Source organism: Cetorhinus maximus, chromosome 12 (genome assembly GCF_964194155.1).
Source record: "Cetorhinus maximus chromosome 12, sCetMax3.hap1.1, whole genome shotgun sequence".
Taxonomy (NCBI): Eukaryota; Metazoa; Chordata; class Chondrichthyes; order Lamniformes; family Cetorhinidae; genus Cetorhinus; species Cetorhinus maximus.
Genome location: NC_135890.1, coordinates 78305099 through 78449277, shown reverse-complemented (window position 1 = coordinate 78449277; position 144179 = coordinate 78305099). Strand labels below are relative to the sequence as shown.

At 45.1% G+C, this 144179-nt stretch overlaps 3 protein-coding genes and 1 non-coding gene across 5 annotated transcripts in view; 3 read left to right on the top strand and 1 right to left on the bottom strand.

Annotated features, from left to right (window-relative positions):
- msi1b (musashi RNA binding protein 1b) overlaps nt 1–803 on the top strand; it is a 139948-nt gene extending 139145 nt beyond the window's left edge. For both annotated transcript variants that reach the window (XM_078553960.1, XM_078553959.1), the window contains one exon: nt 1–803. This exon is cut by the window's left edge and continues 110 nt beyond it. The gene's annotated coding sequence lies outside the window, so the exon portion shown is untranslated.
- Nucleotides 804–13374: 12571 nt separating this feature from the next.
- Nucleotides 13375–20063, top strand: LOC144687105 (phospholipase A2-like). The gene is made up of 3 exons (XM_078552863.1): nt 13375–13654; nt 14283–14410; nt 19379–20063. Exons 1-3 carry the CDS (start codon nt 13458–13460, stop codon nt 19498–19500), a joined length of 447 nt encoding a protein of 148 aa, XP_078408989.1. The 5' UTR covers nt 13375–13457; the 3' UTR covers nt 19501–20063.
- Nucleotides 20064–66407: 46344 nt separating this feature from the next.
- On the top strand, nt 66408–142835 carry LOC144687609 (solute carrier family 2, facilitated glucose transporter member 11-like). Its single transcript, XM_078553956.1, has 12 exons — nt 66408–66506; nt 86268–86366; nt 86472–86632; nt 95412–95536; nt 97501–97634; nt 100483–100627; nt 103295–103482; nt 104957–105067; nt 118226–118327; nt 123891–123966; nt 126637–126764; nt 141633–142835. Exons 1-12 carry the CDS (start codon nt 66483–66485, stop codon nt 141786–141788), a joined length of 1449 nt encoding a protein of 482 aa, XP_078410082.1. The 5' UTR covers nt 66408–66482; the 3' UTR covers nt 141789–142835.
- Nucleotides 72189–72318, bottom strand: LOC144688156 (U8 small nucleolar RNA). Its single transcript, XR_013578357.1, has one exon. It is a non-coding gene; the product is annotated as a U8 small nucleolar RNA (small nucleolar RNA).
- Nucleotides 142836–144179: the final 1344 nt, after the last annotated feature.

The window sequence follows — 144179 nt, the reverse complement described above, 5'->3', positions numbered from 1 at the left end:
GACCACCCCACCCCATCAACCGAAGAAAACATCTCACTCCTTCACTAACATTTAAAGTTTACGCTTTTGTTTTTCCTGATTTTTTTTTTTGTTTAATTTATTTTATTTTATTTTTTTTAGCTTAATGATCGATCAGTTTTAAGCCGTGTCTTCTTTTTTGTTGTTGCTTATTTGAAAGTGTTTAGATGCATTCTTTTTAAAATGGGAGTTTTGTGATTGTATTAGAAAATTTTCCTAAGGACGTTTTTCTTCATTTTTTTGACCATTTTTTGGCCAGATCTTGTTTTTAATGAGTAAGAGCTAAAGAGGGTAATGTAAAACACTCCTGAAGAAAATGGAATCTTATCTAAAAAACAATTTATTTTGATATTCTTTGTAAATGTCATCTATTAACACTGAATTCCAGTTATCATGGAACAAAAAAACAACATCTGCAGGACAAAAATGTATATTTTGGTAAAAAAAAAACACTATGAATCATAAAAGTATTTTTTTCTGAAATTGGATAAAACATTTCTGTAAAATATGTAAATAGAACAAGCTGGATTTGTATTTGCCTTCTGCACAAAAGGTTCTTTTTTGAGTACGGTAGTATTTTTTTGAGAAAAGGGGAGGCCCGAGGCCCCTACACAGCCTGAGACTTAGCAATACTGTAGATGACCTTTGACTTCCCAGGAGATTCTGTAGTTGACGTCGTAAGGGGCTAATTTACTGTAGAATTGTGTTTTTTTTCTTTGACTTCTCATTTAAATGAAGGACATTGGTAAGAAATGAATGGTACCTCAAGAGGTCATAAAGCTGCTAAACAAAAAGAATAAATAAATAAAATCCACACACTACATATCTATAAAGGTTGTGTAGGCCGGGCCAGGTCTCCATTTTTTTGACCCTAGTTTGAGAAAGAATGGTTGTTGCTATAGCTACCACTATTTTACCTCAGCTGGTCACTTCCACAAAGCTGTCAACTCTCCTGGTTTTTATCCGTAGTACTCGTACATGCTTAGTCTGTTTTTTGTTTATTTTAAACTCTTGTGAACAGCCTGCACTTCCAATCAGCTGGAAGGTGCATCCTAACTGACCTTGCTCACCTTGAGTAATGTAACGTGGAAACCGGTGCCTTCTCGGCTGTCGATATGAAAAGGAAGAGGAATTTCTTGAGCATGAGCAGTAGAGCCAAGTCAAGTCATACCACTGTTTACCGTGAAGGGCAAGCTTGCACGTTAGGGTTGCTGGGGGGAGGGCCGGTGGGGGGGTGGGAGGGAAGTGGTGGTAGGACTTGTGGGGGAGGGCGGGGGTGGGGTGGGTGGCAGTCTTCACTGCATTTTAAATTTTTCTTTTAATCTCCCTATTTCACCCCCGCCCTCCTTCACCTAAATGTCTCTGCTGGGGTGTTGGGATGAGTAGGAGGTTCAGGAAAAGAGGAGGCCCATGCTGTTCCTGAGCACCTGCTGGTAGCCAGCATTTGAGCGACATTGGCAGAAGGTTGCAGGAAGCCCCAGCCGCCCGTTCATTGAATGGAGCGTGATCCTTCAGGTCCTGACAGAGGAGGAGCCCCCCGCAAGCTGGAGTGAGCAAAGAACATGTACATGAACATCAGAACCTTTTGTTTTAAAAGATGAGAAATCAAGTTGACCTGAGAAGAGGCTTCTCCTCACCTGCCCATGGGTTTGATGACACATTTAATATATGACATAATCACAGGCAGAAAGAGTCGCTTTGAATTATTGTAAAATACTTTTTTAATTAATGTGTTTTAGAGGGAGGAAGAAAAGAAACTGAAAGACCCAGGAATTGTTTTTTTAAAAAAAGATTAAGGCCAGTTTAGCGCTTACAGTGAAAAGAAAATAGCGAAACAGAAAACTGTTTAAAAAAAGTTTAAAAAAAAAAGATTTTTAGGGCATTAAATGCTGCGATTCTCTGTCAGTTTATTCCAGGGACATTTACTTGCCCCATGTTAGTGGAGAGACTGACAGATCTGTGGAGAGTTGCTAGCTTTGCTCTTGATTTTTAAAAAAAACTACTGGAAATACAAACACTATTGTTTGTGACAGCAATAAACGCTATTTTGTGAAAATGCATCTAGGGGAGCATTTTTTTTTGTTTAAATTGTTTTGTTATTTTTCTTTTTTTTGCCAGCCATGCCTCAGTTGGCAGCACCCTCGCCTCTGAGTCACAAGGTTCTGGGTTCAAGTCCCACTCCAGAGACTTGAGCACAAAAGTCAAGGCTGACATTCCAGTGCAGTACTGAGGGAGTGCTGCACTGTTAGAGGTGCCGTCTTTCGGATGAGACGTTAAACCGAGGCCCCGTCCGCCCCCTCAGGCGTACGTAAAAGATCCCATGGCACTATTCGAAGAGCAGGGGAGTTATCCCTGGTGCCCTGGCAAATACTCATCCCTCAGTCAGCGTCACATAAACAGATTGTCTGGTCATAATCACATTGCTGTTTGTGGGTACTTGCTGTGTGCAAATTGACTGCCACGTTTCCTACACTACAACGATGACCATACTTCCAAAAAAAATACTTCATTGGCTGTAAAGCGCTTTGAGATGTCCGGTGGTCATAAAAGCGCTATATAAATGCAGTTCTTTCTTTCTTTCTTAAATGAAGTGGTGTTTGGTAAATAATGTCTTGCTCCCCCAGTGCATTGTACTGCCAGGCAGAGGTTTTTGCTTTTTAATCCTTTTTACATTTCTGTCTATTTTTTTTTGCCAGTAAGTTATTGCAATCTGAGAAATGTCATCTCTGGCTCTGTAACCCTTTTTCAGATTTCATTTAAAATTCCTAATAAATTATTTGAAACTTTCCATGTGTTTCTTGCGCTCTGTTTTGATGATCTCCCTTTCCCTTTTGGTCTCTGGTGTGGTCATCCTAAAGCAGTGTGCTGGCTGGCATTTTCTGGTAGCTGTTGACCCATCGCTCCGCTCCCCTCCCTGGAGCTCCACCAACAACTGCCAAATGACAATACGTGTAACATTCACAAATGTGTTTAACGTCCAGTGATCACAGCTGCTGAGCAATATCTCCTACTCCGGCCCCCTCCCACAACTCTTTCTCCGGTACATCGATGATTACTTCGGTGCTGCTTCACGCTCTCGTCGGGACCTGGAAAAATTTATTAATTTTGCTTTCAATCTCCACCCCTCCATCATTTTCACATGGTCCATCACTGATACTTCCCTTCCCTTCCTTGACCTCTCTGTCTCAATTTCTGGTGATAGACTGTCCACCAATATCCATTACAAGCCTACCGACTCCCACAGCTACCTCGACTACAGCTCCTCACACCCCACTTCCTGTAAGGACTCCATCCCATTCTCTCAGTTCCTTTGCCTCCGTTGCATCTGTTCTGATGATGCTACCTTCAAAAACAGTTCCTCTGACATGTCCTCCTTCTTCCTTAAACGAGGTTTTCCACCCACGGTTGTTGACAGGGCCCTCAACCGTGTCCGGCCCATCTCCCGCGCATCCGCCCTCACACCTTCTCCCTCCCAGAAACATGATTGTTGTTTGGGGGAGCAGTTGTCTGTTGTGACGACAGTGACTACACTCGTTTACTGTGAAATACTTCAGCCTGTCCTGAGGTTGTCAAAGGTGCTGTATAAATGTGAACTCCTGATACTTTTGGTTTTGTAAGTAAATTTATTTTTGAGTTTTACCCGCACCATCCTGCCCAAACTCCAGGGCTAGGATTTTCCGGTGGTCAGGCGGGTTCGGTGGGCGGGTCCTGGAGCGTTTGGGAAGCCGACTGCTGCCCGCAATCGGGCTCTGACTGTGATTTCACTGGCCAATTAGCAGCCAGCCAGTGTGTAACGCGCGCTGCCTGGGCGGAGGTGGGAGGAGCACGAGCGCTGAAGTTCACTATGCGCGTAGGTGCATGCAGTAAAAGCTCCCTGAGGCACAGAGCTGTCTCGGAGTTGAAGATTTTAAAAATAAATTAAAAACTTAAACAATTTTAATAACATGTCCCTGCTCATGTGACAATCACATGAGGGGGCATGTTATGAATGAAATTTTAGAATTCTTATGTTATTTTTATTTGCTGTTGGAAACCTCATTCCACCCGTGGATGAGGTTTCCTAAAAAATCTAAAGGCCACTTGGCCTTTTCGCCTGCCCGCCAAACGTAAGGTTGGACGGGTAGCGAAAAATTTCATTTAATTATTACTTTAATGGCCTTAATAGGCCTGTTAATTGTCAGCGGGTGCACTGCCAATTCCCGCACACCCGCTCACTGAAATATCATGCGAGTGCGCGATGATGTCAGGACGCTCGCAGATGTAATCACGCGTCATTTAACGCTCATTCGGGTTGGGCGCATTCCTGCACAACGAGATCAATATTCTGGCCCAGGAGCCTCTTTCAGCACTCCCCTGACACTCCCACATAATTCTGCCTCTTTAACCTTCCTCTCCCCTGTCCATATACATGACCCCTGGGTGCTCAGGTCCTAAGGAAGCTCCTGACAGTCTGTTTTTATCCTTGACCATCCTTTGTCCTTCCACCTCTAATCTCCTCTCTTCCACTGTTTAAGTTCCCGTCACTCTAATAGTGGTACATTTTAGTTCTAACTACAAGTTAACCATCATTGCCCATTCCACAACCATGCCTCTGCTCTCTGCTTCCTCAATTTGGTTTCCAAATTCCTGCACTTTTCTGGACATCAAGATTACATTATGGCATTGAACTGCAATCAGCTACTGTCCCGAGCCTGCTGCTCTGTTGTTTAAAGTATCTTTGATCAGTTTACATCCTCTCCCCCACTGCTGCTGACCTTGGAATTGACCATTGATTCCACTAGTTTATCAGCTTCAGCTCTTGACTGGTTTCTGTGCAGAGATTCACTCTCCTGAGTGAAGTACATTTCCCGACTGCTTCTGGATCTTATGGTGACATTACCTTTGTCACTATTTTTCTGCCCCATGATTGATTCTACACAGCTCCTGGAACTCCATCAGTGCATCTTCCAGTACTCTATCCTTCAAGTAGCTTCTGGATTTTATTTGCCTGCTATACCTGTTTCACTTTCCAAACTCCCATTGATGCTCCAGGCTGACTCCACCTATCAACTTTATTCTACCACAGAATCTCTTGACTCCAACTCTGTACTCAATCCTATTGCCTTCTCTATATTCCCCATTTGCTACCAGGAATGGTGTTTTATAATAATTGCTCCATAACATGGCCTGTGTAACTTGAGTTTTCCCTGTGTCTATTCATGTGCACATTTTGGCTGCTGCCCATTGCTTCCATTTCCACCTTTATTCTTCCCTCTGTCTTTATCCCTTGCAAACTCCCCTCTCCTGTCATTGTTTCCTTTCATTTCTCCCCTCTCATGTACCCTACCTTCCCAAATCCCTACTCCATCCCCTCAGTACTCCTTGATCTTCCTACTCTCTCACTGCTATCCCAGGCTTGATTCCCTCTTAAATGACCCTGCAGGTTTCCTTTCATTCTCTGAAGGCTCCTTGAGGCACTCGGCACTTCCTCCTTACGAGCAGCAACACAGACTGCCCCATCTTACACACTCATTGATTTTCCTGCCCAGCATGCCGGCTGGGGGCTGATCTTGCCAATCTTCTCTGTGTCCAGCTTGCCCTTCATGGTGATGATCTGGTGGACTCTGTCAGTGGATCAGTTCTCACTGTCCCTCTTCGCATCTCCCCCCGCCCCAAAATGCTTATTAACTTGTGAACATGGTCCTTGACATCCATTAGCTTATTGTGGATGATTGCGTGACATCATGGTCTTGATGGAAATCTGACTGAGGGGTGATGACACCTTGCCCCTAAATGAAGTCTCCTCACCTGGCTATACCTTCCTTCCTGACTGTCATGTTGACAGTCTGGCTCTTGTCACCACTTCACACCTTGGTCTGTTGCCTTACTCCTCCAGCAATTACTCCTCTCAACATCTCACCTTTCTCCACCCCCTCATTTCTCATTTAAAATCCGGGTTCTCTCCTGTCTGTCCAAGTACCATAGACATTTTCTCATCAAAACTGCACTGCTTTCCTCCCTCATCCATGGTCATTTCAACCTCCATCTGAATTCATCATGTTCTCTCTCCTCGGAGCTCAATGCTGATATCAATTTCCCTAATTTCCTCACTCTTTTTAACCCCTAGGTTACTGTCTATTTCTGGTATGAAATTTGTGTCTTCTACTGTGAAGACAGACACAAAATATTTGCTCAATGCCTTTGCCATTTCCTCATTCCCCATGATAATTTCTCCTGTCTCTGCTTCTAAGTGGCCAATGTTTACTTTAGCTACTCTCTTCCTCTTTATATACCTATACTTGGTCTCCTTGTTTAAGGAAGGATGTAAATGCATTGGAAGCAGTTCAGAGAAGGTTTACTAGACTAATACCTGGAACGGGCACGTTGTCTTGTGAGGAAAGGCTGGAAAGACTAGGCTTGTGTCCACCGGAGTTTAGAAGAGTAAGAGGCGACATGATTGAAGCATATAAGATCCTGAGGGGACTTGACGAGGTAGGTGTGAATAGGATGTTTCCTCTTGTGGGAGAATCTAGAACTAGGGATCATTGTTTAAAATAAGGGGTCACCCATTTAAAACAGAGATGAGGAAAAATTTTTCTCTGAGGGTTATGAGTCTTTGGAACTCTTCCTCAAAAGGTGGTGGAGGCAGAGTCTTTGAATACCTTTAAGGCAGAGGTAGATTCTTGATAAGCAAGGGGGTGAAAGGTTATTGGGGGTAGGCAGGAATGTGGTGTTAAAATCAGATCAGCAATGATTTTATTGAATGGCGGAGCAAGCTTGAGGGGCCGAGTGGCCTACTCCTGCTCCTAATTCGTATGTTCGTATAAAAGCTCTTCCAACCTGTTTTTATATTTCTGGCTAGTTTACTCTCATTCTATTTTTTCCCTTGTTATCAACTTTTTGGTGGCCCTTTGGTGGTTTCTAAAACTCAGACTTGCTACTGTTTTTAGCAACATTGTAAGCCTCTCTTTTAATCTAATAGTATCCTTAACTTCCTGAGTGAGTCACGGATGGGACTTCCTCACTGAGTTTTTGTTTTTCAGTGCAAATGTATTTTTGTTGAAGATTTTCAATTATTTCTTTAAATGTTTCCCATTGTTCATTTACCTCCATACCTTTTAGTCTATTACCCAATTAACCTTAGTCAGTTGTCCCTCATACCTATGTAATTGGCTTTGCTTAAGCTTAAGATTGTTTGCAATTGGAATATGTCACTTTCAAACTTAACATGGAATTCAATGGTATTATGATCACTATTTCCCAGTGGATCTTTTACTGTGGCAATAATTAAACCTGCTTCATTACACAATACCAGATCTAAGATAGATATATCTCTAGTCAGTTGCACAATTTATTGCTCCAAAAAACTGTCACAAAAACATTCTACAAACTCAGCTTCTAGATCACTCTTGCCAATTTGATTGTCCCAGTCTATATGAAGATTAAAGTCCCCCACAATTATTGCATTTCTTTTGTTACAAGCTCCAATAATTTTTTGTTTAATGCTCTGTCCAATGGCGTACCTACTCTAAGGGGGCCCATAAACTATTCCCACCAGTGTTTTCCAACTCTTGCTATTCCTAATTTCCACCCATATTCATTCTATTTCATTTTCTTCTGAGGCCAGATCCTTTCTCACTAATGTCTTTATGTCATCGTTTACTATTTGGGCTACTCCTCCTCCTTTGCCATTCTGTCTGTCTTTCTGAAATATTGTGTACCTTGAAATATTTATTTCCCATTCTTGATCATCTTGTAACCATGTCTCTAATGGCGATTAAATATAAACCATTTACCTCTATTTGTGCTACTTGTTTATCTCTCTTATTGTGGATGCTTCATGCATTAAGATGAAGAACGTTTAAGTTCAATTTTTCACTTCTATTCTCTGCAATGTCACAGAATCACAGTGCAGAGGCACGTGTCAGTGCAGACTTGGCCCATCGAGTCTGCACTGACACGTGAGAAACACCTGACCTACCTATCTAATCCCATTTACCAGCACATGGCCCATAGCCTTGAATGTTATGTCGTGCCAAGTGCTCATCCAGGTATTTTTTAAAGGATGTGAGGCAACCTGCCTCCACCACCCTTCCAGGCAGCACATTCCAGACTGTCACCAGCCTCTGGGTAAAATTTTTTCTCACATCCCCCCTAAACCTCCTGCCCCTCACCTTGAACTTATGCCCCCTTGTGACTGACCCTTCAACTAAGGGGAGCAGCTGCTCCCTATCCACCCTGTCCATGCCCCTCATAATCTTGTACACCTCGATCAGGTCACCTTCTCTGCTCCAACAAAAACAACCCAAGCCTATCCAACCTCTCTTCATAACTTAAATGTTTCATCCCAGGCAACATCCTGGTGAATCTCCTCTGCACCCCCTCCAGTGCAATCACATCCTTCCTATAATGTGGCAACCAGAATTGCACACACTACTCCAGCTGTGGCCTCACTAAGGTTCTATACAACTCCAACATGACCTCCCTACTTTTGTAATCTATGCCTCGATTGATAAAAGCAAATGTTTCCCATATGCCTTTTTCACCACCCCACTAACATGCCTCTCTGCCTTCAGAGATCTATGGACATACATGCCAAGGTCCCTTTGTTCCTCTGAACTTCCTAGTGTCATGCCGTTCATTGAATACTTCCTTGCCAAATTACTCCTTCCAAAGTATATCAGCTCACACTTTTCAGGTTTAAATTCCATCTGCCACTTATCTGCCCATTTGACCATCCCGTCTATATCTTCCTGTAGCCCAAGAAACTCAACCTCACTGTTAACCACCCGGCCAATCTTTATGTCATCCGCATACTTACTAATCCTACCCTCCGCATAGTCATCTATGTTGTTTATATAAATGATGAATAATAGGGGACCCAGCACAGATCCCTGTGGTACGCCACTGGACACTGGCTTCCAGTCACTAAAGCATCCTTCTGTCATCACCCTCTGCCTCCTACAACTAAGCCAATTTTGAATCCAACTTATCAAATTACCCTGTATCCCGTGTACATTTGCCTTCTTTATAAGTCTCCCATGTGGGACCTTGTCAAAGGCTTTGCTGAAATCCATATAAACTACATCAACTGCACTACCCTCATCTACACACCTAGTCACCTCAAAAAATTCAATCAAATTTGTTAGGCATGACCTCCCTCTGACAAAGCCATGCTGACTATACCTGATCAAACCTTGCCTCTCCAACTGGAGATAGATACTCTCCTTCAAAACTTTCTCCAATAGTTTCCTTACCACTGACGTGAAACTCACTGGCCTGTAGTTCCCTGGCTTATCTCTACAACCCTTCTTAAATAGCGGAACCACATTAGCTGTTCTCCAGTCCTCTGGCACCTCCCCCGTGGCCAGAGAGGAATTAAAAATTTGGGTCAGAGCCCCTGCGATCTCCTCCCTTGCCTCCCTCAGCAGTCTGGGACACAAATCATCTGGACCTGGAGATTTGTCCACTTTTACGATCGCGAACACCTCCAATACCTTGTTACTCCCTATATCAATTTGCTTAAGGACCTCGCAGGCTCTCTCCCCGAGTTCGATACCTTCATCCTCATTCTCTTGGGTGAAGATGGATGTGAAGTATTCATTCAACACTCTAGCGATGTCCTCTGGCTCCGCCCATAGAGTGCCGCCTTGGTCCCTTTTGGGCCCTACTCTTTCCCTGGTTATCCTCTTCCCATTGATATACTTATAGAATATCTTGGGATTTTCCCTACTTTTACCAGCCAGGGCTTTCCCATATCCCCTCTTTGCTCTCATAATTGCTTCCTTAAGCTCCACCCTGCACTTTCTGTACTCCACTAATGCCTCCGCTGATTTGCTTCCCTTGTACCTGCTAAAAGCCTCTCTTTTCCTTCTCATCGTAACCTGAATATCTCTGGTCATCCATGGTTCTCTGGGCTTGTTACTCCTTCCTATCACCCTAGAGGGAACATGTTGAGCCTATACCCTCCCCATTTCCTTTTTGAACATCCCCCGCTGTTCCTCTATAGATTTCCCCACAAGTAACTGTTCCCAGTCTACCTTGGCCAGATCCTGCCTTATTTTACAAAAATCCACTCTCCCCCAATCCAAAACATTTTTTTGCAACTTGTCGATTTCTTTGTCCATAACAAACTTAAACTGTACCATGTTGTGGTTGCTATCGCTAAAATGCTCACCCATCACCACCTCAGCCACCTGTCCGGCTTCATTCCCCAGAATTAGGTCCAGCAATGCACCATCCCTTGTTGGACCCTCCACATATTGACCTAAAAAGTTCTCCTGTACACATTTCAAGAAATCCACTCCACCCAAGCCCTTAACACTATGTCTATCCCAATTAATGTTGGGAAAGTTGAAATCACCTAATATAATTAGTTTTTGTTTTTGTTTTTACACACCTCCACAAATTGTGCACATATTTGCTCCTCAATTTCCCACTAACTGGGGGTCTATAATAAACACCTAACAATGTGGCTGCCCCTTTTTTATTCCTAAACTCTACCCACAAAGCTTCATTTGATACCCCCTCCAAGATATCATCTCTCCTTACTGCAGTAACTGACTCCTTAACTAATAATGCAACGCCTCCTCCTCTTTTACCTCCTCCTGTCTCACCTGAAGATTCTATATCCCGGAATGTTGAGCTGCCAATCCTGCCCTTCCCTCAACCGTGTCTCAGTGATGGCTACTATATGACAATTCCACGTGTTAATCCTCACCCTTAACTCATCCATTTTACCTGTAACACTCCTGGCATTAAAGTAGAGGCCATCCAGCCTTGCCTTACTTCCTTGAAGCTTAATGCAGCCGTACTCCCTCTGACTGGATTGTTTTACTGTATTATGATGTGTCCCTATTCTGCTAACATTCTGTGTCCCCTCCGCCTGCTGAATTAGTTTAAACTCCTCCCAACAGCACTAGCAAACCCGCCTGCAAGGATGTTAGTCCCGCTCTGCTTCAGATATAGACCATCCCGCTTGTACAGGTCCCACCTTCCCCAGAAATGGCCCCAGTGATCCAGGAATCTAAAACCCTCCCTCCTGCACCAACTCTTAAGCCACATTTTCATCTGCGCTATTCTCCTATTTCTGAGCTCATTAGTACGTGGCACTGGGAGTAATCCAGAGATTACAATCCGAGAGGTCTTGCTTTTTAGTCCTCTGCCAAACTCCCTGAATTCTTGATGCAAGACCTCATCCCTCTTTCTACCTACATCATTGGTACCAACATGTACCATGACCTCTGCCTTATCTTGTCCTTATTTGATTATGTATATTTTTTGTTAAACTCTGTCCCTTCCTATCACACTCTGCTTGTCTTTACCCACATTACTATAGCATTCTTATGCCTCACCCTTTCCCTTTGGATTTCTCTATCTCCCTTCATCCAAACTCTCCCCACACCTCTGTTAATTTAAAGTCCTATACACAGCCCTGGGTATACGACTGGCCAGGACACTGGTCCCAGCCTGGCTCAAGTGGAGCCCATGCCAATGGAGTAGCTCACTCTTCCCTGAGTATTGATGCCAGTGCGCCATGAATCAAAACCCCTTCTCTCACCATTCCTAGAGCCATGCATTGAACTCTCTAATCTGCTTGACCCTATGTCAATTGGCGTGTGGCTCCAGTAACAATCCAAAGCTTTTACCTTTGAAGTTCTTGTTTTAATTTTGGACCCTAACTCCTCAAATTCTCTTAAGTAGAAGCAGGAATGATGTTCTGCTATGTTGTTGATCCCCAACTGGATCCTCCCCCTCCCGGTCCAAGTTCCTCTCCTGCCCTGAGGAGATGCCCTTAACCATGGCACCAGGCAGGCAACACAACCTTCAGAGTTCCTGGTCATGGCTGTAGAGAACAATATCTATTCCCCTGACTGTACTCTCTCCCACCATTACCACATTCCTCTTTGCTCTCCCCACTTGGAAGAATGAAGGGGATCAGGTGACCTGTCCTGAATTCTGCCCAGCAACAAGCTTGGGTGGCTTCATTATTAAAGGTTAAGACAGGGAGGAGGAACAGTTTGTCTTACCCGGAAGAAGGTACAAGATATTCACACCTGCAAACAATGACTTGTACAACAGTGCTGAAGGTTGATAGACTGTTAGTCTCCAAGTCACAGGGAGATGGTAGGAATATCGGATTTTGTGAATTATTATACTTTAAACTGTCTATTTATTTCCAAGATAGAATGGAATTGGGGGTTTAAGAGATAGTTAATCAGCATTTCTACCTGAATCCAAAGCCTATGTGATTCACATTGGGTTTTGTTATGCTATCCCTGTATCACTCAGACAGGTCAGTCTGCAAGAATCTGGGAGAGAAAGATAAAGTCAGCTAACCTTGCATCTTAAGCAGAGAAAATGCTGGCCCTGTTGGTCACCATGCAAAACGCTTATGCTCAGGTTGAAGAAATTGGCTTTGTGAGGATTTAAACAAGATTGGGGAATTTGCCTAACTTGGCTAGGGGGAAGAATCTCCAATTCGTCCCTCACAGTGAAAGTCAGTTTGCGGATTAGGAATTATCTGGTTAGAAAAGGGAGCATGCCATCAGGAGCTGAGGATAGCTATGGACTGGTTTCTGGAGAATGAAGTGTTCACTTAAGTTACAGAGTAAAGTATATTCGTGGAGAAGGATTTTCTGTCGTTTTAAGAGTTAAATGGGGGGTCTTTTCTGTAGTTTAGAGTATACATTGCCTCCTGAATAGTATCTAGGCATTGTTGTTTTTAATTTGTTTATTATAGTAAAAGTCTTAAAACGTGAAATCTTGTCGTGTGATTCTTCCAGCCAGCCAATGGAAATGCCAGTATCTTTCTAAAAGTTATGGGTCTCTCCAAGGGATTATAACACATCTGTGTCAACACTCTCCATCCCCCTGAACCACAATCACCTATCCAATTCCATCCAGATAAGAGACCAAGAAATGAAGTTGGGGAATCCTCGCCTGTGCTGGCTCAACCAGGTATTGTAACCAACAAGAAAATGTGTCTTTATCTAATTCGTTTTATCTGGTGGCACGGCATAACCCAGGAACAAAAACAGAATTACCTGGAAAAACTCAGCAGGTCTGGCAGCATCGGCGGAGAAGAAATCAGTTAACGTTTCGAGTCTTCATGACCCTTCGGCAGAACCGAAGAGTCATGAAGACTCGAAACGTTAACTGATTTCTTCTCCGCCGATGCTGCCAGACCTGCTGAGTTTTTCCAGGTAATTCTGTTTTTGTTTTGGATTTCCAGCATCCGCAGTAGCTTTCAGCTTTTTGTTTTTACAACCCAGGAACCAACGTTCATTATTTATCAAGGCTAGCCACACTTGCAGAGAGCAGAGTGAACATTTGAATAAGAATCACATCCAGGAGGGAGTGTAGGAAATTAAGATGTTCTCGCTGCTTGTTGTGGTCCTACTCACAGGTAAGAAGAGGTTCTTTTTGCTGCATGGTTTGCTTTAGCTGTCGATCTCACCATGCTGGAACTCAACTGCCTCTTGTCTGCTCCTCTTTCCCTAGCTGAGAGCAGGTCCGGTCAGTCCAGAGCCCTCTGGCAGTTCCGCGGGATGCTTCTGTGCAGTATTCCGGACAGCAACCCGCTGCTGCAGTTCAGCAATTACGGCTGTTACTGTGGATTTGGGGGATCTGGAACCCCGGTGGATGAACTGGACAAGTAGGTGGACATCAAGTATGTTCAGGAGTCGCAACTTATGCCCCCTTACAAGCAAAACTAGGCGTGAAGCAAGCGCGAGCATGGATGTAGATGAGCTCCGTGATTTAATCTGTCTTCTCAAGCCTGTGATACCAATTTTCCAATACATTTTGAAACATGCACTTTTGATGTGACATTTCATAAGAGATGCACTGACCTTGATAAGAAGACGCACAAAAGCAAGGAGAGGAAACACTAGCTAGTCCAGTGATCCTGATGTGCACTAATGTCTACACCCACCTACATGAACTCTGCAGGGAGTGGTACCAGAGCAGCAAGAATTGGGGGTAGGAGTAGGCCATTTAGAGAGAACAGAGAGAAAATGAACAGACCAATTATCAGGAAAATTCCTCACCAACTCTCCCCAAAATTCCAGGAGACCTTGGTTCCGAGAAAGCCCATCCCACAAGGATCCTCCTACACTCTGTACACAGGTACAGTGTAAATACAGAAACCCACAGTGAATCACATTAACTCAAATAACCTGACCAATCCTACAATGTGGCTGGAGGCTAAAACGTTTGGTTAAGGTCTTCAGTAGGTTAAAACTGAACAGGCACTAACTGACTTGTTATCTACAATTTAACAGGTGCTGTCAAACCCATGACAACTGTTATGGTGATGCCCTGAAACTAAAGGCGTGCTGGCCAATCTTTGACAATCCTTACACCAAGAGCTACAGTTATACCTGTTTCAAGAACACTATTACCTGCAGCGGTAAGTACAGGCTGGGGGCTTCTAAATGGAGAAAACCAATTCAAATGAAAGAAATAACTTGTATTTATATAGCACCTTTCACCACGTCAGGGTGCCCTAAGCATTTTATAGCCAATTAAATAGTTTTGAAGAGCAGCCACTATTAAACTGTTTAGAAATGCGCCAACTATTTGTCCTTTATGTCACTGCACCACTGTCTTCAGCTACCTGTACACCTGCTGCTTTACTTTGTGATGAAGTTTCCAGTCTGAAAACTTTATGCTTACACTTGATTTGGCCCTGTAACTCTTGGTCATTGTTGTCAAACCGATTGCCACGCTTCCTGGTAGAACGAGAACAAATGGTGGGTAGAAAGAGTGCGGGAGCTCCACCAACTCACGGACACCAACGACATGCATGGTTTCCTCAAGGCCCAGGCACTCAGGCCCACCCCACTGAGAGGCAAGCACGGAGGGGAGCTCATCAAGGATAGGGAAGCATTCCGTGTTCACTAGAGAGAATATTTTGAAGATCTCCTTAACTGAGACTCTGTCTTCAACTTGAACGTCCTCAATTCCATTTCTCAATACCCTGTCTGGCTCAGTCTCGGCGCTGCCCCGGTCTGGGGTGAAGTTGAAAAAGCAATTCGACAGCTAAAAGAACAACAAAGTCCCATGGAGCAGATGGAATCCCTGCAGAAGTTCGAAACCATGGCAGCTACACTCCTGGCCCAGCTGTACAACCCCCTACCCCTTACCTGGGAAGAGGAGTGCACACTGGGGGTTCTCAGGGATGCTGTGACTGTGATTCTATTCAAGAAGGCGACACATCTGGTTGCAATAACTATACAGGACTCTCCCTGCTGTCTGCCACAGGAAAGTTCATTGCATGGATCCTCCTCAATCACCTCCTCCCAGTGGCTGAAGAACTCATTCCAGAGTTATAGTATGGTTTTCAGCCACCGAAGGCACCAATGACATGATCTTCACTGCATGGCACATTGAAGAAAAGTGTAAGGAACAGCAGCAACTGCTGTATACGGCCTTTTTTGAGACCGCAAAAGCCTTTGACTCTCAACCACGAAGGTTTATGGAGTATCCTCCTCAGTGCCCTCAGAAATTTGTTACCATCCTCCTCCTTCTCCACAACAACATGCAAGCCATGATCCTCACCAGCCGAGCCACCACAAACCCTACCTCAGTGAAGACTGGGGTCAAACAAGGTTGTGTCACTGCACCAACTCTCTTCTCCATCTTCCTCACTGCAATATTGCACCTCATCTCCAGAAAATTACCCATAGGTGTGGAGATAATCAACATAACAGAGGGAAACTTTTCAACCTACACCATCAATCCAATACCAAAACCAGTCCAACCTCCGTGATAGAGCCTCAGTGTGCAGATGACACTTGTGTGCATGCTCACTCAGAAACTGAGCTCCAGGATATTGTTGACTTATGTGAGAATATGGGCTTTCACTAAACACCTGGAAAACTAAGGTCCTTTTCTAACCAGCTCCCACAGCAAAACACTTCCTCCTTTCGATTACGATCAATGGCGAAATCCTGAAAAATGTGGACCATTTTCTGTATCTTGGGAAACTCCTCTCGATGAAAGCAGACACAGACGACAAAATTCATCATTGCCTCCAATGTGCTAGCTCAGCCTTCGCGATCGACTGAGGAAAAGAGTATTTGAGGACCAGGATCCCTAACCTAAGACTAAGCAGCAGTGATCCCAGCGATCCTACATGCTTCAGAGACTAGGACAACGTACAGCAGGCACCTTAAGGCACTGGAGAAGTACCACCAGTGGTGTCTTCACAAAATCCTCCAAACTGAGGTGCAGTTCACTCAAAACCAGCTGTGCTGGGTGGGACTTTTTTTTATTTTCCCCCTGATTCCCATTGACTCCAGTTTGCTAGGGCTCCTTGATGCCACACTCGGTCAAACACAGCCTTGATGTCAAGGGCAGTCACTCTCACCTCACTTTGGGAGTTCAGCTCTTTTGTCCATGTTTGAACCAAGGCTGTAATGAGGCGGAACCCAAACTGAGTGTCAATGAGCAGGTTATTGCTAAGGAAGTGCAGCTTCATAGCACCGTTGATGACCCCTTCCAATGCTTTGCTGATGATCGAGAGTAGACTAATGGGGTGATAATTGGCCAGGTTGGATTGCCCTGCTTTTTGTGTACAGGACATACCTGGGCAATTTTCCAAATAGCCGGATAGATGCCAGTTTTGTAGCTGTACTGGAACAACTTGGCTAGGGGCACGACAAATTCTGGAGCACAAGTCTTCAGCACTATTGCGGGATATTGTCAGGGCCCATAGCCTTTGCAGTATCCAATATCTTCAGCCGTTTCTTGATATCACATGGAGTGAATTGAATTGGCTGAAGACTGGCATCAGTGGTGCTGGGGATCTCTGGAGGAGGCCGAGATGGATCATCCACTCGGCACTTCTGGCTGAAGATTGTAGCAAATACTTCAGCTTTATCTTTTGCAATGATGTGCTGGGCTCCCCCATCGTTGAGGTTGGGGATATTTGTGGAACCTCCTCCTCCAGTGAGTTGTTTAATTGTCCACCACCATTCACGACTGGATGTGGCAGGACTGCAAAACTTAGATCTGAGCAGTTGGTTGTGGGATCGCTTAGCTCTGTCTATCACTTGCTGCTTATGCTGTTTGGCACGCAAGTAGTCCTGTGTTGTAGCACCAGGTTAACACCTCATTTTAAGGTATGCCTGGTGCTGGTCCTGGCGTGCCCTCCTGCGCTCTTCATTGAACCAGGGTTGATCTCCTGGCTTGATGGTAATGGTAGAGGGGGGGATATGCCAGGCCATGATGTTACAGATTGTGTTCTACTGCTGCTGATGGCCCACAGCGCCTCATGGATACCCATTCTTGAGTTGCTAGATCTGTTCGAAGTCTAACCCACTTAGCACGGCGGTAGTGCCACACAACACGATGGACGGTATCCCAATGTGAAGGCGGGACTTCATCTCCACAACGACTGTGCAGTGGTCAGTTCTACTGATACTGTCATGGACAGATGCATCTGCGGCAGGCATGTTGGTGAGGATGAGGTCAGGTATGTTGTTGGTTCCCTCACCAACTGCCGCAGACCCAGTCTAGCAGCTATGTCCTTTAGGACTCGGCCAGCTGGGTCAGCAGTGGTGCTATCAAGCCACTCTTGATGATGGACATTGAAGTCCCCCACCCAGAGTACACCTTAGTATGCCTGAACCCAATCCCCCGAAGCAACTGTTCTACTCGGAAATCGGTTGTGGCAGGAGATTTCCAGGAGGACAGTGGAAATACTTTAGGGGTGCCCTCAAAGTGTCCCTGAAGCGATCAACGATCCCCGCCGACTCATGGGAGTCCCTGGCTCGTGATCGACCAAAATGGAGAAGGTTCATTCAGGAAGACATTGAACACATCGAGAGACTTTGTTGGGAGGACACAGGGGCAAAATCGAGGAGTCAGAGAGAGCACGAACCTTCAAACAACTCATCTTCCCAACCCTCTAACACCTGCATGTGGATACTGCATGTGGCAGAGTCTGCAGATTGTGCCTTGGAATTATCAGCCATCTCAGAACCCATCAAACTGGAGTGGAAGGAAGTCATCCTCAATTCCAAGGGACTGCCTAAGAAGAGAAGGAAATGTGGCAGCCAATTAAACAGCAATCTGATAATCAGATAATCCTTCAGTGGCATAGGTGTTGATTGAAGGATAAATATTGGTCAGGATTTTGGGGAAGAACTCCCCTGCTCTTCTGCAAAATAGTGCCATGGGATCCTTTTCAGTCCACTTGAGAGGGCAGACAGGGGTTGGTTTGATGTCTTATCCGGGGAAAAAAGGCAACTGTGGCAGTGCAGCACTTCCTCAGTACTACACTGGAGTGTCAGCTGAGGTTATGTGTTCAAGTCAGTGAAGGGGGGACTTGAACCACAATGTTCTGCCTCTGAGGCGAGAGTGCTATCAACCGAGACACGCTGAGACTTCACTTTCTTAAACTGTATTTTAAAAAGCCATATATATTTTATTCTGATTTGATAACTCAGTTATTTGTCACTGAAGTAAATATGATACTCAGTGATAACACACTGCCAGTGAGCTAAACAGGCAGTGGGACTTCCACCTTTCAGCGGTGGAATTGACTAGCCTGGAGCTCTGGCAGCACCCGCAGTGTCAGAACTTACTAGTGGGCATTGCTGAGTCTGCAAGCAGGCCCATGGAATTTCAGTGGATCCCAGAGCCAGGTAAGTCCTGGGCTTTTAGGGCAGTCGCAGATCGGGCAGCCCAGGGAGGGAGAGAGGGGTGTGAGAAGGTGGGGGTGGGCTTTGGAGACCAGGTGGGGAGGAACAAACTGGGAGGGGGTAATATCTTGGTGGGGGGGCCCTGATGAGCAAATGGCACCCTCCGAATGATGTGTCCCCCTCTTTCATGCCTTTCCAACATTTTTTTTCAAAACTGGGCTTCCTACGCCTGCCTGCCTACTCACGCCAAACGTTTAATGGTGTGGGTAGTGTGAAATACTCGTAACAAGCTCAATTGTTATTAATTTAAAAAAATGGCTGACAGGCTTCCAAGTTTGGCGCCCCCCACCCACCGTATTATGGGGCCGGGTCAGGGGTGGGCGGGAAGGTGGTGGGCTTGCACCCCTCGCATTTTATGTTTATTCACATGGTTATGGTCCATCCTTCACAGGATAGAGGTCGGGGAGTGATGGACAGGGGCTTGGATCAGGCAGAAGGGATATTTCAGAGGCTTATTAATCTCTGTCAGGCCTCTGTCACTGCCACCTGCAGCTGATATGCAGGAGTGCCCAGGGCGATGGCCCGACCTGTGGGGAAGCATCCATCAAGAGGTGGCAGGGAGAAGTCAGGGACTGTGGAATCTCCTCCCTGTCCCAGCTCCGCTTAGGACGGTTGATACAAGTGGTTCCCAAATGAAACACTGATATTTTCCCATGTGTTTCTTCCAGATGAAAATAATCCCTGTGAGATGTTTATTTGTGAATGTGACCGTACAGCAGCCATCTGCTTCGCCACAACAAAATACAATGATCAGTATAGGAATTTGGACCAGTCTCACTACTGTAAATAGGATTTGAATGTACCGTTGTATCTATGTGTTAGCTTGAAGTATGAAATATATCTTCCTTCTATATTGTGTCTAATCTGTTTATTTGAAACGCTCTAAACATCTTTGATCCCCATATTCACCCTATAATACAACCTGTAATCTCATTTAAATCCAAAAACCACATGTCCTGTGCTCATGGTTTATAGGCCGATATTGTGATCACATCCAGCAGTATCTGTGCCCCTCGACATTCTGAGCACCTAGATCACATTCCCTTCAATCTTCTTTTCAATGAAGCAAGTTCTGTTTTGTGATTCTTTCCTCATAATGTTAGAAACTTAAATCTGGGATCATTCATGTCAATTTTCTTCAAATCCTCTCCAAAACCTGAATTTGCCATCATCTTGTGCTTTCTATTGATCAGCCTGTTTTAACCATGCTAACAAGTGCGCCATTCATTTACAAGCCTCAGCTTTCTTCTCACATGTGGAATTTTAGTAAGTGTCTTGTTCTTGTAACGCCATTGGATAGATGTCATCATAAGTTTAGTTAGATCTTCATGGAATTTCTTCTCACTAATACAGTGATTTATTGTATAAACTGTGTGTTGACTACTCTCAGTGGCTATTGTTAATAGGATTATCTATAATGCTGTCAACATATAGTACAATATGTGTCATACTGCAATTATCTCACTAACAAAAAAACAATTTAAGGTTGAAAATCATAGGCTGGGACTTCCCTCAGAGCTGATCCTACTCCACTGTCGTAACTTCATGGAAAGAGCAGCAGAAACACCCAGATATGTACACAAACAGGGTTTCTGTTGCATTTACGGCACAATTATGTTGCAGGAGAATTTGGCCAACTCCAAAGGAATTCCAGGCCATCGACTGGGAAAAAGAAATCATATGAACTATGTGACCTTGGGAAGCAGGAGGTTATGTAGGAATATAGGAGGTTATTTCCGGCTCTGTCAGTTCTCTTGTTTTTAAGGAAACTGGGATATAGAGAGAGGGTAGGTGTGGTCAGTGTAAGTGACTGTCCAGCTAAAATGGGGTGGGCATCGATATCGCTTTTGCCTCAGGGCACACTGCCATCTGAAGCCCCTCTTCTTGTGGTCCCCTAGTCTGTTCCAGGTGAAGGAAAGGGTGGAGACCAGATCCTTGCATTGCACCAGTATGAGATGTCACTGGAAGGCCCAATCGTGGCAACCATCGAGGTGACCACACACTCTGTGATTTGCTGCAGAGTGTTATTGCCATGATCGCCACACATGGTGGTAGAGAACTCACTCACATGCTCTCGTGTGTTGGGAAAGCTCCCTGAAAGTCAGTCCAATATATTCAGTGCTTTCTCTCTTTAAAGCTGCCTAATGTTCGCTGCTAGTTATTTTTCAGAAGCACAGAATTGTTACAGTGCAGAAGGGGGCCATTCGGCCCATTGTGTGCACCAGCTCTCCGACTGAGCCTTAGTGCCATTCTCTTGCCTTCTGCCCATAACCCTGCACATTCTTCCTTTTCAGATAACAGTCTAATTCCCTTTTGAACGCTTTGATTGTACCTACCTCCACCAGGGAAATGTTGTAAATAGACAATCTGGAGACCCTGGTGGGAATTCATTCTCATTATAACTACTACCTCTGAGATAGAGACACTGGCATATCCTTGTCCAGAGAGGCAAACATTGAAGGCGGAATCTTATCGCCTTTGAAGATTTCCTGAGGTCAGGAAAAAAAGCAGGTCCCAACTCTGCTGGTGAGATCTAACTGCCCGCCTGCACAATCTTACTGGTGGCAGCCCATTAAGAGGCCACCTCTGGGAGGGCCATCCAATTAAGGATGATGGGCGGGACAGGCACCTGGCTGGGCCAATAGAAGTTCCCACGGCAATGTCTTGCTAGCAGCTCCACTGGGCGATGTGGGCGCTGCTCTGGTAGGCAGGAGAAGGTGAGGGTGTCTCAAGATGGAGATGCCTTCTGAAGTTACGTGAAATTATTAAAATGATTTGTGACCACAGCTGCCAGTCATCATTGTGGAAGAGGACCCTAACACAGAATGGCCTGTGACTGCAGCTGTGACCCTGTGACAGAAGCAATTCTGGTGGTTGATGGGGGGACTGGGGGGTGTTAAATAATGGAGGCCCCACTGAACCCCCTCAGCCTGATACCTGCCGGGCTTTGCCAGCTGCGTGAGGCTTGTGGACCGTTGGTAAGATCCCAGTGGTGTCCCCAGTCTGGCCCCAAATGACCAGTTAATTGCCACTACTGGGCTATCGGGTAGGTAGCTGCTTCCATTGCTCACCTGCTTCTGACAAGATTGCCTGGAGGTGGGAACGTGTCAGCCTGCCAATCCAATGGTGACCTTTCAGAGTTCCCTCCCAGCCCCACCTCCAACCCCATCCCCATGGGTCTCATAAGGCTTTGCTCCTGGTCCGTGGTATAACAGCCGGACCGTTTTTGGGTTTGAAGACTGAATCCTCGACGTGAGCATTGTGGTTGCTCTTTATCAGAGCAAACTAATTAAGAAGCGGCGTGTGGGGTCCATGACCAATTCTGACACCCTTTCTGTGAAAGAAAGGATTTCTCATTAAAGGGACTGCTACAGATTTCAGAACTGCTCCTCAGCATTTGGACTTTTCAGGCTGCAGCAACCATAGGAATAGAGAGAAGACCTGGGAAGGCTGCCCTTGCCCTCCCCATGCCCCCCACCAACCCTACCGGGTCTCTCACTCTTACCTGGAGAACCAGTTGAGGGAATTGAGGGGCTCAGTGAGGTGAGATCTCCCAAAGATGGGAGGAAGCAGACAACCTCTCCAAACAAGCAAGCCTGAATGGAAGTGGCCGAGGAAATCAGCAGCAGGAGAGTGCTTCCTTCAACCTGTGCACCAGGAGGATCCAGGACCTCAGGAGGGCATGTCAGGTGAGTGGCATAACATTGTCAGGTGCCAAGGCCCACACTCTGACTTGCTCAGCATTCTCCTGCATGGCCTCAAGACAACACAGCTTGTAGCTCCAAGCATTCCTCTCCCTGCAGGAGGCTCCTCGCATGCCCATGTGAACACCAAATGCTCACACTCTTCCTTGGCCCATTGCCCTCTCATACCCATGCCTCACAGTCACCGTCCACAAATGGTGCATGTCCCTCCGCTCCACACAAGCCTAACACTTTGTTTTCTCACCTCGAGGAGAAAATAGCTCGCAACTTGGCAAGAGGCAGAGACCCGGGGTGGGGAGGGGGGTAGATGCGTTAAGGGGGAGTTAGGTCAGGGGTTTTGGGTGGGGACGGTTGGGAGGTAGGACCTCCAGCCATAGGCACCCCGTACGGCCATTGGAAATGCATGTTTACCTGCTTCACTGGGAAGGAGGTGTTGTTCCAGAAGGATAAAAGATAGGATTTGTGCCACAAATATCTCCACGTGTATGCTTTTGACAAAAGCTGATGTGTACTGATCTGTATGAAATTTTAGAATGAATGTTTTGAAATAATAATAAATTAAGTTAATTATCAAATGGACCCACAGAAGTCAGCAGACCCCAGTTTGAGAACCACTGTTTTACCCTGTGCATTATCCTTCAGATAACATGTTTCAGCCTGTGCATTATCCTTTAAACTGAGAAGAGGAGGGAGACTGACTGATTTGAAGTTGTTGCTCGGTACAACTATTGATCGTGAGGCAAAATTAAAGATGGTGAGACTGTTGACACTGCTCACTGGTCTTGCTCACCTCTGATTGATATGGGGAAAAAAAGGGAGTTTAGGAGTTTAAAACCAGTGAATAATAATCAACCAAGCAAAATAAATAAATGACAATGGAAATTGTTTCATTGTGAAACAAAGCATTGTGCCTAATTCTAAGTTATTGTCAGAGAATATGAAGGCTGAAGGACAATTAGGCTTTTATATGAGAACGGAGAAAGATTTAGGCAAGTCAAGAAATTCTGGAGCAACAGTTAGAAAACACCTGAAGTAAACCTGACCCACTCATGCAATGAAGCATATTGTTTTTTTTTATTTTGAGTCATTATGCAAAGGTAAATTGTATGGAAAGAACTAAGTCCATGTCTATATGCAGCAAGTCCTAGACAATATTCAGGCTTGGCCTAACAAGTGGCAAGTAACATTTGTGCCACACAAGTGCTGGGAAATGACCATCTCCAACAAGAGAGAATGTAACCATCTCCCCTTGACATTCAATGGCATTACCATTGCTGAATCCCCCACTATCAACATCCTGGGGGGTTACCATTGACAGAAACTGAACTGGACTAGCCATATAAATACTGTGGCTACAAGAGCCTGTCAGAGGCTAGAAATCCTGTGAGAGTAACTCACCTCCTACTTCCCCAATGTCTGTCCACCATTTACAAGGCACAAGTCAGGAGTGTGATGGAAAACTCTCTGCTTGTCTGGATGAGTGCAGCTCCCACAACACTCAAGAAGCTCAAGATCATCCAGGACAAAGCAGCCCACTTACTGGCATCTCATCCACCTTAATAAATATTCACTCCCTCCACAACCAATGCACAGTGGCATCAGTGTGTACCATCTACAAGATGCATTGCAGCAACTCACCAAGGTTCCTTTGACAGCACCTTCCAAAACCATGACCTCTACCACCTACAAGGACAAGGGCAACAGATGCATGGGAACAGCACCACCTACAAGTTCCCCTCCAAGTCACGCACCATCCTGACTTGGAAATGTATCGCTGTTCCTTCACTGTCACTGGGTCAAAATCCTGGAACTCCCTCACTAACAGCACTGTGGACTGCAGCGGTTCAAGAAGGCAGCTCACCACCACCTTCTCAAGGGCAACTAGGGATGGGAAATAAATGCTGGCCTAGCCAGTGACACCCACATCCCATGAATGGATACAAAACAAAAATGACCCTAATCAGAATTAGGAGTTCACTTGCTGTGATACAAAGCAGTTTAATTTGCAAAAGCATTACCTTGTTAATTGTTTCACTGGTCCAGCTTTGGGCAGATTAAAGATGTACACATGCTAAAGAGATGAAAATCCAGTTCAGGCCACAAGAGATGATTGCAGCAAAAGTGCTTTCCACAATCTTGCCCTGCAAAGGGCCTTTGCCATGGTATAGGTGAAGGAGAGAATCTGCCTCAAATACTGGCAGAAAACCCCAGTCATCAACCTCCTGATACAAGTCTATGAACAAACAACATGAGAGTACTTTGTCTTAGTTGCAACATTTCATGGGCTACAAGGGCAAACATACTAATGTAGCAGCAATAGAGAGTGCGGTGTTAAAAGATAGGTGTGCCGGCACATTTGGAAAGGAGGGGAACTGTTGTCAGAGTGCTGTGCATTCTCCCTCAATACTGCTCCCCCATGTTTACAGTGAAGCATCACAGTGTACTCCCACGGTGTACTATTGTTACACCCCCAGGAAATTGCTACTTTACAAACAAAAATAGGCCAAGGTGAAGCAACTTCCACGAAGCAAGACACACTAGAGCATTTATGGGAGCATCTGAAATCAGTGAATTCAAGAAGATAGCAGTCTCAAATTTGTAACATATGGAAAAATATTATTGCTGTATTGACCAGTTGATATGTACTTAACACTTTGCTCATACTTTTGTGATCAAACAATTCACACCAAGTCCTCAAGTATCAGTCAGTTTTGAAACTTTGTAACATCTGACTGTGAAACCCAGAAGCATAGAATCATAGAATGGTTACAGCACAGAAGGAGACCGTTTGGCCCATCGTAACTCTACTGGCTTTTGCAAGAGCAACTCAGCTAATCCCATTGCCCGCCTTTTCCCTGTAGCCCTGTAATTTTTTTTCTCTGTAGGTTCTTATCCAATTCCCTTTTGAAAGCCCTGATTGAATCTGCCTCCACAGCACTCTCAAGCAGTGCATTCCAGATGCTAACCACTTGCTACGTAAAAAAACTTTTCCTCATGCCACTGTTGGTTCTTTTGCCAACCACTTGAAATCGGTGCCCTATGATTCTTAACATTTCTACAATGGGAACGGTTTCTCTATCTGGCCTGTCTAGACCCTGCTTGATCTTGAATGTTTAATACAATCTCCTTTCAACCATCTTTTCTGTAAGGGGAACAACAACAGCTTCTCCAATCTATCAATGTAACTGAATTCCCTCGCCTTTGGAACCATTCCTGTAAGTCTTTTTTTTTGCACCCTCCCTAATGCCTTCACATCCTCCTATAGTGTTGTCTAGAATTGGATACAATACTCCAGCTGAGGTTGAACCAGAGTTTTATAAAGGTTCTTCATAACTTCCTTGCTTTTGTACTTTAGGCCTCTAATTATAAAGCCAAGGATCCAGTATGCCTTTTAATCACTTTCTCAACCTGTGCTGCCAGTTTCAATGTTTTGTGCACATATACTCCCAGGTCCCCATGTTCATGGACCCCCTTTATAATTGTCCCTCTCTCTCCATCCCTTTATAGTAATCAATGGACTTTCCAACACATTGCAGGAGTTCAATTTATCTTGGGTAATGATATAGCTGGATCACAAATGTGGGTGATGCCTATGGTAGTTGAGCAATCTGTAGATGTGTCTTCAATGAAAGTGTTGCAGAGACAGCTTCCTGGGTTGTTTCCAGATTGTGTGACAACAAGATCACAGGCTCATAGATTGAAACAAGAAGAACAGGCAGTCCAAAGGCAGGGAGAAGGTATGGAAATCCAATTAGCTGACAATGTGTTTGATAACACCGTTCATGAAGAAAGACTGGAAAACAATTCAGCTGAAGCGTTTAACTCAAAGCAGTTGGTGGAGTTGCAGAAAAAGGATTTGCAAACATAACATTTATATAAAACAGCTTATTCAGAAACAGAGGCAAAATGTATCCCAGAATGTTATTACCTTAAGTGTAATGTTTTAATGAGAAAATGGAGGCCATATCATGTTTCAGCAAATGAAAGCTGGAGGGAGGTACATCAGATTGTAATACCATTTGGATATAGAAATGAGACTCTAAGGATAGCTCATGAAATTCCAATGGGGGGACATTTAGGAATTAGAAAGACACAGGTACAAAGGTACAAGTACACAGGTACACAGGTACAAGATACAAAAACATTTTTTTTGGTCTGGATTGCATAGGGATGTAGTCAAATTCTGTAGAGCATGTCACACATGTCAGGTGATAGGGAAACAACAAGCAGTGATTAAGCCAGCACCTTTAATTCCAATTCCAGCATTTGAAGAACCTTTTACTAGGGTCAAGATTGATTGTGTAGGACCCCTCCCTAAAACAAAAAGTGGAAATCAGTATTTACTGACAATAATGGATATATCTACCAGGTTCCCTGAAGCAATACCTTTGAGAAACATTACAAAAAAGAAGATTGTGGAAGAGTTAACTAATTTTTTTTACAAGATATGGTTTATCTAAGGAAATACAATCAGATCAGGGTTCAAATTTTTGCCACAGCTGCTTAAGGACAAATGAACAGTTTGGGGAATAAAACAATTTAAATCAACAGCTCATCATTCTGAGTCACAAGGGGCTTTGAAAAGATGGCATCAAACTCTAAAACCTATGATGGGACTGTACATTCAGGATTATCCACAGGATTGGAATGCAGGAATTCCATTGAAATTGATTTATGAGAAATTGGTGGGTCAAAATTCGGAAACTACTCTCTTGGATTACATATCAAACTTCAGAGATAAATTGGACAGAGCATGTGAGTTGGCTAGGGAACATTTAAAAGATATCGCAGCAAGTGATAAAAGTGAAAGCAGACAGGAAAGCTCCAGCTCAGAATTTTGTTGCTGAAGAGAAAGTGTTAGTTCTGTTACCAGTACTGGGTGACTCATTAAAGGCAAGGTTTAGTGGGCCTTACAGGATTGAAAAGAAACTGAGTGAAGTTAATGATTTAATAAATACTCCAGATAGAAGAAAGAAGCAGAGGGTGTGTCATGTAAATATGCTTTAAAAAGTACTTTCACAGGGAAGAGGACCAAAAAGGGGTATTAGAGGTCGTAGATTATGAGAAAGAAGTAGAAATGTAGGATTCTGAAATTGATTTTCCTCTAATCAAATTTAATAATGAGGGGGTACTTGAAAATTTAAATGTAATATTGAATTACCTTCCAAACAAGTGTAAAAGTGATTTGGAAAAGCTATTGCAGTCACACAAAGCTATTTATGGAAAAATGTTGGGGAGGACAGATTTAGCTATACATGATGTGTCTGTAGAAGTTTCATCTTCGGTAAGGCAACATCCTTATAGATTAAATCCAGCAAATTTATCACAAGTACAAAAAGAAATTGATTTCATGCTTCAAAATGATATCATTGAGTCTAGTTGCCATCACTGGAGTTTCCTATTGTGCTGGTACCAAAACCGGATGGGACACAAGGACTGCATGTGGACTATTGAAAGGTGAATGCGATGACAAAAGCAAATTTATATCCTATACCAAGGTTGGATGATTGTATTGAGAAAATGGGACATTCAAAATTTATCACAAAGATTTACTTGCTAAAAGGATATTGGCAAGCACCGTTATCGGAAAGAGCAAAGGATATTGGCTTTTTTGATGCCAAATGGAATATATCAATTTAAAATCATGTCATTTGGTATGAAGAATGCACCTGCAACACGTCAAAGACTGACAAACAAATAATTGCTGGTCTGAGCAATTGTGCTGTTTATATTGATGACTTGATAGTTTTCAGTCCTACATGGGAGGAGCATTTACAGCATCTGGAAGAATTGTTTTTTCAATTACAAGAAACTAATTTGGTGATGAACTTGGCTAAAAGATAATTTGCAAAAGCTCAAGTTATGTATCTATGCCATACCACTGGACATGGTAAGGTGGCTCTGAGAGATGTGAAAGTCAAGGCTCAAGTGCATTTCCCAGTGCTGACAACAAAATGAGAAGTTTTGAGATTTCTGGACATGAATGGGTTTTATTGGAAATTTTTTACCAAATTTTAGCAGTGTGGTTACTCCACTGACTGAACTATTAAAAAAGAACAAGAAGTGTCAATGGACGCAGGAGTGTCAGAAGGCATTTGACAGTTTGAAAACTGTATTAACTACAACATCAGTTTTGGCAGTACCCAATTATGCCAAGCAATTTAAGCTGGCCCTTGACACAGGCGATATAGACATTGGGGATGTAGAATCGAAATCCCCTCCAACTGGGAAATTTATGGAACATAATTTCAAACTCATGAACATGTTTTGACCTCATGATTGGAACTATCAATTTCAAAAAGATAAGCTGCAGTCAGATATACAGGGCTGAGCAGCAAGGGGTTAATTTGGACATTTAGTGAAAACACAGTGACTCATCAAAAGGGTTTGGACATTGATTAACATGATCAAGCAGTCTGATTACCCAATATGATGCAGAAAGGACATATCATCAAAACAATACACTCAAGGAATTATAGAACCACCACAAACAATAGTATTGGAAGAGGGTCATTCAAACTCTCATTAACTTTGGAACCAGGTGCTGTTACTGTGCCACCTTAAACAGCAGGAGAATTGCTCATACATTGAGAACTGATTATATTCGTATGGATACATCGTCCATCGAAAACCCTGTATTGGTTCAACCAGCAGGAGCTGATGACATTTGTATGGACTTTGCGTGGAATCAACTAAATGGACATTGGAACAACAAGAAATATGCTTTGACACATCTGAGTTAAGTTATTATAAAAGCAGAGCAGATCTGAGCATCTGGGCTGCAGTCGGAAGAAGGATCGAGTTTGGTCACCTTGACTCAGGCCCACAGTCAACACGGACAGACCAGCCCTGTTGGGGATTGTAAGTTTCAGCCAAATCGTAGTGATATTGGTCTGAGGGTTTTGTGAAGGTTTGGGGTGAAAACTTGATGTTTTTTGCTGGTAACCTGTAACTTGTTTCAGCCATATCTTGGTGATATTGGTCTAAGGGTTTTTTTGTTAAGATTTCAGGACAGGACGTGGTGTCTTGCCTGTGTTTTTGTAAGTTTTAACTGAGTCGTTGTGACTTTGTGTCAGGTAGTGGGAATAGGTTGTTTTAAAGTTTGGGTTTTATACTGTGGGGTTGTGGGTGATTCAATAAAGCAATTATGAATTATCAGAAGAAACTTGTCTTGCTGGTCATTCTGTTCAAGCCATACACTTGCGAATTTGGTGTCACAAACTTGAATGTGGGAGGGTCTCTGAGGGAAAAGGGGAACCCCTACAAGGCCACACTGTTACAAGAAGATGAAAATGGAATTGGAAAACTGATAGGGTATTTTTCATGAAAGTTGAATGTACAACAGAGAAGATATTCAACGATCAAAAATGAAACTTTGGGTTTGGTGTTAGCGTTGCAGCATTTTGAAATTTATGTGGCAAACAATTCATCAGAAACAATTGTTTATACAGACCACAATCCTTTAAAGTTTCTGGACAAATTTTGAGACAGAAGTGCAAGACTATTCAGATGGAGCTTATAACTGCAACCATTTAATCTACAGATTATACATGTTGTTGGATGAGAAAAATCTGATTGCAGATGCTTTACCAAGAGTTTGAAGTTTAAAGGGAAAATTGGACATTTAAAACCTTGACACTGAACTGAAATGATTTATGTTGATATGAAGGATTTGTACATATATTATGTTAATGCATGCATCTGGTAATGTAATAGTGTAAGTATATAGATATGTATAGGAGATAGGATAAGATGGGTTAATAAAAATGAAGCCGTCTTTTTAAATTAAGATGGTTCATTTTTTAATAAGGAGGGGGATGCCAGGAAGATATAATAATTTCCATAATGTTATAGGAATTTATTGTAAAATAGAATAACAGTTGGGTGGGTCTATGTGTGTGTGTGTGTGTGTGTGTGTGACTTAATTAGATTAAAGGCAGCTGGTCTGAAGGTTTTGATGTAAACATGGTAAATATGGGGTAAGTTTAGAATGTAAGGTATAAAAGGACATTTGCATTTTTAAATGAACCAGACTAGATTGTTTTTAAAGCTGGGGTGAAATGTGTCACCTAGCCAGGTGAAGTTTAGAAACAACGTGTTTATTTTTCCCAAAAACTACAGGTAAAACTTAGTGCTATGGGAGATTTTTATTATCAGCAAGGTAAAGCCAAAGACATAGTGAAACAATGGGTATTTGCAGCTAAAGGGGAAATTATGTATAAAGGAGCAAAAGCTCTGTGTAAGGGAAGGCAGTCTAAGAATCAACAAGTGTGAAACACCTTCAGCCTGTATGTACCAAACTGCTGCCTCCAGGGACTGAAGTTAAGAGAACTCACTTTGAATTTGACTGTTCAGGGTATTGTTTACTTTGCCTGGGTCTTTTAAAAATATGTGTCTTACTGTTGCCTTAACGAAAGTGTAACTGGGAGTCAGATTAAGTAGAAGATTTAGAAGTTTAATTATTATAAAAACAGAGCAGATCTGAGCATCTGGGCTGCAGTTGGAAGAAGGGTCAAGTTTGGTCACCTTGACTCAGGCCTACAGTCAACACTGGACAGACCAGCCGTGTTGGGGATCGTAACTGTTTTCAGCCATATCGTGGTGATACTGACCTGAAATAGTAATTGGAGTAGTAGTAGTCTGTGGATGTATGTATGTATTCAAAGCCATTCCTCCCATTAATAAATGTTTAATATAGTTTTATAAAAACCTATGAGAATTGGTGGTCTTATTGCTACTGAATTCAAAGCACGCATCTTGAAATTGATACAAATTGCAAAACAAGTTGTGGCAGTTGTTTCAAGTTTCTCTTTGGAATTTGACCAGCTCAGCATTTACCATCAGCTGTGCCATAACCAATGGACTGTTTTGTCCTGGGTGGTGGCAAGCTTCTTGAGTATTGTTGGAACTGCACTCATCCAGGCAAGTGGAGAGTATTCCAGCACACTCCTGACTTACGCCTTATAGATGGTGGACAGGCTTTGGGGGGTCAGGAGGTGAGTTACTTGCCACAGTATTTCTAGCCTCTGACCTGCTCTTGTAGCCACATTATTTATATGGCTATTCCAGTTCAATTTCTGGTCAATGGTAATCCCCAGGATGTTGATAGTGGGGGATTCAGCAATGGTAATGCCATTGAATGTCAATGTGCAATGGTTAGATTCTATCTTGTTGGAGATGGTTATTGCCTGACACTTGCGTGGCATGAATGTTACTTGTGTCCAGCCGAGATGGCACGAAGAAGAAAAATATCTAAAAGAAATTTGTTTCTCTTCCATATTCTTTTGTTTAAATTCTGTTTTGTTTAATTGATAAATGGCTGGCCTGATAGAATGGCTACTGCTGACCACATGATGGTAGTTCTGGAGGTTTCTGAGCAGCTTAAAAATAGATGAAAGGCTAGCACATCAAACCCCTAGAATGTAACACTCCTTGCATTGTGTAAACATCCCAGCCAAGCCAACATAAAGGATAGTAGATGAGACGTCTGCACCAGCCAGCTATGAACAAAGACAGAGCTATTTGTGATTCCTCATCTCCAACATTGTGCTAACGGTTCTACAGTTACCTGCTCAAAATGCAATGGGTTTTAAAAAGGGACCTCACTAGCTGAATAGCTCGACCCAAAACTACCCTGTAACATGACCGAGACCTGAGCTGTTTGAATTGCTTCAATTAAACAGCCTTTGGGTTTTTATCTTCAGTCACTGTTTAATCTCAAAAGAGAAGCAGGACTCCAGGCTGTCAGTCTGCCTCTGTCTGCCATTTGCCACCTAACAGAGCAACCATGGAATCAGGGCTCTGTCCAGGTTTTTAAATTACCTGAGCCTCATCTACACTGTGTACAGCTGGAACATCTGAACTTCTGTATCTGTACCTAGAAGACTAATTCATCTCTATGTGCCTTCTTCCAGAAGACCATAAGACATGGAAGCAGAAGTAAGCCATTTAGCCCATCAAGTCTGCTCTGCCATTCAATGAGATCATGGCTGATCTGATAATCCACAACTCCACTTTCCAACCTTTCCTCCATAACCCTTGATTCTCTTACTGATTAAAAATCTGTCTTTCTCAGCCTTGAATATACTTAACTGTCCAGCCTCTACAGCCCTCTGCAGTAAAGAATTCCGCAGATTCACTACTCTCTGAGAGAAGAAATTCCTCCCTATCTCTGTTTTAAATGGGTGACCCCTTACTCTGAGATTATGCCCTCTGGTCCTAGACTCTCCCACAAGGGGAAACATCCTCTGAGCATCTACCCTGTCAAGCCCCCTAAGAATCTTATGTGTTTTAATAAGGTCGCCTCTCATTTTTCTAAACTCTAATGAATACAGGCCCAACCTACTCAACCTCTCCTCATAAGAAAATCCCTCCATACCTGGAATCAACCTAGTGAACCTTCTCTGGACTGCCTCCAATGTCAGTATATCTTTCCTTAGATAAGGAGAACAAAACTGTTCACAGTATTCTAGATGTGGTATAACTAGTGCCGTGTATAGTTTTAGCAAGATTTCCATATTTTTATACTGCATTTCCTTTGAAATAAAGGCCAACATTCCATTTGCCTTCCCTATTACCTGCTGAACTTGTATGCTAACTTTTTGGGATTCACGCACGAGGACTCTCAAGTCCCTCTGTGCTGCAGCTTTCTGCAGTCTTTCTCCATTTAAATAATACTCAGCTCCTCTATTCTTCCTGCCAAAATGCATAACCTCACATTTTCCCACATTATATTCTATCTGCCAAGTTTTTGCCCATTCACTTAACCTGTCTATATCCCTCTGTAGACTCTTTGTGTCATCCTCACCACTTTCCTTCCCACCTAATTTTGTGTCAGCTGCAAACTTGGCGATAGTACATTCATTTCCCTCATCCAAGTCATTAACATATATTGTAAATAATTGTGGCCCCAGCACTGCTCCTTGTGGCACTCTACTAGTTACAGGTTGCCATCCTGAAAGTGCCTCCCTTATCCTAACTCCCTGTCTTCTATAGTTAGCCAGTCCTCTATCCATGCTAATATACTACCCGCAACACCATGGACTCTTATCTTATTAAGTAGCCTTATGTGCGGTACTTTATTGAACGCCGTTTGGAAATCCAAATATATTACATCTACTGGTTCCCTTTATCTATCCTGCTTATTACCTCCTCAAAGAATTCCAGTAGATTTGTCAGTCATGATTTCCCCTTCATGAAGCCATGCTGACTCTGCTTGATTACATTATGCATTTCTAAATGCTCTGCTATTACATCATTTATAATAGACTCTAACATTTTCCCAATGACAGATGTTAAGCTACCTGGCCTATAGTTACCTGTTTTCTGTCTCCCTCCCTTTTTGAATAAAGGTGTTACATTGGCTGTTCTCCAATCCTCTGCAAATTTTCCAGAATCTAAGGATTCTTGGAAGATTACTACCAGTGCATCCACTATCCCTGTAGCTACTTCCTTTAATATCCTAGGATGCAACCCATCAGGTCCAGGGGACTTATCGGCCTTTAGCCCCATTAGTTTCCCTAGTACTTTTTCTCTAGCGATAGTTATTGTATTTATTTCCTCCCTCTCCCCCCTTTTGCTTCTTGATTATTTAATATTTTTGGAATGCTATTAGTGCCTTCTACCATGAAGACTGATGCAAAGTATTTATTCAACTCCTCTGCTATTTCCTGGTTCCCCATTATTATTTCCTCAGCCTCATTCTGTAAGGGGCCTATATTCACTTTGGCCTCTCCCTTCCCTTTGATATATTTAAAGAAGCTCTTACTGTCTGTTTTTATATTACTTGCTAGTTTACCCTCAAAGTTTATTTTCTCCCACTTCATTATTTTTTTGGTCATCTTTTGTTGGTTTTTAAAACTTTCCCAATCTTCTGTCTTACCACTAATCTTTGCCACACTGTATGTTTTTTCTTTCAATTTGATACTATCCTTAACTTCCATTGTGGGAGTCATCACCTCTGGAAAAGCCGATCACCCCGCGACAGTTTCAACCTACTAACCCCTGAAGGAATGTACTATTGGACTTTTTGATTCTGGACTCTGGACTCATGTGAAACCATAATTCTTATTTTTATCGTGGTTTTTGCCCTGAACCCCTTTCTTTCCCTCACTCCTCTTTTATTTTATGAATGCAAAAAGGGGCGGATATTGTGAAACTCCTTCCCGTGTTTTGTGTGTATGTAAAATAAACTACCCCTCTTATTTTACCTTATCTCAAGTTTGCTGTGGGATTATTAATAAAGGATTGGATCACTCCAAAAGTGAGGGGTTGGGGAAAATACACTGCCACTTATAAAGGGGGAAATCAACAATCAAAAACACCTTTCTGTTTATGGACGGGTAATGAGTGGAGAAATCAGGGCTGTTCTAAATTAAACCCCGTCCTATCCATAACAGAAATTGAGAACTCACATCCGGGATTGATCCAATTTGAATATGACCAGAGTTCAAATTAAGAGGTGAGCCAAATTAGGGATAAAAGAGTCAATTAGAAGATCAAAGAGGGAAACTCAGTGGCTGGAACTAATTTTAAGACAAGTAACTCAAGACAGCAAATTCCTTGTCCTAACACTAAGAAAATTGCAATGTTTGATGCCCAGATATTTGTTCCGGAAGGGAATTTAAACAGTGAATCTTTGGCAGCCCTTAGCACAGAACAATTGAAAACTGTAGCTCGGGAGATACCGTTCAAATTGCCCAGCAAAATCAAATGAAGTGAACTGATCCAGTCCTTGGTAGGATGTTTGAATCTTACGATACCAGTAGTGCAGTAAGATGAATAGCTTAACCATGGCTCTGAAAACCCTCCCCTAGCTATTTTCAAGCTGGAAAAGCTTAAACAGCAGCTATAATTTCAGGAGAGGGAAAGAGAGAAAGAGAGGGAAGGGGGAGCAAGGGAACAAGAAAAGGAAAGGGAATTCCAGCTCCAAAAATGGGTAATGGAGCTAGCAGCTCAAAGACAGCAGACAGCTAGCCACTGCAAGGGAAAATCTCTCTCTACCCAGTAGCATCCTCTATCCCACTAACTCAGAACCGCTCTGCGAGATCCCTGTCCAAATTCGAAGAGAGTGATGTGGAGTCATTTTTTACCATCTTTGAGGAAATAGCAGGAGAGCTAAAATGGCCCTCAAAGATCTGGACATTTTTGATTCAAGAGCAGCTGACAGGCAGAGCCCAAGATTCCATGCTGCCTTCAGATGTGTCCCTGGTTATGAACAGACTAAGTCTGTCACCCTAAGTGCCTATGAGTTAGTCCCAGAGGCATACCACCAGCAATTCTGGAATGCTCGTAAAAAGCCAACTCAAACCTACATCGAGTTTGAACGGCTGAAACAAGTCGCGTCCAACTGATGGATAAAATCCTGAAAATTCCCACGCACCTAGGAGAGATTGTGTGGGCTAGTACTGTTGGAGGAATTCAAAAATTGCCTCCAACCTACGAATGCACCTAGAGGAGCAGAGGATCCTCACCACCAGGAGTACAGCAGTCAGAGCAGACAGCTATGACCTCACCCATACACATGGAAACTCAGGCAGACCCTTTCCAAACTACACCCATGAGCATTGGAAAGATAAGCAGGGTGATCTAGATAGGAAAAGCCCCCCACCCAGAAAAGAAAACACAAAGGAGGGTGCGAGAAGCCCCCGCTACAGCCAGAAAGGAGAATTGCCAGAGGCCGGTATGTTCTCATTGCAACAAAATAGACCATTCCAGACCTGAATGCTGGAGATTGCATGGCAAGCCAGTTGGCCTAGTAGGGCTTCACATGAGTAGTCATGCAAAGGATACCCCAATGGGTAGTGCAGCAGACCGGGCAGAGCCTTTTGCTACAGAAATTTATCCTTCTGAGAGCATGGCACTCTGTGTGTCTGAGACGGACAAACTGCCAGAGAGTTTCTGAAGTCATGTCCATTCAAAAACAGTGTCCCCCTACCTGTTCCAAAATGTGAGCAAGTCCATGGTACTGCTCCAGGACACAGGGGCCACTCAGTCCTTAACTTTGGAGGGAAACTTAAGCCTACCCGCTAAGTCCTCCCTGAAGGCCAAAGCACTGATCAGTGGAGTGGGAGGAAGATCTGTGTTTTCACCCCTGCACAAGGTCCACCTAAAGTGTGACTTGTTTCAGGCCTTTTTACAGTAGCCATTGTCCCTAAACTCGCAGTAGCAAGAATCGATTTCCTCCTTGGGAACGATTTGGCTGGCAGCAAAGTGTTAGCCAGCGAAAGAAATGAGGCCCATGCCAAGCACCAGAAGACTGCAGAAGGGCAGAAAGCTGCAGAAGGTCCTGAAACCCAAAAGGGTGGAATAACACCCATAGACCTTGAGCGAGAGCTGCTCGAAGGTAGCAAGGCCAAAGCCAGGCCAGTAATATTAGAAGAGGTCCAGAGAAGGCCCCCCAATCTGAAATAGACTCATCAAGTATCCCAGAATTAAATAGGGACCAGAGAAGTCCTAGAGAAGGAAGAGAAGTAGTGCGGGAGATGACCCACGTAGCTGAAGAGCCTGAAGGAAGGCTGGTTATTCAGCCCGGTAAGGAAAAGGGTAAGGACTTCTTGAAGTATGGCTAGCTGAAACCATCATTCCAACTTTAAATAGGGAAAAGGGGAGTTCCCAAACCAATGAGCAGATAGGGAGTGAGATGCCTCCCCAGTTGAAAAGCCACAAGGGAGTATAGCTGGAACTGCACATTCACTTGAGGGCAGAGGTTTTCCAAGGGATATGGAACAAGTTATGAGAGCGCCCACTCCCATGCCAAAGACCCCAGCTTAGAAGCCATTGATCGGTTTGGCTGGTAGCAGTATGGCAAATTTAAATGTGGACCAGAAAAGTTCCCAAACTGGCCCAGAAAGTGTTAGGGTCATGCCTCACTTCATTGAAAAGCCAACAGGAGGTACAACAAGAGCTGACCATCCACCAGAGGGTAGTAGTGTCCCAAAAGATGCAATGTGACCCCCTGACTGACCAGCAAAGGGATCCCAACCAGATTTGACCCCATGCTCACCCATCATAATGCAGGATAGCAAGGTGATCAGACAGAGTTAACCACCCTATTTAAAATAATCCATAAACACCAACCAGGCTACAGCATGGTAGCCCTGTCCAGTAGGGATGTGGGAGAGGCCCCTGCCAGAAGGCCATCTTTCTATCACCCTGGCCCAGAAAAGATGGCCCAAGGTCCAAACCCAACTGCCCACCTGTTGCCATGCCAACTCAAAGCACCTAGCAACAGAAGCTGGAACCCTCCAGCTGTGCCAGTGCCCAAACCGCAATCCCCTAAAGTGGCCCAAGTCCCTTTAAAACACCACACTCTCCTGACCCTCAGCCAACCCACGGTCCCTGGGTCTGAACATCTGAACCCCAGCTTACAAAAGTAAACAGGCAGGAGCTAAGCTGGATAAGAGCAGCTCAGCCCTATGATCCCAGAGCCCTGCACCCACACAGTGAGATGCCCAACATTCCCCTGTGGATCGCCCAGAGCGGCTTGACCATCACTCGCCCCCCTGAGTGCTAATCACCCTGTAAAACCCCAGACCCTTTCGAAGAAACTTAATCAGGAGGTTGGAATGTCTGACCCCCAGTAGAGGGAATTCAGAACTCTAGCACTGAATAGACTTCCCAAGGCAGATAAATTTCAAATCCTCCCAAGTCACCTAAACATTCCCAAATCCCAGGGCCAGGCAAAGTCCTTCTGGGCACCCTGTCCAGGGTTTAAATCACAAGAAGAAAATGCAGCCAGGAGCTGCCCTTCCCCTGCTAATGATGTGTCTGACGTGCCACTGTGAATGAGAGAATGCATGTATACTTCACTTCCTATTCTTCCTTCTTAAATGAAAAAATGAAATTGAATTCAGCTTTTACTCCAATGGTGGTGGTGGGTCCCACCAAGACATCACGAAGAAGAAAAATATCTAAAAGAAATTTGTTTCTCTTCCATATTCTCTTGTTTAAATTCTATTTCTTTTAAAACGGACAAATGGCTGGACTGATAAAATAGTCACCGCTGGCCACGTGATGGTAGTTCTGGAAGTTTCTGAGCAGTTTAAAAATGGACAAAGGCTAACACATCAAATCCCTGGAATGTAATACTCCTTGCATTGTATAAACATTCAAGCCAAGGCAACACAAAGGATAGTAGACAAAACATCTGCACCTGCTATGGACAAAGGCAGAGCTATTTATGAGTCCTCATCTCCAACATTGTGCTAATGGTTCTACAGTTACCTGCTCAAAACACAATGGGTTTTAACAAGTTGCCTCGTTAGCTGAATAGCTCGACCCGAAACCACCCTGTAACATGACTGAGACTTGAGCTGTTTGAATTGCTTTAATCAAACAGCTTTTGGGTTTTATCTTCAGTAATTGTTTAATCTCAGAAGAGAAACAGGGTTCCAGGCTCTGTCTGCCATTTACCACCTAACAGAGCAGCAACAGACCAGGTCTCCATTCAGGTTTGAAATTACCCAGCCCTTGTCTTTACTGTATACTACTGGAACATCTGAACGTCTGTAACTGTGTTTGAAGACTAATTCATCTCTACATTTTTCCTTCCATCGTGGGAGTCATCATTTCTGGAAATGCGGATCACCCTGCAACAGTTTCAGCCTACTAACCCCTGAAGGAATGCACCACGGGACTTTTTGATTCTGGACTCTAGAATCATGTGAAACCATAATTCTTATTTTTATCGTGGTCTTTGCCCTGAACTCCTTCCTTTTCTTATTCCTCTTTTATTGTATGAGTGCAAAAAGGGGCGGATGTTGCAAAACCCCTTCCTGCATTTTGTGTGTTTGTAAAATAAACTACCCCACTTATTTTACGTTATCTCGAGTTTGTTGTGGGGTTATTAATAGAGGATTGGATCACTCCAAAACTGAAGGGTTGGGGGAAATACCACTTATAAAGGGGAAAATCAAAAATCAAAAACACCTTTCTGTTTATAGATGGGTAATGAGTGGAGAAATCAGGGCTGTTCTAAATTAAACTCTCTCCTGTCCATAACACTTGTCACTTGTCAGCCCAAGCCTGGATATTGTCCAGGTCTTGCTGCATTTGGACATGGACTGCTTCAGTATCTGAGGAGTCGCGAATGGTGCTGAACATTGCAGAATCATTAGCGAACATCCCCACTTCTGAACTTATGATGGAAGGAAGGTCATTGATGAAGCAGCTGAAGATGGTTGGGCCTAAGACACTACCATGAGGAAATAAGAGGGGGCCAAGGATAGATCATTGGGGGAGGTAATAGTCTGGGAGCAGGAAGAGAAGCCATTGTAGGTGAGTCTCTGGCTACGATTAGACAGATAAGAATTGAATCAAGTGATTGCAGTCCCACCAAGCTGAATGACAATGGAGAGGTTTTGGGAATTTGAGGGGTGACAAAACATTCAAGAATTTTAGAAAGAAAAGGGAGATTGGAGTTGGAACAGTAGTTTGCAAGGACAGAGTTGTTAAGTCCTTTTTTTTTGAGGAGGCGTTGAAGGTGGCAGATTTCTAAGAGAGGGGGACATTAGCTGAAGAGAAAAAACAACAGTATCAGTTAATATGGGAGCCAGGAAGGAAAGTTGGGTGGTCACCACTTTAATGGGAATAGGATCAAGGGAGCAACAGATGAGTCTCATGGTCAAGATGGACATGACAAGGCATGAGAGGACATAGGAGAGAAACCAGAAAAAGATTCAAATTGAGGGATAGGGCGGAGGGAGAACCAGAAGGGTTCTAAATGGTGAGTTAGAAGGCACCAAGCTGCCTTGGTGCCCCTGAGGGCTGTTGTGAGACAGCTTCCAGTTCCAGGGCAGAGGTTTACCATCTGCCTTGGAAAGAGAGTCTGGAAATTCCTTTGGGTAGTGTGTCTTCCTAAAACTCAGCAAAAATTTACTTCAATTCCTAACTAATGAGCAACAGAGCTTGTCTTGCCAGGGTTATCAAGTCCAGTATCCTATGGACGAGATGGTCATGTTTTCTTTGGCATCCCTGGCTTGGAAGTGAGATGGCTGGGTGAACAAGAGGTTGCTGCTCCAGTTGTAAGATATAAAGTGTAACTTATATTTGACACATTAACCAATTTCAATCAGAATGGAACATTATATGATTCACCAGCAGCAATTAAACATCATGGCTGGTGATGCCTCAGTAGAACAATCTTTTAAAGATTTCAGTACGTTCACAAAATAATACATAAAATTATATCTTTTCATTTTCACTTTATCTTAACTCTTTGAAAATGAAGCTCCTCAGTGCACTATAAGTTACCTTATTCAGCTTTAATGCAGGGTAATTTTTATGTTTAATGTATTTATCTGCTATTGTTATATTGCCGAAAGTTACTCCCTGCCATTATACTATGTTGTGCCCATTTCTAAAATGTGCAAATGTGGTTTAACTTGTTAGCTTTTCTTTAAAAAATGACTTAGATTTGTACTCTGCGATACATCTCTCAGCAGTGCAGATACTCACCAAGAATACTTTGACAGTGCCTTCCTCCCCTGTGATGTCTATCAGGGAGAAGGACAAAACCTATAATATCATGGGAAACACCATGGCCCCCAAGATGCCCTCCAAAGTCACATACTATGCTAAATTGGACATATATCGCCGTTTCTTTACTTTCACTGGATCAGTATCCTGGAAGTCCTTAACTAATTCCATTGTGGTAGTAACATCAAGAACTTCAATTGGTTCAAGGAGAAGATCCATCACCTTTTATGAGGAACTAGGAATGGGCAATAAATGTGTATTTATCAATATCAGTCTTATCCATTTCCTGGGTATAGATAAAAATTCAAGTGTATTGAATTATTTTGAAAATGCAGCAATTTTTATGAAGACAAATGAAGCGGCTATCATGCACACAGCAATGAGATTGACGACTAGTTCATCTATTTTGGGTAGAGTTGGTTGAGGTGGTCAAGTCTTGTTAGTTGAGGGAGGAATGATGGGCATGGCACCAAGCATGATTCCATCCCTTCATTGAGAAGTGCCACAGAATCTTGACTGTCCAGTGGGGTCTCTTTTCAATGTCTCTTTTGAAGAACGACAACTTCACCAATGCAGCATTCTCTCCTTATGAAGTAAGATGGACCTGTGTGCCTGTTGCAGGGTTATCTAACGTCATGCAAAAAAAATCCAACACCTCTCTTCCATTGTCCAGCAGGGTGGGGCTACACTCAGCTGGGTGTTATCTATCCAGTCATAGCCAGAGAATCAACTTGAATGGCTTCTCTACCCACTCCTGCAATGTTTGCCTGGAGTCTCCCAAGTATCTTTCATTGGTCCATGCATGAACCAACGACATAGGTAGAACCAGGAATGATGTTCTGCTAAGAGAATTTGAGGAGTTAGGGACCAAATTAAACTGCAGGATATCAAAGGTAATCATCTCTGCATAGTTACCTCAGCCACGTGCCAATTGGCATAGGGTCAAGCAGATTACAGAATTAAATGCATGGTTCAAAGAATGATGTGGGAAGAGGGGTTTTGATTCATGGGACACTGGCATCGGTACTCAGGGAAGTGTGAGCTATTCCTCTGGGATGAGCTACACTTGAAACAGGCTGGGATCAGTGTCTTCACCAATTGTATAACTAGGGCTGTGGACAGGGCTTTAAACTAATGGGGGCGGGGGTGCGCAGAATGGGCTGAGGGAGATTTGGAAATTCAAAGAGAAAGATTGAACCATCAGAACAGTATATTAAGTAGTGTGGGTAAAGACAAGCAGAGTGGGACAGGAAGAGACTGGGAGTTTACCAAAAATTGTACATCGGCAAATAAGGTTGATGCAGGGAATAGAAGTAAAAAAATGAAATTAAAGGTTCTTTATCTGAATGCACCTGGCGCCTGCAAGAAAATAGATGAACTAGTAGCACATATAGAGGTCAATGGCTTATATTTAATCACCATTACAGCTCCTCAGTGCATTATAAGTTACCTCATTCAAGAAATGAGCTTTAATGCAGAGTAATTTTTATGGGGCAGAATTTTGAGGTCAACAGGCCAGGGAGCAGCCGGGAAACGGCCTGTTGCCCGCGATCAGCCCCTGACTACGATTTCACACTGGTGGGCCAATTAAGGCCCACCCAGCATTAAAAATGGCCTCTTACTGGTCGGGAAGGGCCGAGCTGGGGCAGGGGCCTGTTGGCTGCTGAGTCCAGTGGCAACCCAGCGGCCGGTTTAAAAACGGCTCAGGCAGTTCCAGGAAGGCTGCCATGGAAGAATGTCTGTTCTGCATCATCAAAATTGAGCTGATGGAGTCGAGTGCAGCTGGAGATGCCAGGTGGGAGGGCAAGCTGGGTGGGCACTCAGCCCCCTGCTTTTCTGATGAGTGCCTCATGGTCCTCCTGGAGGAGGTGGCGGCCAGGAGGGACACCCTTGTCCCCAGAGATGGGAGGAGGAGGCCATCGCACCTCACAAAGAGGGAATAGGAGGAGGTGGAAGACCTGGTGAGCAGCCATGATGTGGCGCGGTGCACATGGGTGCAGTGCCGGAAAAGGTTCAATGACCTGCTGTGCTCAGGAAGGGTGAGTACCGTGTTGGCATGGGGCAGTGTGCGGAAGTGTTAAGGTGTGGCCGTACCCCCATGGACTTCAGGGGTACTAAAGTCTGAGTGCCAACTGGCAATGACGTTGGAGCTCAGTCGAAGGTAGATGATGAGCCTCTGGAGTCGTCCATTAGGCGGCAGATGCTGGATGTCCAGCCGGATGTGCGGGAGGATCTGTGTGCCATGGTCTCTGTTATGGAGGAGTCCATGCGGAGCATAAACACTGCGTTGACCCTCATGGCCGAGTGCACTGCTCCTCCATTGAGAGGGTGGCGACTTTCATGGAGAGCCAGGTGCAGGAAGAGAATCAGGGGTTCCTGGGGTTGCACTCAGACCTGCAAGCCCTCACACAGGCAGCAATCTCTGGTGATCATTGGCAGTGTGGGAGATGGATGAAGCACCCAGTAATCCAGCTAGGTGCCTGTCCATCAATGGTGAGCAGGGAGGTCCAGAACGACCTCATGTTGGCAGACGAGCTGCTTGTCGTCTCTGCGGACTCCTCTGAGGACGCTCTGGATGACAGCAGCAGCCCCTCCGCCCCTCTGCCAGTGACTGTCGCATCTGATGAGGCTGTGATGACTGGGGAGATGCCAGCCGTGGCACTGGCCACTCCCTCCCAGGCGGGGCCAGCACAGGCTCCACTGGCCAGAGGACAACCGCCAAAGTCATCAAGGCCAACAAGACAGCAGGGTCAGCAGGCTGCCTCCACTGCCGGTGTCAGTGAGTGGAGGGATGGGAGGGCGGGTGCGGGGGTGTGTGTGCACCAAGACATAGCACTCACATACACAAGTTAAAAGCACCATGAGCACAAGAGGGACAGTTCATGGGTGATTTCCTGTTCATTTATGTTTGGCTTATATGTCTGCTGGTGAAGACATCATCTTCAGTAATGGTAATGCCATTATGCTTTTAATGTGACGATAACATTAAATTTGCTTTGGTTCTGATGGCCTGAGTATGCTTCACCTTTTTTCTTTCTGGTGCAGGGTACGCCAGTATGTAATGCTGGACGTGTGTGACTCAATACTTAATTGCACAGGCACTGAGTGGACTTTGGGTGCAAATGAAAGGGTAATTTCAGACATCCGGGATGGAGGGGGCAGCCCTGGCATGAGGTGGGAGCGGATCTCTAGCAGCTTAGCTGAAGGAGTGTTAGATCAAGGCATCCCTGGTGCACCTGCCTCCCTGAAGGATACGGAAGTCTGACTCCACGTCTTCAGTGTTTTCCTCACCATGCTCCTCTTCTGACTCACTACTGGATTCATCTTCTGTAGCCTGTGGAGCTGTGTCAAGATCCTCTTCCTCCAGTGGGTCCCCCCTTGTCAGTGCCAGATTGCACAGCATGCAACCACTATCAGTGACACCCGCTTGGGGGGTATTGTAGTGCACCCCCTGAACAGTCCAGGCATCGGAAGTACATCTTCAGATGACCTATGGTCCTCTCTACCACCGTCCTTATGGAGGCATGACTCCTATTATAACGCTGCTCTGCCTCGGTCATGTGCCGTCTTTTCAACAGATAGCACTTGTCACCCAGCAGCCATCCATCCAGTCGGGCTGGAGCACTGAATAGCCTCGGCACCTGCGAGTGTCTCAGGATGTAAGCATCATGTGAGCTGCCAGGGTACCTTGCACAGACTTGCAGAATATGCATCCTGTGGTCCCTCCCCTGGAAACTACATTGGGATACCTGGCCTCCTCTCCCTTCTGCCCCTCTCTTCCTCCTCAGAGGAGGTGCCACCAGCGGAGCCCACAATCCCCATTACCAGGGTAAGGGAAGGCTGTCTGATACATGGAGGATCCACACGGTCTGAAACCTCCGGGGGCCTTGGAGACAGCAAGAAGACCTGAAATGCAGCCTGGAAATGCTAAGAATGAAGCCCCAAACAGAGATGAAGCTGCCACGTACCAATAAGTCACCAGCAGCAAACTATTTACCAAAATCCCCACTACCCACACTGGCAATGCTGCTGACCCTTTTTATCCCGCCCATGGATGAGGTTTTTGAAATTGCCGTCTGGCCGTCTGTCTGTTTTGCCTGTGCAACGAGCACGAAATCACACGAGCAACAAAAAAATTGGCATCAATTGACTTTATATTGGCCTTAAGTGGCCTCTTAATTAATGATGGGTGTGCACCCACCAACTGAAATATCGCTCGCTATTTTACGCTTGAGCATGTTGGGCGCGTGCCCACACGCCGAGCGAAAAATTCTGCCTATGGTTACAAGGTGATCAAGGTTGGGAAATAAATATTCCAGGGTACACAATATTTCAGAAGACAGGCAGAATGGCAAAGGAAGAGGGATAGGCCTGATAGTAAAATATGACATAAGGACTTCAGTGAGAAAGGATCTGGCCTCAAGTAGAATCAATATGGGTGGAAATTAGGAATAGCAAGAGTCAGAAAACACTGGCCGTAGCAGTTCATGAGCCCCCTACCAGTAGTTATACCGTTGGACAGTGCATTAAACAAAAAATTATTGGAGCTTGCAATAAAGGAAATATAATAATTGTGGGGGTCTTTAATCTTCATATAGACTGTGACAATCAAATTGGCAAGAGTGGTCTAGAAGCTGAGTTTGTAGAATGTTTTTGTGGCAGTTTCTTGGAGCAGTACATTGTGGAACCGAATGGGATAAAGCTATTTTAGATCTAGTAATGTGTAATGAAACACGGTTAATTAGTAATGTCATAGTAAAAGATCCACTGGGAAATAGTGATCACAATACCATTTAATTCCATGTTAAGTTTGAAAATGATATACTCCAATCACAAACAAGAATCCTAAACAAAGCCAATTAAATAGGCATGAGAGAGAACTGGCTAAGGCTAGTTGGGTAAATAGACTAAAAGGTATGGCAGTAAATGAACAGTAGAAACATTTAAAGAAAGAATTCAAAAATGTTCAAAATAAACAGATCTGATTGAAAACCAAAAACTCGGTGAAAGACCCATCCATGGCTCACTAGGAAGTTAAGAATAGTATTAGATTAAAAGAAGAGTCTTATAATGTTGCAAAAAAAAAGTAGCAAATCTGAGGATTGGGAGTGTTTCAGAGACTAGCAGAGGACCACCAAAAAGTTGATAAAAAGGGAAAAAATAGAATATGAGAGTAAACTAGCCAGAAATATAAAAAACAGATTGTAAGAGCTTTTATAAGTATATAAAGAGGAAGAGAGTAGCTAAAGTAAATGTTCGTCCCTTAGAAGCAGAGACAGGAGAAATTATCGTGAGGTATGAATAAATGGCAGAGGCATTGAACTTATATTTAGCATCTGTCTTCACAGTAGAAGACACAAGTTTCATACTAGGAATAGATGGTAGCCTAGGGGCTAAAAAGAGCTAGGAAATTAAAGAAATTAATATCAGTAGAAAAAGAGTATTGGTGAAACTTAAGGGACTAAAATCTGACAAATCCCCAGGACCTGATGGTCTACACCCTAGAGTTCTAAAAGAGATAGCTGGAGAGACAGTGGATGTGCTAGCTATGATTTTCCAAAATACCTTAGATTTGCTAACAGTCCCATTAAATTGGAAGTTAGCAAATGTTACATCACTTTTCAAGAAAGAAGGGGGAGAGAGAAAACAGGGAACTACAGGCCAGTTAGGCTAACATTGGTTTTGGGAAAATGCTGGAATCTATTATTAAGGAAATCTTAACTATGCACTTGGAAAAACATAGAATGATCAGAACAAGTCAACATAGTTTTACAGAAGTGGAATCTTATTTGACAAATTTATTCAAGTTTTTTGAGGATATAACCAGTAGGGTAGATAAAAGGGAACCAGTAGATGTAGTATACCTGGATTTTCAAAAGGCACTTGATAAGGTGCCACACAAAAGGTTAATTGCCAAGCTAAGGGCTCATGGAGTTGGGGGTAATATTTTAGCATGGATAGAGGATTGGTTAATGGATAAAAAACAGAGAGTGGACATAAATGGGCCTTTTTGAAGTTGGCAGGCAGTGAATAGTGGAGTGCTGCAAGGATCAGTGCTGGGGCCTCAGCTACTTACAATCTATATTAAAGACTTAGATGAAGAGACAGAGAGTAATGTAACAAAGTTTGCTGATGATACCAAGCTAGGAGGGAAGGTAAGCTGTGGGGAAGATACAGAGAGGCTGCAAAGAGATATAGATAGGTTAAGTGAGTAGGCAACAAGATAATGGAGTATAATTTGAGAAATGTGAAGTTATTCACTTTAGTCGTAAGAACAGAAAAGCAGAATATTTTTTAAAAGGCGAGAAACTTGTAAGTGTTAATGTTCAAAGAGACTTGGGTATGCTCGTATGAGGAATGCAGAAAATGAGTTTGCAGGTGCAGCAAGCAATTTGGAAGGCAAATGACATGTTGGCCTTTATTGCAAGAGGATGGAGCACAAGAATAAAGAAGTCTTGCTACAATTGTACAGGGTTTTGTTGAGACCACGGACTGAATTTTCACACTCCAAGATTGGGTGCAGAATTTTGCCCTTGGTGTGCGGGATCGGAGGGAGTGGGCGGGGGCAGTCCGGAAGCTGCCCACTGCCCACGATCCACAGTGCCCGGTGTATTCAGCTGGTGGGCAAATTAAGGCCCACCCAACATGATACGTGAGTGGCAGTGCTAAGTACTGCCTGTGCGGGCGGAGGGAGGAGGGCGAGCAGGCCTAGCGCGCACTTTGAGCATGCATGCGAAAGAGCGCTGAATAATCTCCCTGAGGCAGCTCTATGCCTTAGGAAGGTGAAGAAAAAAATTATTAAACAGCAGAAAAAATTAATAAAACATGTCCCCTCATGTGACTCATGAGCAGGGACATGTTTTTAATTAAAAATTAAAGTTTTTATTTTATTTGTATTTACTTTTGGAAACTTCATCCCGCCCGTGGATGAGGTTTCCAAAAAAATACAAGGGCTGATTGGCCTTTTCACCTGCCCGTCAACTGTTAGGTTGAACGGACAGTGAGAAACTTAGGACAATTGATAGCTTAATGGCCCTAATAGGCCTTTTAATTGTCGGTGGGCGCGCTGCCGACTGACGCTCGCCCGCTGACTGAACTACCGTGCGACTGTGCGTTGACATTGGCACACTCACCCGACATCATCACGCGTCATTTCATGCTCAGTTGGGTCGGGCGCTCACCCGCCCGCCGAGATAAAAATTCCGGCCCGGGAGTGTTTCTCGCTTTGCGGAGTGTATTATGGGGCATACTGACGCCAGGCACCATTTACAACGTCATTAGGCCAGTTTCAGATAATATGGGAGTTGGGCAGGTCAGAAAGTCGAGAACCTGCCTACATTATTTAAATAGCAATTTAAAAGGCAACTCAGCTAATTAACTACCCATCTCACTGCCATAATACGGTCAGAAGGCAATAAAACACCTTCAGGACAAGATTTACGACAGGTGGGGAATCCATTTTCTTTAACTGCAAGCTTGTTTGGGCAGGTTTTAAAACTGCAGCTGAGACCAGAGCCTCAGCTACGCAGTTCAAACTCAAAAGGGTGAATTTTTCCTATGGCAGGCGGGCTGTTTGGGAGCGGGCACCGATGGGCGCGGAGCCGATCACTGCCCGTGATCGGCTGTGCGCAGCCATTTTACGCGGGCGGGCCAATTAAGGCCCACCCAGTGTAATGCGTGTACAGTAGCACTCAGCGCTACCTGTGCGGGCGGGTAGGAGGAGGGAGAGTCGGGGCCTGCGCTCTTTCGTGCATGCGCGTGAAATAGCGCAGCAATCTCCCTGGGCTCCCTGAGCACGGAGATGCCTCAGGGAAATTAAATTGATAGTAAAACTTCTTTAAAAATATAGTAAAAAATTATTTAAACATGTCCCCTCATGTGACAGTGTCTTCTTTAATTATTTTATAAAACCTTCAGGAAGCCTCATCGCGCCCGTGGATGAGGATCCCTGAAAAACGCGAAGGCCGCTTAACAACTTTAATTATGTTTTTAATGGCCTTAATAGGCCGTCAGCAGCTGCCTCCGGCGCGTGCCCGCTGCACATCAAAATGACGCATGATGACATCAGGACGCACGCCTGACATCATTACACGTCATTTTACGCGTCAGCGTGACAGGCCCGCCCCCGCACGTCGACAGCAATATTCTGCCCATAATGACTGCAGACACTGCTCATTTGAATGGACAGAGGAACCTTTTGGGTTCGTTTCATGAGGAGAACTTTCCTCTGATTCAGAGGGATCTTTTGATGGATTATTTTCCTGTCCATTTCCCAGGGTGAGGGGTGAAAAGTGTCGGAGACAGATGAGGATTGTTGTCGCAGTTGGAGACACGGTCTCCAGTGAGCAGGAGAGAAGGATTATGAATAGGAGGAGGAGAAGGGTGAGAGGAAGAAAGGAACACAGGGTGGCTCAGGATCCTGTGGTTCCTCAGGAAGGGGGTAGAGCAGCACCAGACCCCAAGGGTCAGGAGCGATCCAAAAAAACCCAGCGGAGGTGTAGATGAACTTATGCCGCCCCAAGGGTATACAGGCAGAGATCTAGCTACTGGCAACTGATCTCATGAGGTCATTGAGCCTTTTGTGGCACTGGGACAAAGTCCTCCCCACCATGTCAACACTGTTGACCTTGTCAGGCACCTCTTCCCGCACAGAACGTTTGGCATGAGCTGGTGATGTCTATCGTGTACTGCATGCAAGAGAGCACTGAATCTGGAGGCAGCTTTACCCCTTCTATCATGCTTTCCCCCTCACTCTGATGGTGTAGGCATTTATGCAGAGCAATATGTAATAACTAAGATAAAAGCAAAATTCTGCAGATGCTGGAAATCTGAAACAAAAACAAAAAGATCTGGAAAAACAGCATCTGCAGAGAGGGATACAGTTAATGTTTCGAGTCTGTATGACTCTTCATCAGAACTAAGAAATATAGAAATGAGATGGAATATAAGTTGGTTGAGGGGGGTGGGACAGGTAGATCTGGATAGAGGGCCAGTGATAGGTGGAGGCAAAGAAGAGATTGCCAAAGATGTCATAGACAAAAGGACAAAGGGGTGTTGACGGTGGTGATATTAGCTGAGGAATGTGCTAATGGTGACATTAAGGGTAGAAAACAGGACGAGCAAGTGGCAGATAGCCCTAGTGGGGGTGGGGTGGGGGGAAGGGATCGAAATTGGCTAAAAGGTAGAGATAAAACAATGGCTGGAAATACATTTAAAAATAATGGAAATAGGTGAGAAAAGAAAAATATATATTAAAAAAATATAAAAAATTATAAATTATTGGAAAAAGGGGGATCGAAAAGTGGGTGGGGCTGGAGGAGAGAGTTCATGATCTGAAGTTGTTGAACTCAATATTAAGTCTGGAAGGCTGTAAAGTGCCTAGTCGGAAGATGAGGTGCTGTTCCTCCAGTTTGCGTTGAGCTTCACTGGAACATTGCAGCAGGCCAAGGACAGGACATGTGGGCATGAGAGCAGGGTGGTTTGTTGAAATGGCAAGCGACAGGGAGGTCTGGGTCATGCTTGCGGGCAGACCGAAGGTGTTCCGCAAAGTGGTCACCCAGTCTGCGTTTGGTCTCTCCAATGTAGAGGAAACCGCATTGGGAGCAGCGAATGCAGTAGACTAAATTGAGGGAAGTGCAAGTGAAATGCTGCTTCACTTGAAGGGAGTGTTTGGGCCCTTGGACGGTGAGGAGGGGGGGAAGTAAAGGGGCAGGTGTTGCACCTTCTGCGGTTGCATGGGAAGGTGCCGTGGGAGGGGGTTGAGATGTAGGGGGTGATGGAGGAGTGGACCAGGATGTCCCGGAGGGAACGATCCCTGTGGAATGCCACCGGGGGGTGAAGGGAAGGTGTGTCTGGTGGTGGCATCATGCTGGAGTTGACGGAAATGGCGGAGGATGATCCTTTGAATGCGGAGGCTGGTGGGATGATAAGTGAGGACAAGGGGGACCCAGTATTGGTTCTGGGAGGGAGAGGAATGTGTGAGGGCAGATGCATGGGAGATGGGCCGGACACGGTTGAGGGCCCTGTCAACCTCCATGGGTGGAAAACCTTGGTTAAGGAAGAAGGAAGACATGTCAGAGGAACTCTTTTGAAAAGTGGCATCATCAGAACAGATGTGACGGAGGCGAAGGAACTGAGAGAATGGGATGGAGTACTTACGGGAAGTGGGGTGTGAAGAGCTGTAGTCGAGGTAGCTGTGGGAGTCGGTAGGCTTATAATGAATATTGGTGGACAATCTATCACGCGAAACTGAGACAGAGAGGTCAAGGAAGGGAAGGGAAGTATCAGTGATGGACCATGTGAAAATGATGGAGGGGTGGAAATTGAAAGCAAAATTAATAAATTTTTCCAGGTCCCGACGAGAGCATGAAGTGGCACCGAAGCAGTCATCGATGTACCGGAGAAAGAGTTGTGGGAGGGGGCCTGAGTAGGACTGGAACAAGGAATGTTCCCATAGCCACACCTTTTATTTGGAGGAAGTGAGACGACTTACCCCACATGGATTCCAACTGAAGTTCCATCCCTCATGTTTCGAACCCACCCAGAATTACAGGTATCTCCGGGACTTACAACGCTCCTCGGACTGCTGTTCTTGTTGCATCCTGAGATCCACACTCAGTGCCATGCGCTGCTATATGAACACACTCGACCTCTCCCTCCAGCAGCACCAACTCACCCTACCTCTAAGCTGTCCTTGCCCCCAGTTTCATTTTATTCTTCGTCTCTTCCGACGCCTCAACAAGAAACTTTGTCACTTTCTTTCAGGTGCAAAGGAATGCAAGCTGCAACAACTCATCGACACCAACGCCCATCCAGGACCCTCTACCCCTGGGATGGAGACCCAACGTCCCTCTGTCCCCATCCTGTCTTCCAATCCCAGCCCCAGCCGCGTATTCACTATACCCCCTGACCTTCCCCTCTCCGATGCTGAATGTTCAGTGCTCAGCAAAGGACTCAGTTTCATACCCTTACGCCCTCACCTCAATGAATTTCGGGCTCGGCACGACGCTGAACTCTTCTTCCGCCGCCTTCGTCTCCGTGTTCACTTCTTTGGGCAGGAGTCCCCTCCCCGTTTGACGGATCCTTTTACCCGCCTCCAATATTCTCCCTCCACCTGGACACCTCCCTCTGGATTTTTACCTGCTCTTGATCTTTTCATTGAGAACTGTCGGCATGACATCAGTCGTCTCAATTTCTCTGCTCCTCTCACCCACTCTAACCTGTCTCTCTCTGAACTTGCTGCACTCTGTTCTCTCAGGTCCAACCCTGACTTTGTCATCAAACCCGCTGACAAGGGTGGCGTTGTTGTTGTCTGGCGCATTGACCTCTACCTCGCAGAGGCTGAACGTCAACTTGCAGACACTTCCTCCTACCTCCACCTGGACCATGACCCCACCACTGAACATCAAGCCATTGTTTCCAGGACTGTGACTGACCTCATCTCCTCTGGAGATCTTCCCTCCACAGCTTCCAACCTCTTAGTCTCCCAACCTCAGACGGCCTGCTTCTACCTCCTACCCAAAATCCACAAACAGGACTGTCCCGGCAGACCGATCGTGTCAGCCTGCCCCACGGAACTCATTTCTTGCTATCTTGACTCCATTCTCTCTCCCCTTGTCCAGTCTCTTCCCACCTACATCTGCGATTCCTCTGATACTCTACAACATATCAATAATTTCCAGTTCCCTGGTCCCAACCGCCTCCTCTTCACCATGGACGCCCAATCCCTCTACACCTCCACCCCCCCCACCGGGATGGTCTGATGGCTCTCCGCTTCTTCCTCGAACAGAGGCCCGAACAATTCCCATCCACCACTACTCTCCTCTGTCTGGCTGAACTTGTTCTCTCACTGAACAATTTCCCCTTGAACTCGTCTCACTTCCTCCAAATAAAAGGTGTGGCTATGGGTACCCACATGGGCCCCAGTTATGCCTGTATCTTTATGGGGTATGTGGAACATTCCTTGTTCCAGTCCTACTCTGGCCCCCTCCCACAACTCTTTCTCCGGTACATTGATGACTGCTTTGGTGCCACTTCATGCTCTCGTCTGGACATGGAAAAATTTATTAATTTTGCTTCCAATTTCCACCCCTCCATCATTTTCACATGGTCCATCACTGACACTTCCCTTCCCTTCCTTGACCTCTCTGTCTCAATTTCTGGTGATAGACTGTCCACCAATATTCATTATAAGCCTACCGACTCCCACAGCTACCTCGACTACAGCTGCTCACACCCCGCTTCCTGTAAGTACTCCATCCCATTCTCTCAGTTCCTTTGCCTCCGTTGCATCTGTTCTGATGATGCTACTTTCCAAAAGAGTTCATCTGACATGTCCTCCTTCTTCCTTGATCGAGGTTTTCCACCCACGGTGGTTGACAGGGCCCTCAACCGTGTCCGGCCCATCTCCCATGCATCCGCCCTCACACCTTCCTCTCCCTCCCAAAACCAATACTAGGTCCCCCTTGTCCTCACTTATCACCTCACCAGCCTCCGCATTCAAAGGATCATCCTCCGCCATTTCCGTCAACTCCAACATGATGCCACCACCAGACACAATTTCCCTTCATTCCCCGGCGGCATTCCGCAGGGATTGTTCCCTCCGGGACACGCTGGTCCACTCCTCCATCATCCCCTACATCACAAACCCCTCCTATGGCACCTTGCTGTGCAACCGCAGAAGGTGCAACACCTGCTCCTTTACTTCCCTCCTCCTCACCGTCCAAGGGCCCAAACATTTCTTTCAAGTGAAGCAGCATTTCACTTGCACTTCCCTCAATTTAGTCTACTGCATTCGCTGCTCCCAATGCGGTTTCCTCTACATTGGAGAGACCAAACGCAGACTGGGTGACCACCTTGCGGAACACCTTCGGTCTGCCCACAAGCATGACCCAGACCTCCCTGTCGCTTGCCATTTCAACACACCAACCTGCTCTCATGCCCACATGTCCTGTCCTTGGCCTGCTGCAGTGTTCCAGTGAAGCTCAACACAAACTGGAGGAACAGCACCTCATCTTCCGACTAGGCACTTTACAGCCTTCCGGACTTAACATTGAGTTCAACAACTTCAGATCATGAACTCTCTCCTCCAGCCCCACCCCCTTTCCGATCCCCCTTTTTCCAATAATTTATAATTTTTTATATTTTTTAAATATATATTTTTCTTTTCCCACCTATTTCCATTATTTTTAAATGTATTTCCAGCCATTGTTTTATCTCTACCTTTTAGCCAATTTCGATCCCTTCCCCCCACCCCACCCCCACTAGGGCTATCTGTCACTTGCTCGTCCTGTTTTCTACCCTTAATGTCACCATTAGCACATTCCTCAGCTAATATCACCACCGTCAACACCCCTTTGTCCTTTTGTCTATGACATCTTTGGCAATCTCTTCTTTTCCCCCACCTATCACTGGCCCTCTGTCCAGCTCCACCGGTCCCACTCCCCTCAACCAACTTATATTCCACCTCATTTCTATATTTCTTAGTTCTGATGATGAGTCATACGGACTCGAAATGTTAACTGTGTTCCTCTCCGTAGATGCTGTCAGACCTGCTGAGTTTTTCCAGCTATTTTTGTTTTTGTATATATAACTGTCTAGCTCCTCAATACCAAAATGTGGGAGACTTGCTGGATTTTAAAACTTCTGCCACCTATGAAGTTTGACATGGTTGGCAGAGATTAGCTAAAATTTGAAAATGCTGGGAAATACTCAGTAGACCTGGCAGCATCTGTGGAGAGAGAAACAGAATTAACATTTCGAATCCATATAACTCTTCTTCAGAGATGAAGGGAGGTAGAAATGTGATGGGTTTTATACAGTTTAAGAGGGGGTGGAGCAGGTGGAGTGAAATAGAAGGTCAGGGATAGGTGCGAGCTCAGGAGAGATTTGACAAAGATGTCATGGACACAAGATAAAGAAAGTGGTAATGATAGTTTTAAAGACTAAGGAAGGTGCTAATAGTTGCACAAAGATCAGATGTCAGGATGTGTTGATAGCAGAACAAGGATCAGCAAAACATAAGAACAAGTTACCGACTGGCCTTGTGGGGGGATTGAGTTGGGAAAAAATATCAACATGGAGAACAGAGTTCATGGTCTGAATTTGTTGAACTCATTGTTAAGTGCAAAAGCTTGTAAAGTGCCTAATCGGGGAACTGGAGGAACTGCACCTCATCTTCTGATTAGGCACTTTACACCATTCTGCACTTAACATTAAGGTCAACAACTTCAGACCATGAACTCTGCCCTCCATTTTGCTGTTCTTTTCCCAATACCCTCCCACCTCAGGGCCAGTCTGTAACTTGTTCTTTTCATTTGCTTGCAGAGAGCTCTGGCCTGTGTTCTTCTGATAACACTTTCTGCGGTCTAACATTTATGTCACCATTAGCACCTTCCTTAGTGTTTAACACTACCATTACCACTTTCTTTGTCTTGTGTCCATGACATCTTTGTCAAACCTCTCCTGAGCTCCCACCTATCCCTGACCTTCTATATTGCTCCACCTGCTCCACCCCCTCTTAAACAGTATAAAATTCATCGCATTCCTACATTTCTTCAGCTCTGAAGAAGAGTCATAAGGATTCGAAACGTTAAATCTGTTTGTCCCTCTACAGATCTTGCCAGGCCTGCTGAGTTTTTCCAGCACTTTCTGTTTTTATATCAGATTTCTAACATTCGCAGGATTTTCCTTTTATTTCAGTTAAAATTTAAATTGACTGACCTCACCAGACTGGAAGATCCACAAGTCTTCACTATGTATAGTAGATGCACTCGATTGATCATCGGATGGGTCACCTGACACTGTCAAGTGCCGGGGGCCCTTTGGAATGTTGCCCATTACCTTGTTCCTGATGCCTGCAGCTTTGAGACTGGGCATCCTGCCCTCCAGCACTCTTTGGGCAGGATGACAGTCTGTAAGCTGCCTTTGCTGCTAATTCCCGGCAATTAGTGTATTATCAGGCATGCACCTACGACGAGCCCAGAAGTCGGAATGCCGTTGACTTCCAGGTGCGGAACCCAAAGTTGGCAAGCAACCGTATTATTCAGCCCCACATCTGGAATACTGTGTGCGGTTTTGGCCTCCATATTGAAGAAAGGATATACTTGCATTGGTACAGCGAAGATTCACTCAATTGATCCCTGAGATGAGGGGGTTGTCCTATGACGAGAGGCTGAGAAAATTGGCCTTATATTCTCTGGAGTTTAGAAAAGTGAGAGACAAACTCATTGAAATCCACAAAATTCTGAAGGGGCTTTTTAGGGTAGTTGCTGAGGGATTGCTTCTGCTGGTTGGGGAGTCTAAAACACAGGGGTATGGCCTCAGGATAAGGGGTCAGTCCCTTAGGGCTGAGATGAGGAGAAATTACTTCACTCAAAGAGTTGTGAATATTTGGAATTCTCTACTCTTGAGGGTTGTGGTTGCTCCATCGTTGAATACGTCTAAGGCTGAGATAGACAGATTTTTGGTCTCAGGGAATTAAGGGATATGGGGAGTGGGTGGGAAAATGGAGTTGAAGCCCAAGATCAGCCATGATCATATTGAATGGCATAGCAGACTCAATGGACCATGTGGTCTACTCCTGCTCCTATTTCTTGTGTCCATGGCCCCCCATTATTTTTCATTTAATTGCTGCACCTTGGCAATATCATCCAAAAACACGTCAGGGTCTACATCTATGTTAGTCACACCTATATTTACTTTATCACCGCCTCTTTGACTCTCCCATTGTTTTTGATTGTTTATGCAGTTTGTCCAGCATCCAATACTGGATAAGCAGAAGTTTCCTGCAACTAAATACTGGGAAGACCGATGTCATTGTCTTTAGTCCCTGCCACAGACTCAGTTCCCTAGCCATCGATGCCATAGTCTGAATTTTCCCGCTGTGACAGATTTCGATCTTCCCAGTGTTGGATACGTCCCTTCCTAAGGCTGAAGCCTATGACAAAGCCTCCTGGTTGCAGGCCAGAGGGCCACTGATGCCTCCTTTAAATCAGCCCCTCTCCTGGATGGGTTCCCTTCCAAAATGATGGCCTGGGAGCTGTGGCCACACTTTTAACCATTTTATAAGTCTTCAGGGGGCACCTTCATCTTGAGGAGCCCGCCTGATCTCCCAACTACATTGGCAGTACCCACCTCTCCAAGTGGGGCTGCCAGATGGCCATAGCCTCAGGCAGCCCAATTGGTCTTCCCACCTGTGCAGCTTGCCCACTGCCCCTAACTGGAGATTGCTCCTGGAGGCAGCCTCTTTATTAGCCCCTCTGACAAGGTAACACAGGCAGCCAGGGCTTGGACACCATCGGGGTCAGGACCGACATATGTTACTGACGTCGGGGTCTCGCTGCCCATTGGAAAGTTCAACCCCATCCCTCTCACTGGCAATTGACTGAAGCTGAATTGGACTGCTTGTAACCTGGATCTGATCTTTGATCCCAAGATGAGCTTCTAACCACATATCCGTGGCACCACTAATACCTCCTATTTCATTTCCATAACTTTGGCCAACTCCGCCACTGCTGCTGAAACCCTCACCCATGCATTTGTTACCTCTAGACTTGACTGCAATGCTGGCTGGCTTTCTATCTTTCATAGTACATAATCTTAAACTCATTCAAAACTCTGCTGCCCATATCCTAACTTGCACCAAGTCCCAATCACCCTGCAACCCTGTGCTTGCAGACCTATATTAGCTTCTGGTTGAGCAATGCCTTGATTTTAAAATTCTTGTCTTTGTTTTCAGATCACTCCATAGCTTTGCCCCTGCCTATCTCTGAGATGTCCTCCATTCCTTGAATCCTCCTCTAATTCTGGTCCCTTGTGCATCCCTGATTTTAATCGCTCCACCACTGGCGATTGTGACTTCAGCTCTCGGCACTCTAACCTCTGAAATCCCCTCCCTAAACATCTCTGCCTCTCTCTCTCCTCCATTAAGATCCTTCTTAAAACCTCCCTCTCTGACCCCTTATGTCGCTTGGTGTCAAATTTTGTTTGGTAATGCTGACTTGGGACGTTTTAATATATTAAAGTTTTATAAGTTCAAATTGTTGTTGATCCTGCTATTTTCCACACTCGCATGAATATGCAATGTTCCCCAGCCCTGACTGGCACATGGGGCAGAGCTTTTCGTTCTACGGGCGGGCCCGCGCCCCATCCGAACGGGAGTAAAATAGTGCACGATGACGTCAGGCGAGTGTCCCAACGTCATCGTGCACTCGTGTGATATTTCGCTCGGTGGGCGTGCACGGGTGCCGGAGTGGCGCCTGCCATTAATTAACAGGCCACATAAGGCACTTAACAGTCCAATTGTCTGTGATTTTACTTTGCCCGTGTGATTTTCTGCTCGTCGCACGGGCAAAATGGGCAAGCAGCCAGCCGACATTTTCACAAACCTCATCCAATGGTCAGCAGCATTGCCAGTGTGAGTAGTGAGCGGTTTTGGAGATAGTTTGCAGCTGGTTGCTTATCGGTATGTGGCAGCTTCATCTCTGTTCGGGGCTTCATTCTTAGCATTTCCAGGGCCTGAGTTTTTCCTGTGTCGGCTGGGCTTGGCGGGAGCGGGTGGGGGCAGTCGCAGAGCCAACTGCCACCTGCGAATGGCTCCACACCACCATTTTACACGAGCGGGCCAGTTAAGGCCCGCCCAGCATAAGACGCGAGCGGTAGCGCTCACCTGTGCGGGCGGGGGAAGGAGGGAGAGTCGGGGCCAGCTCTCTTTTGTGCATGCGTGTGAAAGAACGCTTCAATCTCACTGAGGCACGGAGCTGCCTCAGGGAGATTGAGATGCTTTTGAAATAAATAAATAAATGGATTAAAAATTTAATTAAACATGTCCCCTCATGTGACTGTGTCACATGAGATGGGACATGCTTTTATATTTCAGAAATTTTAAAAATTGAATTCATTAAAGCTTTGGGGAACCTCATCCCGCTCGTGGATGAGGTTTCCTAAAAAATGCCAAGCCCCCGGAGGATTCAGACCGTGTGGACCTGTCCAGATATCAGACAGAATTCTTTTACCCTGATAATGGGGATTGTGGCCTCCGCTGGCGGCACCTCCTCAGAGGGCCAGAAGGGAGAGGAGGCCATGTGTCCCAACGCAGCTTCTAGGGGAGGGACCTGTGGGAGGAGAGGTGCAGGCACAAGGAGTGCAGGGCCAGCAGGAAGTCCAAGGCAGAAGGGGCTACAGAAGGTGCCACTATCCTGCTGCCAGGGTTTACAGGTGGCGATGCAGCTACCTCAATATGTCTGAGGTGCAATGCTGAAGGAGGCTCCGTCTCTCAAGGGAGACCGTGACCTCCATTTGCCGGATGATTGGGCCTGAGATCAGCTCTGACTGTGTGGGTGGACACCCCATGCTAGTAGCTCTGAAGGTCACAGTGGCCCTCAACTTCTATGCCTCCATCTCTTTCCAGGGCTCAGTGGGGGATCTGTGTGGAGTCTCCCAATCAGCTGTCCACAGTTGCGTCAAGCTGGTGACAGAAGCTCTGTTCACGCGGGTCCTGACCTTTATTCTTTACCATACAGACGAGGCCAGCTAGGCTGAGTGAGGCTTTGCAGGATTGCTGGGTTCCCCTGTGTCCAGGGTGCCATCGACTGCACACATGTGGCCATCAAGGTGCCAGTGGGTCAGCCGGGTGCCTTCGTCAACAGGAAGGGATTCCACTGCATGAACGTGCAGATAGTGTGTGACCCAGGATGCAGATTCAGCAAGTCTGTGCAAGGTACCCTCGCAGCTCCCATGATGCTTATATCCTGAGACACTCCCAGGTGCGGAGGCTCTTAAGTGCTCCAGCCCGGCTGGATGGATGGCTGCTGGGTGACAAGGGCTATCCGTTGAAAAGGTGGCTTATGACGCCTCTCCACCACCCAAGATCAGAGGCTGAGAAGCATTACAACAGGAGTCATGCCTCCACAAGGGCAGTGGTAGAGAGGACCATAGGTTTTCTCAAGATGCGCTTCCGATGCCTGGACCATTCAGGGAGTGCACTACAATACCCCCCAAAGCGGGTGTCACTGATAGTGGTTGCATGTTGCACTCTCCACAATCTGGCACTGGCAAGGGGGGGACCCACTGGAGGAAGAGGATCTTGATGCAGCTCCACAGGCCACAGAGGATGAGACCAGTAGTGAGTCAGAAGAGGAGCACAGTGAGAATGCTGAGGGTGTGGAGGCAGACCTCTGTAACCTCCTTAGAGACAGGGGCACCAGGGACGCCTTGATCCAACGCTCCTTCAGCTAGGCTACAAAGATAAGCTTCATCCTCATGTCAGGGCTGCCACCTCCATCCCGGATGTCTGAAAGGACCCTTTCATTTGAACAGAAAGAACACTCAGTGCCGGTACAATAAAGTTCACAGCCACCTACATCCAACATTATAAACCAGCGCACCCAGCACCAATAAAATAAAAAGGTGAAGCACACTCAGGCCATGTCGACAAAAACTAAATTTATCTCACTTTGACAATTCCAAACTATTTATGTAAACTTCTCTGGTCTTCATTCCCAGACCAGTATACATAAATTAAACATAAATTAACATAAAATCACCCATGACCTGTCCCTCTTGTGCTCATGGGCGCATTTAACTTATGTTTGCATGTGCTACATCTAGGTGCTCCCTCCTTGCTGGCCCCCGCATTAGTGACAGCTTGCTGACCCTGCTGTCTTGTTGGCCTTCATGACCGTGGCTGTCATCGTCTGGCCAGTTGTGCCCGTGCTGGCTCTGCCTGTGAGGGAGTGGCCAGTGCCATGGCTGGCATCTCCCCAGTTGCCACACCCCTCATCAGATGCCATGGTCACTGGCAGAGGGTTGGAGAAGCTGCTAGCATCTTCCAGAGCGCCCTGAGAGGAGCCCGCAGAGACAGCCGGTAGCTCGTGCTCCAACGTGAGGTTGCTGTAGACCTCCCTGCTTGCCTGCTTGGACAGGCACCTAGCTGTGAAACTGGGTGCCTCATCCATCTCCCACACTGACACTGACCATCTGAGGTCAGTGTCTGTGTGAAGGCTTGCAGGTCCGAATGCAACCCCAGGAACCCCTCTTTCTGCCCCTGGAGCTGCCTCTCCATGAAAGCCGTCACTCTCGCAATGGAGGAGGCAGCGTGCTCGCCCAGGATGGTCAATGCAGTGCTCATGCTCCAAATGGACTCCTCCATCATGGAGACCTTGGCACGCAGACTCTCTTGGATCTCCGCCAGATCCTCCCGCACATCCCGCTGGACATCCAGCATCTGCTGCCTAATGGACGACTGCAGGGGCTCATCATCAGCCTTTGGCTGAGCATTGTCCTGGACCCCAGCAGTCCTCCGAATGCCAGCGCACTGGCCACTCTCTACCTCCACCTGCACCTCAAGCGAGTGTGAAGTGCCCTCACCAATGTGCACTGAGATACTAGCCACCGATCTAATGCCCACCGAGGTGCTGGTTCCTGTGCTGGTGCCTGCTTCAGAGAGCGGGTGTGACGCAGGTGACAATGACGCCCGGTGGTCCTCCGGTGTCGGGGTGGCCCTTCGGGGTCTGCAGATCGGACACCTACTGACAATCTTAAAAGGGAGAAGGACATGTCATTAGTTAAAGTCATCACACTGTCACTGTGCATGCTAGGCACCCTGGTGAGACAATGGAGATCTGCAGCACGGTGCCATTATCTTTCAGTGATGAATGGGGACTCCAGGTTCGAGGCTGACATCAATGAGGAGGCTACACTAGAATGGTTGCACCTCTGTGCACTGCGCTTTTACCTTCATCTGGCACCCCCGCCTCTCCATGCCCAGTTGCATGCAGAGCATGCTGGCTCCAGGGCATCTTGCTCGAACCTAGTCAGCAGCAGCCGGTTGGGCGAGCTTCCGCCTGTACCTGCCCTCTCGGTTGGTTATGGCTCAGCTTCTCCTGGAAGAACAGAGGAGCATTGATTTGTCCACTATCTACCTGCAGCACCATTGCAGCCTGGCCAACCCCAGCTGAGGAACACCTCCCAGGGCACATCCGAGTCATGGCACTCGAGCCACAAGGCAATCAGTCCAAGCAGCCAGGGCTCACCCACTTAGCCAGCTCTGGCTTCACTGACAGTTGGCACTCAGGCTCAAGCACCCCTGAGGGCCATGGCAGTGGGGGGAGGTGGGGGGTGGCGGCCACACCTTAACACTTCTGCACGCTGACCCATGCCAACACGGCACTCACCCTTTCTGAGCGCAGCAGGTCATTGAAGGGCTTCTGGCACCTGCACCCATGTGTGCCGCACCACGTCATGGCTGCTCACCAGGGCTGCCACCTCCTCCCATGCCATCTTGGTGAGGTACGGTGCCCTCTTCCTCCTCCTGCCATCTCTGGGGACAAGGGTGTACCCCCTGGCAGCCACCTCCTCCAGGAGGACAGCGAGGCACTCACCTGAAAAGCGGGAGGTTGAGTGACCACCTGACCTGCCCTCCCGCTTGGCGTTTGCAACCGCACTCAAGTCTATCTTCACAACGGCAGACAGGTTTCTTCCCCAGCAGCCTTTCTGAGCTGCCTGGGCCTTTTTTAAACCAGCTGCCAGGTCGCCATGGGGTGGCCTTCCCGGCCAGTGACGAGTCGTGTTTCACGCTGGGCGGCAGTCGGTTTTGTGGCCGCTCCTGAGCTGAGGACAAAATCCTGCCCATGGGCTGGGAACATAGAGGTTTTAAACAGGAGCTGAGAGGAGAAATCTTTAAAGAATAGCACATTTTAACTCACTGGTAAAAATATTTGAAAAGTTTTTCGCATTTCCTGTTAACTTTGCTAAATTTTGTTCCATGACTTATTTGGTGTTACCCCAGGGTAGTGATTTTACATGTTTCTTTTTTCCCCTTGCTGATATTTATCCTCCCCACTGCAGTTGGACAAAGACCCATAGATTTTTGCAAAGTGACCATTTGTTCTTATGTCTTTATGAAACAAATAATTCATCTCTGGCTCAAGTAGGGAAAATTGATTTACCTCATTTTCTCTCCTACTCCTTTCAACCTTGGTGCTGTCCTGTCTTACCCTTGGGAACTTGATCCTCCACCTAAGTTCCTCATTAAAAACATTTGTAGATGGTTGCCTACTGTTACCAGTAGAGTTTTGCAAAAATAACCAACAGTGGAGATGAAAGAAATGCTCTGATTCCTGTCAATAAATGACATTAAAATAACAAGCTCTTACGTCTGGGGAAGAAGTGGCAAGTATATACAAAGGTCATTTAGAACATGTTACTGAAAATCTTTAACTCACCAGATTCTTCTGCTGTGCATTTCACAAGCTCCTTCTGAGGGGTCCAGTAGCATTGTCCATTCTTCAGTCATTAAAATGAATTGCCCAAGACCTTTCATTCAGCTATTGGACTGGTGTCACCACAAGGGCACATCAGTAACTCTGGATAACTTAATGATCTGAGGGCCATTTGCATTTTCCAAGTAAACCCTCCACACTAGAGGTCAGTCATGGTGGCTTATACATCAAATCTTAATGTGCCAGGGATCTGATGCTGCTTCAAATTCATTTTTTTATTCAAATTGTTTGAAAGTATTGCCTATCTGTGATTAATTACATTGGCTTTTGGACATTGAAAATTTAATAGTCCATAACAACCCTGGATGCTATCAATGAGTAGACATTTCTGGTTTCAGGCAATGTAATCTGTAATTATGGGTGACTTTAATCTGCATATAGATTGGGCAAATCAAATTAGTAATAATACTGTAGAGGAGGAATTCCTGGAGTGTATACAGGATGGTTTTCTGGACCAATACAGGAACCAACTAGAGAACGGGCCATCCTAGACTGGGTATTGTGAAATGAGAAATGAATAATTGGCAATCTAGTTGTGCGAGGCCCCTTGGGGATGAGTGACCATAATATGATAGAATTCTTCATCAAGATGGAGAGTGACGTAGTTGATTCTGAGACTAGGGTCCTGAATCTTAATAAAGGAAACTACAATGGTATGAGATGCGAGTTGGCTATGATGGATTGGGAAATGTTACTTAAAGGGATGACGGTGGATAGGCAATGGCAAACATTCAAAGAGCGCCTGGGTGAACTGCAACAATTGTTTATTCCCGTCTGGCGCAAAAGTAAAACAGGAAAGGTGGCCAAACCATGGCTTACAAGGGAAATTAGAGATAGTAAGGAAGCAAGGAAGGGGCATACAAATTGTCCAAAAAAAAACAAAGGATCTGAGGATTGGGAGCACTTTAGAATTCAGCAAAGGAGGACCAAGGGATTGATTAAGAAGGGGAAAATAGAGTACAAGAGTAAGCTTGTGGGGAACATAAAAACTGACTGTAAAACTTTCTATAGGTATGTGAAGAGAAAAAGATTGGTGAAGACAAATGTAGGTCTCTTACAGTCAGAAATAGGGGAATTTATAATGGGGAACAAAGAAATGGCTGACCAACTAAATACATACTTTGGTTCTGTCTTCACAAAGGAGGACACAAATAACATACCAGAAATGTTGGGGAACACAGGGTTTAGTGAGAGGGAGGAACTGAAAGAAATCAGTATTAGTGGGAAATGGTGTTGGGGAAATTGATGGGATTGAAGGCTGATAAATCCCCAGGGCTTGATAATCTACATCCCAGAGTACTTAAGGAAGTGGCCCTAGAAATAGTGGATGCGTTGGTGGTCATCTTCCGAGATTCTATAGACTCTGGAACAGTTCCTACAGATTGGAGGGTAGCTAATGTAACCCCACTATTTAAAAAGGGAGGTAGAGAGAAAACGGAATTATAGACCAGTCAGCCTGACATCGGTAGTGGGGAAAATCCTAGAGTCCATTACAAAAGATTTAATAGCTGAGCACTTGGAAAACAGTGGCAGAATTGGACAGAGTCAGCATGGATTTATGAAAGGGAAACCATGCTTGACAAATCTACTGGGATTTTTTGAGAATGTAACTAGTAGAGTTGATGAGGGGAAGCCAGTGGATGTGGTTAATTTGGACTTTCATGAGGCTTTTGACAAAGTCCCACATAAGAGATTGGCGTGTAAAATTAAAGCGCATGGGATTGGGGGTAGTGTATTGAGATGGATAGAAAACTGGTTGGCAGACAGGAAACAACGAGTAGGAATAAACGGGTCTTTATCCGAATGGCAGGCAGTGACTAGTGGGGTACCGCAGGGATTGGTGCTGGGACCCCAGCTATTCACAATATATATTAATGATTTAGATGAGGGAACTAAATGTAATATCTCCAAATTTGCAGATGACACAAATCTGGGTAGGAGAGTGAGATGTGAGGAGGATGCAGAGATGCTTCAGTGTGATTTGGACAAGCTGAGTGAGTGGGCAAATGCATGGCAGGTGCGGTATAATGTGGATAAATGTGAGGTTATCCACTTTGGTAGCAAAAACAGGAAGGCAGATTATTATCTGAATGGCTATAAATTGAGAGAGGGGAATGTGCAACGAGACCTGGGTGTCCTCGTACACCAGTCGCTGAAGGTAAGCATGCAGGTGCAGCAGACGGTAAAGAAGGCAAATGGCATGTTGGCCTTCATAGCGAGAGGATTCGAGTACAGGAGCAGGGATGTCTTGCTGCAATTATACAGGGCCTTGGTGAGACCACACCTGGAATATTGGGCTGAATTTTTTGCCTGTCGGGTGGATGGGCCCGACCCAACCTCCGGCGGGCCAGGAGCTGATCCCCGCCGCAGAAGCGGGCCCCGCCGCCATTTTACGTGGGCAGGCCAATTAAGGCCCGCCCAGCGTGACGCCCAGCGGGAAGCGCTATGCGGGTGGGGGGGGGGGGCGGGGGGGTGGGATTCCCCAAATGCGAGAGTGCGCTCTTTCACGCATGCGCACGAAACAGCACACATCTCCCTGAGGCTAAATGGTATCTCAGGGAGATCGCTGAAAGGTTTTCAAACTTTAAAAATAGAAAAATTAAAAAGTCATTAACATGTCCCCCTCATATGACAATGTCACACGAGATGGGATATGTTAATAAATTTCACAAAAACTTTAATAAACTTTTTTAAAACCAACATGAAACCTCGTCCCGCCAGTGGATGAGGTTTCATGTTTCTTCAGAAGCCCGCCGGGGCTCCTGACCTGCCCGCCAGCCTTAAGGTTGGACAGGCAGGGCCTTTGATTGTTTTAATTATCCTGTCAATGGCCGCAATTGGCCATTGACAGGTTGGCCGGTGGACAGCTGATCGCGCTGTGCCCCCCGCCTTCCTGAATATTTAAATAGGGTGGGATGTTGTCGGGGGTTCCTCCTGACATCATCCCGCGTCATTTTCGCGTCGGTGAGCGGGCCCCATCCCCTGCTCGCCGACGGAAAAATTCAGGTGATAGGCCTGAGCTCCTCGGGCCAGCGGATGTAGATGCAGTCAATATTCTATAGTTAACTAGTGAGAATCCAATGACTAGTTGTAAATGGGTAACTTTAGTGTTATTGCATGGAAGAAGAAACAAGTGAAAAATAATTAATGAGTCAACTGTGTGTGAATGAATGGGCAACAAGTTATCATTTAATTGGGCTTTTGTCATGTGTTCTTGGAATGTGTGAGTGCGTAACATTTTAAATAACACTGGATGGATTGGCAAGTATCAACGTAACTTACAGCAGTAACTGACAGACTCAAGGATCCCGATGGCGCAGGCACTGAAGAAGTTGGTGAGGGTTTAAATGTTCTTTTCTTTAGTTGAAAGAGTAAAATTACACAATATTTTTAGTTTTGAATCAGCAAAATTTCTTCTGGACAATAGATCCAATGTTCCTGGCAAACTCAGACCCTCCTCAGGGCTGGATTAGGTTATTTGCTGTAATATTGGATAGCCAAAAACATTGACCTAAATATCTGTAAATTGAGTGAAGGTTGGCAACTTTTGAATTAACCTCCCAGTTCTGATCAAGGGAGGTTTCAGATAACATGGTGGTTGATTCTGGTAAGTTCACCTTCAAAATGCTACATGTTGGCATAAAGAACTCAAGTAACCTGAATTTTCAGGGATTATGTTCACTGTGGATATTCAATGTGTTGTGTCACAAAATGAAAGGATTCAGGCGTTCGAACAAAACAAGTTAAAATTAAGCAAAGCAACATTACAATTTTTGAAAAAAAATCCTTCACAAGGCATGTCATTGTTAATGAGATAATTTATTGCTGATTCCTAAGTGCCCCCAAGATAGTGGTGTGCTGGCATTTTGCAGGACTGCATTCTTTGTGCTGCATGTACTCTCAGTAATTTTAGGTAGGTAGTTCCAGAATTTTGACTCAGCACCGATGATCTATTTCTAAGTCTGGATGCTGTGTGATTTAGAAGAACTTGAAGGCATTGGTGTTTCCATCTGCTGACTGTTCTTGCCCTTGTAAGTGCTAGAAGTTGCAGGTTTGGGAGGTGCTGTTGAAGGAGCCTTGCTGAGTCACTGCCGTGTATCCTGTGTTTGGTACACACAGCAGCCAGGGTGCTGGAAGAAGTGAATGTTTACAGCGGTGGATGGGGTGCCAATCAAACTGTCTGCTTTGTCCTGGATGGTTGTGCTTCTTGTTGGAGCCCCACTCAGATGGACAAGTGGAGCATATATCCCATTCTGAATTATGCCTTATCGGTGGTGAAAAGGCTTTGCAGAGTCATGACTTGAGTTACTCATTACAAAATACTGTTACAATGGTGAAGTTTATATGATTATTATGTTTTAGGGCTGTATCTTTTGATTTGTAAGAGAGCTATAGTTTGGGACTTCATCTTTAAATTTAGGAATTTAGGATAAATGAGAGGGATCATGTTATCTGTGTTGGAGTCTACCTGACTGTAAAATCTGGGTGGTAGTAAGGATCAGAGGGAAGATTCAAATTTTGATACTGAAAGGGAGGTGACCAATATTTACATTTGAGGACCATCACAGCTGTAGCTATGTCCATAATCAAAAGGCTATGGCCTGAACTTTCCATTCTGAGGTCGGAGGCGCACCCGACCTGAACACTCATAAAATAGCCCAAAAAGACGTTGGGCATGCGTCCCGACGTCATCACGCACGCGCGCAATATTGAGGTCGGCAGCTGTGCGCAGGATTCGGAGCAGCACCCGCCAAGAATTAAAGAGACAATTAAGGCCATTAAAAAGTCAATTGTCAGCAATTTTACGTTGCGATGTTTAGCTCATCGCATGGGCAGAACTGGTGGGTGAATTTCACGTTTTTATCATTTCCTTATCCACGGGTGGGATAAAAAGCCCCGGGAGCAGCAGCACTTTCTCTGTCATTGCCAGTCCCTTGCTGTGTGAGAACAGAGCTGTCCCAGAGTTTCTAGGCATCTCGTTTGATTGTCCAGCTTGCCTTTCAGCATCTCAGGTCTTCTTCTTCCCTGGAAGGTTCCCCTGAGTATTGCAGCTCAGAGCTCCTTCATTTTCAAGGCACTGCTCCTCTGCATCCCATCTAATCGGGATAGTGTATTCCACTGGTGGAACTTCCTCTGAAGAGGAAGGGATGGGCAGGAGGGAGAGGAGGCCAGGTGGGCATGGGCAGCATCCCAGGGACAGATCTTTAAAGGGAGAGGCACGGGCTCAGTTGGTGCTGGGTCAGCAGGGAGGCCAAGGCAGGAGGGAACATTGAAGATGCCACTACCCAGCGGCTGGAGTGTTCAGGCAGCGCTCCAACTACCTCCAGATGTCCGAAGTCCAGTGCCACAGGAGGCTCCATCTCTCCAGGGACACAGTGACAGCAATATGTCACATGATTGGTCCAGAAATCACCTCCAACTGCATGGACGGACACCCCATGCCAGTGGCTTTGAAGGTGTCAGGAAGATATAATAATTTCCATAATGTTATTGCAATTAGGTAAACATGGTAAACATGGGGGACGTTTAGAAACATAGGCGTCATGGGAACATTTGCATTTTTAAATAAACAAGACTAGATTGTTTTCAAAAGAGAGAGTGAAATTTGTCACCCAGCCAGGTCAAGTTTAGAAAGAGTGTGTTTATTTTTCCCAAAGATTACTGGTAAAACTTAGCGCTATGAGAGATTTTTCATTCGCAGGAAGGTAAAGTCCAAAGAAATAGTGAAACGATGGCCAGGATTTCCCGGTCAGCGAGCGGGGGGGCGGGGCCCGCTCACCAACGCGGGATGATGTTGGGCGGAACTCTCGACATCACCCCGCCACATTTCAATTTTCAGGTTGGCAGGGGCTCAGCAGAATCAGCTGTGCGCTCACCGACATGTCAATGGCCAATTGAGGCCATTGACAAGGTAGTTAAAGTAATTAATGGACCTGCCCGTCCAACCTTAAGGTTGGCGGGCAGGCCAGGAGCCCTGGCGGGCGTAAGAAAAAGCATGAAACCTCATCCACAGGCGGGATGAGGTTTCATGTAGGTTTTAAAATTTTTAATAAAAGTGTCAATAATGGACATGTCCCAACTCATGTGACAGTGTCACATGAGGGGACATGTCAGGGAAATTTATCTCTTGTGTTTTTAAAATTTTTTCAGACAGGGGCCCATCTCCCTGAGGCAGCACTTAGCCTCAGGGAGTTGAGTGCGCTCTTTCGTGTGCATGTGTGAAAGAGCGCACTCTCGGCTCAGGGATCCCCACCCCCCCGCTGCACAGGGAGCGCATAGTGCTTCCTTACGGAGGTCACGCTGGGCGGGCCTTAATTGGCCTGCCCATGTAAAATGGCGGCGTACCCTGATCAGGGGTGCTGATTGGAGGAGCGCCTCCACATGCCTGCTCCTAAACTTCCCCCCACCGATGAGGGGAAAATTCTGCCCAATGTGTAATTGCATTCAAAGTGGAAAATATGTATAAAGGAGGGAAGGCAGTCTAAGATTCAACAAGTGTGAAACGCCTTCAGCCTGTATGTACCAAACTGCTGCCTCCAGGGACTGAAGCTAAGAGAACTCACTTTGAATCCTACTGTTCAGGGTATCGTTCATTTTGCCTGAGTATTTTAAAATCTATAGGCAGAAATTTGCCCTTGGTGGGTGGGTTCAGCGGGGGCAGTCGAGAAGCTGACTGCCAACCACAATTGGGACCGGGCCGCGATTTCATGCTGGTGAGCCAATTAAGGCCCGCCCAGCGTGGTAAGCGAGCGGCAGCGCTCAGCACTGTGCAGGGGGTGTGGTGGGGAGAGTGGAGGGCGAGCAGGCCGAGCGCAAATTCCATGCATGCGCCGAGTGAGTGCTTCATAATTTCTCTGAGGCATAGAGCTGCCTCAGGGAGATGAAGCATTGCCTAAAAAAGGAAATGAAGAAAATAAAAATGTAATAAAACATGTCCCCACTTGTTACTCTGTCACATGAGCAGGAACATGTTATTAGTTCAATTTTAAAACTTTAATTATATATTTATTTGCTTTTGGAAACCTTGTCTTGCCCATGGATGAGGTTTCCAAAAAAATGCAAAGGCAGCTTGGCCTTTTCGCCTGCCTGTCAGCCGTTAGGTTGGACGGGCAGTGAAAAATTTAAGTTAATTGATTACTTAATGGCCTCAACAGGTTTTTTAATTGTCGGTGGGTGCAGCATGCCCACCATCTGAACTATCGCGCGACTGCACGTTGACGTCGCCACACTCAGCCGACATCAGTGCGCTTCATTTCACGCTCGAGCGGGTCGGGCGCATGCCCGCCAAGCGAAAATTTCTGCCTAATGTGTCTGACTGTTGCCTCAATGAAAGTGTAACTGGGAGTCAGATTAAGCAGGGGATTTAGAAGTTATCATAGTAGCGCTTTGTAGATCTATGTATGTGTTTAGAGTCATTTCTTCTATTAATAAGTGTTTAATCTAGTTTTGTAAAAACCTATAAAACTTGGTGGTCTTATTACTACTGAATTCTGGGCAACATTTATACAAATTGCAAAACAAGTTGTGGCAGTTGTTTCAAGTTTCCCTTTGGGATTTGAACAACACAGCATTTACCATCAGCTGCGCCATAACAAAAACTGGGGGCACTTTGCAGGATATATTTGAAATTCCTTGATTGGTTTGGAGTTGGTAAATCTCAAGGTTATGAGTATGAGAAGCACTTTGAATTCAGGAGTTGGTGTGAGGTTTTTTGAAGTAGTGAGAATGCAATATGGTTTTGGCAGTTGCTCAGAATTGACTGGGAGTTGAAGTTATAACTTTGGATGGTTTGCAAAAGGTAACTAAAGTTAAGTTACTGGAATAGGTGGATAAATTACAATTGGGGTTACCTGCAGGGGTGAAGAAAGCAGATATCATTGAAGGTATAACACAGTATTTAAAGTTGGAGGTGATGCTTGACTCTAGTGAGTCACAGCTGAAGGTAGTGAGACTTTAGTTAGAAATGAAGAGGCTTGAATTTGAACAAGCAAAGGAAATGAAAAAAACTTCAGTTAGAGGCAGAAGAAAAAGAAAAAGGAAGAGCATTTCAAAAGGAACAAGCAGAAAGGCAGGAGAGAGAAAGAAAACAAGAAAGGGAATTAGAAATGGTGAAGTTAGAAAAGGTGGAAAGAGAAAAAGAGAGAGAGAGAGTTCCAGCTTAAAATGCAGGCAGTTAAAAAAAGATACCAGTAGGTGAAGAAGGCTTATTTCCAGACCGGAACCCAGTGGGGAGATGGTTAAATTTGTACAAGTTCTTCCAAAGTTTGAGGAAAGGGATGTTGAAATATTCTTTATTTCATTTGAGAAGATGGCTAAACAGATGAAATGGCCACAAGAAAACTGGACATTGTTGTAACAATCCAGGTTGGTGGGTAGAGCACATGAGGTATATGCTTCACTGTCAGAAGAAATGTCAGTGAACTATGATGTGGTAAAAAAGGCTATTTTGAGCACATATGAGTTGGTTCCTGAAGCATACAGGCAGAAATTTAGGAATATGAGAAAACAGCCTGGGCAAACTTATACTGAGTTTGAGAGAGTAAAACAAAGTAATTTTGACCTGTGCATACATGCATTAAAGATGGAGATAACATATGCAGCTCTTAGAGAAATAATTCTTTTGGAAGAATTTAAAGATTCAATTCCTTCGGTAGTGAGAACTCATGTGAAGCAACAGAGGGTTCAAACTGTAAGACAAGCAGCAGAGATAGCTAATGATTATGAGTTAGTTCATAGAGCTAAACCTTTTTTTGTTACCCTTTCAAATCAGAAAAGGATAGAAAGTGGGAAGGTGAAAGGAAGGTGGGTAGTTAGGGAAGAGGAGTAGGTGGAAATTTGCAGGAAGTTTTTTCTCAGAATTGAAAGGAAAGTGCTGAAGGTAGAAGTGACATTTGAAAATTGAGGTGTTTTCATTGTAATAAAATTGGACACATGAGGTCAGTGTGCTGGAAATTGCAGGGAAATCTGTTGGAATTATAGCTCTTTCCTTATTGACTAAAAACAGATCATCAGTAAAAATCAGAATGACCATGAAGGGTTGTTAGTTCCTCAGGGGTGGGAGCTAGTTAATCACCGGCTCATATTGTCCATTCATCATTTTCTGTAACTCCAGAAGGAGTAACAGGTAAGGATATATCTCACTGACGATTCTGTTGGAATTATAGGGGTACAGAAAAGCACTGGAAGTAAGAGTACTGTGGGTTCTGAGGTTCAGGCACAGGCAAAAGCAATGGTTTGTGTACAGGTAAAACAGGGAGAATCAGTGATAGGTAAAGAAGTGGGAATGTGTTCACAATTTACCCAAGAGAATTCAGCAGAGCAGGTTGCAGAAATGTTTAGAGGTTTTGTATGTGAAGGGAAAGTCTTTCCATGTGTATAGGGTGGAGTAGGTAAAGATGTTAACATTTTAAGAGACACAGGGCTAGTCAATCCTTAATCTTGTGAGATAGTGATGTTTGTTGTTCAGAGGGAGTATTGCAGGAACAGGTGTTAATAAGTGGGGTTCATGGGGATGCTAAACCTATTCCCTTGTGAAAGGTAAATTGAGAGAGTAAGTGGACAACAGGCGAAGTGACTGTTGAGTAGTGGAAAAATTGCCCATTGCAGGGGTTCAATTTATTTTAGGTAATGATATAGCTGGATCACAAATGTGGGTGATGCCTAAGGTAGCTGAGCAGCCTGCAGATTGTGTGATATCAAAACCACAGGCTCATAGTTTGAAACAAGAAAAACAGGAAGGACAGGCAGTTCAAAGGCAGGAAGAAGGCAGTGAAGTGCAAATAGCTGGCACAGTGTTTGATAACATTGTTCAGGAAGATGAGGCAGAGGACAATTCAGCTGAAGTGTTTAACTCAAGGAGGTTAGTGGAGGATAGAGGTTAGTACAAAAAAAGGATTTGCAAATACAACCTGATCAGGGTTCAAATTTCGTGTCACAACTGTTTAAGGAAGTAATGAACAGTTTGGGGATAAAACAGTTTAAGTCAACAGTTTATCATCCTGAGTCACAAGGGACTTTGGAAAGATGGCATCAAACTCTTAAAACTATGATGAGAGCGTACAGTCAGGATTATCCACAGAATTAGGATACAGGAATTCCATTCTTGTTATTTGCTATTAGGGACGCTCCTAATGCATTGACTGGTTTAGTCCTTTTGAACTAGTTTATGGTCATGAGGTAAGGGGACCACCAAAATTGATTTATGAGAAATTGGTGGGCCAAAATTCAGAAACTACTCTCCTGGATTACATATCAAACTTCAGAGAAAGATTGGATAGAGCATATGAGTTGGCTAAGGGACATTTAAAGATTTCACAGCAAGTGATGGAAGTGAAAGCAGAAAGCTATAGCTCAGAATTTTGCTGCTGAAGAGAAAGTGCTAGTTCTATTACTGTACTGGGTGACTCATTAAAGGTAAGGTTTAGTGGGCCTTACAGGATTGAAAAGAAATGAGTAAAGTAAATTATTTAATAAATACTCCAGATAGAAGAAAGAAGCAGAGGGTGTGTCATGTAAATATGCTTAAACATGTTTTGACAGGGAAGAGGACCAAAAGGAAGTGTTAGTGGTCGTAGATAATGAGAAAGAAGTAGAAATACAGGACTCTGAAATTGATTTTCCTCCAATCAAATTTAATAATGAGGGGGTACTTGAAAATATAAATGTAATATTGAATTACCTTCCATACAAGTGTCAAAGTGATTTGGAAAAGCTATTGCAGTCACACAAAGCTATTTGTGGGAATATGTTGGGGAGGACAGATGTAGCTATACATGATGGCCCGCAACTTCCATCCTCCCCAGTGTCAGATCTGGGGGGTACCCGAAAGGTGCTCTGGTGAATCCTTCTGGCAAGTCCCCAGGCATGGGTTTGCATGGCAATTGCCTAGAAGCGCTAACTTCCTCTGGACAACTGTGCTGTGCTGGGAACCATCCAGAAATGCAATTTAAATCACAAACTTCAGATGGTTCTGCCAGGATTATACCAATAGTTACCCAGAAAAATTTAGAAGAATTAAAACCCCCCAGCAACCCCCCGACGTCCGAACCCCCCCTCGACCTCGGACCCCCTTCCAACCTCCAGAAGCCCCCACCCACGGACCACCCTCCGACTTCTGGAACACCCGGCCACCGGACCCCTCCCCACTCCCCCGGCCTCCGGACCCCCCCCACCCCCTGACTTCTGGATCTCCCCTCCTGACCTCAGGACCCCGATCACCCACCGACTTCCAGACCCCCCACCCCACCATGACCTCCAGACCCACCCTGCCCCCACCCCCCACCCTCTTGATCTCTGGAAACCCTGCCACCCCCTGCGACCTATTAAAAAAGAACAATACGTTTTAATGGACATAGGAGTGTCAGAAGACATTTGATAATTTGAAAACTGTATTAACTATGGCACCAGTTTGACAGTACCCAGTTACGCCAGGCAATTTAAATTGGTCTTTGATGAAAGTGATATAGGCATTGGGGCTGCACTGTTACAAGAAGATGACACTGGAATTGAAAGCCGATTGGGTATTTTTCATGGAAGTTAAATGCAAAACAGAGGAGATATTCAATGATTGAAAAGGAGACATTGGGTTTGGTGTTAGCATTGCAGCATTTTGAAATTCATACGGCAAACAATTCATCAGAAACAATTCTTTATACAGGCCACAATCCCCTAAAGTTTCTGGACAAACTTCGAGACAGAAGTGCAAGACTATTCAACACAGTTTATTACTGCAGCCATTTAATCTACAGGTTGTTCATGTAGCTGGGTGAGAAAATCTGATTGTAGATGTTTTATCAAGAGTTTGCAGCGCAAAGGGAAAATCGGACATTTAAAACCTGGACGCTGAACTGAAATGATTTCTGTTGATACCAAAGATTTGTGTATATATTGTTATGTTAATGCATACATCTGGTAATGTAATAGTGTAAGTATATAGATAAGTGTAGGAGATGGTATAAGGTGGGCTAATAAAAATGAAGCCATCTTTTTAAATTATGACGGTTCATTTTTCAATACTGAGGGGATGTCAGGAAGATATAATAATTTCTATAGCGTTATTGGAATTTATTGTAAAATAGAGTAATAGTGAGATGTGTCTATGTGTGTGTCTCTGTGTGTGAGACTTAATTGAATTAGAGGCAGCTAGTCTGGGTGCTTTGATGTAAGAAGAGAAGTTAGGTTTGAAATGTTAATTAGGTAAACATGGGGGAAGTTTAGAAACATAGGCGTCATGGAACATTTGCATCTTTAAATAAACCAGATTAGATCGTTTTCAAAAGAGGGAGTGAAATGTGTCATCTAGCCAGGTCAAGTTTAGAAAGAGTGTGTTTATTTTTCCCAAAGATTACTGGTAAAACTTAGTGCTATGAGAGATTTTTATTATCAGGAAGGTAAAGTCCAAAGACATAGTGAAACAATGGGTATTTAAGGGGAAAATATGTATAAAGGAGGGAAGGCAGTCTAAGATTCAACAAGTGTGAAACGCCTTCAGCCTGTATGTACCAAACTGCTGCCTCCAGGGACTGAAGTTAAGAGAATTGACTTTGAATTCTACTGTTCAGGGTATTGTTCACTTTGCCTGGGTCTTTTAAAATCTATGGGCAGAATTTTCTGCCTGTCGAGCGGGCGGGCCGCACTGCCATTTTATGTGGGCGGCCAATTAAGGCCCGCCCAGCATGACATCCAGCAGGAAGCACTATGCGCCCCCTGTGCGGGCGGGGGGAGTCCCTAAAAGTGAGAGTGCGCTCTTTTGCGCATGCGCATGAAAGAGCGCACATCTCCCTGAGGCTAAGTGCAGCCTCAGCGGCTTCGCCTGGACTTTGAAAAATATTAAAAATAGAGAAAAAAAAATCCCTTACATGTCCCCTTCATGTGACAATGTCGCATGAGTTGGGACATGTTCATAATTTACAGAATAACTTTATTAAAATTTTTAAAACCCTGCATGAAACCTCATCCTGCTGCTGGATGAGGTTTCATGTTTTCTCTATTTGCCACTGGGGCTCCTGGCCTGCCCACCAACCTTAAGGTTGGACGGGCAGGTCCTTCAATTGGTTAAAGGATCCTGTCAATGGCCTCAATTGGCCATTGACAGGTCGGCGGGCCCGCAGCTGATTTTGCTGCATCCCCACTTTCCTGAAAATTTAAATGGGGCAGGATGACGTTGGGGGTTCCACCCGACGTCATCCCGTGTCATTTTATGCGTCGGCGAGCGGGCCCCACCCCCTGCTCACCAACGGCAAAATTCTGCCCTATGTGTCTTACTATTGCCTTAACGAAAGTGTGACTGGGAGTCAGATTAAGTAGGGGATTTAGGAATTATCATAGTAATAATTTGTAGATCTATGTATGTATTTAAAGTCATTTCTTCTATTAATAAATGTTTAATCTAGTTTTGTAAAAGCTATAAGACTTGGTGATCTTATTACTACTGAATTCAGGACATGCATCTCAACATTTATACAAATTGCAAAATAAGTTGCGGCAGTTGTTTCAAGTTTCCCTTTGGGATTTGAACAACTCAGCATTTACTATCAGCCATGCCATAACAAAGTCACAATGGCCTTCAATTTCTATACCCCTGGTTCTTTTCAGGGCTCAGCGGGGGATCTGTGTGGCGTTTCTCAATCAGCTGAACACAGTTGTGTCAAGCTCATGACTGATGCTATCTTTAGACACAGATCACCTGTGACGACAGGACACAGATTCTCCAAGTTTGTGCCCGTTACCCTGGGAGCTCACACGATGCTTACGTCTTGCGGCATTCACAGGCACCAAGGCTGTTTGTAGCTCCTGCACGAGTAGTTGGATGGCTTCTGGTTGACTAGGGCTATCCCTTGAAGAGGCGGCTGATGACTCCACTCCGTCACCCAAGAACTGAGACCGAGGAGAGATACAACAGGAGTCATGCCTCCACAAGGGTGTTAGAGGAGAGGGCCATTGGGCCTCTGAAGATGTCTTCAGATGTCTGGACTGGTCAAGGTGAGCATTGCAGTATCTTCCAGAGTGTGTCTCCCTCATAGTCATCGCACACTGCACCCTGCACAACCTGGCTCTGGCAAGACAGGACCCACTGGAGGCTGAGGAAAGTGAGGCAACTCCACAGGCTACAGAGGATGACTCAAGTGATGGCTCAGAGGAAGAGCCTGGGGAGGCACAGGATGAGGACCTCGAGGCAGAGGACAGGAACATTCATGGAGGCAGGGACACCAGGTATGCTTTGATCCAGTGAACCTTCAGCCAGGTATCCAAGACATCGATGCCTTGTCAAGCCAGTGGCATTGTTTCCTTTGCTAACAATCAATAAATGAGAACCCAACACTTAACGCCGGCACCACACAACGCCATGCTTTTACAAGCCTGTGCTGCATCTGGCACCTATTCAAACCATCCAGCCAGCTCAGCCCATTTAAGTAAGATAAATGTTTATGGTTCTTAATATGAACAAACAAAGAATAAACAAAGTGTCCATCACACAAGAGTTAAAAAAAATGCAGAAAATTCACCTGTGACATGCCCCTGTTGTGCTCAAGGTACCTTCAACTTATGTTTGTGGGTGCTGCGTCTTGGCGCCCGCCCCCACTGACAGTGGAGTTGGAGGCAGCTGCTGACTCTGTTGTCCTGGTGGCCCTGATGATCTTGGCGGGTGTCCTCTGGCCGCTGGAGCCTGAGTAGGCTCCTCCTGGGAGGGTGCATCCAGCCCCATTGCTGGGCACTCCTCAGTCATCGCAGCATCATCAGATGTAGTAGACACTGGCAGAGGGGCAGAGGAGCTGGTGCCCTCGTCCAGAGCGCCTTGAGAGAAGCCCATAGAGACGACAGGCAGCTCGTCTGCCAGCCTGAGGTATGTTTGCACCTCCCTGCTCACCATTGATAGACGGGGACCTAGCAGGGAGACTAGGTGCCTCGTCCATCTCTTACACTGCCAGTGACCTCCAGAGGTTGCTGCCTGTGTGAGGGTTTGCAGGTCCGAGTGCAACCCCAGGAAACCCTGGATCTGCTCCTGAAGCTGCCTCTTGATGAGAGTCGCTACTCTCTCAATGGAGGAGGCTGCGTGCTCGGTGTTAAGGGTCAACGCAGAACTCATGCTCCGCATGGACTCCTCCATGACGGAGACCATGGCACGCAGACCCTCATGGATCTCTGCCAGTTCTCCCCATGCATCCTGCTGGACTTCCAGCATCTGCCACCTGATGGACGACTCCAGAGGCTCATCATCTGCCTCAGATGCAGCATGGTCCTGGTCTCTAGCTGTGATCCCACTGTCAGCTCTCTGAGACCCTCTGCCTCTGCCAGCTCCTCATGTGAGTTTGATGTGCTCTCACCACTGTGCATTACCCGGGGAGCCGAATACCTAATGCCCACCAACGTGTAAGTATCTGCGCTGGTGCCTGGTTCTGAGAGACAGTGTGACACTGGTGCGGGTGTGCTGTTTTCCCCAGAGCTCAGTGAGAGGTCCTCATGGTCACCAGTGTCTCCTGCGGATGGTGCATCTGAGAGGAGGAAGGCAAAAGATCAATACATTCAATCATCAAAGTCACTATGCCTGGGCGGGCTGAGGAGACAGTGGAGACCTGCTGCATGGCGTCATCTGCATTGGAGCTTCAATGGGCTCTCTGGCTACGACAGTTCAGTTTCTGGCGAGAGGAGCCCATTATGTTTCCAGTGCCCACCGCTCACACATCTGTCACCTGTACTCTTACCTTCATCCGAGACCCCCACCTCACCGTGACTGGGGGAGTGAGCTGGCCCGTGGTATTCAAGCTCCGGTACATCACTCTCGTGCTTCATGAGAAAGTACAGATTTGGCACTTCTCCACCTGTTCTGCAGCACTCCACAGCATTATGACTACTCTTCCCCTGACAGGGAAAAATAGCCTCACTATTGCTTCGTCTCCCTGAAGTTCTTTCCTGGTTCCCATCCGGGCATCAGGCAGACTGTGTAACTGTGGCACATCTCACTCTGCAATGCACTGAGGCCAGTTGTGCTGACATCCCAGCCTTGCAGGGCAGGTTTCAGTGCCATTTGCAGACATACTCTTAGACAGTTGAACATTCCAAGCAATGGGCACCTGACTAAAGTTCTCTCACTGGCCCATTCCATTTCTGCGCTTACCCTTGCTGATCGCAGCAGATCATTGAACCTCTTGTGGCACTAAAGCCACATGCAGCGCACCACATCATGCCCGCTAACCTGGGGCGGGATCCTCTGTCCAGACCTTCTTGGTCAGGTGGGGCGGCCTTCTCTTGCCATCTCTGGGCATTAAAACGTGCCGCCTGGCACTGACCTCCTTCACAAGCACTCCCAGGCACTCATCTGAGAAACTGGGGGGGAGGGCAGTGTGCCCACCCAAGTTGCCCTCCTGCATTCCATGACTTCCAGATGCAGAGGCCATGTCTGTACACCAGGACACTTCTTGAGCAGCCTCCCGACAGCTCCCTCAGCCTCTCCCACAACTCCTGGCAGCCTTCAGGGAGCTGCCTCTTTTGTTTTTCGAATACCTTGCCGGGTCCCCGTTGGACCTGGCACCCGATGCGTTCCTGCCCCCGCGCATGGAGGACACATGTGGCAGTCGTGTTTCACGCTGGGCCTTAATTGGCCACCCTGCGTAAGATCACATTCACAGCGCAATCTTGGCTGGGAGCAGGTTTTACATCCGCTTCTGGCCGTGCCGACCTCTGGCGCAACCCGAGGGTAAAATTTAGGCCTATGAATCTCCTGAGACCCATTTCCTTGTTGCAATGGGGAAGGGGATAGGGGAAGCCTATGAACCCAGGAATGTCATAGGCAGAGACAGTTGTAGCTCTATTCTTATGTAGATTGCAGCTCACTGAAAGCCAGGGGGGAAACTGAAAGTCAGGGGGAAAAAAGAAATTGAGCAGAGAAGATGCTAAGTTCACCAAATGGATGTGGGTGAGTGCTTGCGCTCCTTTTGAAGACATAGTTCATGGAAGGAAAAGGGGCTAGAAGATTGCCTAGCTTAGAGCTTGGGGAAGAAATCTACAGTAACCCTCAAAGTGAAAGGCAGTTAGCTTGGGAACAGACAGGGAGAAAGCAGTCTGCTTCTGTCCAAAGCCAGGACAAGGAGCATGGAGACCATGAGGAACCAGGTGTGTTCCTGATGTTCACATCACTAAGCAAAAAGGCAGTGAGGCCCATGTTTGAGCTTGGGAGTCCAGTTTTGAGGTCTTGAAGAATAGCCTGAGGATCACCTAGCCAGATGCTAGTGGACGGATCCCAAGAAACCTCATACAATAGAGACTACCTGGAACACTGAGGAGAAAGCAAGGTGAATTTCTGAGAGTGGTGGCAGACCTTGGGTTGGTCCCAGAAGAAGTGAATGTACCAACAAGATTCTTGTAAAGTGTAAGGGAACTCTTGGGCAGAACAAAAAATAGAACTATATTTATAGCATAGTGTTAAATTGGTAGTGCTTGCTTTAATTCTTTTTAGACAGTAAAGTTTGTTTTAGTTTAAAACTGTGAAATCTTGTGGCATAGCTCTTTCAGTTAACCACTGGGTATTTGAATTTTTCTTTAAACGTTAACAGTCTCCACAGAGATCATAACAATACCCAGCCTTTGAACTGTTCTGGTAGCCACAGTTTATATGTGGCTGGTCCAGTTGAGTTTTTGGTTGATGATGACCCCCAGGATTTTTAATGGCTGGGGATTGTAATGTCATTAAATGTCAAGGGGAGGTGCATAGACTCTCTTTTCAGCTTTGGGTGAATTGGTAGCACTCTCACCTCAGTCAGTAGGTTGTGAGTTCAAGTCCCACTTCATGGGCTGGATTTTATGGGACACCATGGTCCCTGCCCTGCCAGCTGAAAAGTTTTTGGGGAGTCTGCCCAGAAAAGAAATGGCTGTCCTCCTGTCATTTAACAGCCAATTGCGCATTAATAGGCTGGAGGCAGGATTTCCTCATCCCAGGGGCAGGAAGCCCAGCCTTTGAGAGCAGCCAGCCAATCGGATGGCCAGCAGCTCTCTCCCAGCAGTGGCCACTGCTCCTGCTTGGCAATCCCCAATGTAGATCATCGCTTAACCGGACACCAAAGGAAGTGAGGGGGGCTTGGAATTTTGCCAGTGTCAGGCTGGCAGGCCCCGGTGAGAGGTGTGAGGAGGGTGGGCAGCTGGGTTTGAGAGGCCATGGGGTGCGGGTAAAGGGGGAAGTGTGATCTTGAAGGTTGGGAGAGAGCCTCTGGTGGGCACAGGGGACCTGCAAAGGAGGTTCCACCACCTCTGTTGTCCGGCACCAGCCTGTGCAGCTAAAGGTGCCGGACTTTCCATGTGGCATAGGCCTCCCTCTGCCGTGGGTAGAATAGTGGCGGGGGTGGAATGAGGTCCTTAAGTTTCCACTAATTAGCCACTTAAGGGCCTCAGTAGGCTCAAGTGTGGGTGAGCCACCTAATGCCTTCCTGTAAAATTTCATGCAGGTTGGGGCTAGGCGGTAGGTGGTGGGGAGGCCATGCACTGGGTTTTATAAGTGCCCCACCTTCAAATCCGCTGGCAGGGAAGTGTAAAATCCAGCCCCATTGGACTTCAGCACAAAAATCAAATTTCTACTTACTAGTACTGAAGAATGCTGCCCCATTGGAGGTGGTGTCTTTCGGATGAGATGTCAAACCGAGGCATTGCCTGCCTTCTCAGATGGACGTAAAAGATCCCTTTGTATTATTTTGATGAAGGGCAGGCGTGTCATCCCTGGTATATTAGTCAATATTTAACCCTCAATCAACATCAGAATTTTGGGCATTTGTTGTTTGTGGGAGCTTGCTGTGTGCAAATTGGCTGCCACGGTAACTACACTTCCTAAGTACTTCATTGACTAAAGTACTTTGGGACAGTCTTTGGTTGTGAACAGTGGCATATAAATGCAAATGTTTCTTTCTTTTATTGGAAATTGTCATTGCCTAGAACCTGCCTGGTGGGAATGTTACTTGCCACGTATCAGCCCAAGCCTGAGTGTCGTCTAGATCTCACTTCATGCAGGCATGAATGGCTCCATTATCTCAGGAGTTGCAGATGGTACCGAACACTGTGCCATCATCAGTGAGCATCCCCACTTCTGACCACATGTTGACAAGAATGTCACTGATAAAGCAGCTGAAGATGGTTGGGCCTAAGACACTACCCTGAGGAACTCCTGCAGTGATGTCTTAAGGCTGAGATGATTGCCCTCCAACAACCACAATCATCTTTCTCTGTGCTAGGAACAAATCCACTCAGCGATGGATTTACCCCCAATTCCTATTGACTTCAAGTTTGCTAGGGCCCCTTGGTCAAACGCTGTCCTGATCAAGGACAGTCACTCTCACCTCCCTGAACAATCTGAAAACCAGAGATTCTGTAAATCTAAAGCAAGAACAGGTTATACTGGAAGTGCTGGGGCTTTTTCTACATTGAGCACTTGGCACTTCATAACATTCAAGGCTATGGGCCAAGTGCTGGTAAATGGGATTAAGTAGGTAGGTCAGGTGTTCTCACGTGTCGGTGCAGACTCGATGGGCTGAAGGGCCTCTTCTACACTGTGTGATTCTGTGATTCTGTAAAGGCACTATTTAAATGCAATTTGTTGTTATTGGATCTGCTTGTGTTGTATGTTTTGTTAGGTTTCAGCCAAGACTAGGTTAGCTGAGAGAAATAGTAGCAACTTACTACCTGAGGTGTGGGCTTTGATACTGTGATTTGACAGGAAGGAGATGATAATGGTCTCAATAGTTACTGAGCCGTTGCTTCTCATCTCTGGCCTCTTAAACCTAGTTTTGTGATCCCAGCAAACTCTGAGCTGGGAGTTGCATGCTTTCTAGGTCAACCTAGACCCATAAGGATGGGTTTGCTGAGATCATTATCCCCACATTTATGAGATTAGTTTAATTTAATAATTAGCATACACTCTCATTCGGATATATGAACATACATATGAACGAACATACGAATTAGGAACAGGAGTAGGCCACTTGGTCCCTCGAGCCTCCTCTGCCATTCAATAAGATCATGGCTGATCTGATTGTAACCTCAACCCACATTCCTGCCTACCCCCGATAACCTTTCACCCCTTGTTAATCAAGAATCTATCTAGCTCTGCCTTAAAAATATTCAAAGGCTCTGCTTCCACCTCCTTTTGAGGAAGTGAGTTCCAAAGACTCACTACCCTCTGAGAGAAAAAAATTCCCCTCATCTGTCTAAAAAGAGTGACCCCTTATTTTTAAACAGTAACCCATAGTTCTGGATGCTACCACAAGAGGAAACATACTCTCTACATCCACCCTGTCAAGACCCCTAAGGATTATAAAGGTTTCAATCAAGTAACCTTTTACTCTTCTAAATTCAGGTGGATACAACAAGTCTTACCTGTCCAACCTTTCCTCATAAGGCAGCCTGTTCATTCCTGGTATTAGTCTAGTAAACCTTCTCTGAACTGCTTCCAAAGCATTTACGTCTTTCCTTAAATACGGTGACTAATACTGTACACAGTACTCCAGATGTGGTCTCACTAGTGCTCTGTATAAATGAAGCATAACCTCCCTACTTTTGTAATCAATTCCCCAAATAATAAATGATAACATTCTATTAGCTTTCCTAATTACTTGCTGTACTTGTATACTAGCCTTTTGTAATTCATACACTAGCACATCCAGATCCCTCTGAATCTCAGAGCTCTGCAATCTCTCACCATTTAGATAACAAGCTTCTTTTTTATTCTTCCTGCCAAAATGAACAATTTCACATTTGCCCACACTATACTACATTTGCCAGATCGTTGCCCACTCACTTAACCTATCTATGTTACTTTGTAGCCTCCTTGTGTCTTTTTCACAATTTACTTTCCTACCTATCTTTGTGTCGTCAGCAAATTTAGCGATCATTCCTTTGGTCCTTTCATTCAAGTCATTTATATAAACTGTAAAAAGTTGAGGCCCCAGCATTGATCCCTGTGGCACACCACTTGTCACATCCTGCCAACCAGATAAAGACCCATTTATGCCAACTCTCTGCTTCCTGTTAGCTAGCCAATCTTCTATCCATGCCAATATGTTACCCCCTACACCATGAGCTTTTATTTTCTGCAATAACCTTTGATGTGATGCTTTGTCAAGTGCCTTCTGGAAATCTAAGTACAATACGTCCACTGGTTCCCTTTCCCAATCTATGTCATCCTGTAGCCCTGTCTCTGTAATGGCTATCAGATTGTACTTATTTATTTCTATTTGTGCTATCAGTTCATCTGTTTTGTTTCAAATACTATGTGTGTTTAGATACAGAGCCTTTAGTTTTGTCCTTTTATTATTTTTGTAGCGTCTAACCTTATCTGTTGATTTACTCTTAGATTTGTACTCTCTGTCCCTTCCTGTCACGGTCTGTTTATCATTTCCCATATTAATACCTTTCTCTCTTGCCTTGTCTCTACTGTTCAGTTTACTACATCTTCCCAAATTTTATCCCTTGCCCCTACTGTTCAGTTTAAAACCCTCTCTAAACACCTTGTGCTGGTAACACACCTAAAATGGGCAATGGGTAAATCTCGCCAGCAACTCAAATTTAAAAGAATATGTGTATTTAAGGTAAGTGGCTGCAAATGAGGGCAATAACAAAGTGCCAGGCAAGATAAAAGGAAGCACAAAGTGAATGCATGAAATAGAATCTGTGTTGGTGTGGCAATCAATGCCCAGCAAAATATACATGCTCCTGTACAAGATGGCTGCAAGGAGGTTTGTACTGCTTGTCACTTCAGGGCAACACCTGCAATGGCCTGAAATATACTTAGCCTGTCAAGAGGTATAGCCAGGTTTAACAGTCTGTTCAGTACATGGGTATTTATATCCTCTTAGGAACCTTGGTATCTGGGAAATGTGGGGTGCTCTGTTGAGTTGTTGACTCATCACGGGAAAAGTAACAATTGTATTGACCCCGGAATTCCACAGGAGCTCTCCTCAGTTCCCATTGTAACTCCGGCTGAAAATAGTCATTAATGCCATTTCCCTGCCAACGCTGCCAATCTGGCACCAGTTTTCTGAACTAAGGGTAACATACATTTGCCAAGCAGACTCTCCCTCACAGCCTCTGCCAGACAGTTTGGGAGTTTGGGGGGCTTGGGGAGTGTGGTGTTGGCATTGGTTAACTGTGTCAGATGGCCTCTGCTGCTGCTTTAAATTCCTTTTCTCTTTTGGCTAAGCATGATTCAGGACATTGGCTTTTTTGGCGAAATAATTTTAAAGGTCCCTGAGCTATTCCGAGCAACACTGGACATCAATATGCAGATTTTCCTGGTATTCAAACCAATCTGCCATCAATGTTATAGTGGGAGATTGGGAGAGCCCCTGTGGAATTTCTGGCTGTGGCCCCTTTGTCTCACTTCATGCATTGATGGATTTTCGATGATTTCGTATCAGTCACTTGGACTGGCTGAGTTTTGAAAAGACTTAATGCCATTGTGACCTTCATGCTGTTTCTGAGCAACTGCATTGCAATGTGAAAGACTCTCCAGCAAGACAAGGCTCCTCTGAGATAACTAGAAGGGATTACTTGGCCAAGTATGTAGATCATGGGGTGAAAACAGATATGTGTATTTGACGCTTGAAGTGCAGTCAATTTTGCCTTTCTTTCTCCTTCAAGAAATTTTCTTCCTCCTCCAAATCTAGGGCTGCAATTTATCCCTATCCTCCACCATCCACCCTCACTGCCTCAAAGGATTTACCATCTTGCCCATTTTGGTTTCTGCAAGCAAAATAGCAGCTGGAAGATAGACTGTTAAAATAAGCAAAGTTTAAAATAAGTGCCTTGCAATGAAAAAAAAATCAAGCATGATCAGCGCCAAAGAAGTCAGTCAAAATAATGTAATAACCAAAAAACAAATAAACATTTGTCCAAAATTGACAAATGATACTTATCGTTAATAAGCCACAGTCCAGTGTACAAATTGGCTGCCATATCTGCCTGCATTAAAATAATAACTACCCTTCAAAAAATGGCTCTGAAGCACTTTGGGATACCGTGAGAATGTGAAATGTCCTATGTGTGTGCAGGCTTTTTTTTCTTTCAATATAAGTAAGCCTTGCTGGAAAATAATCATTTCTATTTCCTTTGTACATTTGTAGCTGCAGATCAGATGTCTCCTCCTGTCTATCTTCGCTACCTCTATTGGTGGCACCTTCCAATATGGGTTTAACCTGTCAATCATCAATGCACCAACAACTGTGAGTCTAGACCAATGGTCAACTTGAAAAGGCCAATTGTTTCTGTACTTGTAAAGGCAAAATTAAAACTAAATCCATATTTTCTTTTTATACTCAAAATGACAGTTCATCCAAAACTTTTTGAATGAGACCTGGACTGAACGCTATGGCATGCACCTGGAGAGCTGGGTCATCACACTGCTCTGGAGTTTTATTGTAGTCGCTTATGCTATTGGAGGATTGGTTGGGTCGCTTATTGCTGGACCCATGGCCATAAAGCTTGGAAGGTACGAACTACAGGGGGAATGTTAGGGTTAAATCCCAACAATTAGACTATTTACTGCCAAGAAATGGTATATCTGGGTCAAGATTTGCATAAAATGCAGGTTAAAAAAAGGTCAATAATGAGTTGGCAGTGTGGTTTTCAGCTCTCGCATTTTAATTTCCATTGACGTCAACAGAAAGGAAAATTGGGTAGGGTGTCAAGTGGCAACCAATCAATATCACCCAATCCAAACCATCATCCAAAGTGAAATGAACACTTTGCAACCTTACCCCTTACAACCTGTCTAATCATTGTCCAACAATTCAATGCACACTGAGCACAAACAGTTTTTATATAAAATTCTTGTCTATGGGGTTTCAATGAAGTGTCACCTTTTCAAAAATTCAGAAAGCCATTGTAATCAATGGGTGGAATCATCCCAGATTTGCACTAAGTGAGGGAGTGAGTATGAGAAAAGACATTTTACACGCTGGACTCAATGGCAGATTTTCACGCTGTACTGTCCCCTTCTCAGCTTGTCCCACCTCATTAATAATGCATTCACAGGAAACACTCTGGATCTCTGGCGGGTAGGCTTAGATTTGCCCGCCATGCCGTGACCTCAGTGCTTCCTCACTCTGGGCGCCATATTTAGACTTCATGTCTACAGACCAGGATTGCTCCAGGTGGCAGATAACCCCAAAAGCAAGGAAGACAGCAGCCCCCAAATTTAATGACACCTCTCTGGGATGCCTGCTGGAAGTAGTGGAAGGCCACCACAATGCCCTCTACCCCTATTTGGCCACAGGAGGTCCACCAGAGTCACCAATCTGGCCTGGGAGGCAGTGGCGGTCAGCACCACCGGAGGACAGTGGAGGTCAGCCATCTAGTGCAGGAAGAGGATGAATGCTCTCATCCATTCCACCAGGGTAAGTCAACCACCTCATCACTCTCAACTCACACACTCCCAAACTCATCACACATTCATAGGGATCTCACACCTCAAGAGACAATACCACTAACTCTCACACACACCCTCACATCTCCATCAGGCTCATATCCTCTCGAGCTCACATTCTCATCCTGTCCATGGCTCCACTCACCACACAAACATTCCCCACAGTGCCATGTGTCCTGCTCACACTCTCTCCATCTGTTTTCATGTAGGAGAAGCTGGCTCACAACAGCAGGAAGAGGTCCCAGACCGGGGGTGGTGTGGCCCACATTAGGCCCCTCGTTCACTTTGAGGAGTGTGCCATCATGCTGACTGGTGAGGATGTGGGCCGTGCCTGTGGTGACGGTAAGGTCAGTGGTAAACACCCACGTGAGGATCCTACACCACATCATCCCTCTCTCAACACAACTGTGAGTGCCCTCTCTCCTGCTTTTGACTGTGCTGCCATGCACTAATTATCTCTACTTTGGTTCACAGGGAGCTCTGCCAAGGGACCGACACCCTAAGCCAGCCAGTCCCTTCACTCTATCCAGGTCTTCACCTCCAGCGAAGAGGACATCTCCTCCATTGAAAAGCTGGAAGTAAGCAGCCTGGAAGACCCATCACAGCGCTTACCCACACCCTGCACCAGTACAGAGACACACACTTTGGTGGGACCTAGATCTAGAGCAGGCTTAGGTTCACAATCTGGCGGTCACTGCACAGACATGTGTCCACAGCAGGAAGAAACAGGTTCAGCCGAGCTCCCCGGCACTTGGAATAGGCATCTGTGAGGTGCGAGTCAGAAGCCTGTGGATTCGGCCTTCCAATTCATCATGGAGAGTCAGCAGAAGGCGGGGGAACATCACATAGAGCTGTTGGAAGCCCTCAGCAGAGTGGCACGTGAGTTGGGGGAGTCCGTTTGCCTGCTCTCTGATGAAGTGGTGCCCACATTTGCATGCATGGAGATCTCCTTGGAAAGGATGGCAGACGTTATTGAGACCCTGGTCCAGCAAAACGCGGAGGTGTGTGCAGACCTGCACTCCATTGCGGTAGCCATGGTTGAGTTCCTGCAGTGGCAACACCAGAAGGAAACAGGGCACCTCGACATCCCTCCAGGTGCTCCTTCCCCTCAAGGAGTCAGAACAGGGCCCTTGGGCACCCAAAGGGAAGAGGAGTGGCAGCTGGACACTCCTGGATCATCCACTCAGGAATCTCAGAGGCTATCTGCTTCCTCCGAGTCCCATTTGCCTGTGACCCCCTCAACCTTGTCCTCTGTCACCATGGAGGGAATAGCTGGCCCACAGGAGGACAGCGAAAGCAAGCCGGGGCTCTAAAAGCCTCGGCTCTCCAGAGGATGCATGTCATCAGAGGCAACAGGGCCAAACATTACGCTGGCTGTCTCCACCCCTGCTGCGGATTACAGGGCAGCATCTAGAAGCGATAGGCTTAGAAAAGTTAAGAAATTCTGATCACAAGTGGTTGTATAAGTGAGTTTATATTGTCAGTTTATAATCAGAAAATATATTCACTTTCACTGAATAATGTGTATGTTGTCTTTCAGCTTCATTGACAGGCTTTGCGAGTCCTCCCACTGCATCCCCTCCCCCACTAGCAGTTCAGCTGCACACAGCTGGACCATGAGTGATCCTGGAGGGAGAAGTGCGTGTGTGGCAGGGCATTTCAGAGTCTCATGCAAGCACACTCCCACGCACACGGAGCCTTCATCCATCACACTCATCTTACTGTCCTGAGCATTTTCAATGCTGCCTGCTGTGGTTCTCCTTCAGTTGTCCATCTGAGCTGACCTGAGCTGACCTGCACTGATCACAATCCCATGCAGCACCTGTGCCCACCAAACACGAGGCTCCACTCACTTGCTATTTTGACAGCCATGGCCATGGTCAAATACATTGTCAGCTCCCCTGTCCTTTCCCCTCCCCCAGTCACCTATGTCCCTTCCCCCATCAGTGTCAAACCCCCGGCATCACCTCTGTGGCTCAGTTCATAGCACCCTCGCCTTTGAATCAGAGGGTTGTGGGTTCATGTCCCACTCCTGGAAACCAAGAACTGTGATTGTACTCGAAAGAGTTGCAATCTGTGACTGTTGGTAACTCGAAAGAGTTTCCACCTCCCCAATGTCACCTCCCAACACGAACACTTGTCTTTCTAGGATGTCCAGGTGAACGTGCATATTCCCTTCCTTCCTGAGAATACCACTGCAATCCACATTGACCTCCCTGACCTCCTCCTTCCCACCCCCAGGGTCCGTGTCTGCTTCCAAGTCCCCACCAACCATCCACGCTGTCACTTCTACCACTACCGATGCACCTTCACCCTCCCACCCCACTGGCTCCCTCTGCTGCGTCTCATACTCACCATCCCCTTCTACCACGCCCATCCTCAATTTGTTCCCCAGAAGGCAATCATTGACACCACAGACTCCTCCCTTGTACATTCACCTGGACATCTCCCCCCTTACTCCTTTCTCCACCCTTACTCCCTTCTCCACCCTTACTCCCTTCTCCTCCCCTTACGTCAACCTCCCCACTTGCTGCATTCTCCCCTGTTATGCCCTCCTCCCCCCGTACTCCCTCCTCCCCTCTCACAACCTCACCACCCCCCCGACACCTTCATTGCCCCCCCACCACCAGTATGCCTTCCTCTCCCAGTCACATCTAGACCTTCCTCTCCCACTCACACCTAGACTTTGCTCTCCCAACCCCTCCCAGTACACCTTCCACTCCCACTCACAACCTAGACCTTCCTCTCCACCCTCCTCTCCAATCATGCATAGCAGCCCATGGCCAAGACTATGATGTTCCAAAAAAGAACCGAAGCATCAACAGAGACCTCCCATCTTCCACGAGCTGCTTCACAGCGGAACCATGTCCATGAGAATCCTCCCAGCATGCAATGTGCGTGTTCCTCCAGGGTCCAGTAGCTGTCGGGCTCCAGTATCTTCTTCTCCTTGGATGTCCGTGATCTGAGCAAGGCTGTAACGATGTGTCCCAACTTCTACACGTCACACTTGTCCAGACATGTTCTGGACCAGAATGTTTTCCTGCCAGCGTAATGGTAAATCTGGCATGGGAGAACGATTCAGGCCAGGTCTTACCTTGCATTCCATTACCCGAATGCAAATTGGGTTCACACCAGCCTCCAATGGGATTCACGTTCTGTCATGGTGGACACCATCGGATGATCCCGCTGTGCTTTCAGGCTGGTGTGAGACCAACTTATGGCTTTCTCTCCATATTGTCAACCCCCACCCGCCTCCCCCCACCCCCCAACCTGGCATGATGCCCGCCACCAATGGGGCCAGATGATCCTGCCCAATATGACTAAAATGAATAAAACTTGGATTGAGGTACATCAGGAAGTAACAATTGAGCAGTTAAAAATTCAAAAGCTCATATCAGCTGTGCATATCAGTGAGTCTGATACCAAACTGTGTTGCGAATAGCCTGAGGATTGTAAGAAGAGGTAATTCAGAGATGGATGGAGGTAGTTCATTAATTCAGAGTTCCTGGGAAAGAAAGTTGGAGGAGGGGACAATGAGGTAAGTTTGGGTTCCAACACGAGGGGGATGCAGAGCACTATTTGGAGCTCAGAAGTAAAAAAGAAAAGTTTGTTGACAAAATTAATGGGAAATAGGAACGCATGAGAATAAGCAAGTGAGAGAAAGAGGTTGCAGTCTAGGGGTAAGGAACTTTTTAAAATCTTGTTCAGGATTGTGAGCAAGCCATTAGAGGAAATTCCTCAGATGTTGAAGAGTTTCCAAAGTTTGGATGGAGTTGCCTTTGTTCAGAGTTAAGAGCTGCTGAGGGTAGCCAGATCCCATAACACAAACATTTCAAGCCCCTAGCCTTCAAAAAAAAATTCAAGCTTTCTCTGAATTTCCAACCATTCTCAACCCCATCTTTTTCTCACCATTCATACTTCCTTCATTCTCACTTCTGCCCTCTGCCTTCATTCTCACCCCCACTCTTTCTATCCTCACTCCTAACCTCTCCCTCCATCCTCCTCTTCCTCCATCCTTTCCCCCTATCCTCACTCCCATCTTTTCCCTCTATTCTCACTCCCATCTTCTTCCTCCATCCTCCCATCCTTTTTTCTCCGTTCTCTCCTTCCAACCTCATTCCTATCCTTTCCCTCCAACCTCTAACCTTCTGCTTCATCCTTCTAATCGCTCGAAGTTTGAAAGCTGGCTAGGCTGAGCTGCAGCTCCTGGGGACAGTGACTAATTATGGTCACAAGTCTATTCCCAGAATTGGTTAAATCCACCAATGAGGGAACAGCCTTTGTTAATCCTGCAGACCCAGAGAGTTTAGAAGTTCACTGAGCTTTTATTTCTAATAAAGTATAAAATGACAGTTTCAATTATGGTTAATTCCAGCTCCTGGTGAAAGTATGGGCAGGATTTCCCGGTCAGCGTGTGGGGGTGGGACCCGCTTGCTGACGCGTAAAATGACGCGGGATGACATCGGGTGGAACTCCCGACGTCAACCGCGTCATTTCAATTTTCAGGTCGGCGGGAGCGCAGCCGAATCAGCTGTGTGCCCACCGACCTGTCAACGGCCTATTGAAGCCATTTAAAAAGTAATTGCAGTAGTTAAAGGACCTGCCCATCCAACGGCAGGCCGGGAGCCCTGGCGGGCTTCAGAAAAAGCATGAAGCCTCATCCACGGGTGGGATGAGGTTTCATGTAGGTTTTTAAAAATTTAATAAAAGTTTAATTAAAAGTGATGGACATGTCCCAACTCATGTGGTCAGATGAGGGGGCATGTCAGGGAAATTTTATTTTTCTATTTTTAATGTTTTGGAATTTGGCACTGTTTTCCCTGAGGCAGCACTTAGCCTCAGGGAGATGAGAGCGCTCTTTTTCACGCATGCACGTAAGAGCGCACTCTTGGCTTAGGGAATCACCCCCGCCCGCAGAGGGAGCGCATAGTGCTTCCTGGTGGATGTCACGCTGGGCGGGCCTTAATTGGCCCGCCCACATAAAATGGCGGCGCACTGCCGATCAGGGGTGCCGATCGGAGGAGCGCCTGCATGCGCCCGCTCCTGAACTTCCCCCCCGATGGGGGGAAAATTCTGCCCTTTGTATTTGAAATAGGACTTTTTCACCTGAGAACCCTGTCACCTCAACAAGATTCTGCCCTTTTTTTATTTATTCATGGGATGTGGGCATCATTGCCCACCCTTAATTGCCTTTGAGTAGGTGGTGGTGAGCTGTCTCTTGAACCGCTGAGGTCCATGTGGTGTGGGTACATCCACAGTGCTGTTAGGGAGCAAGTTCCAGGATTTTGACCCAGTGACAGTGAAGGAACGGTGATATATTTCCATGGTCAGGATGGTGAGTGGCTTGTAGGGGAACTTCCAGATGGTGATGTTCCAATGTGTTTGCTGCCCTTGCCCTTCTATATGATAGCGGTCGAGGGTTTGGAAGGTGCTGTCTAAAGAGCCTTGGTGAGTTCCTGTAGTGCATCTTGTAGATGGTATACATTGCTGCCACTGTGCGTTGGTGGTGCTGGGAGTGAATGTTTGTGGATGGGGTGCCAATCAAGCGGGCTGCTTTGTCCTGGATGGTGCCCAGCTTCTTTAATGTTGTTGGAAGTCCAAGTGTAAATTCAGTTCAGATTGATGGGATGGGTGAGTGTCTGCTGACTACAAGGTTTCTGAGCGAAATGAGTTGCTGCACTATCAAGCAGTGTCTTGTGGCCTCATAAGTTAATGCAGTTGTAATGTTTCACGGGATCAAGGCAGTGCTGGTGAACCAGCCTGCAACTACCAAACCAAATTACTTAGTGGTGGTTCAAAGGCAAAACTGCAATCTTACTGCCCAGATAATGGCGCAATTTAGTGGAGCCTGCTGGAGCTGGCAAGATGGCGGGCAGGCCCGGAGAATTGTGGGGGAGGCCATGTGTCTGACTCCCAGAAGGTGGTGGGAAAGCTGTCCCACATTAAGTGAGCAGTGGCAAGGGGTCGACAAGGGAAATTCGCCTGGACACCACATGGACTGCAAAAGGCGGTCTTCTGAAGGGCAGTTAGGGATGGGCAACAAATACTGGCCCAGCCAGCAACGTTCATATCCCATATGAAAGAATATATCATATATCATATGAAAGAATAAATTAATAAAAGCTCTTGGGGGAGGGATTTCTACCCTACCAAGGGCTTAATCCAACGGGAGGCCTGATGCTATCCAGGTAAGTGGCTGCTTACCTGGTAATTACGTTGGGCCTCCCGTTGAAAAGCAATGTGGGGTTTACATCGGTTCTCCAACCAACCCATCGCCACAACTAAATTCTGCCCAAAGTGTGTAAATCACTCACACTCTTTGTCCCCTGGTTTCTGAAGTTATTAAATCCCTGTGTGATATCTTGTAGACTATCTTGTAGACTATCTTATAGAATCATAGAGGTGAATTTCCCACCACCCCTGACCTGTCCCCCATATTATGGGGGTGCTTAAGATGTCAGGCAGCCCACCACCCTTAGGCCTCTTCAGGCCCTTAAGTGGACAATTAACTGCCACTTCAGGGCCTTATTCTGCCTCTGCCACAATTTTTCAGTCTGCAGGGGAAGGTGAACAGCTCAGCAGCTTTGACAGCATGGGTTGCTGTCAAGCAGGAATTAAGGTTACTTCCTTTAGGGAGGGGTGGTCACCTGTGGCCAATGGGGACAGCCACACTGGCATCTCTAACCCAACACCCCCACCCCTCTTGCTCCCCTCCCTCGCTGGGGTCTCCCAGTCTTGCCAGCCCAAAATCACCGGACTTACCTGAAGCCCCGGAGACATCTTCACTTTGTGGGGACTGGTTGTATCCCAATAGTGCCCACTACTGTCTTCCGGTGCTGCTGGGGCTACAGAGCTGTCCAATCAGATAGGCTGACAGCTCTCAAAGGCACGACTTCCTGTCCTTGAGGGGCAGAAGTCCCACTCTGCACTGATTAAGGCCACCACCACATACTATCGCTGCCGGACAATCACATTTCACGTTAGCGAGGTGCCGACCAACTTTTAGGATTGCGGTGGGGAGGGCGGGGTGGGGGCGGTGGGTGCTGGGTAATTTGTCCTCCCATAAAATCCACTCCAATAGAGTCATTATGACACAGAAGGAAGATTTGGCCCATTGACCGCATGCTGCTCTAAGTAGAGCAATCCAGTCAGTCCCATTCCTGCACTTTTATCCCTCTAGCCTTGCAAGTTTATTTCCCTCAGATGCCTATCCAATTTCTTTTGAAATCATTGATCACCCCCACATCCACCTCCTTCAACAGCACCTACCAAACCCAGAACCAGTACTAGCTCAAAGAACAAGCGCAGCAGGCACATGGGAACATCACATCTGCAAGTTGTCCTCCAAGTGACACCATTCTCATTTGGAACTCTATTGCTGTTCCATCACTGCTGTTTGGGACAGAATCCTGCAACTCCCTCCCTAACAGCACTGTGGGTGTACCTAAACCACATGGACTGCAGCGGCTCAGGAAGGTGGCTCACCATCCCCACTTTAAGGGCAATTAGGGGTGGGTAATAAATGCTGGCCTAGCCAGCGATGCCCAGAAACAATGAACAAATAACAAAAATAAAAATCCCAGAAGTGATCCAGAGGAATAAGCTGTTTCTATTCTTCACATTTTTAATGGAGAAAACTCTAAGTCTTGAATATAAATACCTCCACCGAAGATGCTGGCACATTTACTATTTAGAGGAATTGTAGGCAGTTATGAAGGGCTCAGCTCTATTGATAAGACTGTGAAAAATCTGGTAAAAATTTTCAGAGGGGAACTTACTGTTGACATAGAGGCGCTTCTAGCATATTTTACTGACAAACTTCTGTTACTTCGTTTTCTCCCAGGAAAGGTTCACTGTTGTCAAGCAACATTTTTGTCCTCATTGGTGCTTTGCTAATGGCACTGAGTAAAACAGTGAAGTCCTTTGAATTGATCATAATCGGGAGATTCTTTGCTGGAATAAACTCAGGTAACATTTTTTCTAACAAATTAGGGGGCATTGGCCTTGGATAGGAGCACATAATAGAAGGTATAGTATTCACCGTCTGTTATATACCTGCCTGGTATACCTGCTGACTCATATACAGCCCACCAATATACACACCGCCCGATATACACCCCATCCGATACTGCCCGGTGTAGCCCTGCCTGGTGTAGCCCTGCCTGCTGGTCGCTGACAATTAATTGCCACTTCAGGGCCTAAATTCCATCTCCGCCGCAATTTTTCGGTCTGCCTGGGAAGGTGGAAGCAAGGCACACAGTCTGGCAGCTTGGACAGTGCGGGGCGCTGTTGAGCAGGTTGGGGTGGGGGGGGTGGTTCCTTCTTTGGGGGGGTGGGTCCCCTGTGCTGATTGGGGGCACTCCCCCCAACAAATTGGTACCCTCTTTTTGTCCCACCCCCCTTTCTCTCTAACCTTGCCCCCCACCCCCTCCCCTCCCTATCCGGTATACACCACACCCAATAAACACCTGCCCTTTATACTCACTGCCCGATATACAGCCCGACCAATATATGGCCTGCCTAATTTACACCCCGCCGAATGTACTTTCCACCTGATATACTCCCTGCCTGATATACGGACCGTCCGATATATTCCCTGTCTGATTAACATCCTACCCAATATGCTTCCCACCTGATACACATCTCGCTTGATATACTCTCTGTGTGATATACTCTCTGCCTGACACACCCCACGCGATTGCCACCTCACCACCCCCACCCCTGCCCGGTATACTCCCTGCCCAGTATACTCCCCACCCGAGCTTTTGGCCTAATAGTACATAATAGGTTCATTATCAAATTTATTTTGATAATGCTCTAGTAAAGCGGCTTGGAACGTTTAATTACATTGAAGGTACTATATAAACGCAAGTTGTTGTTGTGGTGCAATGTGTTTGTGTAATGTGCCTTCTGCACCATGTGCAAGTTGTGAGATTTGAATGTGAGGCTTGTAGCAGTGTTAAGTGTGTGAGGGTGAGGGGAGGCAAGGAATGTTTGGCTGCTTGATTAAGACTGTTGGTAGGTGAGTGAAGCAGGGGTTTGAGTGGAGGAATGTACAACACAAGTGGTTCGTTTATAAGGATATGGCAGCTGAAGATGTATTCTCCTGCCCGACAACTTGTGTGAAATCATTGAATTATCAGAACTAGATTGTTGGCATTAACCGTGAGGGCTATTTGCTCCCACTGCCTTTGTAATGTCTGTCTGATGGGCCTCCTAGCCACCTGAGGGACAAGGACCTCTTTCCTCCTGCATCCTCTTGCACCAATGCTTCCAGTGCTGCATTGGAGAGCCGAGGGCCATACTGTCTGGCTGGTTGCAACATTTCCACTCTTCTTTCTGCTCATAAACTCCTCTTTAACCTGTTCTAGCAGCTGCTGCAGAAAGAATGAAACTCACATTTAAGGGTGCAGACTGGCTTTAAGTAAGGCAAGCTAACTTTAAGTGAAGTAAAAGAAGAAAATACTGAAAATATACAGCAGGTCTGGCAGCATCTGTGGAGAGAGCAACAATTCAGGTTGATGACCTGTCATCAGAACTGATGGTGCTAGCGTTAAACAAGTTTGGGTCCCAGCTAAGGCATTGCAGCCGCTCAGCAGTGCTCTTACGCTCAGCTAAACGACATATCGTTTAATTTAGCAGGCAGCACAAAGTTTGTGATCTGCCTTCATCGCTATGCCAGCTCGTGCGTTATTTGTGTATACAGTCGCCACATCTGATTACCGGCCAAATCGAATGTTTCCCACTACAATTCTACACAGTTAATATCCAAGCAAAACACAAGTGCATCATAAAGTACCTTGTGAACAAATTTATAGATTGAATAATTTGGCAGTGTTGGGAATATTCAGTCAAACTACAAACAATAGTGAACAAAAATGGTTGGATCCATAAATGTGCCTCACATAACTTAATTTTTCCTTTTGCTTGAGGTGTGGGATTGAATGTTAACCCCATGTATCTGGGTGAGAGTGCACCAAAGGAAATCCGAGGCCTGGTGGCCCTGTCGTTTGCTCCATTTACTGCAGCTGGATTAGTGCTGGGCCAAACCATTGGACTTAGGCAAGTCCTACGTTTTACTCTGGTTTTACAATACTTCTGCATGGTGCAGTTTTACAGGGCTCGGTGTATGTTTCTGATAAAATGCTGCATAAAGATATAGGATGTGAAATTCTGAATGTTATTTTTGATGCTGAAGTGGTTTAGATCTGATGTGGAGGTAGCAGATCTGTAACTGAGACACACTCATTCAAAAGTACGTGTTAAATTTCAGCAGAGCTGGATGCTTCTGTAAGATGGGCCCACTGCTAAGAAAATTCAACAGTTTACTCTTCCCACCATTCCGTCATTGAGCCCTTATAATGGGGTTCAACATGGCCATTCTCATATAGTCTTCTGGCAGGGGCAGAACAGGAGCAGGAGAAAGTGAAAATGACTGAGCCACGTAAGAAAAGGTTACACTAAAAGAGAAGACTGGTGGAAGTACCTTTCTATTAGAGGCTACAGATTAAGCCATGCTCTTGATGATATCTAGAAGAACCCTGTTTATGGAGGCAGCGGTTCAGTAAGAAGGTTTAGAAGGACCCTATTGCAAATCAACCTCCAAACATTCTTTCAAGCCCCATAACCAGATTTACTTTGGAACAATGAACCTTTTTTACTGTGTATATGTATACTTCATATTACTACAATATCTGCCCCTGGTGCATCTTGGTGGTGATCATAATTCTAACTTGGTGCTGTACCTATGAGCTACCTGAGGGATAGGACAACAGTGGTTCTTGGCTGCCCAACTCCAAACTGGTCCTCATCTCAGGACTTCTGAGTCCTGTGGAGACTTTGCTACAGGCTGTGTCACCACTGAAAGCGAATGGGTAGCCTTCCCCTTTATGACTCCAGGCCCATAATAATGTGGCTGAATAGTAACATGAGAATGATAGCATAAATGATATAATAAATAAAAATCCCGCCATGACAGCTGGGGAAATTAAATTTAATGAAGTAAATTTGGAATAAACAACTAACAGCAATAATGGTGACCATGAAACTACTGGATTATTGCAAAAATCTATCTGGGCCAGGATTTTTCGCTGAGCAGATGGGCACGTGCTCGAACCACTCGAGCATTAAATGACGTGCGATGACATCGGGCGAGCGTCCCGACATCATTGCGCACTTGCGTGATACTTTGGTCGGCGGGCATGCTCGGGAGTTGGCAGCGTGCCCACCGACAATTCAAAGGCCTATTAAGCCATTAACAATCCAATTGATTTAAATTTTTCACTGCCCGTCCAACCTTATGCTGGGCGGGCAGCTGAAAAGGCCAGGTGGCCTTTGCATTTTTAGCGAAACCTCATCCACAGGTGGGATGAGGTTTCGATCCGTCATTAAAAAATTTTTTTTTTTTAAATTTCTTCTTAATTTCTAACATTTCCCTGTTCATGTGACATTTTTAAATGTTAACAAACACGTTACATGTGACTCTGTCACATAAGGGGACATGTTTGTCAACATTTTAAAAACCTTTATTTTTTATTTTCAAAACTGTTCCTCTCCCTGATCAGGGAGCTTTTCCAGCACGCACTCGCATGCCTGTGCGAACTTGCACTCGCCCTCCTACCGCCCTCCCCACCCCACCCCACAGGCAGCGCTGAGAGCTGCAGCTCACGTTTTGCGCTGGGTGGGCCTTAATTGGCCCACCAGCATGAAATCACCTTCCAACCTCAATCGCGGGCGGTGGTCAGCTTCCCGACCGCTCCTGACCACCCCTACCGAGCCCGCCCAACAAGAGCAAAGTTCTGCCCCTGGTTCAATAGTGACAGAAATTTGCTGAACTTATCTAGTCTGGTTTGGTCTATTTGTGACTCCAGAGCCACAGCAACTGGTTTGATTCTTAACTGTCCTCTGAAATAGTCTAGCAAGCCAGTTAGTTGTATAAGACCTACAAGAAAGTCTAATGAGAATAAAACAAGATGGAACACCCGGCATCAACTTGGGCACCAGACACAACAAAGCACACTCAGTCCAGTTGATCCTATGACTTCCTCTTCACTAACATCTGGGGGCTTGTGACAGAATTGAGGCAGTGGTCCCACAGACTAGTCAAGCAACAAACTGCCATAATTATACTCACTGAATCATAACTTAAAGCCAATGTCCTTGACTCCTCATCGCCATCTCTGGGTATTTACTGTTCCACTGGCTGGGCAGACACACCAGTTGTGGCGGCACAGAGGGATACAACTGGGAGGGAATGGCACTGATGGTGCAACTACACCACATGGACTGCAGCAATTCAAGGTAGTGGCTCACCACCAGCTTCTCAAGGGCAAATAGGGATGGGCAATAAATGCTGGCTTTGCCAGCCATGCCCACATCCTGGGTCTGATGGATGATCCCTAGATGGTTCTCAAAGCCTTTGCTCAGTCAGTATCCTGTTCCTTGAAGCCAGGGGCTCATTAGCTGGGTGCTGACTTCTGTGAGCCTTCCTCTCTGCAGTTCCAAGTTCACTTCTGGTACTGCCGGTGTAATGAATGAAGGAGTGTCATACATTTAAGGAAAAGTAAGCAGAAGTAGATAGCTTAACCAGGCTGCTCTCATGAGATTGCTTGTATGGAAAATAATTTCCAATGTGCAGATTAACAAATTTGATGCCTTTACAGCCAATAGAAATCAGTTAATAATATATTTTTGTACATGTAATGTGTATATATTCTACATCAGCATAATTTTTAAATAATTCTTCTGAATATTAACTTCATTGCCAGGAACAGTATGTCAATATTGTCCCACTACAGATCTCTGTTCACTGCTGATCCATTGTGTTTAGCATGACTATGTAGGTTGACTGTGTTGGTAGCTCAAGGAGTATTGATAAGGGAATTAAGCCATTTCATAATACCATTTGCAGGGAGATTTTGGGCCGTGAAGAATTGTGGCCCCTACTGCTGGCGTCCTGTGCAGTGCCAGCTCTAATCCAACTCATCACTCTGCCATGGTGCCCAGAGAGCCCCAGGTACCTGCTGATTGACAGGGGGAACAAGGACATGTGCATGAAGGGTAAGTGATTCAGAGAGGAGAGAATAAATATTTTTACCCATTGGCTGGGGGATTTTGTTGATAGCTGGAATAGAAAGTTACCCCAACCTGTTTTGTTCTTCCACAAACAAACCTTTCCTCATCATAGTTGCACAAATTTATTTATTTTAAAAACTATAGTTTGTGAAGAGAATAAATTTATTTCTTTAATAATCTACCTGCAATGGATAAGGGAGGTGTTATTTATTTTCTAGCAATCAAGGGGAAAGAAATCATTCACTTCATTTTCTCTGAATACATCTCTCATAGACTTTTACCAAATTCCTTCATTGGAAATGTGCTCTCCTCTTCCACGCCTCTTGCCATTGAATAACTTCCAAATCTTTGTCCCCACTTTTTAAAATCTGCATTAGCAGATATCACATAAGGAGGAGGAGGCTCCATAAATATCCCCATCCTCAATGATGGAGGAGCCCAGCACATCAGTGCAAAAAATAAGGCTGAAGCATTTGCAACAATCTTCGGCCAGAAGTGCCGAGTGGATGATCCTTCTCGGCCTTCTCCAGAGGTCTTCAGCCAATTCGATTCAGTCCAAGTGGTATCAAGAAACAGCCCTGACAATATTCTGGCAATAGTACTGAAGATTTGTGCTCCAGAACTTGCTGTGCCCCTAGCCAAGCTGTTCCTGTACAGCTACAACACTGGCATCTACCCGGCAATGTGGAAAATTGCCCAGGTATGTCCTGTACACAAAAAGCAGGACAAATAAAACTCAGCCAATTACTGCCGCATCGGTCTGCTCTCAATTATCAGTAAAGTGACAGAAAGGGTCATCAACAATGGTATCAAGCAGCACTTACTTAGCAACTGATGCTCAGAGTGGGTTCTCCCAGGGTCACTCAGCTCCTGACCTCATTACAGCCTTGGATCAAACATGGACAAAAGTGCTGAACTCCAGAGGTGAGGTGAGAGTGACTGCCCTTGACATCAAGGCAGATGTGACTGAGTGTGGCATCAAGGGGCCTTAGCAAAACTGGAGTCAGTGTGAATCAGGGGGAAAACTCTTTGCTGGTTGGAGTCATACCTAGCACAAAGGAAGATGCTTGTGGTTGTTGGAAGTCAGTCATCTCAGTTCCAGGACATCACTGCAGGAGTTCCTCAGGGTAGTGTCCTAGGCCCAGCCATCTTCAGCTGCTTCATCAACGACCTTCCTCCCATCATAAGGTCAGAAGTGGGGATGTTCGCTGATTATTGCACAATGTTCAGCACCATTCATGACTCCTGAGATACTGAAGCAATCCATGTACAAATGCAGCAAGACCTGGATAATATCCAGGCTTGGGCTGACAAGTGGCAAGTAACATTTGCACCACACAAGTATCATGCAATAATCATCTCCAGCAAGAGAGAATCTAACTATTGTTCCTTTACATTCAATGGTAGTACCATCGCTGAATGTCCCACTATCAACATCCTGGGGGTTACCATTGACCAGAACCTGAACTGGACTAGCCACATAATTACTGTGGCTACAGGAGTAGGTCAGAGGCTAGGGGTCCTGCAGTGAGTAACTCACCTGATTCCCCAAAGCCTGTCCACTAGCTACAAGGCACAACTCAGGAGTGTGATGGAATACTCTCCACTGGCCTGGATGAGTGCAACTCCAACAACTCTCAAGAATCTTGACACCATCTACAAGCTGCACTGCAGAAACTCACCAAGGCTCCTTAGACAGCACCTTCCAAACCCACGACTGCTACCATCTAGAAAGACAAGGGCAGCAGATTCATGGGAACACCGCCACCTGGAAGTTCCCCTCCAAGTCACTCACCATCCTGACTTGAAAATATAGCGCTGCTTCTTCACTGTCACTGGGTCAAAATCCAAAAGCTCTTTCCCTAACAGCACTGTGGGTGTACCTACACCACAGGGACTGCAGCGGTTCAAGAAGGCAGCTCACCACCAACTTCTCAAGGGCAATTAGGGATGGACAATAAATGCTGGCCCAGCCAGCGATCCCCCCATCCCAGAAATGAATAAAACAAATTAGCAATCAGCTAATGGGACTGTAAGAAAACTGAAGTGTTTTTACCTAAGTTTAACTAGATAACAATTTTCTTCATTTGATGAAGAAGTTAAAAATATATCTCTACTCACAGAAATCATAATCATGTTTAATTCAACATAATGTTGCAACAATGGTCCAATTGCTTTCTGGCCAGTTTGCTTGAGGGATGAAGCAAGTCACTCAATTCAAATACATGCAAGCTGCAGGACTGTTCAAATATGCCTTTAATTTGGAGCTTTATGAATGGAACTTACAATTATGTGAATACTGCCTGACTCCAGTCACTGTCTCATCAACCAACTTCTTTTCAAATCCTTTTAAGGTTGATCAGGAGCTTTCAAAGAAAGGTTACCCGACTAGAAATTAAAACAAAGTGCTGGAACTCGAACTTGGACTCGAAATGTTAACTCTGTTTCTCTCTCCATGAATGCTTCCAGACCTGCTGAGTTTTTCCAGCACTTTCTGTATTCATTTGAGATCTCTGGCATCAGCAGTATTTTGCTCTTATCTGACTAGAATATTTGAAGAGGATAAATTACTTCTGTAATTGGAGGGGAAGGGATTAATGAGGTCTGATTGCCCCTCTGGTTACCCAATCATTGGCTTTTCAATTTCCGTAGCATTGAGAAGATTACATGGCAAGGACAATATCACCACCGAAATGGATGAAATGCTGGAAGAGCAAATGGCACTTCAAGGTCAAAAGGCAAAGAGACTGTGGGATCTGTTCAGAGACCATTCTGTCAAACAACAGCTGATCATCACTTTTGTGCTGGGTAGTGCCATGCAGTTATGTGGAAATGATGCTGTAAGTAAGACTGAGGTCCACTGGAGGCCTAGCTCCTAATAATGAAAAATAAGCCCAGTAGTGCCACTGTAGAACTTCAGCTGAATATGCAGTGCCTAGGTCCTCAGGTCTTCTTTGGGTTGCTGAAAGACTGTGTTGATCTTTTTGCTTTGTATCTGCATTCTAACATGAGGTGCTAAAGTACATTGTGCCAGCCTTGCAGTGTTGTCAGGGTAACAGGCAGGTGTTGACCACAGGGTAGCAGGAAATACTGGACCTCCATTCCTGTTTTACACTCCAAGCCACGGGATGGTAGACTCTGTTCATGTTGCAACTATCTATAAAAGTTCTCCCTCTTTCAAATGTTCATGCCTTTTTCCCCCTCATTGCTCCCTGGGTATTCTTGCCACCCCTTGCTGATTTCAGCCACAGCCTTTTCCCCATTGCCATGACTCCCACTCCAAATGGTAACTCTTAGTGGAAATCAGTTTATCTGATAGGAGACCCCTACTGTTTGGGGAAGCAATGGGAGACTTGTGTCGCTTCTCTCCAGGAAGTCTGATGCCATTTTAATCCAATTAGGCACTTACCTGGCCAGTATTGGGCCTCCCACGGGATCAAGGCCCCAGTAGGGCAGAAATATCCTGCCCTCTATATTTGTTGTCTTACCAGAGGCTGGCAGCTCTCCATTGCTGGCAGTGCCACAGGGAGCAGTGTCTGTTGCTGGTAATGCTCTGAGGCCTCCCCCAGGGACCATCGTTGGATCCCAGGAGACAGGTAAGTGAGGTGGGATGCAGGTCATGAGGAGGGCTGGAGGGGAATGGAAAGCAAGGACAGGATGTTGGCGCTCAGCAGCTGCCCTCCATTTCCTATTGCTGCATACCTTGTCAATGAGGTCCCACCCCACCCCCCACAATAGGCCGCTGGCAAAGTTGACAGGCCTTGCCAGGCAGCTTTCGGGTGGCACGGGATACCCATGCAAATCCTGTAAAATTCCTGAGCTACCATCAAATCCTGGTAGGCTCAGGGATAATTGATTTTAAGTGGCTCATTAATGTTCCTAATTGACATCCTGTCGCCAATGGGTGGTATTCCTTTGTTGGGCCCTTCCTGCCTCCCACAAAAATTGGGACAGTTTTCCCACTTCTGGAAATAGGACATGGGTACTCCTGCTCGATTCCCTTAGCGCCCCACACCCCCGCCATCATGCTCGCTCAGTTGGGCTCCATTATATTTCACTCTCTCCTTCTGTGTATCTGAGCAGTGACCTGTGTGATAGCTTTATGGTCTTTAAGTCCCATTGCGAGACATGCCATGAGGTTTCCACTAATTAAATATGTAGAAACAACGTTGTAGGAAATAGCAGGTCCTGTATATTGTTACAGAATAAGATATTGAATTAATGCACACTTGTGTGTAATGTCATTAGACTCCAAATTGCATATGCACTGTATTTTGTTGGACTCAGAAACTGAATGCCTTTTTTTCCCACTAGACATATACATACGCAGCGTATGTATTCCGTGCTGCTGGAATTCCCAGTGAAAATATCCAGTATGTCACTATTGGAACAGGGTGCTCTGAATTCACCACTTCGTTAACAAGTGTAAGTACTGTTTTAATTCTGTTTTGTTTCACAGTGAAACAATTTCCATTGTCATTTATTTGTTATGTTTAGATGATTATCAGTCACTGATTTTAAACTCCTAAACTCCCATTTTTGCTACATGAATCAGAGGTGAGCAGGACTAAAGTAGTGTCGACTGTCTCACCGTATTTAATTTTGCCTCAAATTACTCAGTCTCCTTCCCCTACTCAGAGTCTAAAGGATAATGCACCGGCTGAAATATGTTATCTAAGGGTAATGCACAAGCTAATGCAGCAGTTCTCAAACTAGGATCCACTGACTTCTGGGAGTCTGCAATGCCTTTCCAGGGGACACGCAAAATAAAGTGAAATGTAAGCTGGGAGGCAGGGGCGGAGTGCGGCCACCACATGAGCTGGCTGTTTCACCTTGGAGGGAAGCACACAAGGATAGACAGGCTCTTATGTGAGAAACAGACAGACGCATCTTACTGATAGCTGTAAGTAAATACCTGTTTTCTTAAAAGCATTATTAAACATTCGTTACATACAGCACTTTCATATTATGAGTATATAGTAGTATAGTTTAGATGGGAGGGAAACACCTTGGTATATACAGGATTGTTATGACCGATGCAGTTGGTAAAGCAGAGTTATTTAAAAATCCCAGAGGGAAACTTTAAACAACTGTCATAACCTATAATTTTAAGTGTTATGTTTGAGATGCGACTCTAAATTTAGGAATCAGACCACCAGTTCTTGAGGTTGTACATTAAACTAAATGAAACATTTTATTAATTTACACAGGTTAAAATATATATGCACATGGCTACAAATTACTACTTTCATTACTTTTAACAAATTCCCAAACCAATCTCCATTAAGACAACAGCAACCCATAGACTTAAGCAGACACCAGGCAAAGCATTTTCACCTAATGAATTCAAAATGAGGTTCTTTGTGGAGCCAGTTGGAGGCTTGCAGCTGCCTTTTGATCTCACACTGCCTCTGCTCTGCACACCCGAAAACTGCTGAAGTTATACCTACCACCACTGATTGAATTCAAATTCTCATTGTCTCACCAGCCTCTTTGAAAGTCACCTTTTAACAATGAAACCCCTTTCATAGTACCAACTTTATTAGTAATATAAACATATGGTTTAGTAGATAGGTGTCAAGTTTTCACCCCACTTCTTCAATGCTCTATTCAAAAAATGCAAATGCACGCTATCTCCCTTACATATCAAAATTAGTACACATAAAAGCACCCAGACTAGCTGGCTTTAATCCAATTAAGACACACCCCCAGACTGAACCTCTCTTTAAAAGAAAAATATTTTCCAATAATATTATACATATTAATAGCTCCATGACAAGGATAAAGCACCATCTAGCTACATATAGGATAAAGCATCATCTGGGTACATATAGGATGATAAAGTATGGTCTGGGTACATATAGGATAAAGCATCATCTGGGCACATATAGGATGATAAAGTACGGTCTGGGTACATATAGGATAAAGCACATTCTGGGCTGGAATGTTTTGCCTGTAGAAATAGTTTTGTTCTATTTATCTTATGGCCTGAATTTTATGTTCCGAGGCTGGGCGCGTGCCCGACCTGAACACGTAAAATTGCGCAAAATGGTGTTGTGCATGCGTCCTGATGTCATTGCGCACGCATGCAATATTGAAGTTGGTGGGCGCATGCGGAAGTCAGAGCCATGCCTACCAACAATTAAAGGGCCTGTTAAGGCTATTAAAAAGCCTGTTGACCGAGGTTTTACACTGCCCGTGCGATTTCGCACTCGTCGCACGTTTTTATCAAATTGTCATCCAAGGGTGGGATAAAATGGGTCCGGAGCATTGCCAGTGTGAGTAGTGAGGAGTTTAGGAGATAGTTTGCTGCTGGTTGCTTCGTGAAACTTGACAGCTTTAGCTCCATTTTTAGCTTCAGTCTTTGCATTGCTAGCCTTCATTTCAGGGCTCATTGGTGTCTCCAAGGCCCCTGGAGGATTTATATATTGTGGATCCTTCAAGTCACCTGACAGCTTTCTGTTTCTCTGGTCATGGGAATTGTCTACTCCACTGGTGGAACCTCCTTAGAGGAGGAAGAGAGGGGCAGAAGGGAGGAGGCAGAGTGTCCGTAGGCAGCGTCCAAATGACCTGTGGGAGGAGAGGTGCAGGCACAGGGGACGCAGGGCCAGCAGAAAGTCCAAGGCGGAAGGGGTCACAGAAGACGCCACTATCCTGCTGCCTGAGTGAACAGGCAGTGATGCAGCTACCTCAACATGTCAGGGATGCAGTGCCAAAGGAGGCTTCACCTCCCCAGGGAGACTGTGACCTCCATTTGTCAGATGTTGGGCTGGAGATCACCTCCAACTGCTTTCAACTTCTATGCTTCCGGCTCTTTCCAGGGGTCGGTGGGGGATCTGCGTGGAGTCTCCCAATCAGCTGTCCACAGTTGCGTCAAGCTGGTGACTGACGTTCTGTTCAGGCTGGTCACGACATTTATTCATTTCTCGGACAGACGAGGTCAGCCAGGCTGAGCGAGCCAGAGGCTTCGCTGTCATTGCCGAGTTCCCTGGCATCCAGGGTGTCATCGACTGCACTGATGTGGCCATGAAGGCACCAGCAGGTGAGCCGGGTCCCTTCGTGAACAGGAAGTGCTTCCACTCCATGTACGTGCAGATAGTTTGTTACCACAAGATGCAGATTCTGCAAGTCTGTGCAAGGTAACCTGGCTGCTCCCATGATACATAATCCTCCGACACTCACAGGTGCCAAGACTGTTCATCCCGCCTGGCTGCTGGGTGACAAGGGCTATCCATTGAACAGGTGGCTTATGTTGCCTGTCCAGCACCCAAGGACAGAAGCAGAGCAGAGGTATAATAGGAGCTGTGCCTCCACAAAGGCGGTGATAGAGAAGACCTTTAGTCTGTTGAAGATGAGATTCAGATACCTGGATCGTTCAGGGGGAGCATTGCTATGTCCTCCAGAGGGTGTGTCTCTTATAGTCGTTGCATGCTGCACTCTCCACAATCTGGCTCTGGAAAGGGGGGACCCAGTGTAGGATGAGGATTTCAGGGCAGCTCCACAAGCCACAGATGATGACTCCAATGATGGATCTGAAGAGGAACCTGGGGAAGAACACGGTGAGGACGTGGAGGCAGACCTCTGGAACCTTCAGGGAGGCAGGGACACCAGGGAGGCCTTGATTCAATGCTCCTTCAGCTAGGCTGCCATGACACTGCTTCCACCTCATGCCAGGGGCGCCATCTCCTTACCAGGTGTTTGCAATGACCCATTCCATTGCACCCAAAGTCCACTCAGTACCTGTGCAATAAAGTTTAGAGCCCCTCATGTCCAGCATAAGACACTGGCATGCCCTGCACCTAGAAAACAAGTCAAGTATACTCAGGCCATTAACACAAAAGCAAACTTTATATGCTCATGGCACTTACAGGCAATGAACTTAGCATGATAAGGTGTTAACAGTCATTCCAGTAAACAACTTACAACTTAACAAATAATGGCAGAACGGAGGATCACCCATGAAAAGTCCCTTTTGTGTTCATGGTGATTTAAATGAACGTTTGTGAGTACTGCATCTTGGTCCCCTCCCACTTGCTGGCAGCGGCATTGGAGGCAGCATGCTGACTTTGGCAGTCGTCCTCTGGCTGGTAGAGTCTGCATGGTTACTGCCTGTGAGGGTGTGTCCAGTGCCATGGCTGGTCATTTCTCAGTCGTCGCGGCCTCATCAGATGGCTACAGTCATTGGCAGAGGGGCGGAGGAGCTGCTGCTGTCATCCAGAGCACCCTGAGAGGAACCTCCAGAGACCGCTTGAAGCTCGTCAGCTAACAGGAGGTTGTTCTGGGCCTCCCTGCTGACCAATGTCACAAAAGTATAATAATTTTCATAATATTATTGTGATTTATTGTAAAAGTAGGTTAATAGTGGGTTTTGGATAGTTTATGTGTGTGTGTGTGTGGGGGGATTTAATTGAATTGGAGACAGCTGGTTTGGAGGCTTTGACTCATCAAAAGAAGCTAGGTTTGAAATGCTAAATACATAAGCATGGCTGAAGTTTTAGATAGTGAGGTGAGGAGAATTTGCATTTTTAGATAAATCAGGGTAGTTTGAATTTCAAAGAGATGGTGGGATGTTACACCTAGCCAGAGAAGCTAGGCCTATCAGTGTGCTTATTTTTCCCAAACATTACTGTCAATATTAGCATCATGAAAAGATTTATATGATGAGAAAGGTAAAGTTCCAAAGACATATGGGAACAATGGAATTTGCATTAAAAGGAAGAAACATGTATAAAGAAGAAGAGGCTATGTGTTAGAGAGGAAGGCGTTGTAAGATCTACCAGAAGTGTGAAAAGGCTCCAGTATTTGTGCATTAAGTCTGCTGTCTACAGAGACTGAAGCTGGGAAAAGCCACTTTTAATTCTACTGTCCAGGGTATTGTGTTAGATGCCATTGCTGTTCCACACAAATTTTTCTTCCTTGAACTCGACAGCTTCCTCTGTGTCCTCTGGCAGCCAGGGAGCTGCCTCTCTGCTTTTGAATCCCCCACTAGGTCGCCATTGGACCTGACTCCCAGCCCTGCCTGGCCCTTCGACCAGGGAAAAGACACGTTTCACGCTGGGCGGGCCTCAATTGGCCACTCAGTGTGAAATCGCATTCAAAACGCGATCTCGCTCGGGGGCGGATTCTGCACCCATTTCCGGACCCGCCAACTTTGCGCGGACACCAAGTGTGAAATTCAGGCCTGTTTCCTTAATATCTTAAAGTTTCATCAAATCATCCTATAACCTTCTAAATTCCAAGGAATGCAACTCTAGTTTGTGCAATCTCTCCTTTTAATTTTATCCTTGGAGTTCAGATATCTTTCTTATAAATCTAAAGCTGAAGGATAATTTCTATGCACTTGTATTCTATTCCTCTGTAAATCTGTACGATGAGATAAGTGCATTTGAAATGAACAAAGGGGTGTATTGGATAAACTAAATAAATTCAAAGAGGATAAAGCCCCTCATTCAGATGGATTGCATCTACGTACAGTATGTTAAAAGGGTCGCGGGAAGAGTTGGCAGAGGCATTACTACACATATTTAACAATTCATTAGAAAAAGGTGTAGTGCCAGAGGACTGGTAGATAGCTAATGTAATTCTACATTTAAGAAGGAAGACAGATGTCCGGGGAATTAGAGACCAGCCATTCATTCAGTTATTCATTCATGTGATGTGGGGGTTACTGGCTAGGTCAGCATTTGTTGCCTTTGAGAAGGTTGGTGGTGAGCTGCTTTCTTGAACTGCTGCAGTCCATGTGGTGTAGGTACACCCAGAGTGCTGTTGGGGAGGGAGTTCCAGGGTTTTGACCCAGTGATAGTGAAGGAATGGCGATATATTTCTAAGTCAGCATGATGAGTGGCTTGGAGGGGAACTCTCAAGAGGTGCTGTTCCCATGCATCTACTGCCCTTGCCCTTCTAGGTGACAGAGATCATGGGTTTGGAAGGTGTTCCCAAAGGAGCCTTGGTGAGTTGCTACAGTGCATCTTGTTGATGGTACACAGTGCTGCAACTGTGCATGGTGGGGGATGGGGTGAATGTTTAAGATGGTGGATGGGGTGCCAATCAAGTGGGCTGCTTTGTTCTGGATGGTGTTGAGCTTCTTGAGTGTTGTGGGAGCTGCACTCATTCAGGCAAGTGAAGAGTATTCCATCACACTCCTGACTTCCTTTTAGATGGTGGACAGGCTTTGGGGATTGGTGAATTACTCGCTGCAGAATTCCCAGACTCTGACCTGCTTTTATAGCCACAGCATTTATATGGCTGGTCCAATTCTGTTTCCAGTCAATGATAACTCCCAGGATATTGAGAGTAGGGTTTCAGTAATGGTAATGCCATTGAATGTCAAGGGGAGATGGTTAGGTTCTCTCTTGTTGAAGATGGTCATTGCCTGGCACTTGTGGGGCTTGAATGTTACTTGCCACTTATAAGCCCAAGTCTGCATATTGTCCAGATCCTGCTGTATATGGACACAGACTGCTTCAATATCTGAGGAGTTGTGAATTGTGCTGAACACTGCAATCATCAGTGAACATCTCCACTTCTGACTTTATGGTGGAGGGAACGTCGTTGCTGAAGCAGCCGAAGCTGGTTGAACCCAGGACACTACCCTGAGGAACTCCTGCAGTGATGTCCTGGGACTGAGATGGTTGTGGTTATTGGAGGTCAATCATTTTCCTTTGTGCTAGATATGACTCCCAACCAGTGGAAAGTTTTCTCCATGATTCCAGCCAACTTCAGCTTTGCTAGGGCTCCTTGATGCCATACTTGGTCAAATGCTGTTTAGATGTTAAGGGCAGTCATTCTCACCTTACCTCTTGAGTTTAGCTCTTTTGTCCCTGTTTGGACCAAGGCTGTTACGAGGTCAGGAGCTGAGTGGTCCTGGCAGAGCCCAAATAAAGCATCAGTGAGCAGGTTATTGCTGAGTAAGTGTTGTTTCATAGCACTGTCGAAAACCACTGCCATCACTTTGTTGATGATTGAGAGTAGATTGATGGGGTGGAATTGGCTGGGTTGGATTTATGCTGCTTTTTGTGTACAGGACCAACCTGGGCAATTTTCCATATTGCCAGGTAGATGCTAGTGTTGTAGCTGTACTTGAACAGTTTGACTAGGGGCATGGCTAGTTCTGGAGCACAAGTCTTTAGTACCATCGCTGGGATACTGTCAGAGACTATAGCCTTTGCAGTATCCAGTGCCTTCAGCCATTTCTTGATATGACGTGGAGTGAATCGAATTGGCTGAAGACTGGCACCTGTGAAGCTGGGGGAGGCCAAGATGGATCATCCACTCGGCACTTCTGGCTGAATATGGTTGCAAATGCTTCAGCCTTATCTTTTTGCACTGATGTGCTGGGCTACCCCATCATTGAGGATGGGATATTTGTGGAGCCTCCTCCTCCAGTTAGCTGTTTAATTATCTACCATCAATCACAACTGGTGTGGCAGGATGACAGAGCTTATATCTGGTCCATTGCTTGTGTGATTGCTTAGCTCTGTCTGTTGCATGCTGCTTTCATTGTTTGGCATGCAAATAGTCCTGTGTTGCAGCTTTACCAGGTTGACAACTTTTTTCTTTTTAGGTATGCCATGTGCTGCTCCTGGAATGCCCTCCTGCACTCTTCATTGAACCTGGGTTGATTCCCCTGGTTTGGTGGTAATGATAGAGTGGGGGATATGCTGGGCCATGAGGTTACAGATTGTGGTTGAGTACAATTCCGCTGCTGCTGATGGTCCACAGCACCTCATGGATGCCCAGTGTTGGGTTGCTAGATGTTAGAAATCTATCCCATTTAGTATGGTAGTTGTGCCACACAACACATTGGATGGTATCCTCAATGTGAATATGTGCATTATGTGAAGGTGGGACTTTGTCTCCACAAGGACTATGCGGCTGTCATTCCTGGCAATACTGTCATGGACAGATACATCTGTGACAGGTAGATTGGTGAGGACGAGGACGAGGTTAAGGTAAGGGGAGATGGTGGCGTAGTGGTAATGTAACTGGACTAGTAATCCCTGGGGGCATGGGTTCAAATCCCACCATGATGGCAGTTGGTGGAATTTAACTAAATCTGAAATTGAAAGCTAGACTCAGGAATGGTGACCATGAAACTATTATCAATTGTTGTAAAAACCCATCTGATTCATTAATGTCCTATAATGAAGGAAATCTGCCATTCTTACCTGGCCTACATATGAGTCCAGACCCACAGCAATGTGCTTGATGCCCAACTCATCTGAATTAGCCTAGCAAGCTGCTCAGTTCAGGGGCAATTAAAGATGGGCAACAAATGTTGGCCTTGTCAGTGAAACCCATACCCCATGAACAAGTAAAAAATTAAATGGAGTAAGTTTTTCCCTCTTGCTGGTTCCCTCACCAGCTCCTGTAGGCCTAGTCTAGCAGCTGTGTCCTTTAGGACTGGGCCAGCTCGGTCAGTAGTGGTGCCACAGAACCAATCTTGGTGATGGCCATTGACGTCCCCCAACCAATATACATTCTGTGCCCTTGCCATCCTCAGTGCTTCTTCCAACTGGTGTTCAACATGGAGGAGCACTGATTCATCAGCTGAGGGAGGGCGGTAGGTGATAATCAGCAGGAGGTTTCCTTGACCATGTTTGACCTGATGCCATGAAACTTCATGGGGTCCGGAGTCAATGTTGAAGATTTCCAGGGCAACTCCCTTCTGGCTGTATACCACTGTGCTGTAACCTCTGGTGGATCTGTCTTGCCAGTGGGACAGGACATACCCAGGGATGATGTTGCTGGTGTCTGGGACATTATTCCGTGAGTATGAACATGTTAGGCTCTAGCTTGACTAGTCTGTGGGACCGGTCTCCCAATTTTGGCACAAGTCCCTAGATGTTATTAAGGAAGACTTTGCAGGATCGACAGGGCTGGGTTTGCCATTATTGTCTCTGGTGCTGAGGTTGATGCTAGAGATTGTCCAGTTTTACTCCTTTTTTTAAAGACCGTAGCTGTTTTATACAACTGAGTGGCTTGCTAGGCCATTTCAGAGGGCATTTAAGAGTCAACCACATTGCTGTGTGTCTGTCGTCACATGTAGCCTAAACCAAGTAAGGAGGGAAGACTTCCTTCCCTAAAGGGCATTAGTGAACCAGATGGGTTTTTATGACATCAACAATGGCTTCATGGTTACTATTACTGAGACTAGCATTTTAATTCCAGATTTATTAATTGAATTTAAATTCCACCAGCTATGAGGTTTGAATCCGTGCCCCACCCCCCACCCCCCATGGAGCATTAGCATGGTCTCTGGATTACTAGTCCAGTATGCCACTATGCCACCGCCTCCCCCAAATTGACAGGGTGGGTCTCTTTTCTCTCGAAAAAAGGCTGGGGAGGGGTGGTGACCTAATAGGAGGTACTTAAAATTATGAAAGATTTGATAGAATGGATACAGAATGTTTCCTCTTAGAGGGAAGAGCATAAATAGAAGCCATCAATATAGGATATATTTCCGTATAATAAAGGCCTTCCATTGGCCCTTTTGATTATCTCTATACCTGTTCAAGACATTTTAATGACTAATGCAACATTTTTTATTCATTCATGGGATGTGGGCTTCGTTGGCTGGGCCAGCATTTATTGCCCATCTCTAGTTACCCTTGAGAAGGTGGTGGTGAGCTGCCTTCTTGAACCGCTGCAGTCCATGTGGTGTAGGTTCACCCACAGTGCTGTTAGGGAGTTCCAGGATTTTGACCCAGTGACAGTGAAGGAATGGTGATATATTTCCAAGTCAGGATGGTGAGTGTCTTGGAGGGAACTTCTAGCTGGTGGTGTTCCCATCTGTTGCCCTTGACCTCCTAGATGGCAGTGGTTGTGGGTTTGGAAGATGCTGTCTAAGGAGCCTTGATGAGTTCCTGCAGCGTAACTTGTAGATGGTACACACTACAGCTACTGTGCTTTAGTGGAGGAGGGAGTGAATGTTTATGGATGGGGTGCCAATCAAGCGGCTGCTTTGTCCTGGGCGGTGTCAAGCTTCTTGAGTGTTGTGGGAGCTGCATTCATCCAGGCAACTGGGGAGTATTCCATCACACTCCTGACTTGTGCCTTGTAGATGGTGGACAGGCTTTGGGGAGTCAGGAGGTGAATTACTCGTCACAGGATTCCTAGCCTTTGACCTGCTCTTGTATCCACAGTATTTATATGGCTGGTCAATGGTAATCCCCAGGATGCTGATAGTGGGGGAATTCAGTGATGGTAATGCCATTGAACGTCAAGGGGCGATGGTTAGATTATCTCCTGTTGGAGGTGGTCATTGCCTGGCGCTCGTGTGGCGCGAATGTTACTTGTCACTTGTTAGCTCAAGCCTGGATATTGTCCAGATCTTGCTGCATTTGGATATGGACTGCTTCAGTATCTATGGAGTTGCGAATGGTGCTGCACATTGTTCAATCATTGGCGAGCATTCCCACTTCTGACCTTATGATGGAAGGAAGGTCATTGGTGAAGCAGCTGAAGATAGTTTGGCTGAAGACACTACACTGAAGAACTCCTGCAGTGATGTCCTGGAGCTAAGATGACTGACCTCCAGCAACCACAACGATCTTCCTTTGTGCTAGGTATGACTCCAGCCAGTGTAGCGTTTTCCCCTTGAGTCCAATTGACTCCAGTTTTGCTAGGGCTTCTTGATGCCACACTCGCTCAAATGCGGCCTTGATGGTAAGGGAAGTCACTCTCACCTCACCTTGGGAGTTCAGCTCTTTTGTCCATGTTTGAACCAAGGCTGTAATGAGGTCAGGAGCTGAGTGGCTCTGGCAGAACCCAAACTGGGCATCAGTGAGCAGGTTATTGCTAAGCAAGTGCCACTTGATAGCATTGTTGATGACCCCTTCCATCACTTTACTGATGATTGAGAGTTGACTGACGGGGCGGTAATTGGCTGGATTGGATTTGTCCTGCTTTTTGCATACAGGACATATCTGGGCAATTTTCCATATAGTCGGGTAGATGCCAGTGTTGTAGCTGTACTGGAACAGCTTGGGTAGGGGTGTGGCAAGTTCTGGAGCACAAATATTCAGTACTATTGCCGGAATATTATCAGGCCCCATAGCCTTTGCACTATCCAGTGCTTTCAGCCATTTCTTGATATCACGTGGAGTGAATTGAATTGGCTGAAGACTGGCATCTGTGATGCTGGGAGCCTCCAGAGGAGGCTGAGATGGATCATCCACTCGGCACTTCTGCCTGATGATTGTAGCAAATGCTTCAGCCTTATCTTTTGCACTGATGTGCTGGGCTGGGATATTTGTGGAGCCTCCTCCTCCAGTGAGTTGTTTAATTGTCCACCACCATTCACAACTGGATGTGGCAGGACTGCACAGCTTAGACTGATCCATTGTGGGATCGCTTAGCTCTGTCTATCCCTTGCTGCTTTTGCTGGTTTGTACGCAAGTAGTCCTGTGTTATAGCTTCACCAGGTTGACACCTCATTTTTAGGTATGCCTGGTGCTGCTCCTGGCATGCCCTCCTGTACTCTTCATTGAGCCAAGGTTGATCCCCTGGCTTGATGGTAATGGTATAGTGGGGGATATGCAGGACCATGAGGTTACAGATTCTGTTCGAGCACAATGCTGCTGATGGCCCACAGCGCCTCATGGGTGCCCATTCTTGAGTTGCTAGATCTGTTCAAAATCTATCCCATATAGCACGGTGGTAGTGCCACACAACGCGATGGAGCATATCCTCAGTGCGAAGGCGGGATTTCGTCTCCACAACGACTGTGCGGTGGTCACTCCTACCGATACTGTCATGGACAGATGCATCTGTGGCAGGCAGGTTGGTGAGGATGAGGTCAAGTATGTTGTTCCCTCTTGTTGGTTCCCTCACCACCTGCCGCAGACCCATTCCAGCAGCTATGTCATTTAGGACTCAGCCAGCTCGGTCAGTAGTGGTGCTATCTTGCCACTCTTGGTGATGGACATTGAAGTCCTCCACCCAGAGTACAATCTGTGCCCTTGCCACCCTCAGTGCTTCCTCCAAGTGACGTTCAACATGGAGGAGCACTGACTGATCAGCTGAGGGAGGGTGGTACATGGTAATCAGCAGGAGGTTTCCTTGCCCATGTTTGACCTGATGCCATGAGACTTCATAGGATTGGAGTCGATTTTGAGGATTCCCAGGGCAACTTCCTCCCAACTGTATACCATGATGCTGCCACCTCTGCTGGGTATGTCCTGTCCCACCGACAGGGATGGTGATGGTGGTGTCTGGGTCATTGATTCAAGAGGATGACTATGTCAGGCTGTTGCTTGACTAGTTTGTGAGACATCTCTCTCAATTTTGGCACTAGCCCCCAGATGTTAGTAAGGAGGACTTTGCAGATTCGACAGGCTGAGTTTGCTGTTGTCGTTTCCGATGCCTAGGTCGATGCTGGGTGGTCTGTCCGGTTTCATTCCTTTTTTTTTAAGACTTTCTAGCAGTTTGACACAACTGAGTGTCTTGCTAGGCCATTTCAGAGGGCATTTAAGAGTCAACCACATTGCCGTGGGTCTGGAGTCACGTGTAGGCCAGACCAGGTAAGGACGGCAGATTTCCTTCCCTAAAGTACATTAGTGAACCAGATGGGTTTTTACAACAGTCAACAATGATTTCATGGTCATCATTAGACTTCAAATTCCACCATCTGCTGTGGCAGGATTTGGACCCGGGTCCCCAGAGCATTACTCCGGGTCTCTGGAGTAGTCCAGCGACAATACCACTGCGCCATTGCTTGGACACCCAAGTCTCTTTGGACTTCCCCTGTTTCAAGCTTTTCATCATATAGTAGGTACGCTGTTCTATCCATTTCAGGTTGAAAGTGGATAACCTCACATTTGCTTCCATTGAAATCTATTTGTCACAGTTTAGTTCATTTAAATATCTCATTGTAATGGTATGCTCCGGCTATGCTGCTTACAATGTTACCTATCTTTGTGTCATTGCCAAATTGGACATGTGGCTTTCTATTCCATCATCTAAGTCATTAATAAATACAGTAAAGAGTCGAAGATCCAACACAGGTTGTTGTGGGACACCACTAGTTACATCTTGCCAATCAGAGGACTTATTATCCCTACTCTCTGTCTCCTGCTGCTCAACCAATTTCCTAATCTGATCAATAATTTTCCTCAATTTCATGAACACCAACTTTAGCTCACAGTATATTTATTCAATGCCTTCTGGAAGTCTAATTAAATAACCATCAGTGACTTTCCCTATCCACTACCCTATTACCTCTTCAAAAAATTCAATCAGGTGCATCAGGCGTGATGTACCCTTTACTAATCCATGCTGGTTCCTGCTGATGAACTAGACTACACTAAACCAGATGATAAATGGGCAGACTGTAACTTGGCCCCGACTGGACAAGCTGAAGAACAAATAAAATTGTAAATCACACAAAGCTTCAGAATCAGCTCCATCATGAGAATGGGTTTATGCCAGGTTATATGCTTTGCTAATGTCTGGACAGTGTAGGAGTTTTGACAGATTTGCAGTGTACCTTACTAGACCTGGGAGGGTTTATTGCCTTCACTGGGACAAGGTGTCGAAGGTGTGAGTAAGCAATATGTTCTAACAGTGATTTTTCTTCATCAGAACCTGTTTATTGACCGAATTGGGCGCAGAGTGCTGCTTATGGGAGGTTACAGTTTGATGGTTGGTTGTGGAATATTGTTCACCATCTCACTGACTCTCCAGGTGAGTCACAGTCTCTTTCTTACTTTTAAAAGAAAGGTTGGAATTAGTGCATTTTCAGGATAAGATTCCTGCTTCCAGGAACGCCCATTTCTGGTGTGTTTGTGTAGGATGGGTAATTGTAAACTTTTCAAAATTATGGAAGTAACATTCATGTTGGGACTTCCAATGGAGTGATATTTTTGAGAGTATGGGGTGGCAGAGCATTATTCTAATTCCCTGCTACATTTGTGGGGCCAATTTTCAACGGACTACGATACACACACTTACACTGGGGTTGTACCTTCTAATGTCCTCCAGAATGTTTGGGTGATCTGAATGGCACCCAAATAGCATGGTGGGCCCTTGCATCATTACAGCTGTATCTCTGATACTCCTACCACGGGAGGTCACAAAATAGGGCATAGCTGTCTATGCCAGGTTTGGGTATGGAAGTTTTTCACTGTTTACCCACCAGCCCTCTTGCAACAATGATCCCTTTATGTGGGGTTTAGGCCTCCTCCTGATCCCAAACCCCTAATCTGAATCCCACTTCCCCAATCCATGATGCCAGCGCATCTCTTCCTTTTGGATATACTGGTTGATGACCCATGATGTGGCATACCTCTGGCCAAGGCTTTGAGAAATCCCAGCCATAGGAATCCCATCACCCTGGTCTCCCTACACCTCCTCATAAGGAGCAGACTGAGGAACTGCTGAAGCCTCTGTGAAAGACCAGATCCCAGTGTATCCAGTTCTGGTGGAGCTTACAGGTATTCTGGTGGATACCTGCCAGTGTTATAGTTGGTGTCAACCAGAACAGCCAAGGGATTTCAATCCACAAAAATGTCAGGCAATGACCATCTCCAACAAGAGAGAAATCAACCATGACGTTCAATGGCATTTCTATCACTGAATCCCCCACTAACAACATCCTGGGGGTTACCATTGACCAGAAACTGAACTGGACTAGCCATATAAATACTGTGGCTACAAAAGCAGGTCAAAGGCTAGGAACATGATAGATGGGATGGTGGTGATGTGAACATCTTGGCGAGAGAACGAGTGTTGATATGTGTCCCCCTCTAATGGTTGTGTGAGACCTCTGAAGAGAGTAGCCATTTGAGTGCATGATGCCATGATGACAGTTTGATATTGGAGGTTGTTGAAGGATGACTTACCCTGGTGGAGCGGATGAGATCGTTTATTCTCTTCCTGCACTGGGTGGCACTTCGGGTCCGGGTGCCAGCCATGCTGACCTGCTCCGCAACAGTCTCCCAGGCCAGAGAGGTGATGCTGCTGTGCTTCCTGCAGCCATCCCTTGGATAGAGCACTTACCCGTGTGCCTGCACTCCTCTGATCAAGGCCTGGTGCTGCCTTTATCTTCAGGATCTCGGCCTTCTTCTGGCTGCCAGACATCTCTGGTGGGCAGGGGAAAGTGAGATTGTGTGTTGACTGACGTTTAAAAATGGTTCCCGGACCATCGAACCCGCCAGCTGACGGTGGGCGGATGAATCAGCTCCCGACTGGCCAGGTCATTCAGACTCATTTGCACCTCTGCATAATTAATGAGGCTCCAAGTGCAGAATCGGGCGCAAGGCTGGGCGCTTCCGAGAACACCCGCCACCACAGTTTCGTTTTGGGAAAATTCCACCCAGAGAGTCTGAGAAGCGACTGGCAGCTAACAAAAAAGGAAATACAAAAGTCTTCAATAGGCTCTAAAAGTAAATGGGTAACAAAATGAGAGGGTGCAGCTGATTGGGGACCAAAAAGTGGATTTATAAATGTAGCCTGAGAGCATAGCTGAGGTATTAAACGAGTGTGTCGCATCTGGCTTTACCAAGGAAAGATATGCTATCAAAGTCATACTGAAAGAGGTAGTAGTTGTGATACTGGATGGGCTAAAAAATGAAGAGGAGGGATGAGAAAGGCTGTCTCACCAGGGCCAGATGAGATACATCCAAGGATACTAAGGGAAGTAAGGATGGAAATTGTGGAAACACTGGGCAGAATTTTCCATGCCCGCTGGTGTCGGGTGTGTTTAGTGGTGTGACTGGATAATATGGCGAGAAGGCCAAAAATCGGTTTCACAACCAGTTTTGCAATCGTCCGCTGTGCCCATCAATGGCGGCCGCGTTTCCCGCTGTCGGACGTTGGGAACCTTATTGTAATACATCTGCATATCATTATAAGCCCAGCTCTCCGAAATCACACCCCCACGTTGGATCATCCGAGCACGCCGGCAGGATTGCATGCTGACGTGTTTCACAACTGTACATAAGCAAAGTGCACTTGAGGAGCTGCACTTCACTTGGGACTTTGAGGTTTGTTTGCCTATCTTGCTTCAGGCAGCACTCACAGTCACCAGCGCCAGGCTTCACAGGCAGCACCACATCACTTTCTGGGAGGTCACAGACAGGTCTCTACCTACCATGCCAGCTGTAAAGCGGGGGTGGCTTTTGCACGGCTACAGGGCTAGGGATGGCTTGGGGAAGGGGGCAAAATGGCCTCAGGCAAGGGAACAGGCTGCAGGGTGAGGGCTGTAATGAGGAAGATGGGTATCCCAGGGTGTGTGTGGGGGCACATTTTGATCTGTGCAAGTGGCCCCAAGATAGTGAGGGCTGAGGAGGCAATCTCCAGAGGAGATTAGGCCAGATGGTGTTGTGAGGGTGTGTGTGAGAGAGTGAGTGGTGACGTCCCTTGAGTTGGCAGTGAGTGAGATGCCAGTGTATGTGTGATGGGCTTGAGTGTGTGAGTTTAGAGTGATGAGATGGTTGCCTTACCCTAGTGGCACAGATGAGATCATTCATCCTCTTTCTGTATTGGATGACCAACCTCTTCTGTGCAGCATTGGCACTGACCACCACTGCCATCGCCTACCAAGCCGGATGATAATGTTGCTGCTCTGTAGCCAGAGAGGGGTAGAGGACATCACAGCGGGCCTCCATGGTGTCCAAAAGCTGCTCAAGGGACAAGTCACTAAACCGGGAGGGGGGAGGTTGCAGTCTTCTTGCCTTTCAGGGCCATGCCTTCTGTGCAGCAGTCCTGGGCTGGAAGCACTGAGAGGCGTGCATGCGGCTGCACTTTAAATGTGGTGCCTGGCGTGATGAAGCAGCGAGGTGATAGCATGGCAGGCGAATTAGACCCCACCCACCATCGGTGTGTTTCCCGGGAATGCATGATTAATGAAGCGTGAATGGGACGATACAGCGTGAGAAGCCGCCATTGTAGCCGGCGGGTAAAATGTCCTTTTTTCTGCCCACTAATTCTGCCCACAATCCTCCTTAGATACAGGAGAGAATTGTAAGTTTTACACCCTTGTTCAAAAGGGGGCTGTCAAGATAATCCCAGTTACAGGCCAGTCAGTTTTTACCTCATGATGGGGAAACATTTAGAAATGAATTCTGGGATAAAATTAACATTAGACAAATGTGAATTAATTAAACAAAACTAGCATTGATTTGATTGAGTTTTTTGATGAGGTAACAGAGAGAGTTAGTGAGGGCAATTTTTAAAAAATTTCATAGCATGTGGGCATCACTGGGAAGGACAGCATTTATTGTCAGCCCTAATTGCCCTGAACTGAACATTTCAGAAAGCAATGTGGGTCTGGAGTCACATGTAGGCCATATCAGGTAAGCACAGCAGATTTCCATCCGTAAAGGGACATTGGTGAACCAGATGGGTTTTATGGTCACCATATGGACAGTTTTATGGTCACCACTACTGAGACTAGCTTTCAATTCCAGATTTATTAACTAAATTTCAATTCTACCAGCTGCCGTGGTGGGATTTGAACCCATGCCCCCAGAGCATTAGCCTGGGCTTCTGGACTACTAGCCCAGTAATGTTACCACTGCATCATCATCTCCCCCATGATGTGGTGTACTGGACTTCCAAAGGCATTTGATAAAATACCACCTAACAAAGGCTTGTCAACAAAGTCAAAGCACATGGAATAAAAGGGACAGTGGCAGCATGGATATGAAATATTGAATAACAGGAAACAGTAGTGGTGAATTGGAGGACAGGAGGATGGTATATAGTGGGATTCCCCAGATGTCAGTACTAGGACCAATGCTTTTCTTGTTCTCTATTAATGACCTAGACTTAGGTGTTAGAATTATTTCAAATTCTATTTCTCATTATAAGTTTGAAAGATAAGGCTGGTAATGTTGCTTTTAGGGCTACATTTACACTGAAAGTGACTGCACCTCAGAAGTACTTCATTGGCTATAAAGCAATTCGCGACATCCTGAGGTTGTGAAAGGCTCTACATAAATGCAAATCTTCTTTCTATTGCCAGTCAGTGAATTCATGAGCACAATCAGAGGGCTGAATTAATTTATTGGTACTTGCAGAAAATAATTTTGAGTCAAAAGGTGATAAACACTTATAATAATCTGTCAATATGGTAGCAGAAAGAAAGATAAACACAGAAAATGCTGGAAATATTCAGTGGGCCAGGCACAATTTGTGGAGAGAGAAACAGAGTTAATGTTTCAGGCCGATGATCTTTGATGAGAACTGGAAAAAATTTGAGATGTACCAGGTTTTAAGCATATTCAGACACAGGAATGGGGGATCAGGGGCACCCACAAAAGTGAAAGTCTGTGATAAGGTGGAAGACAGAAGAGATTGAATGACAAGAGATGGTGGTGCAAGACAAAATAGGGTGGTAATGGGATGAATATAAGAACAAAAGATCTACCTAGAGGAGGTGTAAATAGAAGAAAAACAGAAACATGATCAACAACTGCTGTCCAAAAACAATTAAAAAAAACAAAGGGGGCAATGGTATGATTGGAAATTGTTGAACTCAATGTTAAGTCCAGAAGACTGTAAAGTGCTCAATCAAAAGATGAGGTTCTGTTCCCTGAGCTTATACTTACACATTGGAACAGTGCTGCTCACCTATTGGTTGAGACTGTTTGAGGTTTGCATCTGGGATTGTCCAGGATTTAGGATTACATAGTTCTAAGGAAAAGTCATATTTGACTTAAAACGTTAACCCTGTTTCTCTCTCCATAGATGCTGTCAGAGCTGCTGAGTACTTCTAGCACTTTTTGCTTTTATTTCAAGATTGCATAAAATTGGATAGAATTTACAACACAGAAAGAGGCCATTTAGCACAACTGGAACAGTGTAGAAGGGCGAGGACAAAGAGTGGAGTGGAGAATTAAAATGACAGGTGACTAGAAGCTAGGGGATGTGTTTGTGGACTGAATGGAGGTGTTCCACAAAGCAGACATCCAATTTGCATTTGATCTTCTCAATGTAGAGGAGACCATATTGGGAGTGGGGTAGCAGTTTCTATAAGGGCTAGCCAATCCACAAAGCCAGTTTTACACCTGGTTGGCAAGTTAAAAAATCTACCTCAATGAATACTTAAATTGTTGTAGAGTGATAGGACAGCACTTCCTCAGTAATGTGCTGCAATGCCAGCCACAGAAACACAACATTCTGACTCAGGTGACTGTTACTTACTGGGCCTTGCTGACACTGACAGTTAGTTGTAACTAATAAATGGTAAGAGGAAGGGCTAAGCCCTGCATATTTTACTGACACTCTGTATCTGTTGACCTAGGATAAGATCATTTGGATGCCATATTTGAGCATGGCCTGCATCTTTGCATCCATCTTAAGCTTTGGAATTGGGCCAGGTAGGTTGTCCACTACAAATCATTCTTATAATGCAGAAAGAAACAGTTCCTCATTGAGAACCACCTCATGTGAGGTGCCCTGACTACATAAGTAGTTAGTGTGCTCAGCTGTTCACTTACTGGTTAAGACTGTGGTTTGCATCTAGAATTGTTCAGAACTCAAGATTACATAGATCTGAAGAAGATCCATATTTGACTCAAAGCATTGATTTTGTGTGGAATTTTACGGCAGCAGGATTTTACATTTCCGCCGAAGTCATTGGAGTTTAGAATGGCTCGCCATGTTTTGCAGCCCCGTCCCTGCCGCGATAGGGCCGTAGAATTCCGGCCTTTGTTTCTCTCTCCACAGATGCTGCCAGATGATCTGAGTATTTGCAGCACTTCTTGTTTTTATTTCAAAATTACATAGAATTGGATAGTATTGGCAGCACAGGGACAGGCCATTTAGCCCAACTGATCTGTGATTATGCTCCACACAAGCCTCCTCCTACACTACTTCATCCAGCCCTATCAGCAAAATTGTCTACTCCTTTCTCCCTCATGTATTTATCTAGCTTTTCCTTAAGTACATCTTTGCTTTTTCTCTCGAGCACTCCAGGTGGTACTAAGTTGCACATTTCAACCAGTCTCTCAGTTTCACCTGAATTCGTTATTACAATGATTAATGGTTATCTTTTATTTATGGCCTCTATTTTTGCACTCCCCACAAGGGGAAACATCTTCTGTATGTTTACCCTGTCAAAATCTTTCATAATTTTAAAGACCTGTATCAGGTTACCACTTTCTACAGGAAAAAGCCCAGTTTGTTCCAGTCTTTCTTCTTATAACCTCCCAGTTCTGGTATCATCCTTGTGAATCTTAGGCCAGGATTTTCTGGTCATCGGGTCGGCTCAGTGGGGTCGAGTGGGAGCGGTTGCGAAACAGACTGCTGTCCGCGATTGGGCCCTGACCGCGACTTCACGCTGGCTGGTCAATTACGGCCAGCCAGTGTGAATCGCGCGCTGCAGCGCTGCCAGGGTTGGGAGGGAGGAGGGCGACTGCGGAAGTTCGCGCATGCACGCAAGTGCGTGCAGTAAAAAGATTCTTAAAATAAAAAATAAAGAATTTAAAAGTGTTAAAAACATGTCCCCCCATAAGCCGGGACATGTTAGAAATTAGTTTGAAAAATTTTAATTTTTTTTAAATCACTGATCGAAACCTTATCCGGCCTGTGGATGAGGTTTCACAAAAAATCCAAAGGCCGCCTGGCCGCTTCGTCTGCCTGCCAACCGTAAGGTCGGCTGGGCAGCGAGAAAGATCTTTTAATTATGGCTTTAATGGCCTTAATAGGCTGCTTAATTGTTGACGGGCGCGCTGCCGATTCCCGCGCGCACCCGCCGACCGAAATATTGCGTGAGTACGTGATGATGTCATCGTGCATCATTTTACGCTCATTCGGGTCAGGCGCATGCCCACCCGACAAGCGAAATATTCTGCCCTTAGTCTGTGGACAGGACTAACTTGACTTTCTTCAGCTTGACATGTCATTAGGCTCTTCAGCTGACTCAGCTTGGGTCCAACGGGGATGAATGGGGAACAGCTGTGCTCTCATTCCATGAATGGGTTGATTGCTCTGACCTCTCACCCAAATTTCTCATGAGGAGATTCCCTTCCTTTTACATTTTTCCCCTTCAGCTTTCTCTGCTCCTTCCTTTCAGCTGCTGACTCCTGCTGCAGTGCGGTTTCACAGGCCACTCAACTGTCTGGGGTTTCACAGGGAAACCAGATATTGTCCTCATTGTACTCAGCAATGGCAGTTCTGCTTCCTCTCCAAGGGAGTTAAAGGGAGTGAAAATCAACTTTTGCGGGGACTGGTTGTGAAAAATGGGTGGTGATCAGTAGGTAGTACATGAAAAACCACATCATCAAAGATTTGAGCCCCTAAAATTCTACCAGGTTGTACAGATCTCTCAACTTGAGTAGCAGATAGGAGGAACCTCCAAGGAAACGCTGGGTGTCTGTTGTTTCAGTATTTATCTGTAAGTGATGGGCCTTCTATCAGCCCTTTGCATGGCAAATGAAGGATGGAGCCAAGGGTGAAGAGTTGTTAGTCGGGTATTCCTGGTCCTGACTTTCTACCTGTAACTGGCATTATTAGTGGTAGCTGGTACATGGAGAGGTACAAGGCTAACAGCTTCCATTAAGGTGCATGGGGGTCCCACCTGCGAGGTCTGTATCTGGAAAACTGCCTGATCCTTGACCCCCACCCACCCAGATGAAAATTATCTGGCTCCGCCCCTTGCTCAGGGATGGATGGGTACACTGGCAACCTCTGCCTGCCACAGGCAGGCGCGCACGTTTCTAGACATGTGAGACAGGTGGATGCCAAAGATATATATGAAATGGTGTTTGCATCCAACTGCACTGTGCTAAGTAGGAGACCTCCCACTGACTCTGCAGACTCTGGCAGAGGTCAGCGTTGGAGGGCAACTGTCAGGATTGCAGCCTGTGGAATTTCAGAACCATAATGTTTCCATTTGTTTCTGTGTCACTCCCTACACCAGTGCCCTCTGTTTTATATCTCAGTTACAATCACTGTAGTATGTGAAGACTATTCACTTGTTGACTGCTCATGAATATTGTCTCATTACCCCCTAATAACGTGTTTGTTGATGACCCCTTTGCCCTTAGCTGGAGTAACTGGGGTCATACCAATGGAGATCTTTGACCAAACTGCACGGCCTGCAGCCTACATGATCAATGGATCTCTGCTCTGGATAAACCTTATTATTGTTGTGATGGCCTTTCCATTCATTGTTGTAAGTATCTTGAACAGAGACTAAATTTAACTTAATATTGTGACAAAAATAACTTATAAACGCTCTCTAACACACACTTTGTTGTGCAGTGTATCCTTTCTGGATCCCTCTTTTTATTGACCTTAATAAATCTTCCCCATTTAAAATGTATTTTTCTGCCTCCCCCCAATCCATCTTTGGTTTCTTGAGGCCCACATCTAGTAGTCTCCTCTCTTCAGTCAGCCACTAGGAGGTGTTGGTAATGTTGGTTCTGAGGGAATCTATATTTTAAAATTCAATTTGTATGTTTTTGAGGCAGACCCTACCTCAAAACAGAAGCTGAACTGAAAATGAAACTGAAAGGAAAGTAGAAAAGCTAAACACAGAAATGAAATTGAACTTACCAGTCTCTAACAAAATCAGGAGCAAGCTGAGGTTGGGAAATCTAAACTGAAACATTGTTGTAAGATATAAAAGGACACCGATCAGTCCAAGCTGTTTTTGGGGCAAAACAGACAAGCTGAAGAAAACTCAAGAAGAGGCTAGATCCAGAAGTTGAGAATAAGGAAAGAGAATAAGTTGCTGCAGCTGTTTCTGTTACTTGAAGATAACATTGGTGGATCTACACCATCCAGACTGAGTTGAGGAGGTTCTGCAGATGTGTGCTGTTTGTGATGAAACCCATGGAACTCAGGTTGGTTGTGCCCTGCTGTTAGATGGAGATCAGTCTAGCTGCTAGAACGACCTTTCTGGAGAGGGAAGATTTGTCCCAAGTGGTTTACAAAATTAACCATAAATAGAAAAGTTGGAGTTAGAGTTAAAAGCAGGGGCTAAAATAGCAGAAAATATTGATGTAATAGCATAGCATTTGGGATTGGAAGAAGAAAAGCCTGACCGGGTAGACACAGCTTGAGTTACCTAAAATTTAGTTGCAGACGAAGCAGCTTAACATAGAAAGAGAAAAGGAAAAACTTGAATGCAAGAAAGAAAAAGAAATGAAAAAAATCTTGAATTTGGAAAAGAAAGAAAGAGAAATGCGATGGCTTGAACTTGAACTCCAGAGTGAGAAGTTAGCAAGGGAGGAAAGAGATAAAGAGCTTCAAAGAGAGAAAGAAATCAGACAGTATGAACTGGCTAAAGAAAATCTTAGGTTATGGAGTGAAAGAGAGGCTAATAGTTCAGATGATGAATCAAGTCCCATTCTGAGCTCTGATTTAACAAAGAATCTTTGCCTAGTCCTTAAATGCACTGAGGATGGAGTTGAGAGATATTTCAACTCATTTGAAAAAGTAGCTACAAAACTTGGATAGCCAAAGGACACATGGACTCTTATTTTGCAGAGCATTTTGGTGGGAAAGCTATGGATGTTTAATTTGGTCTTTCGGACAAACAATCCTCAAATTATGAGACAGATAAAACTGCGGTGCTTAATGCTTATGAGTTTGTCCCCGAAGCATATCAATTAAAATTTTGGACGTTGAAGAAAATACAGAATCAAACATTTGTAGAATTTGCCAGGGAGAAGGAAATGTTGGTTGACAGGTGGTTTTGATCAATGAAGTTAGAATAGACTTTTGAGAATGTGAAAGAGTATTGCTTAAAAAGGACATTTTGTCGAAGCTTTTCGTCTTGTGCTCATCAGGGCAATTGCTAAAATGTCAGGGGAAGTAACAACTTTATATTGTATGAGAAGGGAGTGCTGATTGGTTGGCAAATAGACTCTGATTAGTAGAGGCATTGCCATGGAGAATACACAAGTTAAGGGTGACTGACAGTTAACTGCCAAGAATTGTTTGAAATTTAAACCAGGTAACTTTACTCTGATTGGTCAAGGCATTGCCCTGAGGAATGAAGCAGTGAATGGCTATCACTTATTTTGTTTAGCTGAAACAGGTGCAATGTGTGTACATGTTCTTTCTGTCTGCAAAGAACAGGGCCCTGTGTTTTAATATATGTAGCTATAATACATGCAAATGTGCCACACTGTGGGCCCAACTGACAATCTTAAATTGGTTGTCAGCTTATCACATTTAATGTTGGACACTGTCATAAAGATATTAATGTATATAGTGTTATTGGAAATTATTTTAAATTGGACTTGTATTAGGTTCTGTGGTTGTGTGTGTGTGTCTTAATTGGATTAAAGTCAACCACTCTGGGTGCTCTGATGTATAGTAGTTTTGAGATGTTAAACACTAAGGTTAAAGGTGCATTTGCATTTTGTTGAATAAACCATTCAAAGACTGGGGGTGGAATCTTGCACCTAGTTAGGAGACAACAAGCAATATGTTTATATTACTAATAAAATTGGTACTGTGCAAGGGGTTTATTCTTAGAAGAGGTGGAGTTCAAAGGGCCTGGTGGTACTATGAGAATTTGCATTCAAAGGGAGGGCTAGGTATATACAGAAAAGAGTTTTGTGTGTGTTGGTCAGAGGCATGTAACATCTAAGCCACCTGTAAGCCTACAACTGTGCGAAGGAACCAAATTGAAAGGAACCTCACTTTGAATTTGTAAGATAAAATGTGCTTTGCCTGGTGTCTAAGTCTATGGGTTATTGTTGGCTTGGGGAAGATTACCTGGGAGTGATTAATTTGGGCATTTGTTCAAAAGTTATTATGGTAGTAATTTGTAGACATGTGCATGTGTTTAAATTTGTTGCTAAATTAATAAATGTTTCACTGATATAAAAAAAAATCTCTGGAGGCTTGGTGGTTTCATTTCCGAACTCAGAGCTGCATCACAAACATACCAATTGAAAATATAGGTTATGACAGTTATTTAAAGTTTCCCTCTGGGATTTTAAATAATTCAGCCCTTACCAATTGCTGTGTCATAACAATTGGGGGCTCGTGGCAGGATAATTATTGTAATTCCTTGATTAGAATCGGTGAATCTTAAGGTTACGACTACAAGAAGCACTTTGAATTCAGAAGTTAGTGAGATTTTTTAGAAGTGATGAGACTGCAAGATGGCTTTGGAAATTGCTAAGACTTGTCTGGGAGTAGAAGATATAACTCTGATTGGGTTGCAAAAAATAACCAAGAGTAAGTTGACAGAGTTGGCAGATAAGTTAAAATTGGGGTTACCTACTGGGGCTAGAAAATCAGATATAATTAAAAGTATAGCACAGCATCTACAGTTGCAAGTGATACCTGACACTAGTGAGTCACAGCTGGAGGTAGTGAAACTTCAGTTGCAAATGAAGAAGCTTGAATTTGAACAAGCAAAGGAACTGAAAAAACTTGAATTAAATGCAAAGGAAAGAGAAATGGCATTTAAAAGGGAGCAAGCAGAAAGGCAGGAGAAAGAAAGTAAGCTGGGGAACTGGAATTTCCGGAAAGAGAGAAAGAGAGAGAAAGAGAATACCTGCTTAAAAGGCTGGAAGTTAAAAAAAGAGATCTCTGCTTCTGGGGAGGGTTCTGACGATGAAAAAACCTTTCATCTAAAACCTAGTGGGGAGATATTTAGATTTGTACAAGCTCTTGCAGAGTTTGAGGATCGAGATGTTGAAGCATTCTTTATTTCATTTACGATAGCAAAACTGATGAAATAGAGTACTGGACGTTATTATTACAGTCTAAGTTGCTGGATAGAGCACACGAGGTATATGCTTTGCTGTCTGAAGTGGTATCGGTGAACTATAATGTGGTGAAAAAGGCTATTTTGAGTGCATATGAGTTGGTTCCTGAAGCATACAGGCAGAAATTTAGGAATATGAGAAAACAGCCTGGGCAAACTTATACTGAGTTTGAGAGTAAAACAACATAATTTTGACAGGTAGTTATGGGTGTTAAAAATATAGACAATATATGCAGCTCTTAGGGAAGTAATTCTTTTGGAAGAATTTAAAGACTTAATCCCTTTGGTAGTGAGAACTCATGTGGAGGAACAGGGGGTCCAAACTGTAAGACAAGCAGCAGAGAGAGCTGATTATGAGTTAGTTCATAGAGCTAAACCTTTTTTCCGTCACCCTTTCAAATTGGAAAAGGATAGAAAGTGGGAAGGTGAAAGGAAGGAAGGGAAGAGAAGGAGTGGCTGGGAATTCCCAGGACGTTTTTTCTCAGAATAAAAAGGAAGGTGCTGAGGGTGGGAGGGACATTCAAAAATGGAGGTGTTTTCATTGTAACAAAGTCAGTGTGTTGGAAATAACTGGGAAAATCTGTAGGAATTATTGGGGTACAGAAAAGTTATGGAAGTAAAAGTACTGTGGGTTCTGAGGTACAGGCAAAGGAAAAACCAATGGTTTGTGTACAGGTAAAACAGGAAGAATCAGTGATAGGTAAGGAAGTGGGAATGTGTTCACAATTTACCCAAGAGAATTCTGAGGAGCAGGTTGTAGAAATGTTAAAGACTTTGGCCAGAATTTTCCCGTCGGCGATTTGGGGGCAGGGCCCGCTCGCCGATGGGAAAATGATGCAGGATGATGTTGGGAGGAACCCCCGACATCATCCTGGTCTATTTAAATATTGAGGAAGCCAGGCGGACGGCGAAATTAGCTGTCCGCCCGCTGGCCTGTCAATGGCCAATTAAGGCCATTGACAAGCTAATTAAGATCATTAAAGACCCTGCCCATCCAACCTTAAGGTTGGCGAGCAGGCCAGGAGCTCCAGCTCCAGATAATACATGAAACCTCATCCACTGGCGGGATGAGGTTTCATGTCCGTTTTTAAAAAATTTAATAAAGTTTATGTCCTTTTTATTAACATGTCCCATCTCGTGTGACATTGTCACATGAGGGGGCCATGTTAATAATTTTTATATTTTTCTATTTTTAATGTTTTTTACACTGTCAGTGATCTCCATGAGACAGCACTTAGTCTAGCGCACTTTGACAGATGGGGAATCCCTCCACCCCCCCACACAGGAAGCGCATGGCACTTCCTGTTGGGCCTTAATTGGACCACCCACTCAAAATGGCGGTCGGCCCCATTTTGGCGGCGGAGTTCGGCTGCCCGCCGGCCACCGAGCCGGTGGGGCCCACCCGCCCATCAAGGTAAGAATTCTGGCCTTTGTGTGTGAAGGCAAAGTCTTTCCATGTATCCAGGGTGGAGTAGGTAAAGATGTTAAAATTTTAGGAGGACACAGGGGATAGTCAATCTTTAATATTGTGGGATAGTAATATTTGTTGGTCAGAGGGAGTATTGCAGGAGCAGGTGATAATAAGTGGGGTTCATGGAGATGCTAAATCTATTCCGTTTTGGAAGGTAAATTTAAAGAGCAAATGGAGAACAGGTGAAGTTATTGTTGGAGTAGTAGAAAAATTACCCATTGCAGGGGTTCAATTTATTCTGGGTAATATAGCTGGATCACAAATGTGAGTGATGCCTAGAGTAGCTGAGCAGTGTGTAGAAGTGTTTTCAACAGAGGTGTTACAGAGGAGGCATCCTGGATTGTTTCCAGATTGTGTGGTAATGAGGTCACAGGCACACAGGTTGAAACAAGAAGGGCAAGCAGTTCAAAGGCAAGAAGAAGGTGTCGAAATCCAATTATCTGGCACTGTGTTTGATAACATTGCTCAGGAGGAAAATCTACAGGTCAATTCAGCTGAAGTGTTTAACTGAAGGAGTTTAGTGCAGTTACAGAGAAATGATTTGCAATTAAAGCAGTTATATCAGAAAGCTTATTCAGAAATAGAAGCGAAATGTATTCCCATATGTTATTACCTTAAGGGAGATATTTTAAGAGAAAATGGAGGCCGCATCATGTCTCAGCAAATGAAAGCTGGAGTGAGGTGCATCAGATTGTTATCCTATTTAAGGTATGGGGACCACTGAAATTAATTCATGAGAAATTGGTTGGTTAAAATTCAGAAACTATTCCCTTGGATTACGTATCAAATTTCAAGGAAAGGTTGAGCAGAGCATGTGAGTTGGCTAGGGAACATTTAAAAATATCACAGCAAGTGATAAAAATGAAGGCAGATAAGAAAGTTAAAGTTCGCAGTTTTGTTTCTGGTGAGAAAGTATTAGTTTTGTTACCAGTGTTAGGTGATTCATTAAATGTAAGATTTAGTGGGCCTTACAGGATTGAGAAGAAATTGAGTGAAGTAAATTACTTAATAAATACTCCAGATAGAAGAAGGAAGCAGAAGGTGTGTCATGTAAATATGCTTAAAAAGTACTTTGACAGGGAAGAGGAACAAAAACAGGTGTTAGTGATGGTGGGTGATGAGAAAGAGGTAGAAGTGTAGGATTCTGAAATTGATTTTCCTTTAATCAAATTGGATAATGAGAGGGTACTTGAAAATTTAAATGAAATATTGAGTTACCTACCAAGCAAGTGTCAAAGTGATTTGGAAAAGCTATTGCAGGCACACAAACCTATTTGTGGGAATAAATTAAGAAAGACACATTTAGCTATACATGATGTCTCTGTACAGGTTTAATCTTCAATAAGGCAACATCCTTATAGATTAAATCCAGCAAATTTATCACAAGTAGAAAAACAAATTGATTTCATGCTTCAAACTGATATCATTGAGTTTAGTTGCCGTCACTGGAGTTTGCCTATTGAGCTGGTACTAAAACCGGATGGAACACAAAGACTGTGTGTGGACTATCGAAAGGTGGATGCAGTGACACAAACGGATTCATATCCTATACCATGGTTGGAAGATTGCATTGAGAAAGTGGGACAATTGAAATTTACCACAAAGATTGACTTGCTAAGAGGATATTGGCAGGTTCCGTTATTGGAGAGAGCAAGGGAGATATCGGCTTATGTAACGCTAAGTGGACTATATCAGTTTAAAGTCATGCCGTTTGGCATGAAGAATGCACCTGCGACATTTCAAAGACTGACAAACAAAAGTAATTGCAGATCTAAGCAATTGTGCTGTTTATATTGATGATCTAATAGTTTTCAGTCCTACGTGGGAGGAGCATTTACAGCATCTGGAAGGATTATTTTCTGGATTTCAAGAAGCTAATTTGGTGATGAACTTGACTAAAGTGAGTTTGCAAAAGCGCAAGTTACATTTCTAGGCCATACCATTGGACATGGTAAGGTGGCTCTGAGAGATGTGAAAGTCAAGGCTATTGTGGATTTCCCAGTGCCTACAACAAAATGAGAAGTTTTGAGATTTCTGGGCATGAGTGGGTTTTACCAGAAATTTGTACCAAACTTTAGCTCCACTGACTGAACTATTAAAAAAGAACAAGAAGTTTCAATGGACACTGGGGTGTCAGAAGTCATTTGATAGTTTGAAAACTGTATCAACTACAACACCAGTTTTGGCAGTACCCAATTATGCCAAGCAATTCAAGTTGGCCATTGATGCAAGCGATATAGGCATTGGGGCTGTACTGTTACAAGAAGATGACACTGGAATTGAAAAACCGATAGGGTATTTTTCATGGAAGCTGAATGTACAACAGAGAAGATATTCAACGATTGAAAAAGAGATCTTGGGTTTGGTGTTAGTGTTGCAGAATTTTGAAATTTATGTTGCCAACAATTCATCAGAAACAATTGTTTATACAGACCACAATCCTTTGAAGTCTTTGGACAAATTTCAAGACAAAAGTGCAAGACTTTTCAGGTGGAGTCTATTATTACCACCATTTAATCTATGAATTATACATGTTTCTGATAGAGAGAATCCGTTCACAGATGTGTTTTCAAGAGTTTGAAGGATAAAGAAAAATTGGATATTTAAAAAAAAACCTGGACACTGAACTGGAGTGATTTCTGTTGATACCAAGGACTAGTGTATATATGTTATGTTAATACATGCAGCTGATAGTGTGAGATAGGTTATTAAAAAATGAAGCCGTCTTTTAGAATTATGAACGTTCATTTTTCGATAGGGAGGGGGTTGTCATGGATATATTAACGTATATAATGTTATTGGAAATTATTTTAAATTGGACTTGTAGTAGGGTCTGTGTCTGTGGGTGTGAGTGTGTGTGTCTTAATTGGATTTAAGCCAGCCAGTCTGGGTGCTTTGATGTATAGTAGTTTTGAGATGTGCATTTGCATTTTGTTGAATAAACCATTCAAAGACTGGGGGTGAAATCTTGCACCTAGCTAGGAGACACCAAGCAATATGTTCATATTACTAATAAAATTGGTATTGTGAAAGGGGTTTTATTCTTAGGAGAGGTGGAGTTCAAAGGGCCTGGTGGTACTATGAGAATTTGCATTCATAGGGAAGGCTAGGTATAGGCAGAAAAGAGTTTTGTGTGTGTAGGTCAGAGGCCTGCAATATCTAAGCCACCTGTAAGCCTACAACTGTGCAAAGGAACCAAATTGAAAGGGACCTCACTTTGAATTTGTAAGATAAAATGTGCGGAGGCATTAGTGAACTACAAAAAGTGCAGGGTGGGGCTTAAGAAAGCAATTAGGAGAGCAAAGAGGAGATATGAGAAAGCTCTGGCTGGTAAAAGTAGGGAAAATCCCAAGATATTCTGTAAGTATATCAATGGGAAGAGGATAACCAGGGAAAGAGTAGGGCCCATTAGGGACCAAAGGGGCAATCTATGGGTGGAGCCAGAGGACATCGCTAGAGTGTTGAACGAATACTTCACATCCGTCTTCACCCAAGAGAAGGAGGATGAAAGTATCGAACTCAGGGAGAGAGACTGCAAGGTTCTTGAGCAAATTGATATAGGGAGTGACAAGATATTGGAGGTGTTGGCAGGCTTAAAAGTGGACAAATCTCCAGGTCCAGATGATTTGTGTCCCAGACTGCTGAGGGAGGCAGGGGAGGAGATCGCAGGGGCTCTGACCCAAATTTTTAATTTCTCTCTGGCTACGGGGGAGGTGCCAGAGGACTGGAGAACAGCTAATGTGGTTCCGCTATTTAAGAAGGGTTGTAGAGATAAGCAGGGAACTACAGGCCAGTGAGTCTCACATCAGTGGTAGGGAAACTATTGGAGAAAATTCTGAAGGAGAGAATCTATCTCCACTTGGAGAGGCAAGGTTTGATCAGTGATAGTCAGCATGGCTTTGTCAGAGGGAGGTCATGCCTAACACATTTGATTGAATTTTTTGAGGTGACCAGGTGTGTAGATGAGGGTAGTGTAGTCGATGTAGTTTATATGGATTTCAGCAAAGCCTTTGACAAGGTCCCACATGGGAGACTTATAAAGAAGGCAAATGCACATGGGATGCAGGGTAATTTGATAAGGTGGATTCAAAATTGGCTTAGTTGTAGAGGACAGAGGGTGATGACAGAAGGATGCTTTAGTGACTGGAAGCCAGTGTCCAGTGGCATATCACAGGGATCTGTGCTGGGTCCCCTATTATTCATCATTTACATAAATGACATAGATGTCTATGCGGGGGGTAGGATTAGTAAGTTTGCGGATATCATAAAGATTGGCCGGGTGGTTAACAGTGAGGTTGAGTGTCTTGGGCTTCAGGAAGATATAGACGGGATGGTCAAATGGGCAGATAAGTGGCAGATGGAATTTAACCCTGAAAAGTGTGAGGTGATACACTTTGGAAGGAGTAATTTGACAAGGAAGTATTCAATGAACGGCATGACACTAGGGAGTTCTGAAGAACAAAGGGACCTTGTCGTGTGTGTCCATGGATCTCTGAAGGCGGAGGGGCATGTTAGTGGGGTGGTGAAAAAGGCATATGGGACACGTGCCTTTATCAGTCAAGGCATAGATTACAAAAGTAGGGAGGTCATGTTGGAGTTGTATAGAACCTTGGTGAGGCCACAGCTGGAGTACTGTGCGCAGTTCTGGTCACCACATTATAGGAAGGATGTGATTGCACTGGAGGGGGTGCAGAGGAGATTCACCAGGATGTTGTCTTGGACGAAACATTTAAGTTATGAAGAGAGGTTGGATAGACTTGGGTTGTTTTCGTTGGAACAGAGAAGACTGAGGGGTGACCTGATCAAGGTGTACAAGATTATGAGGGGCATGGACAGGGTGGAATAGGGAGCAGCTGTTCCCCTTAGTTGAAGAGTCAGTCACGAGGGGACATAAGTTCAAGGTGAGGGGCAGGAGGTTTAGGGGGGATGTGAGGAAAAACCTTTTTTCCCAGAGGGTGGTGACGGCCTGGAATGCGCTGCCTGAGAGGGTGGTGGAGGCGGGTTGCCTCACATCCTTTAAAAAGTACCTGGATAAGCACTTGGCATGTCATAACATCCAAGGTCATGGGCCAAGTGCTGGTAAATGGGATTAGGTAGGTAGGTCAGGTGTTTCTCATGTGCCGGTGCAGACTCGATGGGCCGAAGGCCTCTTCTGCACTGTGTGATTCTGTGCTTTGTCTGGTGTCTGTTTAAGTCTATGGGTTATTGTTGCTTTGGGGAAGATTACCTGGGAGTGATTAATTTGGGGATTTGTTTAAAAGTTATGGTGGTAATTTGTAGACATGTGTATGTGTTTAAATTTGTTGTTAAATTTATAAATGTTTAATTTAATTTATATAAAAAGACCTCTGGAGACTTGGTGGTTTCAATTCTGAATTCAGGGCTGCATCTCAAACATACCAATTGAAAATATAGGTTATGACAGTTGCTTAAAGTTTCCCTCTGGGATTTTAAATAACTCAGCTTTTACCAACTGCTGTGTCATACCAGGGGCACTGTGTTTTGAGTTTTGCAAGCACGGGCTGGTTGGGTGCGGTCTGCACCTTGCCCATTGTGAAGAGTGGAAGGGATATGCTGTTTAATGCAATCTGCCAGTCTTTGGGATGTACAGACTACATACCTAGCATCACACCTGCACTGAAATCCATATGCCACTTTACTCATTTTTGTGATAGGCAGAATATCTTTTTGGCTTGACAGCAGCATCCTGTTAGTGGTGAATACCACTCATGTTGCTACTGCATAACCTGCTGCTCAAATTTTTGAGATACCTTGCCCTTCCGGGGTAATCTGAGGTAGACTGGGCACTTTTCAGGGCCGAAAGTGACAGCCTTAGGCCCGTTTATGAGTTTGGGCGATATACAGTGCAAAATGATCTGATCAAGGTAGCGATTATCCCGCAGGATGTCTCTGATGTGCCCTATTTCAGCATCAAGCTTGCATGGTTAACAAATGGCTTAGGCCCTATTTACGAGGTTGCTGATAAGGCCAATCTTATACCTTATGAAACTGTAAGAATCCCACCGTGTGTATTGACCAGTGAAGGTAGGCTTGTGGTAGACCATGGTAGAGAACGCCCTGGCAGATTTCTCAGCTAGTATGTCAAGGAAAGGGAGTTCATTTGACTGATCCATTTCAAAGGTGAATTTTAGAGCAGGATAGGGCCCATTAAAATATGCAAGGAAATTACATGCAGCTGTGGATAGTAAACGTGTCATCCACATTTTGGAAATATGCAAATGATAGGAGTTTAGGTGCCATTCGATCGAAGACACGTTTCTCATGGAATCAAACAAAGATGTAGTCTACCAAATTGTTCTCCCTCCTAGTTACTGCAAGGAAATTTTAAGAATTGCCACATGATATTCTGATGGCAAGTCATTTAGGAATAAGTATAACTCAGGCTAAAATAACAAATTGCATTTATCGGCCGGGATTGCAAGGACACATGGTTGAATTCTGCAGGACATGTCAACTGGTTTGGAAGCCCCAGCGTCGATTAAACCAGCTCTATTGATCCCAAGACCCGCTTCTGATGAACTATTTAACAGGGTTCTAGTGGATTGTGTAGGACCCCTAACCAAAACCAAAACTAAAACAGGGCATCAGTATCGTTTAACCATTATGGGTAATTCAGGGACAATACTGCAGAGAACAGTAAAAGAAAAACTGTTCAAAGGAAAGAAAACCGACGTGCAGTGCTCAAGAATTTTTACTTGTCTGATGACAGTCTAATAAACAATGAGAAGGAAAAGAAAGTGGTTTCCCAGAAGCCAACAGGAGCAACTGAATACTTGGCTGAGTCTCAAGATACACTTCACAGAATCACAGAACTATTATGGCGCAGGAGGAGGTCATTTCGCCCATCGTGTCTGCACTGGCTCTCCGATTGAGCAACTCATCTAGTTCCATTTCCCCACCTTCTCCCTATTATGCTGCACATTCTTCCTTTTCAGATAACAATCTAATACCAGCGATTTGAAATTTGATGTTACTTCCAGAGAATTTGTGCAGGTCAACAGGCTTTTCACTCATGTTGTTGTTCCGGGTCAGATTTTATATGTACTGGATACACATTCTTCATCTGGTGCAGCAAGTTCTCCAGAGAGTGGTAGCCCTCTTCTTTCACCGTCATCTGATGCTGAGTATAATAAACTTCCAGATGCTGATCTTGCAAGAAAACAGCAAAGAATTTCCTCTCCTCACCAGTGTGTTCACAATCTATTGTGAGAGTAACTTCATCAGGTTCAGAAGACGATGAACCACTTATTGAAGTTTTTGAAAATGAACTGCAGATAGATAGATGGCAAAGGTGTAGTAGGAGGAGTTATTATTGCCACTCCAAATAACATGGGCCGGAATTTTACGTCCCGTGCGCGTAAATATTTTGAAATTTTAATTGGTATGATTTTGAGGAAGATCCTACCTCAAATCAGAAGCTGAACTGAAAATTAAACTGAAAGGAAAGCAATAAAGGTAAACACAGAAATGAGACTGAACTTCCCAGTCTCTAAGGAAATCAGGAGCAAGCTGAGGTTAGGAAATCAAAATTAAACCTTGTTAAAAGAAATAAAAGGAGACAGATCAGTCCAAGCTGTGCAGTAGCAGTTGTTGAGTCAACTGGAGCAGAACAGACAAGCTGAACAAAACTTAAGAGGAGGCTAGATCCAGCAGTTGAGAATAAGGAAAGAGAATAAATTGCTGTGGCTGTTTCTGTTACTTGAAGATAACATTGGTGGATCTACACCATCCAGACCGAGTTGGGGAGGTTCTGTAGACGTGAGCTATTTGTGATGAAGACAGCACCCATGGAACTCAGGTTGGTTGTGCCCTGTTGTTGACTGAGAATGAGGCTAGCGACTAGAAGGAAGAGCTGAAATTTCTCACAAAGACAGACTTTGAAGGACTTTGTGACTTAGCATGATTACTGGGCTGCTAATTCGTTAAATCTGCCTTAGTTGTATCTGCCATTTACTGCATAATTTATAGTTTATATTCGACCACGGTTTGCCTGTTAATTCATGTTTAACTCATGTTAATTCTGGAACTTAAGAGTATAGGATAGATAATATTTATATTTGCTTTGCTGACTCTTGTATAGTTAAAAAAATTCTGTTTGAAACCGTGGAATCTTATGGCTTCATTCCTTCAGTAAATAACTGGGATTTCATATTTCTTCTGTTTAAAAGAAAAGTTACTTGTCTCTACTGGTCTCTACCGAGATCGTAACATGGTGCCCTGATGATTTGCCATCTCTGCCTGCTAGGATTTGGTTCAGCTCTTCCTGCCCATTGGCAGGGGTTTACCAATCCTCCAGGACTGTTCTGGAGTCTCCATATATTAATGAATATTCTCCATGATATTGCAGAGTACCCTCGGGGAAAAAAAAATCATAGGGGCATTAAAAATATGTTTTTTTTAAAGAATGCTTTAAGCAATTTTGATTGCTAGTTATAGGGATATTGGACATAGACGGACAGTCAAGAAACATCCAGTCAGATAGTCAGTTCTCTTTCCAATTGGTTGTGAGAAGGTCGTGCGCATTCTGTGCAGCCAATGGTGGGTGTGTAGGGGCTGGATGGATAGAGGCAGATGGTCATCTGATGATATTTCCAGGGATATGCCCAGCCAGAGATGGCAGCTCCAAAGAGCACAGGCCTGAGGGACGGAAGGGGAAAGAAATCTCAGGGGAAGAGCCATTTATACCTATTCATGATCACTGACCTCGTGACCTTTGTTCAGAGCCAATAGCAGCAGGAGATTACACAACAGCATTAAAGAGGCCCATAGGCAGTTGTGCTGTTCATTCTCCTGGTTGGGGTGGGGTGTGAGAGAAAAATGGGAAGAAATAAAAATAACTTCAGACCCTAAAGAAAAAACCTAAATAAAAACAGAAAATACTGCAAATAGTCAGGCAGCAACTATGGAAAGAGAGATAGAGTTAATTTTTTAAAATTCATTTACGGGATGTGAGATATGCTGGCAACCCCAGCATTGATTTCCTAGCTCTAATTGCCCTGGAGAAGGTGGTGTTGAGCCAATGTTCTTGAATATAAATGTGTGGCGGTTAAGAGTCGACCACATCGCCGAGGGTCTGGAGTCAAATGTAGGCCAGACCGGGAAAGGATGGCAGATTTCCATCCTTCTCTATAAGACATTAGTAAACCAGACGGGGTTTTATGAGAATCTGATAGTTTCTTGGTCACAATTAATGATACTAGCTTTTTATTCCAGATTTATTTTATGGAACTTAAAGTCCCCAGCTAATGTGATGCGATTTGAATTCATGTCTCCACATCATTAGCTCAGGTCTCTAGATTACTAGCCCAGTTCTTTACCCAAAGAGTGGTAAGAATGTGGAACTCACTAATACAGACAGTGGTTGAAGAGAATAGTATAGACGCATTTAAGGGGAAGCTAAACAAGTATATGAGGGAGAAAGGAGTAGATGATTATAATAGTAGATTAAATAAGGAAAGTCAGAGGAGGCTCGAGTGGAACGTAAACACAACATGGACTAGTTGGACCAAATGGCCTGTTTTTCTGCCATATATCCTATGTAAACTGGAAAAGGTTATAGAGTTGTATCAGGTTGAAAGTGATTACAGAGATGAGGAAAGGAGTGGGGGGAGGAAAGAACAAAAGAGAAGGGCTATGGTACGGTGGAAGGCTGAGAAATTAAATGACAAAAAAGATTTTGGTGCAAGGCCAAAGGGAATGCTAATGAGACAAAGAAACAAAAGATGGTTTTGGAGGGGGTGTAAAAGGCAACGGCAGAATCATTACTAGATTTCAAATCCTGTTCTGTTTGCACTCATCCTCTTTTTGTCTTTCAGGAGGGCCTGGGCAGTTTCTGTTACGTGCCATTCCTTTCCATTAGCTTCCTCACCGCTTTATTTATTGGATTCTTTCTGCCAGAAACAAAAGGAAAGACACTTCTGGAAATTTCTCAGGAGTTTCACAGTCGCAATTTCAAAGCTCAGGTGGAATAAGTTGGAACCAGAATGTGAAAGAATTGAAAACCAACCATTTGTTATAAAAGCTCAATGCTTATCTGTTACTGTCGTGTTTCCATAGCATTAGCATATCGTTTCTATCTGTCGACATGTCTAGTTTTTCTCTTTAATGACTGTTTCTTTGCATTAAGAGCTCAAGCCAACAGTAGGTTTAATTAGGTTGTTTGTTACAAACTAAAAATATGTGTAAGATGGCACCGAATGGGAATTGGATAAAAACAAAAAATGATGGCTATCCCTATCAGAGATATGGTCGAGATTGCCTTCTGTCATGTGGGGCTTTACATCCTCATTTATCAGAGCTCTTTGAGGAAGCAACAGGCAAGGTGGATAAAGGGGAATAAAGATGTGGTGTACTTAGATTTCCAAAAAGCGTTTGATAAAGTGTCACATCAAAGGTTGTTACACAAAATAAGAGCTCATGGTGCAGGCAGTAACATATTAGCATGAATAAAGGATTGGTTAGCTAACAGGAAGTAGAGAGAAGGGAAAAACGGGTCATTTTCGAGTTGGCGAGCTGTAACTAGTGGAGTGCCACAGGGATCTGTGTTGGGGCCTCAACTATTTACAATCTCTATCAATGACTTGGAAGATGGGACCGAACAAATGGTAGCTAAATTTGACAATAACACCGAGATATGTAAGACAGTAAGTTATAAAGAGGAGGTAAAGGATCTGCAAAGGGATATAGATAGGTTCAGTGAGCGGGCAAACATTTGACAGATGAAGTATAATGTGGGAAAATGTGAGGTTGTCCCCTTTGGCAGAAGAATAGGAAAGCAGCATATTATTTTAGAGATTTCAGAGCTTGGTGGTACATGAATCACAAAAGGTTAGTCTGCACGTAAAGCAAGTGATTAAGAAGGCAAATGGAATGTTGGTGTTTGGAATGTAAAATTAGGGAAGTTTTACTGCAGCTGTACAGGGCCTTGGTGAGACCACATCTGGAATACTGTGATAAAAGCAAAAAACTGCGGATGCTGGAAATCGAAAACAAAAACAAAAATACCTGGAAAAACTCAGCAGGTCTGGCAGCATCTGTGGAATGGAGCACAGTTAACATTTTGAGTCCGCATGACTCTTCAACAGAACTAAGGAAAAATAGAAAAGGGGTGAAATATAAGCTGGTTTAAGAGGGGTGGGGGGGTTGGGACAAGAGAGCTGGATAGAGGGCCAGTGATAGGTGGAGATAACCAAATCCGCCCTCACACCTTCTTCTCCCTCCCAGAAACATGATAGGGTCCCCCTTGTCCTCAATTATCACCTCACCAGCCTCTGCATTCAAAGGATCATCCTCCGCCATTTCTGCCAACTCCAGCATGATGCCACCACCAAACACATCTTCCCTTCACCCCCCCGGCGGCATTCCGTAGGGATCGTTCACTCCGTGACACCCTGGTCCACTCCTCCACCACCCCCTACACCTCAACCCCCTCCCATGGCACCTTCCCATGCAATGGCAGAAGATGCAACACCTGCCCCTTTACTTCCCCTCTCCTCACCGTCCAAGGGCCCAAACACTCCTTTCAAGTGAAGCAGCATTTCACTTGTACTTCCCTCAACTTCGTCTACTGCATTCGTTGCTCCCAATGCGGTTTCCTCTACATTGGAGAGACCAAACACAGACTGGATGACCGCTTTGCAGAACACCTTCGTTCTGTTCGCAAGCATTACCCAGACCTCCCTGTCGCTTGCCATTTCAACACTCCACCCTGCTCTCATGCCCACATGTCCGTCCTTGGCTTGCTGCAATGTTCCAGTGAAGCTCAACGCAAACTGGAGGAACAGCACATCATCTTCCGACTAGGCACTTTACAGCCTTCCGGACTGAATATTGAGTTCAACAATTTTAGATCATGAACTCTCTCCTCCATCCCCATCCCCTTTCTGATTTTTCCCCCTCCTTTTAGTTTTTTCCAATAATTTATATAGATTTTTCTTTTCCCACCTATTTCCATTATTTTTAAATGTATTTCCATCCATTGTTTTATCTCTACCTTTTAGCCTTTTTCGATTCCTTCACCCCACCCCACCCCTACTAGGGCTATCTGTACCTTGCTTGTCCTGCTTTCTACTCTTAATTAGCACATTCCTTTAGATAATATCACCACCTTCAACACCTCTTTGTCCTTTTGTCTGTGACATCTTTTGGTTATCTCCACCTATCACTGGCCCTCTATCCAGCTCTCTTGTCCCAACCCCCCCCTCTTAAACCACCTTATATTTCACCCCTTTTCTATTTTTCCTTAGTTCTGTTGAAGAGTCATGCGGACTCGAAATGTTAACTGTGCTCCTCTCCGCAGATGCTGCCAGACCTGCTGAGTTTTTCCATGTATTCTTGTTTTTGTTCTGGAATACTGTGTACAG

Coding starts and splice junctions, on each gene's coding strand:
- LOC144687105 (XM_078552863.1), top strand. CDS start 13,458: ATGCTGGAACTCAACTGCCTCTTGTCTGCTCCTCTTTCCCTAGCTGAG. Junction 13,655..14,282: donor CCGGTGGATGAACTGGACAA/GTAGGTGGACAT, acceptor ACAATTTAACAG/GTGCTGTCAAACCCATGACA. Junction 14,411..19,378: donor GAACACTATTACCTGCAGCG/GTAAGTACAGGC, acceptor TGTTTCTTCCAG/ATGAAAATAATCCCTGTGAG.
- LOC144687609 (XM_078553956.1), top strand. CDS start 66,483: ATGGCGCAGGCACTGAAGAAGTTG. Junction 86,367..86,471: donor TCATCAATGCACCAACAACT/GTGAGTCTAGAC, acceptor TCAAAATGACAG/TTCATCCAAAACTTTTTGAA. Junction 100,628..103,294: donor CAAGGACATGTGCATGAAGG/GTAAGTGATTCA, acceptor CAATTTCCGTAG/CATTGAGAAGATTACATGGC.